The sequence below is a fragment of the Nilaparvata lugens genome, chromosome 2 (assembly GCF_014356525.2).
Source record: "Nilaparvata lugens isolate BPH chromosome 2, ASM1435652v1, whole genome shotgun sequence".
In the NCBI taxonomy this organism is placed as follows: Eukaryota; Metazoa; Arthropoda; class Insecta; order Hemiptera; family Delphacidae; genus Nilaparvata; species Nilaparvata lugens.
Genome location: NC_052505.1, coordinates 65,116,798 through 65,260,976, shown reverse-complemented (window position 1 = coordinate 65,260,976; position 144,179 = coordinate 65,116,798). Strand labels below are relative to the sequence as shown.

At 33.7% G+C, this 144,179-nt stretch overlaps 8 protein-coding genes across 11 annotated transcripts in view; 5 read left to right on the top strand and 3 right to left on the bottom strand.

Annotated features, from left to right (window-relative positions):
• Positions 1-15,474, bottom strand: part of LOC111054562 (cytosolic carboxypeptidase 1) — a 151,917-nt gene extending 136,443 nt beyond the window's left edge. Inside the window, exons 1-3 of the mRNA XM_039420150.1 lie at positions 15,270-15,474; positions 6,951-7,127; positions 3,811-3,958 (exon numbers count right to left, since the gene is read on the bottom strand). Coding sequence (XP_039276084.1) covers positions 3,811-3,937 — 127 coding nt within the window. The 5' untranslated portion in view covers positions 3,938-3,958; positions 6,951-7,127; positions 15,270-15,474. The remainder of the gene's footprint in view (positions 1-3,810; positions 3,959-6,950; positions 7,128-15,269) is intronic.
• Positions 15,475-23,017: 7,543 nt separating this feature from the next.
• Positions 23,018-52,604, top strand: LOC111047713 (major facilitator superfamily domain-containing protein 12). Of its 2 annotated transcripts, none has more exons than XM_022333533.2 (9): positions 23,018-23,758; positions 40,275-40,523; positions 42,241-42,324; positions 43,299-43,503; positions 44,265-44,382; positions 48,234-48,590; positions 49,300-49,411; positions 50,215-50,365; positions 52,223-52,603. In XM_022333533.2, the coding sequence occupies exons 2-9, from the start codon at positions 40,280-40,282 to the stop codon at positions 52,359-52,361; spliced, it is 1,410 nt and encodes a 469-aa protein (XP_022189225.1). In that variant the 5' UTR covers positions 23,018-23,758; positions 40,275-40,279; the 3' UTR covers positions 52,362-52,603. The 2 variants fall into 2 exon arrangements, with proteins under 2 accessions (XP_022189225.1, XP_022189226.1); XM_022333534.2 differs by lacking the exon at positions 23,018-23,758 and adding an exon at positions 38,334-38,641 and having other exon boundaries at positions 52,223-52,604.
• Positions 26,011-29,412, top strand: LOC111047708. Its single transcript, XM_022333527.2, has 2 exons — positions 26,011-27,129; positions 28,560-29,412. Exons 1-2 carry the CDS (start codon positions 26,770-26,772, stop codon positions 29,052-29,054), a joined length of 855 nt encoding a protein of 284 aa, XP_022189219.2. The 5' UTR covers positions 26,011-26,769; the 3' UTR covers positions 29,055-29,412.
• Positions 52,605-62,860: 10,256 nt separating the features above from the next.
• Positions 62,861-87,596, top strand: LOC111047714. Its single transcript, XM_022333537.2, has 3 exons — positions 62,861-63,078; positions 83,339-83,515; positions 86,050-87,596. The coding sequence occupies exons 1-3, from the start codon at positions 63,052-63,054 to the stop codon at positions 86,188-86,190; spliced, it is 345 nt and encodes a 114-aa protein (XP_022189229.1). The 5' UTR covers positions 62,861-63,051; the 3' UTR covers positions 86,191-87,596.
• Positions 79,839-119,454, bottom strand: LOC111047711. Of its 2 annotated transcripts, XR_005570620.1 has the most exons (6): positions 118,557-119,454; positions 116,514-116,771; positions 115,171-115,367; positions 106,497-106,612; positions 97,941-98,059; positions 79,839-79,973 (listed from the first exon to the last, which is right to left on the bottom strand). XR_005570620.1 is itself a non-coding variant. In XM_039422473.1 (4 exons), exons 1-4 carry the CDS (start codon positions 118,710-118,712, stop codon positions 106,603-106,605), a joined length of 621 nt encoding a protein of 206 aa, XP_039278407.1. In that variant the 5' UTR covers positions 118,713-119,454; the 3' UTR covers positions 105,034-106,602. The 2 variants fall into 2 exon arrangements, 1 of the variants encoding a protein (XP_039278407.1); XM_039422473.1 differs by lacking the exons at positions 79,839-79,973; positions 97,941-98,059 and having other exon boundaries at positions 105,034-106,612.
• On the top strand, positions 99,351-111,893 carry LOC111047715. 2 transcript variants are annotated; one of them, XR_002605865.2, is made up of 4 exons: positions 99,377-99,504; positions 103,493-103,524; positions 108,770-108,873; positions 111,204-111,893. XR_002605865.2 is itself a non-coding variant. In XM_022333538.2 (3 exons), exons 1-3 carry the CDS (start codon positions 99,469-99,471, stop codon positions 111,319-111,321), a joined length of 258 nt encoding a protein of 85 aa, XP_022189230.1. In that variant the 5' UTR covers positions 99,351-99,468; the 3' UTR covers positions 111,322-111,780. The 2 variants fall into 2 exon arrangements, 1 of the variants encoding a protein (XP_022189230.1); XM_022333538.2 differs by lacking the exon at positions 103,493-103,524 and having other exon boundaries at positions 99,351-99,504; positions 111,204-111,780.
• Positions 119,455-119,586: 132 nt separating the features above from the next.
• Positions 119,587-138,740, bottom strand: LOC111047716. The gene is made up of 15 exons (XM_039422470.1): positions 137,961-138,740; positions 136,653-136,875; positions 134,290-134,442; positions 134,081-134,134; positions 132,558-132,692; positions 131,069-131,215; positions 130,208-130,336; positions 128,660-128,850; positions 127,363-127,471; positions 126,376-126,621; positions 124,451-124,671; positions 123,765-123,928; positions 121,352-121,567; positions 120,714-120,819; positions 119,587-120,103 (listed from the first exon to the last, which is right to left on the bottom strand). Exons 1-15 carry the CDS (start codon positions 138,447-138,449, stop codon positions 119,957-119,959), a joined length of 2,730 nt encoding a protein of 909 aa, XP_039278404.1. The 5' UTR covers positions 138,450-138,740; the 3' UTR covers positions 119,587-119,956.
• Positions 138,741-140,697: 1,957 nt separating this feature from the next.
• The window catches only part of LOC120350112, a 5,024-nt gene continuing 1,542 nt past the window's right edge, over positions 140,698-144,179 (top strand). The window contains exon 1 of the mRNA XM_039422475.1: positions 140,698-141,048. Coding sequence (XP_039278409.1) covers positions 141,026-141,048 — 23 coding nt within the window. The 5' untranslated portion in view covers positions 140,698-141,025. The remainder of the gene's footprint in view (positions 141,049-144,179) is intronic.

Sequence of the window (144,179 nt, the reverse complement as noted above, 5' to 3'; positions counted from 1 at the left end):
GATATTAATATCTCAATGTCACTTTGACTATTTCTGTTGTCGTTCAACTGCTTTCAATAGAACAGCTGACAGATTATCAGCGGAATTTTGAGCGAGTTCTCCAGCCCGAGGGCTCACTAGTATTTACCTATCGACTTTCCAGTAAGCCCATTTCCCACTCCAACAACACATTACGTCCAGTTTCATCAATCCATCTTTATCATTAGAACTGTCAAAATTAAAATTCCGTTCCATTCATTTGAATTTTATACAGTCCCAACTTTTATTTTATCTTCACAAGCTTTAAATATAATAAAATGTTACTACACTTTTTGCTATCAGTAAAGATAGTAAAACATAAAACATTCTCAACACTGAAAAACATGTGAAAAATTTCATAAAACCGTAAACATCGTCAATTAGCATATACACTTTACACTATACACTTTGTACCTTCACTTCGCATTCACGCAACTCTTCAACTGATCATTATTGAACTGTAAATAAACATTCCACAATATTTTTTCTACATCCTCAAAAATGACTATATTATAGAAAATGTTAAATCTTTCGCTCTAACTACTAAATTTTTCATAAGTTTTGTACAACTAAATATTTTTTCAATATAGAAGAATACAGAGTGAGCAGAGACGTTTTGTGAGGAAGCTGGGCTGTAAGATGAGTTCCAACTATTTTGTAGTTCCTGTGGAGGGAATTGAGGGACAATTCCATCTTCTACCTTTTGTTTTGAATAGAAGACACAATGACGTGGCACTTCTTTTCAGGATTGTCAGTGGATCTTAAAACTGCCCTGAATTACTTGCAAACAGTGACGTCTGTGTTCCAAGATAGGGACTACTTTGTGCAGACGCTGTCACATTACGGCCTATCCCTACAATAGTAAGCTTTCGAGAGTGCTTCACTCGAGTTGTGAGGATGCAGCAACTGATGTTTATTTTTTTTTTTTTGAGTCATTCTTTTCCTTATTTGCTCCTATTGTTACTTTTTATGGGTTTTACTTTTGATCTATATCTCCTGCTAACTGTGTTTTTCATAAATTTTGTTATTGCATTTTTTGCTTGTATTATTAATAATTGAAATTCAAGTACTGTATATTGTATTTACTTTATTTGCTTGTATTTCTTTTTCTACTGTTATCTTCCTTGTAAGATTGGTATTGTAACGTTGGAAGTTGAATGAATAAATACTTCAAGTACGACACAGAGTAAAATGTAAGCAATATCAACAAAATCTGTGAACATCATCAATTAGCTTACAATATAGTACATACTTTGCATTCATGTCGCGGTCACGCAATTCAAACACTAAAAAATGGAAATGGTAGGATGTCGTTTCAACACATACATAGACAGTTATACATATCTCCATTCACATCTAGAAGCAAACATTACAGAAAATAAAAACTTCCAAGTTGATAGTGGGGACTAGCCAACTAAAACTCCAGTAGAGCATGAATCGAAACCAAGTTCCGGTACAAATAAGTTTATGTCTTTTAAAAATAGATGACAGGACAAATTGGTGTGACACCAGAGCGTGTCATTGAAATTGAAACGCTGTCGCTCGCGCAAGAAAAGAGTGGTGGTTAGGAGAGATTTATATGACGGATGATAACTTCATAACTGTTACATGACAAAACAAATTGTGAACCTAAATAAAATATTAAATAACTACGTCAATATCACAGAAAACTTACGAAGGAACTGCAAAGAAATTATTATTGCAAACAAAAATATTATGTCAAATTACCGAGTCAATATGACGTAGAAAACAAACGAGAAAACATCACAGAAATTATTGCGAACCAAAATAAACCCTTCTATTACTATGTCAAAATGAGAAGTGCTTCTTTAAAAGTTAAATTCTGTGAACCACCCCGAAGACTTCTGCTTTTGCAAATATTGACAACAGAGTTAACAGCTAGATGGAAATTCGATGAGAGCTACTGTCCAAAAATTATTTACCAACCCGGGAATCGAACCCGGTACCTCCTACTTGCTAGTCAGGCATGCCCACCCTTACACCAAACTGACAATCTGTAAGATTGCTAATCAAGCCTTTGAGATTTGCATTTGAATTAATGCAATTTCTCATCAATTTTCATCTGTAGACTGCCTGGCCGCTGCAGCCTAATATAAAATGAGCGCTGCTTTGCAGAGATTTTCAGTTTGGTGTAAGGGTGAGCATACCTGACTAGCAATTAGGAGGTACCGGGTTAGATTCCCAGGATAGCAAATATTTTTGGATAGTATCGAATTTCCATCTAGCTGTTAACCCTGTTGTCAATATTTGCAGTAGCAGAAGTCTTCGGTGTGATTTACAACATTTAACTTTTGATTTTCGTTCTATAATCATTACTATAATGGTGTTTTGCATCAAACGCGATAACCATTACAATATTGGCATAACATTATGACTTACTTAAATACTAATGAATGAATCTATATAATGTAGATGGTTCAGCTGCAGCTAGCTTATGGGTACCAGGATTTTTCTGTGAGTGATCAATCTTACCTACTAGATCGTGCTATTCCTGAATCGGACTTAATCTTGTTTGATGCAAATCAGGACTTGGGTTGCACTAACAGGGATCAATAACTACTTAATTCACTCAAACGCTGCTACCTAATAAGTGAATACTCTGTTGATCAGGAAGACATTGCTTCTTAACGGAATATTCAGACATTGGCATATTGAAAACGTGTGAGCTTGAAAAAAGAGCCAATGGTATTGGCAATACTGTCCCAGCGATCCAGAAATTCATCGAAACATGGCATTCAATGCAACCAACTCCTACCAAACAAGATGAATCTTAATCCGAAATTAACATATCGCCAAATACACATGAACATCTGATTCAAGATCGTCAATCTTGGCTGCTGGAATTCTAACTGAAGTGCGATGAATTCTGAACTCAGATTTGAGTTATGCATGATTTAAGTTTCATATTGAAGTGTAAAATCACAACCAGAAAAAGTGTATATCACACAAGAAACATCCAGTTTCCGGTTTCTGGAAACATCCAGTTTCCAGTTTTCAACAGACATCAAGTTTCCGCATTATTTCAGTCTTTTTGTATCTAATAAACACGAAAGAGAATTATATTTTGTGGGCTGGAGAATAATATGTCTAGTCTTAGCCAACTCTGATTGAATTCAATGCCTAACGAGTAAACAACAATGCAAAAGTATATCTAGAATCAGTTGTCAGCTGGCTAGACTGTATTGCCACCTCTAATAATATGCCCATTACCAGGAAGAATGACAATGTCGCACAGGTGGGTTTATGCAATTTGTAAGGACGAGTTGAAAGCAGTGAAAAGCTATACTCAGTTTAACGAAAAAAGAGCCAACCGTATCACAAAGTTTGCGCTTGTGTGTTTATAAAGTGATGACTCATATTTACTGTTAATTATTGCTGAACTCGTTAATACCAATTCACAATGCTTTCATTCACATTTAATAAAGAACTGTGATTATTCAGTTCAGTCTACAATCACATCTAGTCGAGTTAGATTTGGTTTAATGAGAAAGATGTTGGGAGGCTCCAGTGAATCGGTCTTCAAAATCTAATAAGATGTATTGTTCCATTTCCATGAAATATACAACTTGATATTAAATAGAAGACTATACAACTTGATCAACATGAATAGAAATGAAAATCACCAACACCAAAAGTACAACTTGCTGCGACAAGATCCACTCTGACATGACGTGCATGTTTGTTTGCATCGTCTCTCGGATCCCAGACCGACTATAGTGAGTAAATATGGTTATGAATGGGTAGGCCTACTATTGAAGTTAGTATACATACCCTGCGAGGCAGCCCTGCTGTGCAGCCGAGCGGCGGACGAACGCAGCAGATCCGCATTGTCTGCGGGTCGCAACGCACACAGCCGGATGCGGTCCAGCAGAAGGTCGTTCAGACTATCGTCCGACATCACTGCAGCACAAACACTGTCCTGCAACACACCAAAACAAATTAGTTCATCCATTTAGAAGAACCAAAAGAAAACTATGCAATGGATTATTTGGTACTTTCCTGTTGTTGGAAAGTTTTTGAACAAATGTAAACCTTTTATTCGACAACCTGAGGTATTTTCTTTCAAAAACGTCTTCTGCTGTACAATTGACATTGAAATTTTATTGAAATTACAAAACAAAATAAAATTAATTACACAACAAAATCCAAAATCAAGTTCTATTTTCAAAATTGTTATCCTATAGGTTATTCTGCGTGAAACTGAATGCAAAATGGGATGATAACACATATATTCAAAAGAAATAATGTTGTCAGAACAATTCCATTCCATATTGCTTTGCAGGAGAGCGGAGAATCTAGATGTGATAATTATCAATCTCATATTAGTTGGAAGTAGTAATTGACACTCAAAAAATATGACAGGAATTGAGCTTCTAAAGACGTTTTGAACGATACCAGAAACTAATTTTGGCGTCAATATGCTCAGCCTGTGTATAAGATTATGAATTTTTGGACTTGGGAGTTTTGTTGGTGCAAGTTTCAATATTTGCGTCACTATCATAGAACGTATGTACAACTCGAACAAGAAGAATTATTTTGAACGTTTCAAATAAAATATCGGGGGACCGAGCTTCGCTCTGGTGTATAAAATCATAGAAGATTTATTACAAAAGAGGAGATTATAATATATTTATAGTTTATACAGAAAGGTTCTATCTAATCACAGTGGATTGAAATTCCCAGAGGAATGCGAAAATCTCTCTCACAAAGGCGCCTGGTTGCACAAAAGCCGGTTAAATTTTAATCCTGATTAATTCCACGTGTACCAAATAATAGAAGACCATTTTAAAAAGACTGATTGGTTCTCCTGGAATTAATCAGTATTAAAATTTAACCGGCTTTGGTGCAACCGACACTAAGGCCCGCCGCAAAGTAGACGCACGCTAATCCACGAAAAGCAACCCATGCCGTGGGATGTTTTGTAAACCATTGCCAGGCTTCTCTAGGCATCTGTGTAATACATGCAATGAATAATCCACTTGTCAGCTGATTGATTATGAATAATTCTATAGCGATGGTTTACAAAATATCCCACGGCGTGGGTTGCTTTTCGTGGATTAGCGTTGTTCTAATTTGCGGCGGGCCTAAGTACCTGATCGAATGATTAGCCTACAATAGTTCAACAGCTGAGTCATAATTTTGTCTCAGTCTATGCACTCGCTCACTCACTTCCATTATCGACAGACGACGAAATTATCTGCTGTTTTTCCAAGGATGAATAATTATTATCATTTTTTGTCCTTCAGCGAGTTTTCCCAGGGATGAGACTTAGTGCAATCGAATTTTTATATAATAAATCTCCTATATTGCAAATTTCATCAAAATCGTTAGAGCCATTTTTGAGATCCGTTGGACATACATAAATACATACATAAATAAATAACCAAATAAATACATAAATACAGAAATTGCTCGCTTTATATACCTAATAGGATTAACTAACACATTGAAGGGACATGGTGAATGTTGAGAGGGAGTGAATTACAGTACTTTTAAAATAGCTTATAAATACAGCTGCAAAAGATGAAGAGTTAACTGGCTTATTCCATCGATTTCAGAAGACATTTTTCGATTTTTCATTTTTGATGAAACTTTGATTTGGGTGCAATGATAGAAATACAGCAAACAAATAGCCAACCGTGCACCTCATTTGAATATCTTGTGATTAATATGATTTTGTATTATTAAAAAGTGTAAAATTTAAATCACAACACAAAAGTACATTTCATTAATTCTTTAATTCAAAAATATCCATACCTATTCAAGCTAATCATATTTTTTCATTATCAGTCAAGTCCATGTTTATATTAAATGTAGGTTATGTTGAATTAACTAATAATTTTTTATGGATGAAAAAGTAAATAAATGATTTAGGTTTATATAATATTATGGATTTTCACTCTTCTAAACTAGTTCTTGTGGGTTCCCAAACTATAGAATGAGCTGACAAACATTTGAAGTTATAATAATTGCACTTTATTATAATCTACACTAAATAAATGAAAGAATTGACTCACTAAGTAATACTGAAGATGATTAACTCTACTACAGGCAATAATTATTCGATCAACTGATAAGTCTTCAGATGGCCGATATAAAGATTTATTATTTATCACTTACAACACAGTTCTCTAATATTCACAGTTCATTAACACAGTATGCAAAGCTGTCACTGTCTGCATCTTAGAACATGACTGTATCACAGTTCACGTATAGGTGATCTCTACCACCGTCCTGTAGCTCGTATCTTGATACAAATATTATCACAAGGAACTGTCAGTGTTTGGGTACGGCTGACACTGTTCCTTCATCACTGAACTTATTGCTTATCACTGACATATTGTTTATCACTGATCTCAGGCAAGTGATAAATATTTATATAAATAGTCTATAATAGCAAATTTATTAGCTTAATGAGAAGTTTCTCCAACCCATCCAACAATATTGTACATGTGAATGAATTCAATTGAACTGAAGGTTATTCTGTGACAAATAAAGTAGCCATAAATTTTTCTGAATAATTGATTAGGAGTTTGGATTAATGCAGAATTATTATGAATGACGATATTTCACGGAAGCGATGTTTGTGAGACTTGAGATGAAAGTAAGGCTTCTAGGTTGAGTAAACACGGATCAAATAATAAAGAAGTGCGAATTTATTTCCGGCATATTTTTTTCAAACAGGCATCTTTTTTAATTCGTTTCTTGAACAGTCATATTTTTTTCAGGGATTTTTTTTAATCAACCGGTAAAAGCCATCTTGCATTTACAAGCGTCTGATATCTACTTATAATCAACATATAAAATTAAAGAAGTGACATAGACATGCATCTTAATCTGTTTTATTATTTTTCTAATTAAAACGAGGAAAGTCATAATGCATAAACAAGCAGCAACTGGTATCTACGTACTCAAAGTATCAATTTAAGAAGAGCAATATCCGACCGGTAGATAGGTTTGAGGAGCGGCGTGGTCAGACGCTTCTGGCTCTCGTCACAAGAGGAAGCCGGATTGGACTGAGAAGACGGCGACGCTGCTCTCTCCTCGGCGCTTGCTTGCTCACTGCCACTCCGACGCTCCACTCCATCCTACAAGAGCCAGCCAAAAACAACAGTCATGCGCTAACTGCCTTACGATGGGTGGAGGGGGTTGCAGGGAGAATGGGAAAAGGCGCGAGGAGACAAGGAGGGGTAGCGAAATTGGAAAAGAAATGGGGTGAGCGGTACTTGCGTACTGTGAGGTACTTGGGCTCAAAAACTAATAAGCTAAACTTCAAGTTTAAACTGAACTCTTCTATTTCCCCAATTTCCTAAATCAAGGAAAAGATGTGGAGAGAGATTGAAGGGAAATGAAGGTTTAAAAATGCACAAGGGGTACAGTAGTACAGAGGTACAGAGGTACAGGGGTACAGGGGTACAGGGGTACAGAGTCTCAGAGTGTTTCCTTATTCAACTTCCTCAACTTATTTATTGAAATCATTGATACAATATTGTTGCCTGACCCTTGGCAGTAATATATTCCATCAGCATACATGTCATAAACGTAGACAAGAACTAAAATACCACAATGAAACTAGACACAGCTAAATACAGAGTGGAGCAAAAGTAACTCGACAGTTAGAAGGAAGAAGTAACAGCAAGACGTAGTACAAAAGTTTAGATCGTGATGTTGATAGTAATAATAAATAATTTCTGTAGCAGGTGAAGATGAATAAATTAATGAGGGCGGAGAATTTTTTTTATTACAATGAATCTTTTCTAGTATTATTAATTTATTTATTCACATTTCATAATACACAAATCAAATATATATGATCAGAAAAGGACCAACAGGCCTAGCCCAAAACTGTTACCTTCCCGTATTTTGATAGAAGTATGTCTAAAACGTTCTGAAATAAAAAATTCAGTGACTTTTGCGCCACTCAAGTTTTATTGTGATATTTTAGTTCATAACAAGTGTCTTGATAGAATGATTATATGACTTCTAAGTGTCAAGCAATTGATGATAATAATAATAATAATTTTTAGCAATTATAACAATGATTTATTAATAGTTATGAATGAATTGAGGGGGTTGAATTAATTTAACTTGAAGTGAGAATAATTTAACCTTATATAATAATCAACTAATGTTGTAAGTTTTTCATTGCAACAAGTTCAATGATATTACAAGGATAAGTAACACTTTTCTGTATACGGGTAGAAAATGAGAAAATCTATTATTCTAGTAAACATTTTAAAACGGAAATTTTCTGGATGAAATATTTGCTTTATTGCAACGAGCAGAAGAAAATAGCTGTACTCTATTATGCACATTACCATCACATTCATTGTCTTTTTTGCCTTATCAAAATTCGTGGGTAAAACTACATTTATTATCTTCTAAAACGTGATATTAACATGAGAAAATCGTATTCTTGGAAGTTCAATGATCTATCAAAACTAGATTCAGGAAACAACTTCTTCTGGATACAGCAATGTGATATAAATGAGAATAAGAAATAACCAGTTCAAAAACTAACAGAAAGCCTCGGTCAGCAGGACCTCATTTCACACTACACTATCAGAAACCATCGGTTAGAGAGACCGCTACGTTTTGAATTTGAGAACTATAGCTGATAGCCGCAAGCCTAGAGCTAGGAAAAGGGCATTACAGCAGTAGGAGGACTGTCCATTGGGAAGGTAGATGGGGAAACATCTACTCGTAGTACTGTTAATTAATTTTTTTTAAATCTGATAAAACGCAGAAAATTTATAAATATTAAACGCTGAAATCCGCATATTTTGGACACATCTTAAGTGTCATTTCAAAACAACAGCCTTTCTAAAACAACATTTTCATACCTCAGCTGAACTTCTGAATTAAATTTTGAATATTCTATGTTTTCCTCAAAAAAACTGATGAACGCAGAAAAATGTCGCAAAACACTGAAAACCCGATGATTTTTGGAGTCAATTTCGTTATAATTCGAGGTCTTCTCACTACAAGATCTTTGTGGGTTGAGTGGGAGAGGAGGATCACATTCCCACATCACTTTTGAAATTGAATTGTAAAGTGTAAATAAAAGGAATTCTATCTATCTACAACATTATTTTTTTTCACAACTCAGCGGAAAGATGCTGGAAAACGCTGAAACCCGCCTTTTTGGACGTATCTTAATAATTATACTTTTGAGTCCATACAAGATAATTTGTGACTTGGAGGGGTATGCGGAGCAGAGAAAAGTAGGGATACAGCGGCTGCGATGCCGTCATGCTAGCGTTCTGCAGTCTCTAGTGATTGATTCTCATTCTCTGGATCTAATCGACAAATTAGCAACTGTGCTTCTTTCCATGACTTTATTCATCACTGTAATTGGCTGGTCTCCCTCACTTTCTCTGCTCATTCCTCCAAGTCGGAAGTAATTTTCTAGGGATTTTAGTTCAAGACCCTTCTAATACACCTTAGCTGATCGTATCTACCAAATTTGAAAAGTTTCTGTTTATCTGTTCTCGAAAAAGAACATATATATAAATATACATTACTATTTTTCATATTATTTCATTTTTATAATTTTTTAATTAGCTAAGTTTAAAATTTCTTCTTTTTTCAAAATTGATGTTGAAAATTATAGTATTGTGTGAAAAAGGCAAAATGGGTTTTTTACCTGTTGTCTCCATGAATGAATAAATAAATATCATTATCGTGTATTGTCTATTGTACTTGCACAAACAACATTACGATTGGAATAGATTCTTTTGATATTGACTCCGAATTTACATGCTTGGACATTCTAAGTTTAGTAATTAAAACTAAAAACCTGAATTATGTATTCTATTACAGAGGAATAAACAATCTAAATTTTTTGGATATACCACATGAAAACGATGGCTCTGAAGATTGTCCAAAAGAATACCTACCGTATGATTCTATTCTCTATGCTTATTTGAACAGTATGATAGAACTCAGTAACTTTATTCAACAGTATGATGTTCTGAATGCGGATTTATATAGGGGAACGTACTATCATCACTGAGTAGTAATATCTCTTCTTCAGCAGTATGTATTCAAGAGATAAGGCGAAACGAGATGAACATCTACGACAATCGACTTAAGACTTTCCTGTGGCCGACATCCACTACATATCGAATGGGCTTCTGTTTTGAAAATGAAGGAAAATACGTACCCTACAATGAAACAACAAAGTCATTCTTAACTAAGGAAAAGTATATTGTAGTCAGTAGAGACACCCAAATCATGCTGAATGCTGAGCTACTGAAGAATATTCTAAAAGTTGACATCACAAATTGTAAGATGCCAAAAATAACTTGGATGGATGGAGTTCCAGGGTGTGGTAAAACTCACTTTATCCTTCAGCAACATACACCAGGTAAAGATCTCATTTTGTGTCAGACAAGAGCTGGAATAAATGAAATTAGGCAAGAGGTGAATAGAATTCACAAAAATAAATATGAAAGAATAATTAAACAGGATTATAGAACAGTTTCATCTTTTATAATAAACGGATCAAAAAAGCAGTACAAACGTGTATTCATAGATGAAGCAGTATTAATGCATGCAGGTTTCGTGGGATTTGTCTCATCTCTCGCTAGTGCTTCTGAGATTATTCTGCTAGGAGATTCAAACCAAATACCTTACATAGAGAGAAGTAAATTAACAGCTGAATGGTCACACATTTCATCTCCTCTCTGTGAGAAGAGAATCCATCAAACAGTAACTAGAAGGTGTCCAATAGACGTCTGCTACATCCTTTCCAGCTACTACCAGGACATTGGTACGAAAAATGAGGTCCTGTTATCCGTCAGACCTCCAATAACAAATGGAGAACTTGGACCACTTGAACCCAACACTCTGATTCTTACATTCACTCAGCTCGAGAAGAAAACAGTGCTAGAAGAGCTGCAATCAAAACTTCACCCTTCAATTAAAGTCCATACAATTCATGAAGCACAGGGTTTAACTCACAAGAATGTAGTTCTCATAAGGAACAATAAAAAACAACTTGGAATATATAACAGCACACAACATGTAATAGTAGCAATGAGCAGACACACACAAACCTTCAGATATATCACAACAGGGCAAGAAGATTTAGTGCTGACCCTAATTCGAAAACTAAAGGATGTTAGTGGAGAATTTCTCTTAAGCTGGAATGAAAGAAACATGGAAAGGATTAATGAGAGTTTAAATAATGAGTAACAACAACTTATCAAATTTGCTCAGCTTCGAGGATCTTGATTATTTTGAAGAAATAAATGATGAAGTGATCAACAACAGTCAACAACTTTGTGCAGCATTGAGTTCTTGTGATTTGAGCATCTTCTGTCTCAATATAAGGAGTATCAGAAGAAATTTTGATGAGCTGATGATTCAACTGTGCGACATTAATTTTTCTTTTGATGTTATTATTCTAACCGAATGCTGGATTAGGACTGAATTTGTACTCCAGTCCATTCGAGGATATGATGTATTTTCCACCATAAACAACCCATTACAAAATGATGGTGTAGTTGTTTATGTTAAAGATAGTATAAATATACAATGTGTTGAGCTACGGATTAACCAGGCAAATGTCCTACATATTCGGTTGGATGCAGCAGACAAAAAGTGGAACATCCTTGCAATATATAGATCACCGTCCTTCAACTATAACAGAAACTGCTTCTTGCATAGATCACATTGCTACCAACTCCAGAGATAGTCTTTTTCCAATCATTTATGAATCAACAATAACCGACCACTTCACCACAATTCTAGGAGTGCAACATATTTCAAGAAATAGTGCAAATGAAACTGGAACACATGAAATAAACGAGAAAATAGACATTAATAGCTTGAAGAATGAATGAGGAGTGAATTCATGTTTTAGAAGATAATAATCCAGATACATCTTATGACACCTTCTTATCAACTCTGAGACAACATATACAAAATAATATCAAGCAGCATCGGCGGCAGAAGAAGTACAAACCCATCAAACCATGGATCACCAGAGGTATAGTAGCAGCAATAAGAACCAGAAATCTACTCGACAAAAGAAGAAAGGAAGACCCAAACAACATTAACTTAACCAACTTCTATCGTCGGTATAGGAATACACTCACAGCTCTAATTCATGAAACAAAGGACCAATACTATAGAGAGAAATTGTATGAAGCTGGAAAGGATAATAAAAAAAGGTGGAAAGTAATCAAAGATGCTACTGACTCTAAATCAAAAACAAAAATGAAATTGAATGCTATTAAAATAGATGATAGAATTTTCAATCTAAAGGAAAATCCAGAAACTGTGCTCAACCACATGATTAACTTTTTCACAAATGTAGGTGAAGAAATGGCGGAGACAATACCCGATTCAATAAGAAAACCACTAGACCAAATCATATCCCAATATAAACCTGTTACAAGAACTCTACACTCCATCTACTTTCACCCAGTAACTGAAGATGAGCTTCTTGAAGCTATTAGTAGTTTGCCAAATGACAGTGCTCCAGGACTTGATGGAATCAATAATATAACATTGAAGTCGATGAAAAATGTAATTGTAAAACCATTAATTCACATATTTAATTAAAGTCTGTCGAAAGGAATTTTTCCAAAAGCTATGAAAGAGACATGTGTTAGACCATTACATAAAGGAGGCGACAAAACAAATGCCACCAATTACAGGCCTATTTCACTTATAAGCAATATCTCTAAGATTTTGGAAAAACTGGTAAAGAAACGTCTTGTGGATTACATGGAAAAAACAACTTACTATCTAGGAATCAATTTGGCTTTCGTGAGGGGAGGAGAGCAGAAGATGCGGTATTAGAATTGTCAAATTTTGTCACAGATAAGCTAGAAAATAACAAAAAAATGTGCAGCAATGTTCCTGGACCTGGCAAAAGCTTTAGACACTGTTAATCACAGTTTGCTGCTGAAGAAATTAGAAGCCATGGGAATTGGAGGAGTTCCTCTGAAATGGTTTAGATCATTCCTCTGTGACCGGCGTCAGAAAGTCAAAGTTGAAGAACATCTCAGTTCAGAGGAAACGATGAAGTTTGGGATTCCCCAAGGGACAGTTCTTGGGCCAATTCTGTATTTGGCATATGCAAATGAGCTATGTTCAATTAAGATAAGAGGAAGAGTAATAGCTTTTGCTGATGATACGTGTATACTATTTGAAGGAAACACCTGGGAGGAAGTTTTTAATCTAGCACAGGAAGAATTGATGAAAGTCGATAAATGGTTAAGAGAAAATTTGCTTACAGTAAATGCAACAAAAACGAAATTTTTAGCCTTTTCTCTGACAGAAAAGACGAGACCACCGGATTCTTCAATAATCCTGCATCACTGTGGAAGCACCAAAAACCCGTGTGATTGCCCTTCAATTCAACAAGTCAATGAAATAAAATATTTAGGAACAATAGTGGACAACAAATTCAAATGGGACAAGCACATTAATCTATCAATCACCCGGATAAGAAAGCTTCTCTACAAATTCTGTCAACTCCGTAAAATCCTCAACTATGAGACATTAAAAACTGTTTATTTTTCTTTAGTGCAATCAATTTTAAGATACGTCATAATTATCTGGGGAGCTACGAATTTTATACATCTTGAACCTCTCTATAAACTTCAAAAACGAATACTAAAAATAATAGGCTTCAAGGAGAATCAATTCCCCACGAACATTCTTTTCAAGGACAGTAAAGTACTGAGTGTAAGACAACTCTACATCCAGGCTATCATCACGCGAATGAGGAGAAACAACGAACACATAAGACTGGCAGATCATAACCATCAAACAAGGCAGAGAAACACGCATTCAATAGTACCAAGGATGAACACTACATTTGGACAAAGAAACTAGCCTACATATATTTGGGACCAAAAATTTACAATTCAATACCAAGTTACATTAGGGAAGAATTCAATAGACACAGGTTCAACAAAAGTTTATTTTCCTGGTTGGTTAATATTGGAGTGGAAAATTGTAAGAATTTAGTTAGACTGTAAATATTGAAGCTATTTATTCTTCATTCTTCTCTTTACTGCTTTTCATTTTTTCTAAAAATAACCTTTCTTATTATTATCCTTAATAGAACATTAATATTATTTATCTACTAATTTCATAATTTTGTTTGTATTATAAATTATTACAAATTTTATTATAAAAAACTTTAATCCCATATCAGTGAATGAAGTTTGTAAATAATAATAATTATAAGTTTATAACACGCAATAAGCAACTAATTACGTATATATAATTACTTATATTACACATATAATTTATAGTGGGGTGTATATTTATTCATTGAATTTATCATTTATTCATTGTTGAAACACCGCTGATTTATGTAGTTACATTACAATACTATATTATCAATATTCTAATGTTGCATTCAATCTTCATTGTAATTTTATAAGTTTTCATAATATGTGAATTTGTTGCATAATTGACTGTTGTACTGTAATTTATTGTAGATTCGTGTATAAACAAGAATGTATTGTAACTTACCGTACTTGAATAAATTTGAATTTGATATTGGTCCACCTAATCCTGACTACGTCCCTTCCATATAGGAAAAGTAAGAACGGTACACCAATGGGTTTGACATAGAGCAATCAAGAACCAAATGAATTTATATTATCCTAGTATCTTATAATTAGGAAAGTGGATCTAGAATTAACCTTTTTCATTCTTCTAAACTTGTTAATAAGCTACTAGACAATTAAATAAATTATTTATGTCTAGTTTTGCTGTTATTGCCTATTGGTTCTTTTTTTAGCTCTGTCTAGTGCAGTTTAACTTGAAATCACAAGCCAAGGTAATAGGCACTTTGTCTTAATGACATTAAGCTTATAATCAGGCACAAATCTGCTTCTTGACTTCTTATGTTAAGGAAGCTGGAAACCATTACTTACTCAGCGGTTGCCGGCGGACTTACGACCCCAGTGAGACTCTAGCTAGTCGCCAAAGTCTGGTGTCCCTAGTGTAACTTATGTCCTGCGATTTGCTTGATAATTTAAGTATTTCAATAATCATTGATTAGAATTAGAACATTAAAAATTGTAGTTGAGAGACATAAGCTAAAAACACACACTGCAGCATTATAGCTAACCTCAAAGTAACTTTAATTGTAACATTACAGTTTCCCAAATCATAAGTTTAACTGAACCAATTGACAATATGTGAAAACAAATATAAACTTTCAAAACATAATTGTATAAAGTAAAGCATCTTACCTAAATAAATTCACACCACTTCCATGACACCGTATTGTAGCATTGTTGTAATTTGTGACTGATAAATAAATGACTTAGAAGATTTTGATGGTGATCAACAATAAGAAAAAGATACGTTAAATTGTAATAATAAGGTTAATGCACTAAAATTACAGCTGCTTGCAAAACTATTCCACGTTTTAAATAAAAAATATTGCAAATCTCAGGCTTTGCCTGTTGGTACTATCCAATAATTTTTAATGACTCTTCTTCTTTAGGTGCCGTCTCCGTTTCGAAGGTTGGCAATCATCAAGGCGATTTTTACTTTTGAGACCGCAGATCGAAATAGGTCATTATTGCTGCATCCAAACCAATCCCGAAGGTTCTTCAGCCATGAGTTTCGTCTCCTTCCTACGGATCTCTTTCCTTGGACTTTCCCCTGCATAATAACTTGAAGCAATTGATATTTTTCTCCTCTCATAACATGTCCCATGTATAGCAGTTTTCTTCTCTTAATTGTCATAATTACTTCTTTTTCCTTGCGTATGCGTCTCATCACTTCTACATTGGTCACTCTCTCCACCCATGAAATCCGTAGTATTCTTCGATACATCCATAGCTCAAATGCCTCCAATCTCCTCACATCAATCTCCTTCAGCGTCCAGGCTTCCATGCCGTAGTACAAAACAGATAACACATAGCACCTCATCATTCTTATCTTCAAATCAAGGTTTAGATCTCGGCAACAGAAAAGCTTCTTCATTCTTGTAAATACACTTCTGGCCTGTTCGACTCTGATTCGTATTTCTTGGGTACTGTCATTGTTTGCATTGAGGGTTGTTCCTAGGTATTTATATTCTCTTACTCTCTCAATAGGTTGGTTTTCTACATATACCATAGGATTGTCTTGCGTTGCTTTTGTGATTAGCATGTACTTTGTTTTGTTTATGTTCAGTGACAGCCCATATTCTTTACTTACTGCGACAATTCTATCAAGTAGTGTCTGTAGTTCTTCATGTGTTCCAGCTAAAATAACTGTATCGTCAGCATATCGCAGATTATTTATTGCCGTACCATTGATTTTAATGCCTATGTCTTGATCAACAAGTGCTTTATCTACTATATCTTCAGAGTAGAGATTGAAGAGGATTGGTGACAGTATACATCCTTGACGAACCCCTCTCTGTATTTCAATTTCTTCCGATGTTACATTCTCTACTCGTACTGCTGCTTTTTGACTATAGTAGAGGTTGGAAATAATTCTTATGTCTCTGTGGTCTATTCTCCTCTTTATTAGGGTTTCCATGAGTTGGTCATGCCTAACTCTATCAAAAGCTTTGTGGTAGTCTATGAAGCATACGTGTAGGTCTTGATTCATATCCAGACATCTTTGTGATAAGACATTGAGTGCAAACAGAGCTTCCCTTGTTCCTAGTCCTTTACGGAATCCAAACTGCGTATTGCTGATGCATTCATCCAATTTCTTGTATATTCTATTATGGATAACCTTCAACATGATTTTTAATATGTGACACATAAGGCTTATGGTTCGGTAGTCATTGCAATGCTTGGCACTCTTCTTTTTTGGAAGGGCTACAAAAGTTGATAACAACCATTCTTTTGGTATCCTTCCTGTCCTATATACTTCGTTCATTAGTTCTAACAGGATATGAATCTGATCCTCCTCTATCAATTTAAGGATTTCTACTGGCAGTTGGTCGGGACCTGATGCCTTTCTGGGTTTCATTGTGTTAATTGCATATACCACTTCATCTTTAATTATGTCAGGGCCCAACTCTCCTTCCATATTTTCAAGATCAATTTGTTTTCTCTCGTCTTTGAAGAGTTGTGCAACGTAGCTTTTCCATATTTCTAGCTTTTGTTCTATTTCTGCCACTATTTTCCCCTTGTTATCATATAATATATTGAGTTGCTTCTGTTTACCAGTACCAGTGAGTTCCTTAACTTTTTTGTGTATGTTGAAACTATCGTGCTTTGCTTGTAACTACAATCATAACCGATACCGGTATATGTCCGAGTAAAGAGGAGATTAAATCACTGAAAATGGATAGAGAGAAAGACAGACAATAAATTGTTATTTTCTCTTCCAATACAATCATAACCGATACCGGTATATGTCCGAGTAAAGAGGAGATTAAATCACTGAAAATGGATAGAGAGAAAGACAGACACAATCTACAGATTGGAGGATATAATACATGACTTCTCACAGGGTATGCATCCGGATTCCACCTGTCCTGTCAGAAGGAAGGCAAAAGACACTACACAAGAACCATAATAGATGAGTTGAAACCAGCTAAAGTACAGATCAGCAATTACTTACTGGTTGATGTTGACAGAAAATCCACTTGCACTGCAAACCGACCTCACCTGCATGTAGACAAACAAAAGGAATATATTCCAGAAAAAAAAACAATTCATGAACAGGCAAACGGGAATGTAAACAAAGACTGTCCCCTCATAATAGGTCATTCTTTGCTGCACGGAATAAATTGATTACTGAATAGAGGAGAAAAACAAAATTCTGTAGTGGAAATAATCCATGGAGGAAAAATCTAGGACGTGAGTGGATTTTTGAATCGTCAAACAAGTCTACCAGGCAAAGTAATAATAAATGCAGGAACAAACAATTAATCTATGGAATGCAAAGACGCCAAACCATGTGATAAGGCCTCTTTGGCTGAACAATCAAAGCCAATCAAAAGAAATTTCCAAGTCTCAAATTAACATCTGCTCAATTCCTTAAAGGGAGTACTGTAATCGAAGATCTCTGGAAGAAACAAATACATCATTTGAATTCATGAGTCAGCAGTTGAAGACAGGCTACATCGACAACTCCCATAAGCTACACAGACAACATACACATATTTTCTTAGTTATAACCTTCAAAAGCCAAAAAAAAACTTTTTTATAAATTTGTTCAAATTTTATTCCATTATACAGTAACTTTTTTCTGCAAGAGATATAGAGGAATTTTAAATCTATGAAATTTAGAGCGTTTTTTCAACATTGGAACAATATATCTTCATGCACTGTATGTCAAAAAATGAGTTCTCCAGCGCCCTCCAAAGAAAACCCTGCATGATTTCTGATGCATTTTTCCATAGGCATGAGGTAAGAAGCTAGAACTATAAAATCGATTTTTCATGACAACTTTAACATAGAGACTTTCAAATTGCAGAGAGTGACACCACTCTCTGTCGTGACTTGATCACAAACCGGTTCTTCCTAAGGAGAAACAGGTCCTGCAAGCATTTTATATGTCTGGTGATACAGAAAGATATTGCAAAAGGTGCACAATAAGTTGATGTGATGTGCTATCAAATGCCTTCCTATAATCAATCCAGGTCATGGAAAGGTTGCATTTGTATTGCACTGCATCTTGCATAATGCATCGATCAGCAATAAGATTTTCTTTACAGCCTGCCATGTCCTTTTTGCTGCCCCTTTGTTCATAACACTGCCGCCACACTGGCCGAATGTGCTGCAATATTCGATCACTAATGATCCTTGTAAGGATCTTGTAGCAGACATTCAGACAGGTGATTGGTCTATAATTGCCCGGGTTGGACAAATCGCCCTTCTTGGTCAAGAGAATTGTTCTACCTTCCACCAGCCAACTTGGGATCGGGTGATGATCACACAAATAAATTGTGGAAATTCTGGCCAAGTGATGGTGGGTACAAGGTAGATGCTTCCACCAGTATCCATTGATACCATCATGGACAGGTAAGGAAAAGTTTATTAAACCTCTTGTCACTTTTCTCACCTCCTCCCCAGTGACTGGTGCACAATTTCCCCCCCCTCATTCTGCAACAACCTGCACATTTCTGCAAAGGCTCCCAAGGCTGGAGTATCCTTCTTGAGCGGAGGCTCAACCTTTTTGTTCCCCTAGCAGTGTGGAAGGGTTGAGGTTGAAAGTAGTATTATCCTCAACCCATTTTACCCTTTTATTCAGTGACTGCTGAGCCATTTTCAGTGCCCGTATCCTATCTACACAATGCTGCTTTACTGGCTTTACTGTGAGAAGAATCCTCACATTCAGAGTGTGATGCTGCTGCCTTATTTTCCCGGCAAACCTTCTTATCTTTGGTGTAAAGACTCTGCCTGCTCTTAAGAAGTCAATCACACTCTGAACTCTAGATGTCTGCTGTCTGGCTATTAAAATTTTCCTCTGAAGCTGTTCTATCCTTATTTTTACCTTGACAGTGAAGCCATTATCTTTGGGCTTGGGCCCAGTCTTGGATAAAACTATCAGATAGACAGCTTCATTCAGAGTGAGTATGTCCACATTGTATGGGAGTCTCTCTATGAGGTTTTGATTCATCTCAGCCAGTTCTTGTGGCTTCAGATTGAGTCTGAGGTTGATGTTCTTCCTCCTACCACTCAAATCTGTATTCAAATGGGGCTCAATGATTCTGGATCTGGGCAGCTCTTCCAATTGATCTCCTGGCGTTATTAACTCCTCATTTCCAAGAGCTGGTATTACTGATGTATAACCACTTTTCTGTAAGTAGGACACATAGTCTCTCAGTCTCTCCAGAATTGCTGGTCTGGGTGCTTTTGCAACCAACGTCTTTGCAAACGTGCCATGTATCCTCTTTGCTTAGGAGAACTACCCTCCAGGCAGATAAGCAGGTCATTGCAAAGGTCATCCGTCCACTCAAAGCGTTGTTGGTGTTCCTGATTTAATCTGGGTCGGGATCCTATCCTGGCCTCTCCACCTGATCTCTGACTGCTATCCGACTGCAGCCGATGGTCACAGGCTCTTCTACTGTTGTTACTTGTAACAGCATGATGTCGGGAATAAGGGTTGTTAACCCCTACCCCCCTATTGTTGCAGTTGATGCTTCAGGTGTACTCAATATCCTCTGTACACCCTACTACCTGGGATGCAACGGTGTTAGTTGCCAGCCAGTCTACATCAACTACTTGCAGGGTTACCCCGGGGGATTGCCACACCCCAAACAGAATAATAGATTCTGTCCCCTGCGGGATTTATTATTATTATTATTTAATTATTATTCACGCTTTTGCAGATTATACAAATAAGAGTGGCATTTACATGCAACCTCCAATTCTTCTCTATTATTCAGATTGTTCTCATCAGCCTACATTTCAACTACCAGGTACATTACAGTGTTTGACCTACTATATGTGCCGTATCTAGAAGAACTGATTTTTGCATCTTTTCTACTAGATTGTCTGAAACATCAATCATTTTGCAGCATTCCACTGTTGTTTTTGGTATCAGCCCACCCAAAGTTATAATAATTGGCAATATTTTTACCTTGTGCAAGCCATACATATCTTTGAGTTCGAATGCGAGTTCCTGACATTTCCTGAGTTTCTCTCCATGGGTCTTTTGAGCATTCTCATCAGCTGGTACCGCAACATCAATTGTGATAGCCTTCTTCCTCAACATGTCCATCAAGAGGATATCAGGCTTGTTATGTAGGACCTGCCTATCAGTGATCATCTGAGCATCCCAATAGATCTTGACATGGTTTTTCTCAGCAGATGCAGGTGGTGTATATGAATAATATGGTGGAGTTTCATTTATCATACCATTCTTCAGTTGCAATTCTAAATATACTATCCTTGCAACATTATTATTATTATTATTATTATTATTATTATTATATTATTATTATTATTATTATTATTATTATATTATTATTATTATTATTATATTATTATTATTATCATCATTATTTCTGAAGGGATGGATTCAAGGATTCAAACCCCACATGTCAACCGAAGCTGATTGTGTTCTCAAGTAGTATGTTAGTTAGGCAAACCAACACCTTTGCCCTTTACAAGAACCATCCCATTCATCACATCTTGTTGCTTGTCGCAATCCAGTGTGATATGCTTGGCAGTCTATTCAGACTGATTGTTCCTCGTGACCTACGTGAGTTCCACTCCTGGCCTTCTTTGGAGGTCCTTCCGCTGAGGAAGGGTTTGCCAAACTGCCTCTAGGGCGCCCGGCCACACTTGACTCAGCCTCTTGACCCACATTTGTGCCTGGAGTTTCACCAATCTCTGGTCTCTTGGGTTTTTTCTTTTCACCCCTCCAAAACTCTGCAGGGTCAAAAGCCTCACCTCTCCCAGGAAGTTTTGCCTGAATGGCCACCCTTTTTCGAACAATGGTGAGGTTTGGTCTCTCCACCCACAAATTCGGGACCTATGCTAGTTCCACTCCTGGTCTTTTTGTAGGTCCTTCCGCTCAGGGAGGGGACGCCAAACTGCCTCTAGGGCGCCCTGCCACCCTCGACTCAGCCTCTTGAGCCACATTTTTGCCTGGAGTTTCACCCATTTCTGGTCTCTTGGTTTTTTTTCTTTTTGCCCCTCCAATTTTGCAGGGTCAAAAGCCTCACCTCTTCCAAGAAGTTTTGCCTGAATGGCCGCCCTTCTTTGAGCAGTGATGAGTTTTGTCCTCTCCACCCACAAACTCGTGACCTACGTGATTTATACTCCTGTTTTTTTTTTTTTTTTGTAGGTCCTTCCGCTGAAGGAGGGGTCGCCAAATTTCCTCTTGGGCAACTGGTCACCCTCGACTCAGCTTCTTAACCTACATTTTTGACTGGAGTTTCACCCATCTCTGGTCTCTTGGGTTTTTTTCTTTGCCCCTTCGAAACTGCCCTGAAGGGGCAGATCCCGTGGGTTTCAAGGCAAGGCAACATCTGGAGTTGCCTTGGGGTTTGGTTTGTTCATGTGGTTCCCACGAACAGCTAGGGGAGTGGAGTCAACCCAGACAGAGCCCCGCATGTCCAGGCAAGGCTAAATACTACAGGAGGGCACCTGGTATCCTGAAGGCACCGTTAGAGACACCATATGAAAGTACCACCCATCAGCACGGTCCACATAACACCTTGGGTTGGCCTAAGAAGAAATGAGAATATGGCCAAGGAAGGCCGACAGATAGAAAAAGAAATAAAGAATGGCACAAAGCTGAGTCAATGGAAAAGTGCCATTCTAGAAATGGAAAGTTCCAAAGCATATTAAGAAGGCAAAGAAGGGCTTTGGAAAGGGGGTGCCTTTTAGTCGCCTCCTACAACAAGCAGGGATACTGTGGTAGAATTCTTGTTTTCAACACATTCTTGAGTACGACTCAAAGCTCCCCAACCCACAGGGGGCATCTCATTACCAAATTTGTAGTCAGAAATACACCAAAAACATTTTTTCCCTGAACAACCGATGATATATTCCTTTTGTGGCACCTTGAATTTTTGGTCTTCTTTTTGGGGCTCATGGGAGGGGTGTTGTAACCTGAAAACCCCCTCCCCCGTCATACTACGCCACTGGAGTAGTGGAACTACAAAACTCATAAGCTAATAAATTTGCCAATACCAGTACCGTACTTGAAGTTATCAGATTAGCATTTGGCAAAGTGAATACACTTGCAACTTTTTCAGTTAATGTTTTTGAATGTATTAAACTGCACTTTTAATAAAACTCTTGAGATATTGAAAGCCTGAGGCAGTTATTGGATAACATGATATCCTGTTTCTTAAAATCAACACGCAAAGAAATGAGAGCAATTATTATAAAAAATATATTAGTCTACAGTAGGTACTTGAAATTAAGATACTTAAGCGATATAGTACCGTTACCCCGTGGTTTGATTGAAAAAAACGTATGTAGGCCTATCTCAAGTACATTCTTAAGTACTCTAGTGTTTACATTTTTCTTTGTAAGATTAGATAAACATAAGAAAGAAGGTGTAAATTTCGCTCAATAACTCAGTACCTCTAAAGAAGTCGGCTTATACCCAACTCTAATCATAGTAAGCTTCGTTTAAGATTGAACTATTTAAGATTCAGAAGTGTTCACCGTGCTAATTTCGATAATAATATTAAATCGTGAGAGTATTTAAAAATTCTTTATAGAATTGCAACATTTGAGTTTCAGATTCCATCACGTTATTGTAATAAAATGTTTCTGTCTCCAATTCAAAACGATTCAAGAATAAGTAGCGATTTGATGTCAAAAAATATTTGGGCTTCATCCATTATTGATTGATTTATTCTTTAACGTGTTTCACTTCAAGCTGACAACATTAATTAAATGAAAGCTGGGGTGTTAATCATAAGGAATTCTGACAGCTTATAAAACGAATCTTACTTCAGTGTATTATTTCACTTATAACGTTGCTACCCCTGTTGTAGCAGTGCGAAAATAAAAAATAGTTGGACTATTCGGGTGGGGGTTAGTGGAGGAAGGTAGGTCACTCTGAAGCCCTATACACTCGACTAATAGGCTCTGTTCTCCAGTCAGAAACCTGAGACGACGTGTTATGAAACCGAAACGAGACTTGGCAGCGGTCTCTCCTGCCTAGTGCTTGCTCACTGGTCACTGGTCAGTGACAGCAAATCAGGATTCCAGCAGTGGAGCAATATGCGCTTCAATCATGGATTCAACACAAATTTATTGAAAGCCAAGGACGTGAAGTAGGACAACCGACTGTGATAATTTTAGTCATTAGGGTGAGTAAGCCATTCCTTATATTTCACATGAACATTGTATTGATTCTTATGTCATTTATTTTTATTTGTAGCCTATTATGGTAATATTTTAAACATAATTCTTGTAAAATCATCAATGAATGATAGAACTGACTCTTCCATTTCAAAGTGAATGCCAATTTAAACGATATTGTTACATCGTCGGGCAAAATATTTGTGATTTATTTTCAAAAAACTTATATTTTTCATTAAAAAATAATTTTGATTTTCAAAAATTAAAAAATATCCATCGGCATATCTTATATTTTAGTTTGTTTACGGTAGAAACTAACTTCATTCATTTATATGTGTTTGTATGAAAACGAAATGAAATGTTATACAATGGGACTCTAACATTGGAAAACTTCCTTGCATATAGAAGGCAAAAATCATCTCTCTCTATAAAATTGGTGAAAAGTATATAGAAATATTTGATAATAAATTGTAATTTCAAAAAACCACACATTTCTGGCTGAATAATTAATACGGTACTGTAATTAGATTTTGAAGAATTTCGAACACTGAAATAATTTATAAAATTTCTCAATGTAGGCCTACGTTTGGATTACTGATTCCACATCACAACATTAAAAATGAGTTGTAGTAAACTACTGTTCAATAATGAATCGACAGCATTTTGCAATCAACAATACAGTACCTACGGTAATCAAATCATACATCAAACAAAATCCAGCTCACAGATGACATTACTTTAAAAGACATTAAGATACTTTTTGAAGAATACTATTTCCATTTGCAACTGATTTAATACCTACCATATAACTTTAGTACAAATATCCATTCTCTTCACTAGAATTTATTTAGAGGCTAAAACAACAATATTCTTTTGAGAAATATGACAATATCCTAATGAAGGCAGAACATTCTGTGAATGATTTCCCTCTTAGGTACAAATATCATCCCGGAATATTTGGCTGAATTATTCAAATAATTTTAGAAATCTGCAAATGGCTGATCCAGTCATATATAAATAAAATAGTAGAAGCGCTCAACTAATCCTATAGTATTGAAATAATTATTTAATATGCATTTACACGGGACGCGTAAATTATAGCGGCATTTAACAGTATTGTCTGTGAAAGCATGTATTGCCTATACAATAACACACGACTCGACAGCCAATCGAGTCGATATTCTGTGTTTTTGTATATTATGCTTACAGATAATAGGAGCCGAATGTCTATTGAGTAGCCTACCGGTACTCAGTAGCTTCATGTATATAATGCACTTGACCATTCCCAACATCTTTGACGTATTATTGGATCTGAATATTATCAACCTATGAGAAAAAATATGAAACAGTACACGCACTAGAGATATCACTTTCATAGAGGAGTGAGGGAGTGACCTCCTGTTTCTACTCTATCTTTTTCTACTTACAATAATATTAGAAACTCTATTTCAAAAACATTGGTTTCGAAAAAAGTATTGAGTACCGTATCTAGAATATTGAATATAGTCTACTTTGAAACAGTCACGAAGCTATGTGAATATAAGTTAAAGCCTATCAATGTTCTAGTAGACTACCGTACCTTTATGATCAATTTCATTCAAATAGGTACGGTACTATATGGAGTGATATCATGATATTAATAGCAATGTATATTTTGTGTAGGCCTTCTATAACATAGATTATATATTTTTTGTATTTTTTCATTTGGGCTACTTTTGATAGAAATAAAAAATATAAATCTAAGTACCGGTACCCTTTTTATTGTTTACTTACTACATGTTTCGGCCATGATGCCATTATCAAGTAAATAAATTATCGAGTTATTATTACATAATAATGACATCATGGCCGAAACATGTCGTAAGTAGGCCTAAACAATTAAAAAAAGGGTACCTACCATACTTGGATTTTTATTTCTATTATATACATTTTTGTATAACTTTGATATCACATTAGTCTATATGACTATTATTTTATTATGTAATTTCAAAGAAATGATTGTAATACTGTATGCTTAATTAGTATTGGCGTATCTACAGTAGGTATATTTTTTTTACAGGACTAACTTAATACCGTATTCAAGTTTATGGATTTTTTTAAACGGCAGAACTTATTTCTTAAATAAAATATTCCTTTACTGAAATTTCCTACATAAAATCCCATTTATTTAAGTATAGCTACCTAACTTAATTATGATTAATTTGAAACATAAAAAATATTCATCAAATCATAAAATGAATAAGCATATAGGCTACGCTTACCGCATAGGCCTTTATATAATACCGTCATATAAATTGGTTAAGCATATTTTAGGCATAATATTATGCTTCATCTATCCTCTCCTCTATGTTATGAATCATCGTCGTTTTGAATATGTATTTCTATTTACAATAAGGTCTGGTTTTTACGATTCAGGTATTAGTAAAGTTACTACCGTATTTCATATTACTAGGCACTCAAGCAGTTTACAGAAGCATGTAACTTGAAAGGAACGTCGTAATGTATTTATGATATATTATATTATAGATATTATAGCCTATGTATACAGTTCAGTGACTTGAACAGGTTACTGACATGCTGTACAGTATTCCGGTCGAGTCGAGTATCGACTTGCGCTCCCCTTTCCACCAACACTCAGCCTGCCAGCCACTGGCATCATGAGAACAAAACAACGAGAAAGAGATCAGTCTTTCAAGTAACTGGAAGCAGGTTGAGTTTTGAGGTTATGTTCTCCTAGGTAATCAGTGAATAGTAGCTACTAACTTAGTAGTTTTAAAAATAATGCATGGCATTTGTTCGTAGTTTGATAATACTCTTATAAAGTCTCAGTCACTGAGAAAGGAACAAAATAGAACTTCTGTGTTGTAGGCTACTTCAGTATCTTATAGATTCTTGCTTGACTCACTTGACTGATGATTGCTTATGTTCGCGGCGGCGAAATTGAAATCCAGAATCCAGACACTCTTGCTTGATAACATCTCATTTTTTTTTTAATTGGAAGTAATTCCACTTACAGTGTATGAAATTCTTCTTAATGGCTCCACGCTGGAGTGACGAGTTGACCATAAAGTTTTTAGGACTGTATAAGCAAAATACATGCCTATGGGATCAATTTTCCCCTTTTTATAAAATAAAAACGGCTCGTGACTCGGCTCTTGCCGAGATTGTCTCAAGCATGAATGTCGAAGGTTTCGGAGTGACAGAGGCGAAACTGAAAATAAAATCCCTTCGATCAACATATTTGGGAGAAGTTTCAAAAATTGAGAAGAGTGAAAAATCTGCAGGCAGCGATGTGACTAACACTTATAAACCCTCCCGTTTGATATGGATGCCTTTGATGAAACAAATCATGGAGGAGGGGAGACAGACAAAGAATCTGGTAAGTGGTCCAAGTTTATGTTTTCTGTTATTCATTTTTGTAAAGTCACAGTTATCATAAAACAGTATGCCTACCTACTTATATTTAGTGAGCTCCACCTAATAATTGAAAGAATTATTATTTGACACATATCATATGTAATCAAATTCATTAGGTACCGTACCGTATTTAAACAACCAGGAAAGAATACTAAATATGTCATTGTTGACTTTTTGGAGAATATTGAAAATTCTAGTGGTCTTTATAGATATTCCAATTTCTATGCTAGGTAACGTATAAGTTTTACGTTAAAAATACCGTACTAATTCCCATTTTTTGACATTCAATGCTGAATAGCTTCTTAATTTACAAAATATTTATTTTTCATTTATTTATTCATAATTTATCATACACAAGAAAGCAGAAGGAAAAATGGATGATATTATATCTTATCACATGAAGGATTAAACAATGCATAGGCCTACCGGTAATTAATATCTTACTATAGCGTTCTAATACAAAATATTAATAAAAGTAGTGTTCAATCACAATAAGTGAACATCATTTGGCAGGATGTAGGAGGGGATAAGTATAGAATCAAATAGAACACTCAAGGTGACAAGAATAAGAATGTAAATGAAGTTGAAGGTGTCTTTAAACTACGCTATGCTACGCTCCTAGAATATGTTTCTAAGAATATCTCCTAATTTTTAATCCACCACCGTAGCGTAGCTTTTAGTTTTGGGAGATAGGACGGCTACGTGTTACGAAAACTTATTTTAGCGTAACGTAGCTAAGTTGGAAGAGACCCTAAGAGATAGAATTATTTTAAAGTAAAGAGGAAAACAGTAAAGTTTTTGGGGTGGACAGTAAAGTTTTAAGGAGTAGGTACGGTACCTAATTTCTTTATTTTTAAGCATTTCACATCTAAATTCATTTTTATTTCTTGCTTTCTTGGTTTTTTTGTTGTATTATCCTAAATGCATGTGAAACTCTCTACCCAGGAAGTTTTCTCCATCAATCACTGAAGAAATTAGCGAAACAACTCAAAAGTCATGATAGATATAGAGATGTAGATATGGGTCCATTACTATTATAACAACGTCAATAAAGGATAAATCATTTCCTCATTGTAATCATATGATAATCAAATGGATCTGTATATTACACTACTGAATGACTTTCTATGAATGAATGAAAATGATGTACAGTACCACAGTTACCATGGGTTTCCATAAACCTAGCACCACAAAATCCTGGAAAGTTCCTCAAGTTCCCAAAACTGTTTTCAATAACTTATTCCAATATTGTCATGAGCTTCAGGAGTCTAGAAAAGGCAAGAGTACGATATAATGGTTTAGAAATAGAATTGCTTTTAACTTTATATGTTCATAGTATTTGATTCTGATAATTTTGTGTTTATAATAAAGTTATGTTTTGATTTTACACAGATGGTTGAAACGCCAGTAAAAAGGAAATTGTCCGATATGGAGTGCAATGAAGAAGTTGCATCAGCCTCAGAAGACAATTCAATCTCATCCATATGCCCAGAGGAACCTGAAGTTGAAGTTGAAATTGAAGTACCAAAGGTCCGCCCAGCTCCGAAATTCTCGAAAAGAAGCTCCAAAGAAGACACAAGACCAAGATCAAAACTGCAAATAATTGCCAACACAGTTCGGCAGCTTGCAGCTGTGACGTCCTCTTTAGAACAGTCAGAAAATGAACATGATATATTTGGTAGACATGTTGCAGCCCAATTGAGAACATTGAGTCCCATTCAAGCTGTCACTGCAATGAGCAAAATTAATACTATTTTGACTGACTGTCGAATGGTAGATCTCTTACCTTCTTGCAATTCTTCTATGATTGAAAACCCTCATTCTTCAGTACCAGAAAGGCATTTTGAAATGGTGGAAACTGAGTCTTCGGTTTGTAAATGGAAATAATTATTTGATATTCTTAAATTATGATTGAAGAAGAGATCTATAATGTAGATTATTTTTATTATTGGAGTATATACAATTGTTTTTTATTTTTGCATGTAATTAAATATTCAAGTTTCACTGTTTTTCAATTGTAATTTTCTTGACTTACAACATTTTCTATCTCAGTTGTAAAATTTTATTTTACCAATCGAAAATTTATGTACAGTACCTAGTATTGTATTATCATATTATATAAATACTGTATACATTTTTGTACATTCTAAAATGACTGATTTAATATTTTAGATAAAGCCTATACCGTGCAATACTGCAGTTGATTTTGTTTAATGGCAATAAAATATTTGTGTTCTAAATATTTTTCCATGTTTCATATTTTATTCATTTACCTATGCTATAAGCAATTTCTTAATGTAAATTTTTATGAATTACATCTTTCTGGTGGTGTAGCCTACCAAAGTATAAAGGTAATGATAAAGTTGGTATGCCAAAATACATCCTATATGTGGGATCTAAAACAAAACTTTACTCTCCATCACCCGAGTTGTGATGGTTATTCCATTGGGCCTGTAGTATTGTTATAGAACGTTTTTCAATATTTCTAAAGTCATTAGGTAATGAATTTCAAAATTTGAAATAGAATTGTAGTGTGAATATTACGTTGAATATACTTCAACAAGCATAATGAATAGAGTGCAATGCAAACTTCAGGTATTAAAATTTTGCAGTATTTGAAACCCTGAAAATGTTTGCAATACAGTATTTTTAAGTCGTTTTTAGATTCTATTATAATAAATTAGGTCCACCTTATAAATGGTAGTATTTCATTAGTTAAATATCTATAGTAGTAGTATTACAACCCCATTGTTATAGAATACAGCTGACTATGCATTGTCTTCTTTATGTCTCAATTAATTATTTTCAGTTAGTTCTACTCAAACTCTTGACGAGAGCACTCGGCTCCCGAAATTCTTTAATTCGGTATTTTCTGTAGTTGTAGTGTTAATAAAGTTTCAATTTTTAAAAACTCAGTCGTGTCGTCCAATCACTTAACTGGCGCCCGAACTTACGTCGCGGAAAGTTTTATCGTTGTATCCATCCACGTTCATTAAACTCGGATACAAGACCTTTTATCTTGTGCAACGAAAAAACTTTGAGTTTCACCTCTTCATCCGTGAACCAACCCATATATTTTTCTCCAACGAGAAACTCATAGTGAAAGTGACTCGACTTCAAAATTTCAAAATCTATCACTCAACTACAAAATTATTCTCCAACGAGAAAACAAAGTCAAGTGTTATCAGAGTAAACTCAAACTTTCAAAAATTTCTTCAACAAGAACTTAACTTTCACCAGTGTTAATAAGTGTAAATCAAATCAAACTACAAAAACGAAAACGACTTCAAGTACTTCTCAATGGAAAACCACCATCAAGCTGCTATCACCATCACGCTGTAACCGTATCCAGCCTAGCAGTTAGTTCAACCCCACGCTGGCCACCGCAGGAGACGAGAGGACTCTACAGAGGGACCGAGATCTCGCCACCTTCAGGAGGATTCCTGCTGTCCTTATATCATCCGAAGGAGAAGACGACACCGACGCCGACGCCGACGCCGACGCTGACGACAACCGGAACATCGCCCACCAACCTCAATCGACTGTGAGTAATTTCGTTATATCTCTTCCTCAACCAAACCCTACAATGCCTAATATCTCGAAACAAATTCCTCATGACATTCTTAAATTCATACCCCACTATGATGGTACTTGCTATAAACTACCACATTTTATTAGTACTTGTAATGAACTATTAGTGTCCTATTGTAGTGCAAACATTGACGAAAAAACAGAAAATCACTGGCTCCTTTTCAGGGCAGCCGTAAGCCGACTTTCAGGACCCGCAGAATCAGTTGTTTTTAATAACAATTGTACAACTGTAACAGAGCTGATAACCGCTCTAAAAACAAACTTCGCTGACAACAGGTCCGTTCCAGACCTAATTGCGGAAATTACTTTCATGAAATCCTATTCAAATGAACACCCGATCGAATTCATTAATCGCCTCGATGAAAAACGCACAACTGTGTTGACTAAATATAAACTAGATGGTATCCAAGGTGAACTTTTGACTAATCTAATGCAGCAGTTGAACGCAACTCTCACTCGTACATTGATTCACGGAGTTCATCCAACTTTGGGCTCTCATTTGCAAATCCTGCAAATTCACGATCTTGACGATGCTAGACATAAGATTATTAATGATTGTAGTATTGTTCTAAGGAGCTTGAACTTCAAATCAACTATCAGTACTATCAATAAAATTGATTCAAGAGCTTTTAATCAAACGCCAATGCGATCAAACACATTCACTCATGCTTATCAAGCAAGCAACAGAGCTTTTTCTAACAACTTCTCGCAACCTCGAGTATCGAATTTCTTCCAACAGAATAATGGATCACAGCAAACATTCCCCCAGAACAGAAACTTTCAACAAAATTTTCCTCAAAATCAATTTGCTCAATTTCCTCACCAACCGAGGCCTGTGCAAATCAATCCTCAATTCAGACAACCACATAATAGTAAGTGGGATTCACAAAACACTGTCAGCATGCGCACAGTTCAAACTAATCCTTCTAATCGTTTCAAACTGAACTCAAAATCTCCGTTTGAAGTGCATCATTTGCAAGATGACTTGACAGATAACTCATCTAATCTTTTCGGAAACGGAATCCAAAACATGCACGATGACTTGACAGACAACTCATCTCATCCTTTCGGAAACGAAATCCAAAGCATGCAAAACCAGCTAACTTCACTTACTGAAGCATTCAACAACATGCAGGCTCATTTTTTAGGGGTAGGCCCAACACACTCAGCGGAAACACCCCCAAAAAATTTGAATTGAATATCATAAATAAGTCGCTCCCATATTTTGTCGACCACGCTAACCGTAAATGGATGGTTGACACTGGGTCGTCAAAGAACTATGTGAACCCCTCTATCATACCACCCAATGTGACCAGATATAAAGAAAAGTTCGTAGTAAAAACACCAGCCGGTGAAAGTGGTGGAAATGAATACATCTATATGAACTCAAATACTGTGTTTCCAGGAAGTTCACAAATCAAAATGTACGTGTATGACTTTTCAACAAGATACGATATCTTATTAGGTCACGAAACTTTGAAAGAACTCAAAGCCAATGTAAATTATACAAACAACACGTTAGATTATCGTACTATTTCGAAACCGTTGTTATCAGTGATTAACTCTCATGAACAAATTCAATTGAAACCAGGATTTAATGTTGTTACTGTACCAGTTAGGTCGATTCCTAATCTCAAGACAGGACTACTTAAAGCTGTTTCTCATGAAAGCTATTACGTTGAAGAAAGTATTGTTAGTATAGAAGAAAATAGATGTAAGTGCGTAGTGTATTCCAATGAGCTCATGACCATAAGCCCCGAGCCAATGGAGATAGAAGAATTAGAAACTATTTTTGACAATGATGAAATTGATAACTCAGATGTATCAAACAAATCGGATATTATAAGAGAAATTCCCAAACTTCTTCGAACGGACCATATGAATGTCGAAGAGCGGAAACATATCATAAATCTAATACGGAATTTTCCTGAAATCATCAAACGTGAACATGATGAATTGACAAGTAGTACTAATCTGTTGAAATTTAAAATCAACACTACTGACGAAATCCCTGTATATTCTAAAAATTATAGATACCCTCAAGTGTTTAAGAAGGACGTTGAATTAGAAATTGACAAACTTCTTCAGAATAAAATAATTCAACATTCCAACTCCCCATATAACAGTCCAATTTGGGTAGTGCCCAAAAAACCAGACGCCTCCGGTAAACGTAAAATACGTGTCGTTTTAGATTACAGGAAGATTAATGATAAAACGATTGAAGACAAATATCCTCTACCAAATATTGAGGACTTATTTGGAAAAATTGGAAGGGCTACTTATTTTTCAGCGATAGATCTCGCTTCTGGATTCCATCAAATTCAAATGGAAAAGGAATCAATTCCAAAAACTGCCTTTTCGACTGAGAACGGACATTATGAATTTTTGAGAATGCCGTTTGGATTAAAGAACGCTCCAGCTACTTTCCAACGTGCAATGAACATTTTGTTTTCCAGAATGCCCAATGTGTTAGTCTACATGGACGACATAATTGTGTTTTCCGATAATCTCGAGGAACACTTGAAACATCTAAAATCAGTTTTCAAACAACTTAGAGATCATAATCTAAAAATCCAACTGGACAAAACAGAGTTTTTTAAACGAGAATTACTGTACTTAGGACATATCATATCTGAACGCGGAATTCAACCCAATCCTTCAAAGCTAGAAGCTATTAAGAACTTTCCAATCCCAAAAACTGAAAAAGAAATTAAGCAATTTCTAGGATTGACAGGCTATTATCGAAAAATGATAAAAGATTACGCTAAGATTGCAAAACCTCTCACACACGCCTTGAAAAAAGATGTTAAAATCAATCCAAACAATCCAGAATATCAAAAGTCATTTGAAACATTAAAACTTCTATTACAAAACGATCCAATTTTACAGCTACCTGACTTCACAAAAACATTTATTCTGACTTGTGATGCTAGCAATTATGCTATAGGTTCAGTGTTATCACAAAAATTCAATGGTAAAACCTTACCCATTGCATATGCTTCTCGTACACTTAATCGTCATGAAGAAAATCTTTCTACGATTGAGAAAGAATTATTAGCTATAGTCTGGTCATGCAAACATTTTCGACCATACCTCTATGGTAGAAAATTCATAATCGAAACCGATCACAAACCTCTTCAATGGCTCCACAGCATTAAAGAACCAAATTCAAAATTAATTCGTATGAAACTCTTTCTAGAAGAATTTGATTTTTCAATCCAGTATGTGGAAGGTAAATCGAACCAAGTAGCCGACGCTCTTTCAAGAATACGCCCACTTGACGTTAACATGATGGAAAATGATGAAGACGAACCTTTCCAAGGTTTCGAAAGTGGTTTTCGTGGTTTCAATCATGACTTTCAGGATCTCGAGAATAACAATGATCTCGATGACCCCGACGATTTTGACATGGACGAACTGCTTAGATTTAACACTAACACAGACATTCCCTCAGTAGACACAGTCACACTTGACGATTTTCTTCAACAAGTAGGCAAATCTGCCGAACAAACTAACAATTTCGATCGAGACAATATTGTAAATAATGATAATGATGCTAATGATAATGATGATAATGATAATAATGCTAATGATAATGATGCTAATGATAATGATGCTAACAAACAAGAAATTGATAATCGTAGTCTAGTTACAATACATTCACAGGAGAGCTCGAACGAACAAGTAGTCATTGCGGAAGATGACAAAATAATCAATGTTGAACAGAATCAAATCATTTTAGAACGTGGCAACAAAGAACCTGTTATCAGAAAAGTTTTTACAAAAAACAGATTGACTCTATATTTTCATAGTTCATCCACTCCTGAAGAAATAAATGATGTGTGTATACAATACTTGAAACCCAACACACTTTATGGGATACTTTGCTCCAGGACAGGTGTATTGGAAAAAGAATATGAAATGATTTTTGAAAATTTTAAGAATGCTATCATTGCTAATTTTAATTCTGTGAAACTTAGGAGATATAAGAAACTGAATTTGGATATAACTGATTCAGAGGAACAAAAAGAAGTTGTAACCAATTATCATGTAGGAAAAACGTATCACCGTGGAATTAATGAAAGCTATAGCCACATTCGAAGAGAATACTATTGGCCTACCATGCTTAAAGACATTACAGAATACATAAATAAATGTTCAGTATGTGCTAAAGTTAAATATGATAGAAGACCTGTTCAAGTTGAATACAAAATTACCCCAACTCCTGACAAACCTTTCGAAAAACTGCAGATTGACACGTTTCAATACAGTAGAATAAAATTCCTCACGATAATAGATTGCTTTTCGAAAAAACTCATGGCATATCCACTAACAAGTTTGAACCAACTTGAAATACAGTCTTGTTTGAATGATTACTTTTCTCTATTTCCATGCCCTAAGATAATCCAAATGGACAATGGTCGTGAATTCGACAATGCTGGACTTCGAGATTTTTTGCGTTTATATAAGATAGAACCTTATTATATAACACCGGGACATCCAGATTCCCAGGGTTTATTGGAACGAGCACACTCGACACTCATTGAACTCCTTAATGCTATACAAATGGAAAATAAAGACAACAAACCCGAAGATAATATGAAACTTGCAATTATCGCATTCAATAACACAATAAATTCAACCTTGAAACTAACTCCTATGGAAATGACTTTTGGTGTATCGAAAAATCCATATGTTGATGAAATAACGGAAGCCCTTATTGCTGAAGAAAGAACAAACGCCTACCTAGAAAAACTGAAAACTATTCACAAACTAGTAAAAGATAAAGTAGGACAAGAAAAACAAAACAGAACTGATCGCTTAAATCAAACTAGAGAAAACGATTTTGAAATGCCTAACGAACCCTTCATAAAGACAACGTTTAATAAAAAGGACAAACCCAAATTTTTCAAAGTGAAATACAATAAGGAAACTCAATTAGCTACTAATCCAAGAGCGATTCAGAAAAGACCCTTCAAACTTCATCCGAATCGAGTGAAGCGAGCTCGAAAGAAAAAGAAATCAACTAATTTATCTGTTTCAGGTAACAATGTTTCTTCTTCTGATGCTCTTCCTAACACCAGCAAACCCGTATAGATTGACTGATCTAAGTAAAACATCAGGCATCACTCCTATCAAAATTCAGGACTCGTTCATAATAAATGAAACCTTCACATACATGCATAATATTAATGTGAACATGTTGCGTATCGAATTAAATACAATCAAAAGAACAATATTCACTTTGCGTGAACACAATATCGATCAAGGCCGTCTAGACATCATAACAATGCATTTAAAGTACACAGAAACAAAACTAGATCACATCAATATCAGCAAAAATAGAAATAAGCGTGGACTTTTCAATGGACTTGGCTCAGCTATTTCATGGGTAACCGGTAACATGGATGCGAACGACAAAGAAAAATACGACAAAATATTATTTCAAGTTCAGTCAAATGAATACCGCTTACAGCATAATATTGAGAATCAATTTTCAGTAAACAAAAGGCTCATTGACGATTTTAATGCTGATGTGAAAAAGATTCATGGGAATAATTTGAAAATTATAAACTATTTCAAAACTCTCTCAAATGAAACTACGACTGTACAGCTGAACCAGCAATTTTCCCTTTTATTTAGCTCATTAAGTTTGCTCTTTAATAAAATAAGCGATTTAGATACTAGTTTGGAGTTTTGTAGATTGAATATTCTACATTCTAGTATATTATCCCATAAAGAAATAAATAATATTATTTCTGAATCTAATGTAAAATTGATTTCTGAAGAACCAGAAGTATTATGGCAATTAGCAAAGGTACACTGCTCAATATATAAAGAATATATATCCTACTTCATTGAATTCCCTTTAAAATCACCTACTTATGAAACCTTCTTCTTATTATCCTATCCTGTTTATCGTAATACTGAAGTTACCACCATTCATGAATATTCTTCCCTTATCCTGAGATATGACGAAATTTTATCTGGTAAATGTGAATATTTGTGTGACAACTACTACTGCAGAAATGTGACAGTGATAAAAAATAAGTGTATAAGTGAAGTGTTAGAAGATAAGAAATTAGAACACTGTAAACAATTAGTACTTAATGATTCTGCTTCTTTTGTAAAATTCATACCAATTATCAATCAATATCTATTGTACAAAATTGACAAAGCTATTATTTTATCACACAAAAAGAACACTACATTATATCCAAAATCAACTCAATTATTGTATCTTAATAAGTCAGAACAGTTATTCGAACATCCTAAAATACATGAATATTGGGAAAGTGATATAACAATCCCATCTGAAGTTCCATTTCGTAAATTGAAAACAAACTTTTCTTTTGATATTATACATGAAGCAAATATTAAGATTGAACCACTACTAGCAATAGAGGAACTTAGCATTGCAAAAGACGATACTTATTATATTTGGATTTTTATTATATGTTTTATTGTCATTCTTAGTATATTTATTGTATTTAAATTATATAACTTTATTAAATATGTAACTTCTTTACGAAATAATTGTAGAAATGTTAATGTAGCAGCAAGTTCGCAAGCCCCAACATTTGTTCTTGGGCCTTGCCTCCAAACCCAAAATTCTGATCGCTGAGGACAGCTTCAGTCTAGGGGTGGAGGAGTTAAATATCTATAGTAGTAGTATTACAACCCCATTGTTATAGAATACAGCTGACTATGCATTGTCTTCTTTATGTCTCAATTAATTATTTTCAGTTAGTTCTACTCAAACTCTTGACGAGAGCACTCGGCTCCCGAAATTCTTTAATTCGGTATTTTCTGTAGTTGTAGTGTTAATAAAGTTTCAATTTTTAAAAACTCAGTCGTGTCGTCCAATCACTTAACTATTGACATTGCTGTTGCAATCCTTGTCTATCATTTGACAAAACATATAGGCTACCGCTATCCTTTTCTAGCTCGGCAACATTGCCAAATCGGGTTTCAAGAATGTAGAAATATAATTGATTAACAAAATATTCAATGTAAACTATAAAAATTGATCATTTTTAAATACCGTAATGAAAATTAAAAAAATATAAATTTTCTTGGCGAATAAAATGTAATTTATTATTTTTAACAGGAATGAACAGTGTTAATACTTGAAACATGATTTTTGTGTTTTTCATGTCATTTTTTCAGTTGTTATACATAATATATTATGATATGATTACATTATATCAGCTATTTTCTATAGAAGGCATTTGCAAAGCAGAGAATCAGCAACGATGTTATCCATTGTCATTACCGTACTTTATCCACGTGAACCTCACTATGGTAGCTCAATTAATTATTAATGCTCTATAATGTCTCTCCTATCTTCAACCATTTTCTGCATTATTTTATTCTCTTCTCATCAAGTTTTTGACAAGTTAATCCCACTAGATTCTTGATTGAATAAAAAAGTAATTTAAAATGCATATCAATGCATAATATTTTTGTCAGATTATAAAAAATGATAAATCCAAATGTTTCACTAAAATTGCTTCAATAGACTAGCATGTTAATAGGCTACATGTGACTGTCACCTGAGAGAAACTTGAATTGGAGGCAATTTCATTCATATTATTTTTGTAACCTATGTGCTTAACCATCAAATTGATAAATTTAGTGATTCAGGCGACAGAATTATTAGATATAAAAATTAAGATATTAGAAAAAAGTACCTAATATAAATGTATGATACTCGTTTCAAGTGTGAAGAATAACTCATTAAATAAACGTGTTATTATCTAGAAAAGAAATGAATAATTGAATTTCTTTAATTTAGAATGAGAGTAAACCATCATATATCAATTTGATTTACATAGAGAGAACATAAATAATTCAAAATGCCTGTAGAACGAAATGACGAGGTGAGCGTTCTTTGATAATATTATGAAACGATTCTGCGGGAATTAATAAATTATAGTTTTGTTATTTGTTTAAAAAAATAGTAAAGTGGGTACTATAGACCTATGTTTGTTTGATTCATGAATTTTTAAAGATATATGAATAACCGCATTTCCTTTCTGTTTTTACTCTATTTTTATTTTAGTTGTTTTTTTAATATTTTGGCATTTTTTTGGACGTTATTCAACTGCTTTAAATACCTATTGATAAAAAGCTACTTATCTGTATCTAATTTAATAATGTGTAGCCTAGGCCTATTTGAAGTTTTCCATGATAAGATCTATGACTAAAGTCGATTTTTTTAAAAATATTATCTCATTTGAGTCAAGTACTAAATTTTACGTTTGAAAATTTCTAAAGTGACAGTAGGTAATAGTATTGGTTCAGATATTGTCAGTGCTATGCATTATTTTCTTGAAAAAACTGATGTTTTAATTATGGTTATATTAACTTCAGATAAAATAACATTTTGAACAATATAGGTCTATTAGATAATAATTTAATATTATTATGATAAAAATAATTAGTAAAATTGAAAATAAGAGTGAAAAAACTTTTATATTGATTCAAATAAATCTGAAAATATTAATACATTTTCAATATTCTACAGCCATAGCAAAGTCTATCAGCTAGACTTTATACAGTTCCTACTTTTAATTTAATATATTTTGAATAATGTTGAATCTACTTTGAAATAACATTCCAAATACTATGAAAAATAAATAGAAACTGGTTATTGTATAGATTGAAATTCACTGATGACAGGGGGACACACCCCACCACAAAAATATTTTGGAAAAAGGTTTTGTACCCCTCCCACCAAGTATTCGGTTTACTAAAGTAAAAATTATGAAATTTTGAAAAAATGTTAATAATCAAGTTAAAACTAATTCTACCATGTTAAAGTTTGGTTGGCAATAATTATTATTAAACGAAAATCCAAATTGAATGCTTTAAATCACCCCAAAGACTTTTGCTACTGCAAATATTGACAAGGTTAACAGCTAGATGAAAGCTACTATATATATTCAAAAATTATTTGCAAGACCGAGAATCGAACCCGGTAGGCTTCCTCCTAATTGCTAGTTAATAATAATTATTCGTTAATTAGCGTTTTGAATAAATGCAATTTCTCATAAATTTTCATTTGGTTGGCAATTTGGAAGTTTGGTTCTGGAGTTGGTTCTTCATTTATGAAACCTTGATTATGAGTCTTTGCAATTTACTTAAAATGAAATTCGATGATTCGATTTATTTTTTGTAAAGAATTGAATGGCATAAAATTTCATTCCATTCCATTTCATTTGTTATCAATTTAATCTGAAATACCAGGCCCACGCTATTTTTCAAAAGAAAATCCATATGAAAAAAGCCTACTGAGCACGAAAAATCTCAATTAGGATGTTAGTAGCCCAATGGAAATAGCGTGAAATCGCAATATAATGAAGATTTTTTTAAAAACTTTCCCGGGCCCCCTTTGGTGTCACCCCTAAATTTTAGGTGCTTTCTACGTGAATGTATGGTCCCATACCTAACACGCTTGTCTGTCGCATTTTGAAATCCACAATCAAAGATGTGTAATTATTGCAATTGCAGGTAGAATGGAAAGTAAAAGTGAGACATCAGAGTCAAAGAGCTCTTTATCAAAGTCTTGTAAGGAATCAACACCCCTTCTCCTTTCTGCCCAGGAAAGAAGACAACTGAGTGTGCTGCAGAAGAGCGCCTATGGAGTCGGCCATGTTTACAATGACATCGCGGCCGCCATTTGGTTCTCCTATTCACTCATTTATTTCCAGTTGGTCGCCGAAACGGGGCCTGTCTTGGCTGGAACCTTTCTATTCATTGGTAAATATCGTCAATGATTTAAAAAAAAACACTAGAATCAGAGCTGATAAAACATAGTATTAGATCTCTATTATCTTTCAAATAGGCCTACAATATTATTCCTAGTTGAATATCTTACCGGTATATTGAATATCACAGGATAAAAATTTTATATTGTCACTGTAGATAGTCACAAGAAAAAGGTCAGCTACTGTTATTTCAACATTTTTCTCATGACTCAACCATCTATTGTCCGTGAGATATTACTTATAATATGAAGAGGAGAAAACGATTTCTCCTTGCACAGTTTGTACAGAGTAGTAGAGAGGAATAAGCATGCTGCGCACAATTGTATGCTGACACAAAAGTAGGGAGAATACTGTTAGATAGTAAGAGTGATTAGTGAAGGGAAAAGCATCGGGTCTTTCTGTCTTCGAGGAGGCCCTACATATTACGGCGGTTCCTCGCCACCGTCTCAGGAAGTACTGGATCACCTAGTTGCTGGCGCTGGTGCTCTTAGTGAGGGGAAAACCGCCAACCAGAGAGAACCATAGCAAACGTGATGACTGTGTGACTCCGTGTCTGGAAGTAGCCTGGCTTATGGCAGTACGGCTGAGTAAAGGCTTTCGACTATGGGAGGTTCATGGTTTGACCGAGTCACGCTAATTCTCTGCCTCTGGGAGTAGCTGGACAAAGTGAAGGATCTCCGGTGGAGTATTGGAGTTAGCCACGCAGTGAGAGACCAGACTATGGGAATCTTAGCACACGTGATGACTGTGTGACTCCGTATCTGTAAGTAGTCTTGCTTATGGCAGTACGGCTGGGTGAAGGCTTCAGACTATGGGAGGTTCATATGGTATGACCAAGTCACCTGAATTCTCCGTATCTGGAAGTAGCAGGCATGCGTAATTTCCATAGACCACACTGTGGGGCTTGGGTAGGGTCTCTGTCTCTGGTGGTAGTATAATAGCATGTCGAAAAATCCCTCTCACTGGTGCTCCTTTCCGAAACCCTCGCGTCCACTTTTGGGCGCCTATGTGGTGGACGTGCAAGCACCCACACTGAAGACGTATTCAATTGGTAAACACGAGTATTTGTCCTGGCCTGTGGACGAAATAGAGGCCCAGACCAGACCCACGTACCGCCGGAACTGCACAGTTGTGGTTCCATTGCAATGCAGGCTGAACTCCTCTGTGATACTCACATACCGACTTGGCAGTGCCGATGGGTAGTAGGTCGCGTGTCACACGGGATATGCGAAAAGCAGATGCCCACTTGGAGGTGTCACGTTAAGGTATGGTGACGCGGTCACAACTATGTCTTCGAGATAGAGCCGTGTAAAAAGTCATATCTCTCGGATTATTTTACATCTATTTACTGTATATTATTCAGTCTCTGCGAAATTACTGGTGAAGTTTTTAACTCTATTCTATTTAAAAAAGTTCTGGATCTTATCACTGCTGATAATAATTGTAATTGTGTTGAGTTTGAAAAAAGTATGAGTATGAAGTAGAAATGTACATCGGTTTTAGCGTTGATATGTAACTATGATAGTAAATTAATTTTGTGGATCATAAATGAAACACTGCTAAATCTTAAAAAAGTTGATGATCAAAACATTAAAATATATTTATAGTTATGCATGGATTACCAAAATTCTTCTATTCAGGAGAATAGACTGCATAGGCTATTGCTAATAATGAATTATGCGTAATTAGTGAATGATTTAACATTTCAGGGCAATGCGTTGATGCATTCGCAACTCCTCTGGCTGGGTTCTTGATTGGACTATGTGGAACAAAGAAAAAGTGGCATTTTATTGGTAACTATGCGACTCAAAATTTGCTCATCATTGTCTAATTCTTGTTTTCAACTTACTTGGATTTATTCTATACATATGTTGAGTTTATTAAATCATTCGTAAATAATTGTAAACAAAAGTTTTCCCCAGGTTCAGTTGCCATTCATTCATTCCTATTGAATATGGTAAGATATAGACTACACCGTGAAAAATGGAAATTAGGTACCCATAAGATTTAAAAAAAGCTAAAAATGTTGTGATAAAAGACTCACATGAAAACTTTATACTACAATATATAATAGACTCTCGAATTAGTAGGTAATTCAAATATTAATATAAAAATGTCAAATATATTAAAGCAACCAAAATATCACATTTTATTGAGTATAATATAACTAGAATTTAAAATTAAAATTAAATATTGAGTATAATATAACTAGAATTTAAAATTAAAATTTTCATGTGTTTTAACAATAAATGAAAGTGCTATGAACTATTCACAATCAGAAGTCGCAAAAGTTTTCTGAATAATAATTGAATAATGACTTTGAACTATGATTTTATCTAAAGATTGTAAATCAGATTCCTTCATTGTGAGCATGCCCTTCTAAAGGTTCGTATATACTTTATACGATTGTATCTAAAATCATTATTAAATATTCCATTAAAATAACATATTATTTTATGTTACAACGTCTATTAAAAGGTCTGAAAAGATCAACCGGAGAACAAATTATATAATAATAGTAATAATAATAAGGTGTTTGGCTCCATCAGATTGTGAGTGATTAATCAATAATTATTTATTTATTCAAAAGTTACAAAATTGGAAGATAAAACAAGCATAGCCCTCCACATATTCACTTTTCAAATTTAGTTCATTCACTGTAAATAAATCTCTACCAAACATAAATAATTGAACCCTCTTTGAAAATGAACATTCTAGTAATTTATAGTTTGCTTACTGATATCATTCTATCATTTGTTGGTGGCAGGAAGCGTCTGCATAACTGTGACTTTTCCGTTGATATTTTCCACGTGGAAAATCACCCGAGGAGCCACGTGGAGCCAGGCGGTCTACTACCCTCCCATCATCACCATATTCCAGACAGGATGGGCCATCGTGCAGATAGCGCATCTCTCCATTATGCCAGAAATGACTCCATCTGTATCCGAGAGAGCAGAGCTAACAGCACTCAGGCAATATACTTATTCATCATATTATAAAATACAATAATTGGCAAATTAATTCATAATTGTTATTCAACACAATTTAATATTTTCAATAGGAGCTGTATGAAGTTGATGGAAAATTATGAAGAGAAGAGAAGAGCGTCTCCCTATTTGAAATTTTGAGCGGTTCAAGTTGGATTTATTTGTGTGCGTGCATTTAACTGATAACGTTAAACTATACATAAACTCCTGGACTGGTTGCTGATTATTCTTTTCCATCACAAGCCAAGAAGACACATGTTGTTATATATAAAGTACGGTATATCTGTATTTGATAGTGTTTGAACAGTGTGCACATATAGCCTAATATAATTTAGCTCCAATATTAATAGAAAGTACAAATACATTTTGATGATCTCATTCTGTCACTGCATATGTGTGGCTATGACATGCATAAATACCTAGTATCAATGCTCTACTACACCGGTATTTTGTCTTATTGGAAATGATAATTTCAGTTAGCATTATGGAGTAAAATTTAAAATACACCTTTATAAAAATAATATATATGAAAATGTATCATCCAACTTTCAAACTATTCAAGCATTCGCATGTATTTGATAGTGTACTTACTGTACATTGATTGTATCAATTTTTATTGCAATGAAAAATTATCAAATCATTCATATTCAGTCATTCCTTTGAAATGCCATATTATTTGTCAATGTGATATTATCGAATACCTTTTTATAATAAGTAATAATAATTATTTTGATTTATTGTTTTAGGTACACATTTTCAATGGCCTCACAGATCTTCGTATATCTGATAGCCTGGGTGTTCTTCAGTGATTTGGAGGGCATGAATATGAAACTTCTAGCACCAAAAGATTCAGGAAGGTTCCAGGTATGTTTTTGAGATGAAAAATGTTTCAAGTATTAAGCCTCCCTAGTATTTACATCTATTATATGATTTGAGTAATTTGAGACTCAGCCGAATAGATTATTATTCTTTCTTAAATATTTTTAAAAAAAATTAAAAATAGGGGGAATGGGTTATCATGATTTTATGACTTTAAGAAATATTGTATCCATTAATGGAATAAGACTTTATTCCTAGACTCCATCTACTAGGGTTTTCAAGTATACCGTGCTTGGAATGTACAAACCCAGATTCTCCTATTTATTAAGCAAACTCATAAAGCATAATGAACTTTCTCTCTCCAATGGCGCTACAGCCTAAATCGGGCTCTGGCCTCAACCAAAATACGCCTCCATCCATCTCTATCTAGCGCCGCTCTCTTCCATCCCCTTAATTGTAACATTTCATTAGCATCCTTCTGCACTCTATCCTCCCATCGCTCCCTTGGTCTCCCTACAGGTCGTCTTCCTCCAGGCTGACCAACTAACACTTTCCTTGGCACTCGTGTTTCAGGCATTCTTTGCACATGCCCTGCCCATCGGAGGCGCATAAATTTTATGTGGGCCAATAATTGAGGCTCTGCATAAAGCTCTTTCAATTCAGCATTCGTATGTATGCGTCATTGTTCATCCTCGCAAACCAGTCCATAGATTCTACTCAGGATTTTTCTCTCAAACACATCCAAGATACCTGCTGTTCTGGCTGTGATAGTTCAAGCTTCACTACTGTAGCAAACCACCGTTCTTATTATACTCTCATAGAGCTTTATTTTACATATCCGGTGTACATTTCTATTCTTGAATATGTTCAGTAATGAGAAAAATGTGCGATTGGCGGCAAGGATACGTTTTTGAATTTCTTTTTGCTCCTCATTACAATTGGTCACACAACTTCCCAAGTACGTGAAATTGTCAACTACTTGGTAATTCTTACCACCACATTCCATAAATGGCCCAAGCCGATTCCTGTTATGTCTTGATTGGTTGAATACTTTAGTTTTGTTGACATTGATCTCCAGACCAACTTCCGATGCGCTTTGCTCCAACTCCAATACTATGTTTTTCACGGCTGCAAGAGACCTTCCAAGTATGCCTATATCATACGCATATCCAAGTATTTGTGTTGACTTGATCATCAATGTGCCACTCCTATCCACTGAAGTCCTCCTAACAGCGTGCTCTCGGGCCAAATTGAAGAGAATTGGTGCCAATCTCCCTGCTTCGAAACAGTCTGTGAGCTCTCCTGCCACTCTAACTTGACAGACAATATTTTCCATAGTGGCTCTGACTAGCCTCACCAGTTTTGATGGTATATTGAAGTCCACCATAATTGAGTACAGCTTCTCTCTAACAATGCTGTCATATGCATGTCTAAAATCAACATACATTGCGTACGACAGATCTATGTTGTTTTCCCAGAACTTTTCTGTTATCTGCCTGAGAGTGAACAACTGATCTGTAGTTGATCTGCCTGGTCGGAACCCTGCCTGGTATTCTCCAATTATATTTTCCACATGAACTCCAAGCTTCATCTTCAGCACTGTGGTGAATATTTTATAGGGCGTGTTTAGGAGATAAATTCCTCTATAGTTTTGGCAGTTAAGTTTGTCTCGTTTTTTATGGATAGGACATATCATGCTCTTTTTCCATTCCTCTGGGAATTGTTCTTCATACCATATTTGCGCAATGAGTCTGTGTAGCCATCTGCCCATATGTATTCCTCCATATTTCAAAAGCTCACCTGGTATTCCATCTGTTCCTGGAGCTTTATTATTTCTTAATATTTTAGTGGCTTCCAAGATTTTTTCTAGGGTTGGAGCTTCAGTACCAGCCATATTTTCCTGACGTTCATTCAGTCTAGCATCTTAGTTCTGTACCATTTGTGGGTCAGCCTGGTTCAATAGTTCACTGAAATGTGTCTTCCATATTTCCTTTATCCTCTTTTTATCTCCAATCACCTCTCCATCCTTGTTTTTGCATAACACTGTATGAGGTTTATATCCCTTCTTAAAAACGTTTATCTCTTTGTATGCTTGGTGTGTCTCATTCTCCAGGAAGTTCCTATCAATTCTCTCCACCATTCTATTATGATACGCTCTCTTTTTTGTTGATTATTCTATTCGATGCCTTTCTGGATATTTCATACAATTCTTTCTTTGCTCTGGTGGGTCTTGGATGTAATTTCTCCTGTTTTCATTTTTCACTTCAATTGCTTTTCTACAGTCTTCATCAAACCATTCTTCTCTTCTTCCTCTCCTGACCCGTCCAAGTACTGTTTCTGCTGATGCAGTTAAAACTTTTGTCACGTTCCGCAATTGTTCCTCTATTGTCATGTCACCTCCAGATCCTTCTATTTCCTCAATTTTTTCACTCAATGTATCTTCATAGTGGTTCCTTGTCTCAGCCACGTGCAATTTATTGACATCGAACTTCGGCCGTTCCTGATATCTGTTGCTTTTAGCTGCAATGCGACATCTGAATTTCACACCCACCAGATAATGGTCAGAGTCACAATTCGCTCCTCTGTAGCTACGCACATTCATGACGCTGGACATTTCTCTCCTATCAACAATGACGTGATCAATCTGGTTGAAGGTTCTGCCATCTGGGGACACCCATGTTTGTTTGTGGATGTTTTTTCTAGGGTGTTGTGTTGATGCAACCACCATGTTTCTGGATGTTGCAAATTCTACAACTCTCCTTCCATTGTCATTGCTAACTCTATGAAGACTCTTTGATCCAATACTATCTTTCCAGTGATCTTCCCTACCCACTTTTGCATTCATATCTCCAATGACTATCTTTAAGCCATTTGATGGGATACTATCATATATACTCTCTAGTTTGGAATAGAACTGTTCCTCTATTTCATCATCTTTATCTTCTGTTTCCGCATGTATGTTGATGATTGACAAATTAAAAAACTTTGCCTTGATTTGTAATGTACATATACGCTCATCTATTGCTTTAAAATCAAGAATGTTATGCTTGAACACTTTCTTGACTATGAAGCCCACTCCAAACTCATGTCTCCCATCTTTATTTCCACTATAAAGAATCGTACCCTCTTTAGTGTCAAATATTCCATTACCAGTCCATCTTAATTCTTGCACAGCCAAAAGTAATATTTTATATTCCTCCATTATTTGAAACACTTCCTTCAAGGCACCGCCTCTATTCAATGTTCTGACATTCCATGTTCCAAGTCTAATATTCAAGTCGTTGCGTTTCCTAAATTTTTTCCTTTTATGCCAATCCGTCCGAGGCTCATTTGGTTGTTTCTCAACATTTGCGTTTTTGCGGGGATGAGGGGTCGGCCCATCGCCCAACCCCCAACCTGGAGGACCAGGTAGTTTTTTCGGGTTTCCTTCCCTAGGCTTTGATAAAACAATACCAAACTAAAAGGCAGCAGTCAATTTTCTTTCGGGGGTTTCTTCCCTTAGCCTTTGGATATCCACTGATCTCCGTCTGCAAGGCAGCAGTTTTGTTGCTGGTTTTGGTCCGCCCCGGGTGTTTCAATTCCCCGGTACCCCCTATATCTAGGAGGCATCCCCCCTATCCGCCACCTGGGGAGGCGCCCACTAGGAGACCAGCAACTCCCATGGGGCATAATGAACAACAACAGCCAATGAAATTATTGGTACATTCATCTCGTTACATGAAACATGATAAATTACATTTGAACTACATGTAACTTGTAACATGAATAACATTATAGTGAATTACCGAATCATCATCACCCATCAGTATCAAAATAAAATGTTTCATTATTGAAATCAAGATTCTTTGAATCATAAGAAAAGATTCATAAATAATTTAATGATTTTCTGTTTCTAGCACATAACTATTCTATCCGCCTCTATCGGTATTTTTTGCACATTGTTCTTCTACCTGGGCTCGAGGAAAACTTGGACCAATGTAACACGCGCCGTTAAAACGGAGCAGGAAAAATTGGAACTGAGCGAGAAGAAGCGAGCCATCGTATTCTCGACATCCATCTATAAGACGGCCGTTCTGTACACGTCGAGTCGGCTGTTCCTCACGCTCAGTCTGGTCTATTTCCCGATGTTCATCAATGAGGTGGTTCTGCGCAAATCGTCCACCCTGGCCACTGTCCCGCTTGTCTCGTTCATCGCATCTTGTGTGGCGTCCATGGCCTCCAAGACTGTTTCCCAGTACTGTGGAGGAAACAGGGTGATTATTATTTCATTATTCACTCATTCTATCATTGAATGAAATTTCATGTTTATTTTTAGTAATTTATTAATAAGAATATTTTCATTCCTAGAGTTTACACTCAATAATGAGTTTCCCATCACTTGACCGATTCGAATAATGATATATGATTTTGAACCGCCTTGATGAGCTGAAAAGAACGATTTAAGGTATGAGAAAGGTATTAGCATGTTTGATGAAATGGGGATTCGACTATGGAGTAGTGCAGGAATAAGGTTGATTGAATCATATTGCGAAGGAAATACGGTTTATATTATAGACTGGGAAATGAAAAATTAATAATCTTGAGGAAAATTGTTTTTTATTTTCTGTGTATTTTTTATGATAATGTGATAAATAAGCTTATCGAATTAAAACTAGTCACAACTTGGTGATAATTTCATTTGTTAAAACTCTACACACTACTAGTAAATGATGAGAGGTTTAAAGTAGTAGTAGTTCATGCAAAAACTTTATGAAAATTGAAGAAGTTTTTCATTCGTTATGGATTTATTGAATTTATGGTGGAATGAAAGAGATGTTGTCAGTTTTCCACAAAATTATGTGGAACTGACAACATATTTTTCATTTCACCTTAATATGGAGAAATTCCACATCTCTGTTGTGTCTAGAATAAATTTTATTGGATTTTCTCATTGTTAATTGATCTCATATTTTTTGTCTTCAGGCACTATACATTGCAGGATGTTTGATCTGTCTTATGGGAACTGCGCTTGTGAGAATGCATACAAGGAAATCAGAAGAGACGTGGATGATATTCATCGCAGCTGCTCTATTTGGTTAGTAGGCCTAGCATCTTAGAATAAGCTTACAGGAAGCACAGATAGCAAACTAACAAGCATACAATCTATTTTATCCATTGTAATATGAGATAATATAGAATATACTTATTTTGCTTTGTTTCACTGAAAAAAGAGGAAACTACATGCAAATAGGAATACTCGGTTGGTTTCAAAATCGATAATATAGAATAGGACTAGCTACATTTCATCCAGTTGAAAATACTACAATCTCTAGATAATAATCTTGGCATTCAATTTTTCATAATTTTAAAGTAGAAATTCTGAGTGCCGAAAAAGAGTGCTGGGTTGATCATTGATTGCATCTGTATCTTAATGTAGGCACATGCTTATTTTTATTACAAATTATCAAATAAGAAACTGATAGAAGTAAAATAGAAAGATTTTGGTCCTACGGCAATGTTCCGAACACAAACATATTACAATTACTATAAAAAGATTTCCTTGCTGAGCTTTTATAATTTTCAATAGTTTAATCAAAACATAACTTCCATTGTTTATAATACTGTAGGTCTTTTCAGTTTTGTATAAATTGATTCATGAAATGAAGTCTAATATCATATGCTAATATTCACGAAATTATTAATGTTATTTACTTTATTTTATTTATTTTTTTTTATTCAATTTATTTATTTTATTAGTTTTATTTGTTTTATTTATTTGAACAAAAAACAAGTTCATCAAGTTATCATTATCATTATAGTAATTCTTTATTTGAAAAAGTTGGATATTTGAATAGCTCATTTTAAACGTAGCTTCAATGTTTAATCGAAACTTTTCAGGTACTGGTAGCTCTGTAACAATGGTGGTGAGTTTGTGTGTGACTGCTAATCTGATTGGCGATGACACTGAGATCGGAGCATTCATCTACAGTGGAGTCACGTTTGCCGATAAATTATTGAATGGTATTGCTGTCATCACCATAGAATACATGTGAGTAAAGTATTGATCGGATACCGTAGTTTGCGAATATACTCTTTTTACCGTACATTATAAGTTCCTTACGGTACCTTCTAAGTTCTATTTTATTGAATTCTGTACAGATGTTCAGTGAATATTAAAATACATGGTACAGAAAAGCTACAGCTAAGCTTAATTATTAAAATATTCCATGCTTAATCAAATTTTAAAATACAACATTTTCTATAAATTGAGATATCGGAACTTATAAGTCAAAACAGACAGTAGCCTAATCCTGTACGATTATTGAGAAAGAAATCAGAATTAACACATACAGAGAAGATGGTAGCCTAATATTAGTGAAAGAGGATTGAAAATTGCTGAAAAAGTTGTGCATTTTTATAAATAGGAGATATTCCAATTAAAAAGTTTTCAAATAGAAACGTCATTCATCATCTTTCTATAAAAAAGCTGTTTTATTACAATCAACACAAAGATATATACACACAGAAGAATCAACCTTGACTTCAATAAACCTCGATATTCAATAACATAGCTTGCTCAATTAATTGAATGACGATTTTTCATGTGGCAATAATCATTTCAGAAAGCAGTAATTGATTTTATTCGAGAAATTAACTATTTTATTAATCATGAATAGGCTTACCGGTATTATATTCTCCGAATTTACATTACTCTTCCTATTGTTATTCCCCAATAATATTATTTTATTGCACTCAGTTTCACATTTTCACAAAATGTAATAGTTATTTGTATATCAAGAGTGAAAAGTACGACTTTTTCTCCCTGTGGTAAAAAGTTTGAAGCCCGAGGCGAAGCCGAGGGCAACAATTTTCGTGAGGGAGAAAAAGTATTTTTCGCTCGTGATGTACACAACATTTTTCCTCCATATACATTTTCTTATAGAAACTGCAAATAAAATCATTTCAAAAGCTTACATATTGGTGACAATGTTTCCTAACAACATAACCTAAAATCCAAAACCTGAAAACCGGTCGGCTGATTGGCACTGCCGATTGCGCTATCTATCGGCAAAAGTTGTAACAATTATATCAGCTGAGCGGCTACCAAAAATGGCTGACTCCAGATCACGCGTTTCAGATTTGAATTGCAGATCAAAAATATTTGTTGGCTGGTATTTTGAATAGAATAAAATATTTTTAAAATTGTTTAAATTTTTATCGTCAACAAAATAAGAATATAATATCATACAAACATATATTTCATGAGTTGTTCAAATTTCTTGTTGTGGTATTGAATTCAGTTGACTCAATGACAGACACCTCTATTACGCTTTCTCATCTGAGCTTAGACCTTCTAACCTATTACAATGTGAGTTTTTGAATTAGAGATGCTTCCTATGTTATTTAAATGGAGTCACTTTCACTCCTTAGGGAGTTTTTCAGTTTTTTAGTACCGAGAGCGATAAAGTGACACTTTAGTATTATGTTTCAGGGAGTAAAGTAAGTACTTTAGACAGTAGCTGGAGGAAAACCTAATTAATCCACTACACAAATTAAAAATGATAAATTTATATTTTTATGGATTTTATTTTCGGGAAGTCCCTAACGGAAGTTCCACCTCGCTTGAGTGCTCTATATAGATAAAGCTCAATAAAAAGAAGTTATTATTGGGCCTCACGACTGTTAAATATCAGTCGGAACCTAAAGTTTAACTTGCCCTTCCGAAATCTCTCAAATTTCATTTTGGAACCATATAGGTAGCATTTTTTACAATCCAGGTTGTAACATAGAATATAAATTGTTTCTCAAAAAAACAAAGTTTCCAAATTTTAAAGACCAATGTATTACATCGATCAGTATGACTTTTACCTATATAATTACATGATCATTATAATTATAATTTCAGGAGATGTGAAGATGTGAGAGACTGTCCATTCTACTACAGGGATACACTGTCATTCGTCAATCTCGGCATTGCTGCTATTGGACTGATAGGCTCAATGAGTGTTTCCTCAAAGCTGTTTAGAAAATCTGACACAATCTGATCCAGTAAAATTAGAGAGAGACATACCAAATAACTCAAATCGATGATTTGAGTCTGAATTTTGTAAATTTCATCCTTTATCGACTGAGTTGAATATTTTAAAAAACTCGGTGAGATTGCTGAGAACTCAACACTGTTGCTGACTACAGATAATTTTGTGTTGTTGCCGCGGAAGTAGTCATTTTGTAATGATTAGTAGTTAATATCAATTTTTTAAGATGATGATAAAATTTATAGTTACAATTTTTCGTTCTCATTTTTGTACCTACATCCTTACATATACCTACATCTCTATATATTCAAATTCTCTTGACTGCATATCAATTGTAATGTATGTTATAGTAGCCTATGTGGTCCATAATTTTATACATTTATGCCCAGTTTCTCCAAGCTCGGTCAAGACATTCTATCATGGTCAAAATAGGGAAAATTTTACACTGGTACAGGAACATATGATTTCTATATGGCAATAGTTGCTATTGATAATTCCAGTCCACGCATGTGAAGTGTACTCAATTTCACTATGTTAAAATGTCTTGACCGACCTTAGTGAAACCGGACAATACAATGATGAAAACAAAAATATGAAGTGTGTTTACTTCAAGCGTTGAAGAATGAAATCTAAGTAGGTAACAAAAACTACACTTGCACAGTATTTTTATTTTTTTAGGTACTGTACCGGTATACGTCTTTTTTATATTTTTATTTGAACACTTGTATTTGCTCTTGTTTCAATAAAAAACACTTTCAACACTGCATGAGGAAAATACTGATGAGGGAAAATGACAGTATGCAAGACAAGACAGTGAAAGTTACTAGTTGTGATTCTTACAATAAAGTGGAATATGATTTGAGATTCTTTATATGACTTAAGAGTAAATTTTCTTCTTAAGCATAAATACAAGAAATCCTCATAGGTTGTGTGGAGCGTGATTTTAAGGCTTCACACATGTAGGGTGATGTAATGCTGTATCTAAATGCCTCACGTTGGGCCGGCAAATCATGTGGTGCGTTTTTTAACAGCTTCACACATGTAGGGTGAATCTTGTACTGAGTCAATGGTGTAGCGGCTATAAATTTTGCAATGGCGTGTGAGGACGCTGAGTGAACACCAGACTGATTGACTCACTACAAGACTCAATACAATTGTCGGAATCGCGGGAGGCCTAAACGCTCGCTCACCCTTGATTCTTCTAATGACAAACTGTATAGTGATGAAATTTTTATAAGCAGTGTAGCGATCGCTAACCTGAATACGGATACCTTAAAATTATTACCTGTGAAGAATGAGCATACAAAATCATACAGGTCGAGCAAAAATCCCGATGTAGCTAATTTACGGGACTGCGTCTCTAATAAGTTCTGAAGGATTAAAAATACGGTATTTGAACCCAATATCGTTCAGAATATACTTCGAGAACAGAGTCTTGTCGGGTTTTAAGCTCTATTGTAGGAATTTATATGATCTATGGCTGCCTCTGCTGTACAATTGATGAGTTCGCTCCAAATTCGAGATAGGTAACAGATAAAAGCTGATATATGAGCAGGTAAGGACAAAGAATAAATATCTCGATCTGACCCCACTCGCTACATCCACTTAGACCTGTTCCAATATCCAGCTTGATTCAATTATTCCAATGATCGTATTCAATCGGTTCTTGATGATATAGAACGTATCAGACACAATAATTGACAGGCTTAAGAAATAATCGAACTCAGAAAGCGAATTAACAAAACTGAAATATATTATAATAAAATATGTAATCATACAGTGCAGATTCAGAATTTGATTTACAGGTCGATAATAATTTAGCATTAACAAAAGGAGTTAAAAATGTTCTTGTGCTTGCATGATACCATGCGTGATTCGACAGAATTTTACAATTGATAAAATCTAACAGTTTGAAAAAATAGAGAAAAATGAATTATAGAAAATATTTTTTAGAATGTTCGGGGTCGTGGTTCAGGCAGCGGAGGATAGTTAATCAACTACAAATTCTTATAAATTTAATATGAATAAATTCTAGACTCTTAAATGCTAAAGCGCTTGTCGGCGTGGCCAATAATTAACGAAGAAAAATTTATGTTTTTCTGCACTGAAATATTTTCGAAGCGTAGATTGGGGCCCCTTTTAAACTTATAACTCACGTGAATTTCCTTGGCGGTCGTGGTTTTCTTCTTTAGATCAAAAATCGTTTGATCGGCGGCAATCCAGGCTTCGGTTTCAGCACGTGGGGAATTTTAATTTAAATATCTCCTTCACCGAATTAATTAAGGGATAATTTACTTTAAGCTTTTAAATTTATCGATTGATGGAAACAGAAATTTACAAATAACAAATAAATTGGCCTAAAATATCGGCTCACAAATAGAACATTTAAAATCGAACAAGAAATTTTCACAAATAGGTCTTTGGTAACTATAAAAAGAGATCTACACGGTAAGGATTTCAAAAGGGAAGTGCTGCTCTTTTCTCTAAGCTTTTAGGCTAGACCTTGCTTCTCAGAATCTCAATGTAATAATTTGCATAAAAATTTGCCATTGGTAGAACGCTTGTGACGTAAACATGACGTCAGTGGCAAGCAGTAGAATACAATTCCTTTAATTACAATAATAATTCAATTTATGTAATTCTTAAAACTGCTTAATCTTATAGACATGGTTCTTCTCATGCAATGTACATGTGCTAGCGTAAATGATAAGGCAGGGTTGGTGTCTGATAATAGATTAACATGTGTTGCTTTCAAACGATCACCTTCTTGGTGCTATTTCTATGCACTATGATTGGCTTAGACCTGCCATAGAGATTTAATTACCATGTGGTTCAGTTGAATTAAATTATTAATAATTAATATTCTTGTACAATTTTTATTAGGTTTGAGATTATTATAATTAATTTCTGCCATTTTATCAATAATATAATTTCATGCTATGACCTATTTAGTTACAATAAGACCTGACATATAATATAATTTCTTAAATAATAAATAATTTCAACAATAATACATACATTTTATTTTTTATTTTGAAATTCTTGATCCTTTATTGATAGTTTTATAATTTTTAGGAATGATATTTTACCTTGCATGAAAACCGGCATGACATTTGACAATGCTTTGAATCAGTCAGCTGCGTTCGAACTGTTTTAAAAACATCTGATCGATAGTAAACAAAGTGTAACCTCAAAATCAATGAGCGATTCATAAATAATTTGCGCTTTATTCGCAAAATAATTATAATTTTATTGAATAATTTTCCTAGAAAAATATTCAGTACAGAACGGTACTCTTATCTAATATACAGTTATTGATAAGTAAGCTTTATCGCTCGGTCGCTAACTATTCCTTTAGCAAATTCTTTCATTTTAAAAGGTAATCACAATTTTTCTCTCTTTTCATGAGATCTATTTGAAAAATTCATCACACAAAAGCCCCCAGGATATTTTAAATAGGTAATTGGGAGACGAGTCGAAACAATGACTATTTGAAAAATCCGATATTGTGATGAATACACTATTTCATCTCCTTACTTCTACGAAAACTCAACACTTAACACTAAAAACAATATATCGTGCACTTTTGGCTACGAGAAAATAAATAATTGATTGTTCCTTTCATTGGATACAATCGAAATACAATAATTAATGAGGTCTCTTAGGATCCTTCATTAAAAATAACTCCACAACTTCCATTCATGGGTGGCTTATGAGCAGACCCATAACTATAACAAATATACAAGATTTCACATATTACTTCTTAAGATTTGAACAGTATTTGCAACAAATATAGACTTTCATCATTTTTTCATAGTTATTACAAGTTTCGACTCTTTGGTTTGGCTTTTACATAAATTGGGTGAGAGTGTGATTTTACTTCGGTGACTTGACAATCGTCTACCGTTTGACTCGAGCAATTTCTTATTTGCGCTTAGTACGTTGCGTACAAACAGGGTTACACTTGAAATGGCTTTCTTGATTTTTATCAATGTTGGTTACAAATATTAAGTCCTTAAGATTATATTTATCAATTTGAATTTCAATTCATGATCTTTTGATGCAACAGTAATAAATTTCACATTTGAAGGTAAGAATTTCATTTTCTTTGGAGTTTTTTAGAGATACATTCATATAACACAGAACATGCGCATTTCGTGCAAATTAACATAAATATATATTTTTTTTTTTTTTGTGTTTTTTACTTATAATTCCACATTAAATAATGGGTTACAATAATTAACTAACGATATTGCTTTGATTCTATTAACATTGACTCTAGGATTTCGTACACATTGGTTGGTGGGACGAAGAAAATTATCGAACAGGCGTTGGTTCTGAATAGATTTTTCTATTGATTCTGTATTTCAAGGTTAGGTTTACACATTTTTTCAAATAAACTTTGTTTATTTTCTTTCCTCTTATTCACTGCTAATTTCATGTTATTTCTAATTTATAATTATTTTCCGTAGATACTATGATTCTTGTTTCTATTTTTCAGTTGTGCAGATGATACTAGGCGATTGTTTCGGTGATGACTCTGACACGAGGTGGATGGCTTGATCAGGTTGGTAAATTCTTGAAGTTGTTTTCAGTTTTATTTCTTGATTTAAAGTTGATAATAATTTCTTCATTTGATGTGGATTAATAATATTTCCTTATTAGCTGAGATGCGGCGAAGTATAGGTTATGTTGTTGATTAGGCTGCAGTAGAAAGATGCTAGTCTGCAAAGATATGATTCGGTGGGTAGGCTGTGATTATGAAGTGTTTGATGATTGATATAATCCACGAACGTAGCTTCCAGTTGATTAAAAGATTATTTCTTCCTTAAGCCCCCATCTAAATTTGATTCCGGTGTTATTCAATGTCCAATTTCGATTTGTGACTATCCGTTTTATTAAACTTGGCTTAAAACGAATGTGCCTGTGGTGTAAATCAATTCTTTCAAACTCGTTTCCTCTTTGTCGGCCGGTAACATGCAGTTTGATCTTTTTAAACCTGACATGCCGGTGGTGTCTGTGTGTTTTTTCAAATAATCCTTTTCTTTTTTGCATGCCGGTGTACAGTTTATTTGATTTCAACCGGACATGACTGCGGTGGTTGTAGGTCCTTCCTGATACCGTCTTCCTTTTTTCTTGCATGCTGGTAGGAAGCTTGATGTACGATTTTAGCCTAACATGACGGCGATGTAGATAAATTTTTCTTGAGACCATTTTTCTTTTCCATGGAGCTGCTATTTTACTTGTGTGTTGTTTTGACTTTATGCGGATTTTAATTGTTCTAATGTTGTTTTCTGATTGTTTTTGATGGATACTGATTTGATGTGTTGCAGGTGCTGTCCTTGGTGGATGGGAGATACGTGCGGTCGGCGGTCCAGGCTGCTCTTCCACTCGGCGGGCAACGTCCTTGGACTCCTGGTGTCCGGTGCACGGTGGTACGGGCTGTCCTTCTACCTGATGGATGTCGTCCTCGGCCTGGCGGGTGATGTCGGCTGGTCCCTCTCGGCGTTCTGCGGGGTGCGGCGCGACTTCAGTCTTGACATTCTCGGTGGGTTGGTTTTCCATACATGTGTTATGTTCGCTTGCTTGTTTGACTTTAACCACCTTTATTGTATCCTTCTCCACATGTATATGTTTCTTAATGCTGACTTCGACGCTGATTTTTCCCATATGCATATCTTCAGATATCCTATCCAATCGATTATTTGTTTCTAAAATTGATTTATCCAGACACTCAGCTAATTTTTTGATGGTTTTATCTGTGTCACGGAATGCTACATCCATCTGCTGACTCAATTTCTCCAAACCCTGTTCATTTACCTTCTTTGCTTCTTGAACTTCCTTTTTTAATTCTTCCTTTGCCTGTTTGTTATCTTCCTTTAATTGTTTGTTGTCTTCCTTTAATTCTTCCTTTGCCTGTTTGTTATCTTCCTTTAATTGTTTGTTGTCTTCCTTTAATTCTTCCTTTGTTTGGTCGCTTTTTTCATTTAAGTTTTTTATTTCTGCATTGTTTTATTTATTGCTTCATTGGTTTTCCTTATTTCTTTCAGGATGAGGGTCCAGTCAACGGCGGGAGCGGGTGCATGGTTATCAGTTAGCCGCTGGTTTTTTATCCGAGCAACGGTGCGAGAAATGGGAGTTCCTGTTTCTGAGACGTCATCGACTGAGTGCTCTTCTGATGTTTCATCCTCCGGCTCTTGGGCTACCAACGTATCCTCCACCAGAATGCAGCTCTCCTCCACCTGCGTCGAAGATAAATCATCCAGTACATTGGGATGGAAATCGGCGGATGCGGCGGCAGATGCGGATGGCGGCGAACAATCGGGTGAGATGTCTTCGGTGTTCGACAGACTTGGATTGACCTGGTCGTTTCCTGCCATAGTTTGCGGAAAAATAGCGCAACGAAAGTGTGCAGTGAATAAACGTGAAAGTGTTGTGATATATAAAATAATTAATAAGAAATCCAATAGAAATTGTGATAGCTTCGTAGTGAGTGAAATACGGAAAAAGTGGTTTAGCAATGTGTTCAGTGATAAAATGAGTCAAGTTAGCAATATCGTTAACATAAAAATGACAAGGACACACAGGATACACAGTGAACACTTATGCGGTAATACAGGTATGCCTCTTATAATTTATTATTACTATTATTATAAATGTCTTACTTTTATAATTTCTTGCCGTAATTCAATATATAGGCTAGTGTTTTTTGCACAATTTTATATAAAAGGGGCAGTGTTTTGTTTGAATTATTCCGCAATATATCCGTGATTTAATTTTACTTCCCTCTTTATGTTTTAAAAACTTTTAAAAATGTAAATAACTTCAATCCTCTTTTCTGTAAATATTTATAAATTGTTTCAATATAGACCTAATATTCTTCAAATAATATGACCTTTCTTATGATATCTCTTATACCTATGACTTATAGTATGACCAATTTTCGAATAACACAATAATAAAATTCTGAGTTCGATTTTTTCTCTAAAAATTCATCAATCGATAAATTTCTTTTCTGTTCAAAAATTGGGTATGGTACGACTTGTTATTTTATATAACAGTGAACAGTTAATATTAAAATTGAAGAAATTCACAACCATGAATTTTTCAAAAAATTTTCCCGTTGTCAGCGCTATAGTATACTGAGCAACTAAATAATCCTCGTAGTCGATTATCCACCTCTTCAATGCCTATCACTGTTGGGCGCCAAATCATGTGGAGCGTGATTTGAAGGCTTCACACATGTAGGGTGATGTAATGCTGTATCTAAATGCCTCACGTTGGGCCGGCAAATCATGTGGTGCGTTTTTTAACGGCTTCACACATGTAGGGTGAATCTTGTACTGAGTCAATGGTGTAGCGGCTATAAATTTTGCAATGGCGTGTGAGGACGCTGAGTGAACACCAGACTGATTGACTCACTACAAGACTCAATACAATTGTCGGAATCGCGGGAGGCCTAAACGCTCGCTCACCCTTGATTCTTCTAATGACAAACTGTATAGTGATGAAATTTTTATAAGCAGTGTAGCGATCGCTAACCCTGAATACGGATACCTTAAAATTATTACCTGTGAAGAATGAGCATACAAAATCATACAGGTCGAGCAAAAATCCCGATGTAGCTAATTTACGGGACTGCGTCTCTAATAAGTTCTGAAGGATTAAAAATACGGTATTTGAACCCAATATCGTTCAGAATATACTTCGAGAACAGAGTCTTGTCGGGTTTTAAGCTCTATTGTAGGAATTTATATGATCTATGGCTGCCTCTGCTGTACAATTGATGAGTTCGCTCCAAATTCGAGATAGGTAACAGATAAAAGCTGATATATGAGCAGGTAAGGACAAAGAATAAATATCTCGATCTGACCCCACTCGCTACATCCACTTAGACCTGTTCCAATATCCAGCTTGATTCAATTATTCCAATGATCGTATTCGATCGGTTCTTGATGATATAGAACGTATCAGACACAATAATTGACAGGCTTAAGAAATAATCGAACTCAGAAAGCGAATTAACAAAACTGAAATATATTATAATAAAATATGTAATCATACAGTGCAGATTCAGAATTTGATTTACAGGTCGATAATAATTTAGCATTAACAAAAGGAGTTAAAAATGTTCTTGTGCTTGCATGATACCATGCGTGATTCGACAGAATTTTACAATTGATAAAATCTAACAGTTTGAAAAAATAGAGAAAAATGAATTATAGAAAATATTTTTTAGAATGTTCGGGGTCGTGGTTCAGGCAGCGGAGGATAGTTAATCAACTACAAATTCTTATAAATTTAATATGAATAAATTCTAGACTCTTAAATGCTAAAGCGCTTGTCGGCGTGGCCAATAATTTAACGAAGAAAAATTTATGTTTTTCTGCACTGAAATATTTTCGAAGCGTAGATTGGGGCCCCTTTTAAACTTATAACTCACGTGAATTTCCTTGGCGGTCGTGGTTTTCTTCTTTAGATCAAAAATCGTTTGATCGGCGGCAATCCAGGCTTCGGTTTCAGCACGTGGGGAATTTTAATTTAAATATCTCCTTCACCGAATTAATTAAGGGATAATTTACTTTAAGCTTTTAAATTTATCGATTGATGGAAACAGAAATTTACAAATAACAAATAAATTGGCCTAAAATATCGGCTCACAAATAGAACATTTAAAATCGAACAAGAAATTTTCACAAATAGGTCTTTGGTAACTATAAAAAGAGATCTACACGGTAAGGATTTCAAAAGGGAAGTGCTGCTCTTTTCTCTAAGCTTTTAGGCTAGACCTTGCTTCTCAGAATCTCAATGTAATAATTTGCATAAAAATTTGCCATTGGTAGAACGCTTGTGACGTAAACATGACGTCAGTGGCAAGCAGTAGAATACAATTCCTTTAATTACAATAATAATTCAATTTATGTAATTCTTAAAACTGCTTAATCTTATAGACATGGTTCTTCTCATGCAATGTACATGTGCTAGCGTAAATGATAAGGCAGGGTTGGTGTCTGATAATAGATTAACATGTGTTGCTTTCAAACGATCACCTTCTTGGTGCTATTTCTATGCACTATGATTGGCTTAGACCTGCCATAGAGATTTAATTACCATGTGGTTCAGTTGAATTAAATTATTAATAAATTAATATTCTTGTACAATTTTTATTAGGTTTGAGATTATTATAAATTAATTTCTGCCATTTTATCAATAATATAATTTCATGCTATGACCTATTTAGTTACAATAAGACCTGACATATAATATAATTTCTTAAATAATAAATAATTTCAACAATAATACATACATTTTATTTTTTATTTTGAAATTCTTGATCCTTTATTGATAGTTTTATAATTTTTAGGAATGATATTTTACCTTGCATGAAAACCGGCATGACATTTGACAATGCTTTGAATCAGTCAGCTGCGTTCGAACTGTTTTAAAAACATCTGATCGATAGTAAACAAAGTGTAACCTCAAAATCAATGAGCGATTCATAAATAATTTGCGCTTTATTCGCAAAATAATTATAATTTTATTGAATAATTTTCCTAGAAAAATATTCAGTACAGAACGGTACTCTTATCTAATATACAGTTATTGATAAGTAAGCTTTATCGCTCGGTCGCTAACTATTCCTTTAGCAAATTCTTTCATTTTAAAAGGTAATCACAATTTTTCTCTCTTTTCATGAGATCTATTTGAAAAATTCATCACAGTTGTAATAAGGGACAATGAAAGTTTCTGGATTCATGAATACAATGTAGTGACAGTTGAATTATTAGATTTGATTTCTTCCATGTAGAGTAAAATATAGGTACTATGTTAGCTCATAATTCACAATAACTGTCATCTAGCTATCTGCTATTCCTACTTAATCAATTTCACAATATAAATAGCTGGATAATATTTTAAAACGATATGATTATATAAAATATAATTTGAATTATGATTAGGATATAGTATAGAAAATATTGATTTGCATCTACATAATTGAGTGGAGTTTCAACAGACAGCCATCGATTCGTGAAAAAGGATAATCAAGCATATAGCATATAGTATACATTTGAAAAGGGACAGTTTTGGGCATAAGCTTGTTGTGCCTCCTCATATAAGTGTAATAATCGTACATGACTAAATATAATGTCCAGCAAATCTACTGGGAGAGAGAGGTGAACAACGTGAGATGTGAGATTAGATCAGTATTTAGTTGGATTGAACGTGGAATTCTCCAAATTCTCCAGCACAATGAATTGAATATAATTATTATATCCACTTTCAATCCAAATTCTAAATACTGGTAGATAATATGAGACTGGTAGAAAATATAATCTAAGTAGTAGATGGCGCTGATAAACCTATTCGGTGTTTATTGATTCTTTATCACAAATGACAATGTGTTGCCAGTTTATCTATGGTAGAAGGTAGCAGCATAGAGAAAAGATAGCATATTGCTATTGTGCTATCTTATCTCTATGGTAGCAGTATATGATATGTGCCGATGACACAGTAACACAGTGCCAGCAGGCGGTAAGGTTGGTGCAAGAGTTGAACAGCGGCGGCCAAGGCCAGTAAGTTTGAACCCCTCCCACCCCCTCCACTAGAACTTTCACTGGTGCAGCAAACAGCTGATGAGTGAGCAGCTCCACAATCCTTCACTTTTCGGCTTCAACATCTTCAGACAACAGAGTGCACTATGATTGTCAACGCTTTACACCTAACGGTCAGTGGTTGATTTCAACACGTTTTTGTGTCAATTATTTTTGATCGGCGAAGTAGAGGATTGGATTTTTGTGATTAAATTTGTTCCATGAGTGATGGTTATTTAATTTAGTCAGTAGAGTGTCATGAGTTGTGATTACATTTTGTATGTGTAATAGTTGTGGTGATATCAGTGTATTTTATTTTGGTGCTCGAATGAAAACTACAAAAATAATTAATATTATACTATTTATTTGTTTTGTAGAGCTAGCAGCATCTCTTGAAAGATGAATTGATAAGATTCTACCGTATCTTGAATAAGTCATCAATAGCTATAACTAAATAATGGAATTTTTGTAAATTGTGTTTATTTCTGAATTGGGATTTATTATATTCATATTTTTTATTAAGGGATTGACAGAAACAGCAATGTAACTATTTACAACTCTATTTCTTTCAAGTTATAAGACTTGTCGCAAATTAAGACGATACACGCTATGTGACATGACGTGAGTTTGCTAGATGTGTTTATATCATGATCACATATTATTATAATGTTCACATTGAGACGAAGCTAGCATGTTAAAAATGCATACTCTATTTCCATTGTAATTAACTTATTGGATGATGAAAAATAACAAATTATTATTCTCTTAAATAACTGATGGCAAATCTTAATTCTTCAACTACTACTGTTCACTTTCTATTGATAACGTTTTAAAATTGTTCTTTGAACAATAAATTATTTCTGATAATAATAAAAAAGTGTATCAATTCAAGATGAAGAGATGTTTGCAATAAATCCAATTCGATTTATTTAAATCAATTTGGGTAGCCCGCTCATTTTGACTCAGTTAAAAGCTATAGTTTAATATTTCAACAGAAGTATACTTCTACTACATTATTAAAACAGAAATTATGAGTATCCTATGTACTTTAAGTGAGAAGGTGTTAGCAATATATCGTTGTATAATACTGCAAAAATTAAAAATCAGGAAAACTGATTAAGTAGCCTATCTCATAAATTTATTTGTAAATGGGCTACAAATGAAATATAAATTATTCTCACTTGATGTAAAAATTATTTTAATTTGTAGCCTATAATAAATGACTGAATTTAGAGCACTGAAATTATAAATCAACTTTAAGATATGTTTTTTCAAATTACACTCCTTTTGAGTAAAAATTATTGCTATCTAACACCACCACACATCAAGATTCAGGTCAGGAAGCGACATTTGATTGGACCAATTCGGGTTAATAGGGTAAACCACAACCAGAACATTGATCTAATATCCAATCTGTTTGAACACCAAAAAGTAATGAAAAAAACGAAAATTGCACTATTTGATACAGGATGCGATTGCAATTTTCCAAGTTAATTATTAACCTAGATACTTTATAGCTATCAGGAAGTAAAATGATTGATTTCATCATAAATGAAAGGCTCTTTGTAATTGCGATGATGATCATCATGTTCTAGCAATTATCGACAACTGAATTCATAAAATATGATAATATACCGGTACCATAGCGGTACCTAACTATTCACGGTTTCTCGTTTTAAAAGGAAGAAAATATATTGCATTACTTTTTTCAACTTTCATAGAAATTTCTGAAATTTACAAAAAGGATAGAATGAATATAGTAGGTCATCATCAAGTGTAACACATTTTGAAAACAATGACGCTGTTCAAAAAAAAAATCTTTCGATAGTTCAGATCAATTTTAAATAACCTCATATTCATCACAAGCTCAATCAAGTCCAAGTTATCAAAAGTGACCATCATACTTTAAAATACTCCTGTCATCTTAATTATTCCTCTTCTGTCATCGTACTCTGAGATGCAATACACAGTTCAGTTTGTTTATCAGACAATAATGTTTACATGACTTGACAAGTTAATCCTAATGTCACATTTTATTGATCTTCTGATTATAGATAGAACACAAGCTAGGATCAAGGACTTCTGATAATACTATCAATAAGATGCGATCACAATTAACTATAAAATAATCATATACTTTGAAATTTCCTCGTCAATATAATGTAGAAGTACCGGTACCTATGTATAGAGAAAATCTAAGAATACCAAGTTGCAACTCATGAATTTCCCATAAACACAGAAAAATAATTATTCAAATTGATGGGGTTGGGTTTCATCAAACATCAGACAGAAAAAATTAGGATTGACTATATAAATACTAGTTGTAAACTATAAATACGTTTAGTACCATAATTCCTGTATGACAACTCAAGAATAAAGAGCTGGAAGATTATTTATTTATTTGAAAATTTACTTATTTGAGGGCACCAGGAACTGAATCCCATTATTGTCCTCAAAACACACATTGAGCATACAATTTGAAAAACAATACATTAAAATGAAAATGAAATAACTTAACTAATATACTATTGAGTTTTAGAAAAAAAAAACTGAAAACAAGATACAAACAAAATAGTAGAAAACCTTGCAAATATGAAACTTATACGAGTAGTAGCTGATAAAGAAAAAGAAAGACGTATGTAACTAATACTGGAGAATTCAAGAAGAAAAGACAAAATAAACAAAGAAAAGAGAATAATGGAAACTTTGCAAATATGAAACTTAAAGTTAAAAACACTATTGACACATTGGCACACTGAAATAGTGTGAACACTGCCATATGAACCAACGATAGGCTCTTGAGGAATGTCAAACGTGCAGACAATAACTGGATAGAAGCCGAGTAACTGAGTTGTGATTGTAAACCTCTAATTAAGACAGAGAGGAAGTTGATGAAAGAACCCAAGCAGCAAGGAAATGATTTGAAAGTGCTTGAAACTAATTGCCAGTGATTTAAAATTTGTCACCTCTTTTTAGGGCAAGTTAAATCATTTTATAGTACTTTCAAATTACTTTTAATTCTCAATGAAATGTCATTGAAGACCAATGATTGAAAATGATTTATAAATTACCTCAAATGATTTAGTAAAGTACTTTAAAGTACTTTTCAATCATTTGAAGACCAATGATTGGAACTGATTTATAAATTACTTAGAATGATTTGAATGAAGTACTTTGAAGTACTTTTCAATCATTTGAAGACCAATGATTGAAAATGATTTATAAATTACTTAGAATGATTTGAATGAAGTACTTTGAAGTACTTTTCAATTACTTGAAGACCAATGATTGAAAATGATTTATAAATTACCTCAAATGATTTAGTAAAGTACTTTAAAGTACTTTTCAATCATTTGAAGACCAATGATTGAAAATGATTTATTAATTACTTAGAATGATTTGAATAAAGTACTTTGAAGGACTTTTCAATTACTTGAAGACCAATTATTGGAACTGATTTACGAATAATTTAGAATGATTGGAGTCAACTGATTTGAGGTACTTTGAAGTGATTTGAAAGAGACAATTATAATTACTTTAAAATCATCTACAATAATTTCAAGTCATTGAATTTTTTTTTCTCATTTCTGATTGAAATCCATTGACAATCATTCGGAATCATTTGAATGGAATGATTTGGAATTGCTTGAAAATAATTTCCAATGATTTCTAATGAGTAATCCATATTTATAGTGAAAATTGAAAAACTTCGAATAAACTTTCGAGTATCCTCAACAGATCATGAAGTGTGAAGTATATCTCCATAATAATGTAGAAGGATCTTGTGGACCAATGTTTGGAAATGATTTATTGAATATTGAAAATTATTAAAGTCAAGTGATTGGAAATACTCTCCAATCGTTTGGAAATTGATGACTGCATGAGAATGATTTACAAATTGTTCAGAATTATTTGATTGAAGTAAATTACTTGGAAGTACTTTCCAATCATTCTATAATCGATGATTGAAACTGATTTATGAATGATTGGAGTAAAGTACTTGAAAGTACTTTCCAATCATTCTATAATCGATGATTGAAACTGATTTATGAATCATTTAGAATGATTGAAGTAAAGTACTTGAAAGTACTTTCCAATCATTGTTTAATCGATGATTGAAAATGATTTATGAATCATTTAGAATGATTGAAGTGAAGTACTTGAAAGTACTTTCCAATCATTTTATAATCGCTGATTGAAACTGATTTATGAATCATTTAGAATGATTAAAGTAAAGTACTTGAAAGTACTTTCCAATCATTGTATAATCGATGATTGAAAATGATTTATGAATCATTTAGAATGATTGAAGTGAAGTACTTGAAAGTACTTTTCAATCATTTTATAATCGGTGATTGAAACTGATTTATGAATCATTTAGAATGATTAAAGTAAAGTACTTGAAAGTACTTTCCAGTCATTGTATAATCGATAATTGAAAATGATTTATGAATCATTCAGAATGATTGAAGTGAAGTACTTAAAAGTACTTTCCAATCATTTTATAATCGGTGATTGAAACTGATTTATGAATCATTTAGAATGATTGAAGTGAAGTACTTGAAAGTACTTTCCAGTCATTGTAAAATCGATGATTGAAAATGATTTACGAATCATTTAGAATGACTGAAGTGAAGTGCTTGGAAGTATTTTCCAATCATTTGAAAATCAAAATTGTTCCCAATTGAAATTGTTTGACAATAATTTGGATGAAGTAATTTAGAATTGCTTAATAGTTGTTGTCAAAGTATTCAAGGCTCTGCAGGATAGCCGGGTAAATTCAGGATTCATTACCCGTTCTTGTAAGAACTAGGCTCGGATTAAAAGAAAAAGAAGTAGAAAATCTCTGAAGAAGGTATGTGTGTGAGTGTGAGAGCGCCAGAGGGAGAAGAGAGAAAGAGGGAAATAGTCAGTCTTTCATAGAAGAACTCCCCCCCCCACCAATGAGATATCTATTCACAGTTACAGGCTTCTGTGACTAATTGATTGTTGTAGGTTTAGAAACTGGCCTAAAAATGTTCCTAGACATGCTGAAAAGTCTTGTTAGACACTTTTATAATGTGAACAGATTCACTTTCTACTGTCAGCATTCCTTATAAATAACATCAATGTTCCCCATTCAGTCGATGCTGACCGAGTCAGGTACTCTATAATGTGGCTCACTTTCAAAAATCAGTATTCCTCATGAATAGCATCAATGCTTCACCTTTAACTAATGCTGACAGTATCTCACTGTAAAGCTGCTTGGTTGTGTGTCAGCGTACCTTATATCGAAGCTCGTCTTGTTCAACTAATGCTGACATTTCAGAGTGAATCTCACTATAGAGGAGCTTGGTTGAGTGTCAGCACACCTCGTGAATTATATCAATGCTGTTTCCGTTTAATCAATGCTGTCAGTTTAAGATGAATGACATCATAGAGTAGCTCTGATGTGTCAGCATACTTCTGAACAGCATCAATGCTGTTCCCTTCCAGCTAATGCTGACAGTTTTAAGTGAATCTCACCACAAAGCAGTAGCAATAGATTGGTAGCAAGACAATTTGGACGAATGTTGTTTCTACAGCCGCCTGTTTGTATGTCTCAGTATGTTACAATATATACTGGCTTATGCACTAATTTGCTATAAATGACAGTACCATATTGCTGTTTATTCAACGAATTTTACTAAGTATGAGAATGAAGATTGAATGCAATTTGAAAAACAATAGTATAATATTGCGATGTAACTACATAGATTGGCGGTGTTTCAACAAATAAAATTGTCAACTCTCTGACTATAACATAACATCCTTCCCATTAGAACACGATCGGGAGAGAGATACATTTTTTAACAAAGTAAATCTGCTTCAAACTTGAAAGGAACTTTTTTCGGGACCAAGTTTCGCATATTTCGTCACATATCTTAAAAATTACTGTAGCTACAGGTCTGGAAACGGTTTTATTGAATTTTTCAGTTTATTTTACATAAAGTAGGCCTACGATAAATTGTACATCTTAATTAACAGCCAACAAATACCCGTAGGGATCGTTTCAGCAGAGGCACAGAAATTCAGACGAAATCTTCCACCCTCTATCACTATGAATAATACTCTTGACTGGTCAGAACAAGTGAACAAAACTTGTAAAAAGGTATTCTCAGCCATGCATGCATTGAAGAAAATGCACGATATCCTCCCTAGAAACATTAAATTATTATTGGTTCAATCTCTCATCTTCCCACATTTAATGTATTGTAATTCTGTTCTTAACGATATGCAAGTCACTCTGAATGATAAACTACAGCGTTGCCAAAATTATTGTCTACGTTTCGTCTACTCTCTCCAACGCCATGATCATATCACCCCAGCCCACATTGCTAGTTCAACATTAAAGCTTCCCGATCAGAGGCTTTTTCGAATAGTCAAGCTTGTTAGAGATATCTTGATATACGGTAATCCGAACTATTTTAAAGATGATTTCAAATTTGTCTCTGAAGGTAGGAGGATAGATGCTTCACATACTAGAACCGGAGAAAGTACATTAAGGATACCCAATCATCGAACTACTATTTTCACAAAATCCTTCTTAGTCAGTGCCTGTCGTGCATGGAATGCACTTCCTGTTTCTATCAGGTCCATCGAGAGCCGAGCGAGCTTCATCCTAACTTTAAAAAAACATCTTTTGGAACAAATGACTGAAACTGTCCGGCCCTAGAACGATCACATGACATCCATCCCCCACCCATCCCACAAATACAAACCTTTAAACCATGTTATAGAACGAATTGTATATATATATATATATATATTATATAAACTCATGTTATTTCAATTATCCACTGCATAATGCTGTATATTACTGAAAGTTGATAACCCTGATCTACTTTCAGCCTACTTCATTTTATTAATCAATTATTTGATCTTATCTACCTATATATTATTTTACTCTATCAATTTTCTGTTTTTTTTCTCTTTAATATTCATATTGATTAAAACTTTTACAATATTTCCATTAATAAATAAATCCTTAGTTTAAATAACGAAATTAACGTTTTGGTAGAGAGTTAGTGGGGGGATATTTTTAATATTCTTCCCAAAGAATGGACATTGATATGTCCAAAGCTCCGCCAATTTATGTAGATGCATAACAATATAATTATCTATAGTTATTATATTACAAATTACTTTTTCATATCATATACTTTCAATAATTATTTTCTTAGTCTATATTATGTAAATTCATCTATAATTTTGCTGTATTGTAAGCTATTGTATATAAGTGTATAAGCCAGTATATATTGTAATCTACATAAATAAAGTACTCAATCAATCAATCAATCAATCAATCAATCACTTGGTAACTAAGCATTTTCGGACCTATGTTAATTATAACTTTTTTCTTTTTTTGATGTGAGGAATCACGACGCCCTGATTTATGGGCACCTTTTTTCAGAACATTCTGTATACTGATTATATTTTGTCCACTCTCAGGTCAAGATCCCTTTACTCATGAACTCTTTCTGCGAATAACGTTCAAAAGGGAGTGGATAATGTAAGAACTATTGTTTACAGGAAAACTGAGCCCAAAACCGGTCGCCTTCAGTCAACTGAAGGCGGTCACGCACCGCTTGTGCGTGCGTGTGAGGGTCTGTCACCTCCATTTTTCAGTGGCTTGCAAACGATAAATTCCTTCCCTAGATTCCATTTAAAAACCGTACGGATGTGAAGATTTTAATGAAAACATTGATGTCAACAGAATCATCAAAACTAATTCATGTTGCAAGATAAATTTCCAAAATATTCATCAAAAACGCCAGGAAAAAATCATAAAAGTTTCCCACTTAATAGAGCAATATAAATGTTTTCTCAAGAAATATCAATTTCACACCTCGCAACTTGAATAGAGAATTAACAAACCTTCAAAATGAGATATTGACCGGAACGTTCGGATGAAAATCAACCGAGTTATATGGAATCCCAATTAACATTACGATTATGGAGATAGCAATTCGACATGGTTCCCCTCCTGCAGAGTCTTGAAAATATGTATCAGTAGTTAACGTTATTCTTGACGAGGCAATGAATAGAGTGGCAAATGTGACCCCAAAATGAAATGATGTATGATATATACGATAATAATTGAAATAATGGGAAAACATAACTTGGAAGTACTGTGATTGAACCAGGGATAAATATTAAATAAGTCAGTTACACAAACACATCGATTTTTTGCCGTTCTTATAATTCTACCAGATTGAATGGACAACATCATGCCTTTATCAAGTTATGTTTAATCTAATAGAATTTATGGGGACGGCAAAAAATTGGACGAGTAGAAATCGATGTGTGTGTAATAATCTTCTAACACTGTAAGTCTGTAACTGGAAATAGTAAAATTCAGGACCTGAATGGATTCAGTCTTATGAACGAAATATGTGAGTAATAGTTAATGGAAATCTTGTAAATAAATGTAATCATCAGTAAAACTAGTAGCTTGCGAAATTTTAAAACTTATAACCTTCTCTAAACTCAGACCCCTATCATAATAAACTCGTAAATCAAAATCGAATATAGATATAATACAACCACCTATCAAATACCGAGAGAAACAAAAATGTTTTTCCATCAGGAACCATAAAAATAGCTGAAAACCATTACCAGGTAGCGCGCCAAATTCAAAATCCGAGAGATCTGATCAGCTTCCTGTTTAAGTGAATTAACTGATAAACCCTCTTTATATAAAAAAATCACTCATCCACATATTTTATCACACTTCAGGAAATTAATCAATTGACATAAATTTATCTTGAAATTCTTACAATACCCAGATAGCAACGAAAACCTTTTTAAATCATTACCATAGACTTTAAATAAAAACTTCTCACATAAACTTGTGAAAACCTTGTGAAGGGTAAACTGAATAGGTTTTCGTTATGGGGGATGGGAAATTCACGAATGACGCATCAACACGTCTGAACTTCCAGACTGAAATTTTGCATAGATATTCCTTATTTATCAAGGATGGATGGTTATAAGCACATTTTAAATTCTCTTGAAGTTAAAGTAATTATTATCTTCACCAGACTTCACAGAGAGCACCTAGGACCTAAGAAAGCTGTGCTGTTTTTCGTTTGTAATGTGATTTTAGGAATAAGAAATCCTTTATAGTTTTATCGCAATCAATAGAGTAGTTTTTCATAAATTGTGATCAGTGAGTCGGTTCAGAATTCCTCAATCAACTTGAGCTATAGATTTATCACATGTACCATATGTGCCATATATGAACCGATCGCATACAATGATTAAAACCCAGTAGATTATATATCAATGAATCTAGTTTAAATTAATTCTCACTTGGATTGAAAATTGGTAACTGTTGCAGGTTATATAAATATTATTATCAAAGAACACTGAAATACCAATGGTAAAATCAGATTAAGCTTAATTCGATAACCGGTAACCAAGATATATAAACTATCAAAGAAGAACTTTTATTACATTCATGATAAAATAGAGACTAGGTACCGTATTTCGAATAAAATTCCTCCACTTTTTTAGATAAAATTTATCTCAAAATTGGAAAATGTTTCTATTTTCATTCACAATATTAAAAGACTTAGCGCCAACCCCAACCAAAGCCCTACGTAAAGAAATATTCCTTTATTACCTCGACCGAATTGAAACTATGATTATCATCCATTAATCAAATACATTCTTTCAACAAAAGTTATCTTGACTTGACCAGTGATTGGTGAGTTGCATACCCTAATGCTACACTCCGGATTTGTTAAAAGTTGTTTGGAAGATTTGAACTACAAACTTCCAGAATATCAATTGACAAAGGTTCCGATTGAGAATATGATTAAGAATTGGTTTCCATGATCGGGGACTGGCATGGATTAGAGGAATCAAATTGAATTGTATGGAATAATCTGAGGAATCAATTCCAAGAAAGTTGCGTGAACAATTAGAACAGCAAATGATAACAAAAGCCATACTCCCAGTCAATTCAATCATTGCAATTACATATTTGAGAATCGTAATTCTAGACTAATCTGTGGTTCTTGAAGGCTGGGAATGAGCTTGTACAATTATTATTGAAATCCCACACAAGACAATATGGTTTGTTCATTAAGCAACATGGAGGAGGAAGTAGATAGAGGTCACTTCATTTCAGGTGCTTAATTCTTAGCAAATACAGGCGAAATTGTTTTGACAAGACATGTCTTTTGCGGCCGGAGTTAAAAATCCTTTCAAATTGGGATGAATGACATTAGGCCTATACTCGTACCAGAGAAAACTCCTATAATTATTGTATTCTGTGTTCGTACGTAGTACGAGTTGATGTTGGTGTTACATGGAAATATCAACATTCATCTTTTAAATACAAGAATTGCCTTCGGTCTTCTCTCTTTTCGAAGTTGATCGATATTATTTATTTATTTTGAGATCTCACAACATCAATTTTGAGATCTTTAGGTTATATTTCCCAAGTATTTTTTAGTATCAGTATTCTGTACTTTCTTTGATATCGTAGCAAGAGACATAAGTATTATACTTTCCATTACAACTTATATACATGTGGGAAACTGATCATAATATTCGAGAATACATGCATCATGTTCATGCATCATGCATCATGTAGGTTTCTCTTTTTATTCTCAGATTGTAGACATCGAAGGCTCGATATTCTTAAGAATACAGAACGATTTTCAATATTAAAGCATGGAACAAAGTTTTTTCTCAGGAATACTTCATTCATAATCGGTCCGATTCTTCAATTATGCATAAAATATAATTTGTTTGATTTGAATTTCCAACTCTGTCTTGAAGTTGAATGAGCTTAGAGTTGATAGTTCAAGTAATCTCTGGTTTTCTACTTCATCAGTAAATGCACAAAACGCTACTTTTTTGGCTTATCTTTGTAATCAATCTTGATTACCAGCTTAACATTTAAAAATATTTTTATATTTAATATTGTGCTCATATGATCGATTTTTTGTCTTGTGATTTAGATACTGTAGCCGATTGAGCTATAGACAAACTGTAAAGCTCATCTTATTAGTGAATAAAGGATATGTAATAGTGCAATATATTATAATAGAACATGAAAAGGATCTTGACTCTTGAACTTTGAATAATAATTAACACAGATCACCAGACTACATTGCCCTCGCTTTTTTCTATTTGGTCGTCAGGGTGTATCACCCTGCACAGCTCTCACCCCCCTTTCCATACCTTCCAACACCTCTACAACAACCATTCTTTCCTTATGATTTCGACTGCATGCTTTGCCCACAATATCAGTACCGTTCGGTTCTCTCCTTTTGTAATGGCAGGCCATTGTCCACTGTCCACTCCCTGTTCAACAACCACTCCTTCTCTGTCTAACATCACTCACTCTCTCACATTCTTCCTCCCTTCTTTTCACTACACGTTGTCGAAATCGAAGCGTTTTGCCGCGTTTTTGGATTTTGGTCTACTCATCTACTCTAGTCTCTGTAAGTGTTTCAGTCGAAAAGGATGCAACAACATGCACCACATTTCGCATGTAAGTGAAAAGTTCCAGTTCTCTTTACAGTGCTTCAGTCGTTTATTAGTTTTAAAATAACGTGAATATTTGATCTTCTATCAAAAAATGTAAGTACATAATATTACTCTAGAACTCTAGGTACAGTTTTGAATACGATAATATATTCATGCTTATGCTACTATATACTGACAGTTCTGAATATGGATGTGCAAGAGGATGTGTTCCAATTATGTATTAATATCTTATGAATAAATTTCAGCCCAATGACATGATTTTACAATTATGAATATAACAGCAAATTCAATTTAATTATTACCTTACGGTATGTAGTTTCGACTATGGAAAAAAGAAATAATTTAGCTATTTCAGAAATATTCAACCTCAAATTTTATTGAAATGTTATGAAAAAGTTTATATTTATTTATTTACATTTAACAATTATCAATATATTAACTCAATTCATTTCAAATTATACTTAGCATCTGTTATATTGTTCACTTATTGAGGTTCCACTTCATTATTATGTTTTTGGGCCTATTGTACCTAAGATATGCAATATATTGATAGGCTCAATATTATAAATTGAATAAGTTGTTAACATCCATGATGACAAAAAAAATATTCCTGACCATATGAAAGTGGAAAATTCAAACTGATTCTATAACGTGTAATTTGTGATTAATATGATTTATGCTACCACTGTACATGTTTTCCATATCTACTTCTAAATCATGATATCCTGTTATCCTCATAAAGGACGAAGGAAAGAGTCAATTTTATTGACAACCGAATAACTTTGATCTGTAGAATGGTCTCAAAGATATGCTGATTTCAAATTTTGAAGTAGTTTAGTCAAAGAGTTCGGTACAGTAGCTGTTATCACGAGTCGAGTAACATATCGTGCTAACGCTAAAATCCTAGAGTCCAAATTAAGAACTCGCTACACTTGTTCAATGAATAAGGTAGAAAATAATCCAGATAAAACCTTTCTAACAACAATCCAGCATACATATTATTATATATCGTACATCTTCTCACATGTGAAAAGCTACAAAACGTTGAGGTACCGACGCTTCTTATTCAACTGTTTATTATCATTGACTGAGTTCAATATGCATAAGTAGAGGATGGAGTAGATGTAACAACAATAAGCCTACAAAAAGTAGATGAATAATATTTCTACCTGCAATATTGATACCTGTAAATTTGTTCTATTGTTGTCAAATTTTCATTTGCAGGGAAATGTTTGCGATTGGCAATGTATGGAGAATGATTATAATGATGCTACAGAGTAATACCGTACGGTATCGAAAAAAGAGATGAGCAAAAAAGTGGAAGCATACATTAATTATTCATAATGCATATCTCAGCAACAACAAAGAATTTAATTGCTAGAAGAAAACTCAGGACACATTGGATCAAATGTGAATAAAACTTTCAAAGGTAAGATACACCTTATAATTAGGTAAGATAATTGTAATTACCTACCATCTCATCATTTTGCGCAAATACTTTTGAATTAAATTTCACACTCCTCAACTCACTCACTCAGTGGCAAGTAATGCTGTTGTAGAAACACCATCTACTTGGCGTTATACATTATATTATTTCAGAATCATCACAATAATAACTTTAATCCACAATGACAACCGAATTCCTTTTACGGAAGTTCTGTTATCAAGTCAGTATCAATACGGCATTAGATTTTCTTAAAATAGTTTAATCATTAGAACTCATGAACTAGAAGTTCAAGTAGTAAATCATAGTGAATTTTTAATTATATTATTAATACAGTACTAAAGTGATGAATTCTTTTCAACTTATACAGTATTTTTTACTGTCGGTACGGTACTCTTATCTGTACCGGTATTACATTTTTCCAAAGAAAGATCTTCAATACATATTTTTCTTGAAAAAATTACATTAAGGAAATCAATTTATCAGTGTTCATTTCATTTTTTTTCTTCTCTGACTCCTTTTTTGACTCGCGCTTGGCGCTCGGTAACCTCCTGTGTGGTGTGATGTGATGTACGTGTAGCTCGCTCCAGTTGGAGGGACTGCCAGAACAGTTTATGAAGAGAGGCTGCATACTTTCTAATTTCTCTGTATCCTCCGCTCATACATAAATTATTTTCCCTCCATTATTTTTACCTTTTCTCTATTTCAATTTTTATTGAATCTTCATTCCAATTTTTCTTCTCCAATTTCAATTTTTCTGCATACCCCACTTCCACACTGGTAAAGAATTCTTTATAATTATTTTTATTCCAGTTTTACCCTTTTTCTTCCATTTCTAATGGAAAGTTCTGTTATTACATTCAGTTTGAATTCAGCTTCCATAAAAGTAGCCCAATTAACACTAACTGTAACTATATTTTCATAAATTAATACTTGACATTATTTCATTTTATTAAAACGTTGTAATCCATTATAAGTATACCCCTTGAACATTTCTTAGCTTCAACTTATTTAATAACAATTCTTTTGTAATAAGTTATCAATAATTAGTTCATGAAAGATGTGCTATTTTCCATATTGCTTGTCTGGGGTTTTTCTCACTCATTCCATTAATATTTGTATATATATCTGTAAGTATCTGTATTATGATTCTTTCCAATCCTAAAATCTAATCTCATCCTTCCAGGTGTCTGCCAAAGAAATTTCTAAAAGATGGTCAATGAGTCTGTCATTGGAGAAGAAGTTAACGATTGGCTCCTGCAACCGAAATTTAGAAGAGCGCGCAGGTAAAAAAAGTCTTAATATGGTTCATAATGATTTAATTGTATCTCTGTAAATGAGAATGGAATATAGTTTACCAAGCAATAGTCAAGTGAATGCTATCTAAATTCGGGGTTGCGTTCTGTAATGACTTATGGATGTTTTACATCCATTAATTGCACATACCATTATGTAATTTATCACATTACATATAGGCTATAGCCTACATAATATGCCCTGTAATATATTATATTACCGATACTCAATATATTTTTCAACGAATAAACTAATACTTGTCGTGTTAATAAAGAGAAACAAATAAATAGATAGTCAATAATAGTTAATATCAGGTCGAATTCACCGAGATAACTTTTATTCAAGCTTTAAAGCCTCTACTATATATACTATATACGGTACCTCGGGAGTTGCCTACCTTATTTGCAAAATATACTTGTTTTGTTGTGTAGAGTAATTATTCAAGTATTCGTATTTTACTATTTTGGATACGGTATATTTTTCCTTTTTCTATTTGTTTATTCAAATTTATATTGCATCTTTGTATCTTGTGAAGCAATAAAAATGTATTATTATTATTAAAGAGGGCAATGAAGAACAATTTTATGTAATAAATAAAATGAAAGTTCATATATTGCATAGTTATTGATATACTTCAATCGACACATAAGGCTATAACAATTAACAGTAGGCTATACTAAAATCATAATTTCTCAAGATTGGACTTAGTCAACGAAATATTATTTGGTCATAATTTTATAGAACAAATGCCAATTTTTACATGAAAAATGCCCATTCAAATTGACGAATCGGATATTTCTAATGATTTGATATTCTATTCTTATGTTCTATTGATTTGAAATACAGAGTCGTCATTAAAATATTCTAGTGGTATTTATCTAGAGGTGAAAAATTACATTTTTAGGAGAGCAACTGAGATAATTCAATACGACGAGCTCTTATGACAATAACTTTGTATTTCTAACAGATAAGTGGAGTAAACATATCATTTCCAAACTTAGATGACATTCTTCATAATAATTATTATTGATTGATTGATTGATAATGCACATAACTAAGTTTCTCAAGCTTCCAATTTTGTTATCTGTTGAACTTGATCTGCTGTAGGCCTACATGCAAATGCTTCCGTTTTTCACTAATTTTTGTACCTGAAGTTATACAGTAAAGATGAAATTAAAATTAAGTTGATTTAATTTTTGTTCACAGATATGGAGAAAAGAAGAAACATCTCGCTGTATGCTGAAGTCGATGAAGACGAGACAGTAGAGGATTTTGGAGCTTCAGCCATGAAGTACAAGCACAGTGTCTAAACACTTTTTGAGCCTGATCATAATATTATACTAAGAAGATTTAATTCCAATCCAGTAATATACTGTATAAGATGTGAATGCGTTCAAGTAAAGGATTTATTAATTAATTTTGAAGTCATGTAATTTTTCACATCCAGCTGAATATCCTTTTTATTCTAGAAAGTAGATTATAATTTTTGTCACATAAAATTGAAGATATATTTTCCATCACACATTTAAAGTGGATTATCATAGCTTTTGATGACTTGGGTGATCATGAAATTGGTTTATCCTGCAGTTATGCAGATTGATCTTAATCAGACTGATATGGTAGTTATTTTATAATGCTTGGAAATGACTTTGAAATAATATGGTACCGGTACAGATATACCGGTATGGAATGAACAATACGGTACTGACTCTAAAGGACTTATTCCATCAATTGACAGTGCTTTTCAAATGGTTTTCAACTGGTTTACACATGAAATTGTGCCCACTTAAAGCATTGTAATTCATTAGAAATGAATTCGAATGTGATTTTATTATACCATGAAATGCTATTTAGATTGATTTTAGAGTAGCCTACATTTTGAAAGATTCTTGAGAACGTTTTCAATAATATAAGTGATACAAAATTATTTTCAAGTAGTTGAAAAATCCAAATTTTGCCCATTCACATAACTTTTGATCATTGTAAAGTAATTCAAACATGATTTGGAAGTATGTGTATTCTACTTTGAAATGCTTTGAAGAGATTTGAAAAGTACATAAGTCAATGATTTTGAATGATTCTTAAGAACTTATTCAATCATTTGAAAGTGATTTCAAATTATTTTCAAGTAATTTAAAAGTGATTCGAATCTACTTTGAAATGCTTTAGAGTGATTTGAAAAGTACATGGATCGATGATTCCAAATGATTCTAAAGAACTTATTCAATCATTTGGAAGTAGTTTATAAATCACAATTTTGCCCACTTAAAGCATTGTAAATCATTATACAATCATTTGAAAGTAATTTGAAAGTGATTTAAATCTACTTTGAAATGCTTTGAAGTGATTTGAAAAGTACATAAATCCATGATTCTAAATGATTCTGAAGAACTTATTCAATCATTTGAAAATGATTTCAAATGATTTTCAAGTAGTTTATAAATCACAATTTTGCCCACTTAAAGCATTGTAAATCATTGTACAATCATTTAAAAGTGCTTGAAAGTGATTTAAAATTACATTTCAAAGTACTTTAAACTGATTATTTTGCTGCTTGGGAAGCTTGGACCGCAACGGAAGAAGTGCAAATTTACAGGTTGACTGCGTTGACCTTCACCGAGTGAAACAGCTGTTCCACTTTCATAGCCGCGTCAATTGCATTACTACGCTACTGTACTGTAGTCTGCCACTTATCTTCAAATCCCCAGATAGGAAATAGCCAACAATTGACAACCATCGAAACAGTTCCAAGGATCCTGAAACCTTGAAAATGTAAACGATTTGACGCTTCATCTGTTCAATATGGTTCGAATCTAATACCAAGATTGATTCATGATTAAAAAATATAGTTTCACTTATTCAAGGCATTGGTATCACTGCAATAAATCATTAACCCACAATATGAATAAAGTTTTAGCATAGACAATAAACCTTCTCCCCAGCAGTGTAGGAAAAATCATCACTCATTGTTTGGATTGAGACTAATTGGTCATAATTTTAGTGATCTATTTTATTTTAAATTTCTTACAATTTCTATCATTTTAGCAGAATAAAATCAATCGGGTATTCAAATATAAATAATACTAAGAATTTTCAAGAAAAAGGAAAAATCATCACTCATTGTTTGGATTGAGATTGATTAGTCATAATTTAGTGATCTATTTTATTATTTGACATTTCTTACAATTTCTATCATTTTTTGCAGAATCAAATCAATCAAGTTTTTTTCAAGAAAAAAATAAAACTACCAACATAAAAACGAAAAGTATTGTACTAAGAGTTTTTCATTTTTCAGAAGTACTAATATTGTTAATCACTCTTTGAACTCATAATACTTTTTCTGCTATGAAACTTTCTAAAAATGTACTCGTAGATGTTTTAAAATCAAAGCACTTCCAAATAACTAGGAATCTTTATCCAAAAGTTTTCAATTCAATACAAATTCTTACATTAAGATAACACTTTCCACCTATTTCCCAACAATAACAACTGAGTTGAGGGGCTCATTGAATGAAACTCAATCGCTCAGTTATCAATGCAAAAACACTTTTAAATCATTTTGCTCAAATTTTCAAATATTCAATAAATTTTCTGACATCAGATAAGGGGGTCTCCCCGCAATATTCCCAACAAAGTTATGGTTGAAGACCATAGATCTATACCTATGTTGTTAATACAATTTATAAAGCTATTTTCGGAGCCATAGATTCAAAAACCTAATTTGAAAAACTTTCGCTGGACAGTAAAAACTGACATCAACCTGAATAACTGATAGACAACCGGTAGGCAAAGTTTATTGACTTTCATTGAGCAATTGATATTGGCAATAGTGACCTGTGCTGAGCTGAGCTGTGCAATGCTTGAAAGTTGTTCACTCTTGCTACTACTAATAACCTGCTAAGTGGGTCATCACGTACTTTTCTCTTTCTTCTTCATCTTTATATTTTCTCCTCCTCCGCTCCTCCAATTTGTCTTTTTCGTTCTTCCTTTCCATTTTATTTTCCTGTCACTGCATTCTTAGTCCTCCTACTTTTTCACACTATGAAACAGAGAATAAGGGCCAAGCCACATGGAGTGGCTTTTTAGACGAGTCGGCAGGGCAGGAAGCTCTCCGATTGGCTGATTGGGTTGGCGTTCAGGAATCAACTAATAAAATCAGCCAATCGGAGAGCTTCCTGCCCTGCCGATTTGCCTGAAAACAGGCTTCGTGTGGCTTGGCCTTCCTGCTTCTCCTACTCCTCATCTTCTTCTCTTCCTTCCTCGTATAATCTCATTTGAAGTGTTCTTGTTTTTTATCATTCTACCCTTCATCTTCGATCTCCTTCTCTTTCTTATTTATTCTATGATCCGTAGCATCCCCATCCTCCTCTTCTTCCCCTCTTTTTCTTCATATTCCTTCTCCTTTCCCTTCCTCTCCTCCTCCATCACTATCTCCTCATTTACACATAATCCTTAACCCCCTTCTACACTCACTATCTCTTACTAATCCAGCTTATTCTATTTTTCTGCTTCTTCTTCCTCTTCATCGTCTTCTTCTTTGTTTTAATTATTCTCCTCTTCACTTTTTCACCTTCAACACCTTCCTGTTCAAGCTCTTTTGATTTTTTCTTCACTCTCACTGTATTACTAGAGTATACATAACACTCTTCTTATTTTTCTTAAATCTTCTTATTATTATTCTACTTGTACTTCACTTAATTCTCCTGTCCTCGTCTTTACTCATGTTTCATCTTCTGTCATTTCTTTCTTCTAGTTATTCCTCTTCTTCTTCCTCTTCTTCTTCCTCTTCTCATTCCTTCTTCTCATTTCTTTTCGTTCTAATGATAAATCTTTGGAAAATGCTACTGACTGACCAGTTTAGTTAAAACGTACTCTTCGCTGGTGTAGTTAGTTACTATCACTATTATCACCAACCACAACACTACTGTATTATTACACAACCGTTGGGCTATTTCAGGCGAAATTGCGTAGTGCTACATAGTAAATGAGAGGATGTTTTGGAATATGCTTCTCAACCGTAAAATGCATATCCATCGGCATTCTCTTCATTCCTAATGCAGGCTATACCTATCTTCATACGTTACAAGCCTGCAGTAGCTAAAGATATAAGTTACCTTACTACTGATATACAGTGCTGCAATTCAAATAAACTGTACCTATAGATAGAAGATATAGATACACTGATTCATGCAATCATAACCGGATGATGGAAGAGCAACATTATGTTCTTGCACATTTATGAAGAAGAGCTATTTCTTGAAAGCAGCCATTTACGACACTACCCATTTTGCAATCGGATATCCTTTGCAATATTATGATTTTTAAGGATTGAAATCGCTTATTCTCTGATGCAAATCAAAGGTATGGAAAGTCAACATTACTTTTATGGAAATTCAAGTTCTATCACAAAATAGGAATAAAAAGAGAGAGTTTCATCTTGGATATTATGCCATATCACTTTGATAGAACCATATTTGTTCCTGTTTGGTTTTTAAAAATCTGGATTTCAACATTTTATAGAATCATAATTTCTTCATTATTTAAGTCTGAAGTATTTTTACAAGGTACTACAGTATTTCAAACCACCTTTAGTGCTTTATATTTCCCTTCTCTATTTTCCTCCCAATTACTTTTTTCTGAAATTCAACTCAGTCAACTCCCACAAGCATACCGTACTCTCTAGCGAATTAATTCTTCCATTTGAAGTTTGTCCTCTCACTCATTACCTTACATTTCAGTTGCATAGATTATACATTTTCTTTCATAATCGATATTTTATAATATTGCATTTTTCATTTGCTTATCGATTTACTGAATGCTTCATCATTGTTTATTGTTTCACATCCTAGTTACCTTTCATAATCAAAATATACCTGTTGTAGGCTACTGTTGTTTTATTCATTGACGTATAATTTTCTTTCTTTTCTCTCAACATCACATTATGGAGAATTCAGCTATGCAGTAGCCTAAATTTTAAGACAAGACATGTATCTGTTTTTTTTCTCATTTGTTATACTCTGCTACACTTTTCTATGTAGGCTATATGTGATGTATCTATGTATCTGATGTAGTTATTTGAGCAGTCTGAATTCAGTCCCAATAATGGTTGTTTGTTTTTGTGACAACAGATGGCGCTAGCGGTGGTGTCACTGATTGGGATGGTGGAGGCACGCCCAGCTGGTCCTGTGCTCTCATTGGTCGGCCTGCTCAAGGACAGTGTTGCCGGGACGCCACAGTTCTTCAACAAGCAGAAGTGGGACTTCGATCCGGACGTCGCCAGTCGACGACAAGTCGAATTTCAAAAGGTCACATCAACTATTTTAATATTATAGTCCAGTCAAATGGTCATTTTTCAGGAAACAGCCCCAAAAGAATTTTTCTCGTCGGTTTTATATGTATTTTGGGGCTGAATTCTAATCTGAAATTTGCTGACTCGCCAGAGGGCGGCTTCACCCCTATGGTACATGATTTTGAACCGCCTTAACAAGCTGAGAAGAATAGGCTGTAGTACAAAACGATCCGATTATTGTGTCAAAATTTATGAGTGTTTGAAATTTTGATCCTTGAGGTGTCCTTATAAGCGCCTCCCCATTAGGAAATCCTGAAATTAAGTGAAACTAACAGGTGATTCTGATAGAACATAGCCCTTGTAGTCTATAATAAATATGGATCCGATCAGTTAGGAAGGCTTTGAAAGTTATTATAAAAAATACAGTAGTATTTTGGCTGTAGGACATAGTTTTCTATTTTCGCTAGTACACTCCCTCTCCCCAATACTAAAAATCAAAATTCAAAAGAGGGTGAAGCCGCCCTCTGGCGTGTCAACAAATTTCGGATTCGAATTCAGCGCCCCAAAATACATATAAAACCGACGAGAAAAACTCTTTCGGGACTGTTTCCTGAAAAATTACCAATTTCAACATCTGTCGACAAACATGTGATCCATTTTCAAAAAATGGGATCCATTTGAAAAAAAATCAATTCCAAACAAAAAATGTTATTATTTCCCCTAATTATACTGGTTTTTGAAAGACCAAATAGGCTATTTATGCAGGATTCTACAAATTTATATCTAACTTAGACACGTGGAACTTGAACAATAACAGGAACAATCAGGACAATCCTATTAGCTGGTTGCTGGATAATTGATCCTTATGGGTATGTGCACACAGAGATCGGTCAGCAGACAGAGCGGTCTTAGGAGGATCTAGATATAAGATCCTTATTAACGATATCTTTTCAAGACCGCTAGAACTCGAAACGCCTGACTGCTCTCAGTGTGCACACACCCTTACTTGGCTAGGATCGAATCGTCTATAAATACGACTCCAAAGGTCTGGTCCATGAAGCCTTTTGGGATCGAAAGTGAAGCTCGGATTGAAGATAATTCGAATCTAAGATCGTGGAGCGACTACAATAAAGTTTTTTTATTATAATAGGTAGCCTTTTATCATGACCTTTAAGCAACATGAAATAGCTCTATATCTGATGCCTGATTCTTAAAGCCATTTATCCTATTTTTTCCATACAGAATTCACCGATCTACCTTGGAAGGGTTTTTTGGATTGAATTTTATGAATAGAATTTGTTAATTTTCGAGTTGTAAAAAATAGAAACCTAGGTTTCCCATTCATTCATTGATTACAAATGTTCTTCTAATGTTTTGCAATATGCCCCAAATTATTTACTGGAACTAGCACAAACATTTCTTGAGAAAACAAACAAGTATTTAACAGAGCTTTGAATCTCTGTGCTGCATCCAAAGTATTCTTCAATATTAGTATCAATTAAACTGAGTCAATTTCAAACTAGCTATACGGATAGGCCTATTGGATTACAATTCACAGCTATTTACTGAAATTTATTTTAAAATTATTTCCAATTTTGTAATTGTTCAATGTCAATCACGGCAACTCGATAGATTGTTATTATCAAGTGATCTGTAGTAGGTATTTGGAGCAAAGGCTGAAACCTGTTTCCTCCAGACATAGTTTCTTAATCGATTTCATCATTTTTGGAGACTTGTTCAGTTATAGCGGAGATCAGTGAAAAAGAGAAGAAATGTTAGCACGAAATCTAGTTTTCATTACAGTAGATAAGTGTACCTATTTATTGAGATTCCAATAATTATTTTATTTAATAACAATCAATCAGATTCAGAATTTTTTATGTGAAAAGAAAATTAGTTAGGATATAATAGTTATTATGAATGAATGAAATAAACGATTTAATATAAAAAATAGTTTAATAAATGAGCGTTGAATAGTATAGGCCTGGATAAGATCATTTGTCTGAGGCTTCAAAGAAAAAATATTTACACGAAATAAATAAATTGGAATATTATTATACTTGCTGATAAAGAGTTTCAATAAGGCTACCTGAATTGCTTGATTATAATAGAAATTACTAGAACCCTCTTTATACTTTCCTCTATAAACACAACTAGTTTCGAGCACTCATGCCATTGTCAAGTGTCAAAACTCATTACCTAAAACAGGTCTATGTATGAACGGGACGTATAAAAATTGATTAACAACATGTAAAAAAACGTAGAGAAAGAATTGAATACATTTCATTAACAATTTGGATTATTGTTGATACCGCAGTCTAGTTTTATGTAAGTTATGTTAAACCGGAGGATAATAAAGACCCAATGATTTGAGAAATTTTGTGAATTCTAGATAAATTCAGAGGGTACTAGTTAGAGAAAATGATAGAAAATAATTTTGAGAATGAAACATCATTACAATATAATAGGTATACTACTTTATGTGGCCTGCTTAAAGAAACCAAATAAGAGGAGTTGTAAATAATATTTTTGTGATGTTGTATGATTCAGGTTCACGGCTACCGATCATTAAAACTGATAGAGGAGCTGGGTTTGGGCGAAGACGGAAGGAAACTGGAGAGGTTGCAGCAGCAGAGGTTACGTGACCAGTACGTGCCTGTGAGTGGCCCAATCTACGAGCACAGACGGTAGTGACATTGACCTCGTCACAATATACTGCGCGCACATAACCAAACTAGTTCCGTTGAAATCAATGAATATTGATTTCCAAAGAAATTTGGTTGTATTGCGATCAATATGTAAACGGATATTGATTTAAATCTAAAATATTGGTTGTTTTGCGATCAATATTGAAAAACAATTTGTTGCAATCAATACTGATGAAGGCTAGATAACCATTTATTGTGGGATAACAATGTTAGCTTAGAACTTAGATGAATATTAATTTGTCACACATTAACAATCAATTTTATATAGTTACCTACTGTATTAATTGTATCAATCAATACCATCTTCCAAATAAGGAATTATTATGAATGGAAATCTGTTACCAAGATAAAGCCTACTAATTAGTTACCAAAAAAAAGAACATGACCTGCTAACAGAACTCCCCAAAATACTCAGGGTTAGAGCAGAGGATATTATTAAATATATTGTAAATAATTAAAATAAATATTAGGATATAATATATTTATTTTTTGCATACCTAAAACTAAAAATTGAACTTTCAAGAGCTTGACATCTTTTATAAGTATATTTTTTCTATTGGATTAAATTTTCAGGATAGAGTAAAAAATACATCAGATGTGGAAAGCCATTGAGATTGGAAGGACCATTAATTTTTTAGTTTCAAAAAGAAAATGCTCTTTATGAATCTAAACATAATGTTTATGTTTTTCTGAATCTCTTGTTGTTTTCTTTTCAATAAGATGTGTCAGTTTAAATATAAAGCTATTTAATTCAATTTGTTATAGGCTATTCAAAATAGTTTATCATAATAAAATATTTGTTAATCCTGAATTTAAATATCCCGGAGAGTATAATTATCTTTCTCGGGCCACCACATGTTCCGGATGGACACTAATAGCCGGTCCCGGCTGTCTAAAAGCAGTCGATAAGCCATGTCAGAGACCCTGCAATTGATCAGGTGCGACCTGAAAAATCCGAGACTAGACCTGAGCCAGCCATGGACACTCGGCATCCATTTTATTCATTTGAAATATTAAAATGGGGTTTGTACTATATATTTATTATGTAGGATACCCATTGCGAAACTGTGTAACTATACCTTATACTTAAATTGCTAGGATTGGAGTAGATTGTTTCAAAATCAAATTCGACATTCTATCCTCAAAATCAAAAAATTAAGACTGATATTGATTTTATTATTATCAATACCTAAATTGCTAAAACTTGTAAAACTTAGTTGAAATTATAAAGAAACAGCTGGAAATATTCTAGGATGAATATGTCAGATCACTAGATAGGTTATTAAAGACAGAATAATTTAGATAGGATCGGATAAGGTAGTTTTAGTAGATTTCTTATGTTCCTATATTCATTTAATAAAAATGTAAATAAATTAAGGTTGACTACTTGTCAATGTTTTTATGGTTTCATACCTTAAATACCTAAGTCCCACCAAAATAACTATATCCACTATTATTATTCATTTATTGCACAATTGCTTATCAAGAAATACTCATCCTATAGCAAGAAGGTTTCTTTCTCATTCTGTTTGGAAGAGTGAAATGCTAAAATAGTAATGGACTATATTATTGAGTGACTTATTAAAATTATTATTTTTCAAGTATATGTAGCCTAATTCACTGTGAAATTTGAACTTACTTAAGTGCAATCAATAATTCAAGGACCAGCAACTTTTTCTCTCTTTCTTGCTTGTTCAATGATGAATGAGATTCATTCGTGAAATTGTTCTATTTATAATCAGATTTCCATGAAATTTATTCTTTGCATGATATCTTTTTAATGTCATGATTTGTTACTTATGTATCGAATTTGAATTTTATAAACGCCAATCTGAGACGACTAATTTGTAATTGCTACCGTATAAGAGATCCGAACATTTTTTTACTGTTTCTGGTAATGTGGATTAATATTCTCTGAATATAAAGCTTTTTAAGTAAAGTTACCTAAACCGTAATTATAAAACTAATTAGATTGAGACCTTTACTTGGATATACTCAGGATTATTTGATAATTCATTAAAAAGACAGATCATTAACCCATACCATACCTCCATAACTTAATCATCCGATGGAATGAACTTCTTCAAGTTACAATACTAGGTAAGAAGAATCTATTGCTGATGTTTTGAATAATATGGCTAACCACTGTTAGCAATGTGGGTTACTCCACTGCTGCACTCTTGTGAAACGTCTTTTCCAGCTCAGCTTTTGCAAGTGGACCTTCTGTTGCAACATCTCTGTGTCTTGAGGCATTCTGAACTCTTAGCTAGGATCTGGGACATGCGAAAGGTGTCTGTATATACGTGACTTTTCTCTCGATCTTCTTGAAACCATCAACAATAACATGAAATATTTAGATTTTTTATTAGGATAACGATTTCGGAGATCTTAACATACATGAAATCTATTAAAGTACCAAGTTGTAGCTCCATGATTTCAAGCGCATATAGGAAGAATATATGAGCCACTCAAACAGCTTAAATTAAGGATTCCAAATACAAACTATATTCACTTATCAGTCTAAAAAATAAATATTCATGAGGATTAAGACATGGAATATAATAGAAAAAGACTAAAAGTTAAAGAATAGATGGATAGTTGAAGATTGGTTAGTAAAAACTATTTAAAAAATAAAATGATTTTTCATAAGAGACTGACCTAAGTAGACCTACGATACTGTGGTAAATTCCATGGGAATTTACCAATAAGCAAAAGCTTCAAGGCAAATTCCTTGAGAAATAAGCTTTAATTGGTCAATAAGCTTTCATTCCAGCATTTAGACAAGTGAATAATGTATCATGATGTTCAATATTATCAATTTTCAAAGCAGACAGTGAATTTTCATCATTAAACTATTGTAATTATTTGTAAAAACATCTTCATTGAAAAATAATTTATTATTAAGTCTCGTCCAACAGTTTTATTGAAAAATTATATATCAAGAATGGGCATGGGTAGAATATTCTCATTTGTTAAATGAGATTAGGTACAGTACTTTGATAAGAAGTGATTCCTATTCCTACACAGCAATAGTGTTCTTCTATAGTGAAAACACTGCAAACTTGTCAGTACCGCTTACCAGTGCTGGCAAATTGAAGTTAATCGCACAATATATTAAGAAATGTGGATTTGAAAATGGGTACCGCAGTGGGCCTATTTTTAGTCACAGAGAAAAGAACAGTATATTCTATTGCCCTTTTATGAGCTTTATGTCCGGTTTTACCAGGCTCGATTAAGATACGGTATTTGAACATAGCCAAACCTTGTATGTTTCAAATATGAGTGCACTGGAATTGTCGATAGAAGCTATCACCACAGAAATTATACGTACAGTGTGAATTGTAAGCGATTTTACCATGTTAAAATTTCTTGACTGAGCTAGGTAAGGAGCTAAATGAGCAAAAGTCTATCCTTCTTTTGATATCTAGCCTGTACGGTACTCTATTGAGCGAAAAAAGTGATACCGAACTATAATCTGCTATTTCTCCGCTAGATGCCACTGGCTGTCCACATCCAAACCAAGATCTATCTTGATTTCTATATAGTCCAGTCACTATATACATTGGTGCATGCCAAAGTTAGTAGCCAGACTAACTCTGTCTACTAACGTTGGGTGCATGCAATATATATTGTAGTTTTGATTTTTTAATATATTATTTGGGTACATAGGAGAAGTCCAGAACCAATTTCTTCAAGCAAAATTTCCTTGTGCTAGATACAGAATGGCCCAAAAACCTTGTATTTTCGGCTCATTTTCCAGTTTTCAGCTATTTCTGCCAAATCTCGTTATCGGACAGAAAAATTTGCTCCCGCCTTTTTTATAGATTATAAAATTTTGAATAAAATGAGTTCATTCGAAACTCTCTATCTCCAGTGAGTACTGAGTTATGATTTTTCAAAAATGAGGGAAAAATTAATTTTTATGAATTTTAGTTTTTGATCAAAAATATCTTCCGATTGTTACCATTTAGATGTATAATTCAAAATCTCTCTGGGCGTATTTTTGTGCTCTACAATCTGAGATCAGGTAGAGCTCTAAAAAAAATAATCTCTATCTCATATAGATTTCCAGGTACACCTGACAACAATGCTCGTTGTATTGTGAAAAACACATCATTTTCAGCTTCAACCATCATCACCAACTAAACTGTACTAACATTAATATTTCGCACAATGACATAAGTTCATGAGATTATGTTCTATGAGAATCACCCTTTAGATGCACTTCATTTCAGTATTTCCTAGTGGAGAGGCGCGCTTAAGGACACCTCAAGGATCAAAATTTCAAACAGTTATAACTTTTGACACAATGCTCAGATTTCATCGTACTACACCTCATTTTTCTCGGCTCGTCAAGGCGGTTCAAAATCATGCATCATAAGACAAATCCGGTTGAAAAATAGAAAATTTATTGCTGAGTGTACTTAAGCCCATATTCCAATGCACAAAAATTGCCAATTTCTATATTCAAAGCTATGTATCTCGGTAACCCCTTATTATAAGAATCATTACTTGATCTTGAAATGTACAATAGAATTTTCTCTTTCATTTGCTGTGAATGAGAAAATATTTTCCTGAAGTGATATTTGATTGTTGAAAAAAAATTCGGAAATGGTAAATATTTTTCTCATATTAACGGTTTCGGCAGTTCTATGATAGGGAAAAGTAATTCATGATGGATTTTAGACAACTGAGCTCGTAGAGGATAAAATTTATCTACAATTTGGAATCAATCGTGAGTTTCTATGATGTATCAGACTTGTTTCATCAACTCTTGATCAACATTAAAATCACGAAAAAAATGTAAAAACTGAAATCACCATTTTTAAAATCTTCTGTAACCTTTGAATTGTATTGGAATCGAAAGTATTATTTATAGGAGTGGGTAGAGGGGGGCAATTTTAATATCCTCACTGAATTTGGAAATTTTATCAGAAGTATTTCACAAGACATACAGCTTTGAATATAGAAATTGGCCAATTTTTGTGCATTGGAATATGGGCTTAAGTACACTCAGCAATATAGAAATTGGCCAATTTTTGTGCATTGGAATATGGGCTTAAGTACACTCAGCAATAAATTTTCTATTTTTCAACCGAATTTGACTTATGATGCATGATTTTGAACTGCCTTGACGAGCCGAGAAAAATGAGGCGTAGTACGATGAAATCTGAGCATTGTGTCAGAAGTTATAACTGTTTGAATTTTGATTCTTGAGGTGTCCTTAAGCGCGCCTCTCCACTAGGAAATACTGAAATGAAGTGCATCTAATGGGTGATTCTCATAGAACATAATCTCATGAACTTATGTCATTGTGCGAAATATTAATGTTAGTACAGTTTAGTTGGTGATGATGGTTGAAGCTGAAAATGATGTGTTTTTCACAATACAACGAGCATTGTTGTCAGGTGTACCTGGAAATCTATAGAGATAGAGCGCTCTACCTGATCTCAGATTGTAGAGCACAAAAATACGCCCAGAGAGATTTTGAATTATACATCTAAATGGTAACAATCGGAATATATTGTTGATCAAAAACTAAAATTCATCAAAATTATTTTTTCCCTCATTTTTGAAAAATTAAAGCCTACATAATTTCCTAAAATATTCATCCCATAACTTTTTTTATATCTTCTCTAGTTTTCAAGATATCTGCTCTTGAAGGTGTGACATTTTTGAAAAAACACGTTTACCTCAGATTTTTTTCAATTTTTGCTCTTATAACTTTTTAAAAATTGATTGGGAAAATCCATGCTGATTATGAGCTTATAGAACATTAAATTCTCTTCAATTTTATGTATTATTTCACACGTTTACGAATTTCCCTGCACCTGTTGCAGCAGCTTTAGTTTTGAGTGTGAAATCTCCAGTTTTACAATGGACCAATTGACAAAGGAATTTCGAGGGAATGTTTAAAACACAATTTTTGACTTTGCAGCTTTGTTGAGACTACTTAGGAGGAGAACATATCAAAAGTCCCCATTCCTAACTCATGTGCTAAGGGGATGAGGGTGGTTTAAATGTTGCATTTTTCAGAGTTTTGCTCCCACGCTCATATCTTGGGAACAATGCGTTCATCAGACATAACTAAGTATTCAAAATTGAAGCTCGATAAATTCTCTACAAATTTTGTTCTGTGGAGCTTGTGATATTCCCAACAGTTCCCGAGATATTAGCTCTTGAAAGTGTGTAATTGTTGAAATAACAGGTTTTTATCCAATGCTTTGCTATAAGAGTTATAAGCCCTGAAATAGCAGAAAATTGAATAAAAACCTCTTATTTCAACAATTACACACTTTCAAGAGCGAATATATCGGGAAGTGTTGGGAATATCACAAGTTCCACAGAACAAAATTTGTAGAGAATTTATCGAGCTTCAATTTTGAATACTTAGTTATGTCTGATGAACGCATTGTTCCCAAGATATGAGCGTGGGAGCAAAACTCTGAAAAATGCAACATTTAAACCACCCTCATCCCCTTAGCACATGAGTTAGGAATGGGGACTTTTGATATGTTCTCCTCCTAGCTAGTCTCAACAAAGCTGCAAAGTCAAAAAGATGGCTGAACAAACCTGCCAAATTTGAAAGTATTTTTGGTCCAGTAGATTTTTAGTTCTGATAATTATGAATGAATAAGTGAGTGAGTGAGTTGACTGAATCAGTGCCATTCCGCTTTTATACAGGGTGATTCACGAGGATATGCGGTAACTTTGAGAGCTCATTCAATATGTAAAAATAATGAAAAAAACTTATATAAACATAGGTCCGGGAAATGTTTCGTTAGCGAGTTATACAGGGTTAAAGATTTCGCCTGGATTTCAGTTCCGCTGAGTAAATGAAGACTCTCTGAAATTCTGGGAAGTTAAATTTAGGGGCAAATGCCATTGTTTCTTATGGTTTTTTACCTGAAAAATTGATTAGAACAGGTCCCAGAACTGTAAGATGAGTAGTTTTTGAGTAATCCAGTGTAAAATGCAAAAACATTGAGTAAAAAACACAATTTTTACATTTGGCCAGCAATCGCTTTGTTATTTTACCAATAAACTGATCAAATTTCAGAACAAAACTTGTAGAAAATTTAATTCTAAACAAAACGGTATGATTAAAGTATACAGAAAGTGAACAGATAATCGATTAAAGGAAGTTTTATTGAAAACTGTAATGTAAAGTTATGCAATAAAATTACAGTAAATGCTCAAAAATGTTGCCATTAACTTCAATGCATCTTTCTGCTCGTTTAAGAATTGCTCTTGTTGCTTTTCGTAGTTCTACGGGGCTCTCCTTTAACTGCACAAAGGCTTCATTAATTCGATCAAGTAACGCCTCACGGGAATTTACTTTGACCTCGTAAACATGATCTTTCATCCATCCCCATATGCAGAAGTCCAATGGCGTATGATCTGGTGACCTTGGTGGCCAGTGTATAGGACCACCACGACCGATCCATTTATTTTGGAACTTATGATTTAGATAGGTGGAAACATCATTTGAAAAATGTGGCGGTGCGCCATCATCCTGGAAGTACATCTTGCGTCGCGTTGCAAGAGGAACATCTTCCAGCAATGTCGGTAATTCTTCTTGAAGAAACTGTAAGTACGCCTGACCTGTTAAGCGCTCTAGAAAAATAAACGGTCCAATTAGCTTATCATCAATAACACCACACCATACATTAATGTTAAAACGGTATTGAAAGTTACGTTCAATTGTTGCATGAGGGTTCTCTTCTGCCCATGAATGTTGGTTTCGTAAATTGTTGATACCATCACGAGTGAACTGTGACTCATCGGTAAATAAAATGTACTTGAAGAGTTGACGATGATTGACTAACCAATTGCAGTACTCCAAGCGATGTTCATTGTCTCCTGGTTGTAAATGCTGTACTTTTTGTTTATGGTAGGGATAAAGGTTGTTCTTATTAAGTGTTCTCCAAACTTTACTTTGCGAAACCTAAACCGCTTTGAAATACGTCTTGTACTAATACCTGGACTACGTTCAACAGCAGCAATAATGTTTTCTTCTACATTAACATCATGTTGGCGAGGGCGGTCAGACTGGATCTTTACGCTTGGAAGTGATCCTGTTTCCCGTAACGTACGAAATGTAGAAATAATGGTTCTAGCATTTGGAATTCTACGATAAGGGTAACGTTGTCTGTATTCTTCCACAGCGATTGTAGAATTGCCTTCACATACACCGTAAATAAACACCATATCGGCGTATTCTTCAGTTGAAAATAAGTATGGCATTACTACTCCAACAATTTAATAATTACTATGGACAAAACAATGCTAACACGGACTAAAATGCAATACGACGAACAGAACAATACACACGTGGACTAAAACTCAGTTGTTACCTCTCAAGGAATCAAAATTCTACATTTCAAATCACATCATTGTTGATCAGCTGTTATTGTAGTGCCAACTTATGAAAAACAAATTATCTGCTCAACATGTGTATTTTTTTTTTATTATTTATGTTTGTTGTTTATGTTTATTTCTTTATTTCAAAACTGTGTTTTAATATTATTTTATTTTGAAATTTTAGTAAAAAAATTAAGGTGTTAAATTTAAGTAAAAATCATTAACTTTTTACAGATCTTTAATAAGAAATCAACAGAGTTATTGTCGGCCAAATGAAAAACGTGTGTTGTTCTGTTTTCAATAAAACTTCCTTTAATCGATTATCTGTTCACTTTCTGTATACTTTAATCATACCGTTTTGTTTAGAATTAAATTTTCTACAAGTTTTGTTCTGAAATTTGATCAGTTTATTGGTAAAAAAACAAAGCGATTGCTGGCCAAATGTAAAAATTGTGTTTTTTTACTCAATGTTTTTGCATTTTACACTGGATTACTCAAAAACTACTCATCTTACAGTTCTGGGACCTGTTCTAATCAATTTTTCAGGTAAAAAACCATAAGAAACAATGGCATTTGCCCCTAAATTTAACTTCCCAGAATTTCAGAGAGTCTTCATTTACTCAGCGGAACTGAAATCCAGGCGAAATCTTTAACCCTGTATAACTCGCTAACGAAACATTTCCGGACCTATGTTTATATGAGTTTTTTTCATTATTTTTACATATAGAATGAGCTCTCAAAGTTACCGCATATCCTCGTGAATCACCCTGTATAATTATATTATAATTTAGATCTTTAATTCAGGAACATATAAATTTTCAATGGATAGGTAATATAATTGAGATGGAATTGATAATTATCAACAAGAATCAACTGTTAATATTAGATTAGAATTACTGTGATAACCTGTATTATCACACGCTCAATTATCCAGTGACTGAGTGTTATTCTGTGTCGCGTATGAAATTCTATTACAATACTCAATCCTTTCAAGGGGAAGCCGATAGTAATATACAACCGTATTATTTCATTATTTTTTGTTACTATTAGAGGAATAAGTAGACTGCCATGAATATTAATTTCTGTGACTTGAATTACATTAAGGGCCGGTTTCCGAGCTCGAGATTTAGCCAAGTTCTAGACTGTAAACAGCTGGAGTCAGAAAATTGGCTTTCCGAAACGGGGCGTAGTCGTAGTCCACGTTTAAATTGAATTTTGAAAAACTAGAAAATTGAACACAAAATAAAAGAGAAAATAGTGTAAAGTTTCAGCTATTTTAAATTATTTAGGAATGTTTTATTTTGTTAAGGAAAAACGTTTCCAATTATAGAAATGATAAAATAAAGATTATCATTAAAACTGCGACTACGCCCCGATTTGGAAAACCAATTTTCTGACTCCAGCTGTCTAGAACTTAGCTTAATCCCGAGCTCAGAAACCGGCTCTAAAGAAATATAATGAAAGAGTATAAGGCTAGTTTCACACACATTCGGTTCGGTTCGTTTCGTTTTCGGCAAATTCCGATAGGTCTGAAACGGCGGTGATTCGGTTTGAATTTGGTTCCGAATAGCAACCGCATAGCACCGAACGCCTCCTCGACACGGTTTTATCTATTCGAATTCGTTTCTAGGAAACCGGAAATAAAAACAAAGTCTTTTACACACGCTCGCTTTTTTGTTTTTATTTCAACCTGATATCGTGATTATCTGTTTTTAAACCTTCCATATCAAAATCATATGGTCAATTCATTTCTGTTAGTTCACTGGAGCATTTTTTTCTCAATGAATAGTTTGCTAAACAAATATGGAGATAAATCAGGGAGAATTTTTTTCCACGAAAATTACATGATTCAATCAATGGAGAGAAGAGATGAAGGTTATATAAGTTACCATGTGTCAAAACAAGAAACTAATTTTCAATTAAAATAATAATTACTCTGAACGTCCAAAATTAACATAATCAAAAAGAAATTATTAAAATAGTTCACAATTTTTAATCAACTTGAAAATGTTGTTGTTCAAGAAATCACATCTTACTATTTGAACACCAACTGTTATATTTTAATACCAGCATGAATTTTGAGAATCCAAACACAGCTGTGCTTGAGAAGAAAATACCTCATTAGAACCGTACGAATTAAGACCTGATATGTATGAAAGTCTCATTCGTTTTCGGCAACGAACCGAACCGAACCGAATGAAACCGAATGTGTGTGAATCTAGCCTTAACCTCTATGGCCAAAGTGATTTTCATAAATTCTACCTGTACATCTTTTATAGCATCATCAGTATGATGTATGACTTTTATATTACCCTTATTGTGGCAATGGAACATTATACGGATTCAAATAAGCTTACAGCTTTTCGATAGTGTGACGTCACCTTATAAAACGAGGTCGGCCTGGACTTGAAGCGATGGACAAAGAAGAGTAAAAGAAGTGAAAGCGAAAAATGTTCTGCCAAACAAACCGTTACATTATGCTATTCGCAATTCCCTTCAAAAAACTGTACTTGCTGTATTTGCTGATTGAATTCCGTTATTTTTTGGTGTGTGAATTGTGTTTTGGTGTGATGCTCACAACTCACAAGAGCCCTTGCCTTGCTATGTGTCTGGTTGATGGGAAGAATGTTGATGAAAAGAGATTGAGACTGAGTTCAGATTAAGGCAGCCACCGGAATGTGAAAATTAACGGAGCTGGTCTCAAGTGATCACCCGTCCAACTAGAGTACAGAGCAGGAATTACATCTCTTAATCAATAAGAGGAACTTATTTTCCTTAATAATTTAATTTCTTAAACTTAATTAGAAGGAACTTAATTTCCTTCTTTACTTTATTCTTTCAACTGATCCAGTTGAAGTTTACAGAATTGGTGGAAGTGTTTTTCTAAACTTGTTTTCTCAAGTTATTAAATGATTTATAATTGAATCGATAATTGCAGAAAGGGAACATGTCCAGTTTTCATAGTTTTAAAGGAGAGACAAAAAACTTATTTAAACCTGAATCTAAACCTGTAGTAAACGATATATTCTAAACGTTGTCAGTACAATGCTTTCAGTTGGACATGTATCCTTCCTACAGTAAACGATGTATCTTACATTAAATAGTTGATTTTTTGAAAAAACAATTTTTGAAAAAGTTGGACATGTTCCCTTTCTGCAATTAGCGATTCAATTGTATAATATTGTAAAATTCAACCTTCAACTGCTAATTTTTATTAGATTCAATATTATCTAATAAAAGATTCCATATGAAATATAAAGTCACCAAAACTCGGAATAAGTGCACACATTATTATAAATTGAGTTAAAGTTTCATATTTTTTTAATTTATTCAAATTGACAAATAAATGTTCAAAAATAGAAAACTCACTTGCTGTTGAAAAGGAGACTCCCATTTTCTTCCGTGTTTGCAAAGCAAGGATTTCGAGGATGCAAGGATGTTCTCAAAAGCACGTCACTTATTCGCATCCTCATCTCTCAGCAGCCTACCTTGATAACATAGAAAATAGAAATTAAAACAGCATTTTCAGTTTGTTGTGAATAAACTTGATGAAGTCATTCAAGAATATTAAAAAATAATATATATTATTGAATAGACTTTAATTCATTGAAACAAAAATTCATTTTTCCATCTTCAGTGAAAAAACTTGAAATTTAGATGTTTTAAAATTTCTTATGTGAATAAAAGTCATATTTGAAAGAGTAGTAAAGTCATTAAATTCATTTTTTGTATTGAAATTAAACACAAGTAAACTTCGATTCATTTCATTCTTGTGTTCGAGTTTCAAACCTGAAAGGACTTCTTAATTATAATAGTAGACACATTAAGAGGTTTTCGAAAAAGTATGATCGACTTGAATTAATAAAATTTTGCATTTGTTTAGATTATTAATAACTGGGAACAATAAAAAAATTTTCATTTTTATCAATATGAACAATATGAAATTTCATTTATAAATAGGCTACATTTTGTATACATTTTATCCACTTGCGGATTATATTTGAAGAAGTGGTAATCAATTTATGGAAATTCAGTTTCATCAGTTTGATTTAGAAGATCAACTCTATCTCATAACATAATTAACAAAACATTATTTATAATTAGGATTGAATAATTTGAAGTTTGGATTAAATTTGGATTAGGATTCAACAGTTTTTTAAGAAAGATTCAGATTTTTATATTCATAATGTAAGATATAGAGGGATTTCAAATAATTGACAAAAGTATATAACAGTATCAAAATTGAGAAGAGGAAGTACAATGTTCATAACATTACTGGAACACAAAGTCATGACGTGATTTTGTGTTCAAAATTTAAATTGCACTTTGTAATGATTTGCAGCATTTAATTTGGATTTTCGTTTAATGATAATTATGTAGTTCGTGTTTAACCAGATTGGTCAGATAAGATAATGTGTTGCAATGATTCATTTACACAACACTACTCGTTTATACCATTCTGGTTGGAAGTGCATAATTTTAGAACACGGCCTGCAGCGGATAGGTTCCAGGCTCTAGAGGAGTATTGAACAATATTATGCACTAGTCCTGCAACATTGAAGGTCGAATTGCAGCTTCAACTTCCCCATGCTACCAGATCATTTCGAGAGGGAAATTGAAGAAATCAGGATTTTCTGTCGCATGTGAGTTGGAGAGGAGAGTGGAGGATGAAGAAGAAGAAGGAAGAGGTGAAGGGGTAGGAACAAGAAGAGAAGGAATAGATAGAGGAGGAGTAGAGAGACGCTGGGAAGTAAAAGTGAGCTGCTTAATTTGGATGGTGTGTCGAGGAGGGGGAACTCTTACTTTCTACTGTCTGCTGACTGAAAGTCTGTTCAACTTTCTCCTTTGAGCAGGCAGGCAGTTGGGTTGTCAGACAGTCTGCGGCTTTCTTGCTGGGATGGCAGGGTCCAGCTCTATCGGCATCTCTTGGATGGTGAGTACAACAGTTTTCCAAATTATCTTCCATAATTCATTACTTATCACCACTTGCACAGTGGCTTTAAAACTGTAGAAACACTTCAAATGTTGCTTTCAGCACGTGTAAGTAACTAGAATTGTTGATAAACTTCATTCATTCATTCGTTGATTTATTGAATCATTATTATTAAACGTTAATTATAATTAAATGCTGTAAATCTTCTCGAACACTTCTGCTACTACAAATATTGACAACAGGGTTAACAGCTAGATGGAAATCAGCGAACTAGATTATTGAATCAGCAAAACTTTTTACCGCAATGGTTTTCACTTCTCTCAAATTGTTCCCCGATCCCCGATACTCTAAATTAAGTTTTTTTAGTTAAGAAACCTTCTTTCATACTTCACTCGTGAGGTACCGTGTGTAATACATATCTAATTCTTTTTACCAGGAGCTATAATGAATCCTGTTGCCGTTTGGCTCGTGATTATGACCCACATAGTTCAATTTTTGATTGCGCTGATTTTTCAACATTTTTCAAACTATGACCAATGGGTTTAACATGTCTGTTGTCATCCAAATGAAGTGGAATTCGTAGTAGGGTCCAAACATGCATCATTTGACTTTTCAAATAGTAATATCGTGTGTATCTAGCTTCAAGTTCCCCTAGCTTTCTAATAAATGCAGAATTCAGATGAAATTGAACTTTTTTCACAGAAATAAATTGTTCTTACAACATAGATATGAGTCACATTAACAAAAAAGTATATATTGAAGTTTTGGCATTGCACAATTACGCATCTCCTTCCTGAGTACTGGTTATGACAGTATAATTTGGAACCTTTATTTTATAGGCTCTGCATGATGGATCTTCCTACTTGAAGGCTACTTAAAGCAACTACTGTGATATTTAAAATCCACTTCATGACTATAGAGGGCATACGGGATTTCAAGATAAGTTCACAGAAGTTTAAAAGAGATGAGATGATGGTAGAGAATATCAAGATTTTCACACCATAGAAATCAATTCACCACTTTTCTAAATGCTCTTCTAAGAAATAGATATCCTTGTAGGAAACCTATAGCCTAAGAAGCAGATTAGTTATTTTCAGTAGCCTACGCTGAAATTTTTCCATGTAGGCCTACTATTCCTAGGATACTTGAATTTCAGAAATCATAATAGGATACTGCTAATGGGAACCAATTTCAATATGGTTCCATAAATTTATGTTAATCGTTAGTTAGTGGTTGGGATCAGTTGGACCTGACGAAACGTTTAGAAAGTTGAAGCAGTGCTTGGTGCTGATAGCTGCGTTCTCTTGCTGAATGAAATTGCGATAAGCCTGCAGTTTTACCAACCTCATAAATCCACTCTCACTTTCACTTTATGGTCGTACGCAAGATATGCGGGTACTTCTTTTTGTTCTTAGAGTCAACGTTTTGCCTCCATCAATTTTGTTATCATCCTCCACAGGCTGCAAATAGATGAGCGGAGAAAATAGAGTGCGTTGACCAAAACTTAGAGGCTCCAACGGGAATTTTCGAGCAGAGCTTTCTTTTCCTTACAAAGTTTTGTTCTATGAAGATGGCTCCAGAGGGCTAGTAAAAAATTCAACCCATCTTATGATTAAATATTCCTTAGTTTGAAGATAGTGAAATAATCCTTAGTTTAAGGATAGTTAAATAATCCTTAGTTTGAAGATAGTTAAATAATCCTTAATTTGAAGATAGTGAAATAATCCTTAGTTTGAAGATAGTTAAATAATCCTTAGTTTGAAGATAGTTATATAATTCTTAGTTTGAAGATAGTTGAATAATCCTTAGTTTGAAGATAGTGAAATAATACCTTAGTTTGAAGATAGTGAAATAATACTTAGTTTGATGAAGTAAGGTAGAAATTCATTTGAAATAATGTGAGATTGGCAAAAAGTAGCATCAAAACTTATCTCATCATAAATAATAATCTTCCTCATTTCCTCGCATGTGTTCGAATTTACAGAAATCAGAACCTTAAAATGATTGCATTAATAATTTCTTCAGAAGATTACTTCACCGCCTCCGCTAATGGGTTGGAATTATTTTCAATTAAGTACAGTAAATGAAGCATTTCAAACAAGCTAGAACAATATTTCTCCTCGATTGAGATTAAAGTGTATTAGTATATTGTTAACAAAAAACAACATATGAACGAGATGAACTTCTCTTATTATTCATAGCTTTTCAAAGAATAAGGGTTGGTTTCAGAGTGTTCACAAATGGAAATTTTCTCTATATTTAGATCACGACCGATAACGTCACATTTTTCCATATTTCTCTTTCAAGTAATATACAAAGGAAATATCATATCTATGAGTAAGACACCAATAAATGATAATTATTGTTGACTTTGAAATTAACGCTAATGACTTGAATCCAAAGGTTAATTTATGTTAGGGTGAAAGTATGAATACTCATTTCCTGGGCAGAATAACAGAATAAAGGCAGTCATTATATTATCAACCTCTTCACTAAACATGAGCATTTGTAAATGGAGTAATTTTCTAATTCATATTCATTTATGAAACACTTATCCGGTGAAAATTACTACTTGCTCCTACTAGAAACGATTTTTTGTCAATTAACTAGAGTTTTATCACCCATAACGTAATATTTTGACAGTGAAATAATTAATAAATATTCATGAGAAAGGAAAACATGAAGTAGAATTTTTCCAATAACTGGCTTAAAAAAACTGTTTTATACTTCTCTGAATCACATGTAAAAACGAAAGATTTCTGGGAAATAAGCTCACAGAAGGAGGAGGAGGAGGAGGAGGAGGAGGAGGAGGAGGAGGAGGAGGAGGAGGAGGAGGAGGAGGAGGAGGAGGAGGAGGAGGAGAAGGAGGAGGACGAAGAAGTGGATGGAGAAGGAGGAGGAGGATAAGAGATGATGGAAGAAAAAGCAAAAGAGAAGAATGAGGAAGATGGGAAATACAATAAAGAGATGATAGATATTTGAGGAAAATTTGCTGCCTATGAAAACAATGAAGTAATAAAAACTTATTGTTGTTAGATAAAAGTTTACGGAGCTTACCTGTGCTACAAATAAATACAATAATAATTCTTTAAAGTGTATCGTACTAAATTTTGGATGTGAATCAATCCAGTTTGAATCAATACAATATTTCTTTTCATAGGTATTGAACTTCAATGGAACTAAACTTGTACAGACAATATTTCAAAATATTTTCCATGAATGAAGAATATAACAGGTATGAAATCTTAGAACGGCGAGGAAGCAGATTGTTTTCTTCAACCAACAGGTTTCGAAATATGTTTTGAGCAACTGAATTGACATTATAACAACGGCGGCAGGAGTTCATTTACACCTTGCTTGCTCAGTTAAATGCGAATGTAGGTTATCTTTTCTTCAGCAGTCATGTTTGCTCATAGATATTGTTTTAGCCGCTATTCAGACTTGAGCTATTGGCTGATGATAACCCTTCCAACTCTCTTATCTCTGGAGTTGACACTGAAGATAGCTTGGAAAGTGCAAATATGCTTTGCTCTGTTCTCCACATGTGTGAAGATAAAAACTTGAATACTTTCCATACTTCCTTCAAAGGATTAGAATCTCTCACAACTTCAACAAGTATGACACCGGAACCAGTTTCGAATTTCATATTTTTCTATTTCGAATCACTTACAAGCATTCTATAATTACAGAAAGATTCGAATCGTACAACATAAGAAAATTAATCCCATATCAGATTGAAAAAAAATTTAAGAAATTGGTCACCAGAATTTTTCGAATTTTGCATTTTCCAACTCACTCTTTCGAACTATTATTAGATTCATGCGGGATAACATTTATTCATTTTTCACTCGTATGCTTAAACGCACTGCTAAATAGTGGCTTAATACTGTACATAGCTGAATATTAATGACAAGAAATTCTCCAGAGCTGACAACAATATCCACAATCATCCACCCACTTATCAATAATCAATTTCTTTTTGTTTTAGGCCGATTTAGCCATCAGAGCCTGCCTCAAATAGTAAGTCAAGCCACAAATATTACTCAATTCAAGAATAATCACTGCTGAATTTGTATGCTTGCACACAAGACATAGGCTGTTTAGAAAAAATTAGTTTTCTCTTGTCTTTCCAGTGCTACATTGGTACTAATAACAATAACACTTTCTAAAGCTTTTTCAAGTTCAGCTCAATCGTGTAAAATATTGTGAATGCATAAACTAATAAATTTAATTAGATTCTCTTATATGTTTCCCATTGCTTTCTTTCCATTGTCAAGTTCCCCTTACAATCAACTAACATTGGTCCAATTAATTTGTTATTTCGTCAACTATTTTTCAAATCCTGAAATAAATTCTGAGAACAATAAATTCTGTCTGTGGTTGCAAAAGCGGATCCAATTTTCAATGAAATTTTTAAATTCTATTGGCTGCGGGAGACTAAGATCTAAGAGTTTTAAGTTTTACTTTGAGATTTCAAATTCTGTGAAACCAAGATTCAAGAGTTTTAAGATCTACTTGGCGATTTCACATTCTGTCAAAAGTACTACGATATGTCTCGGTAGCTTCTTCTCTATTTTTTCAGTATATCACAGTTTCCTCTTGCACAGAAGTCGATGCTTGATTTTAAGAACTCTTTACGAATTGTTTTGCAGTTAAAAAATAGATTCTTTGAATAATCGATATGAAACGTCTATACTGCCATACACATTCATATCCTACAATTTGAGCGTTTATCCAGTGAAACCTAGTGGATTTGAGCATGAGCCAGTTGTGTTTTTCTTAAAGTTTCATTGCGCAAAATCAAATAAATAAACATCTATAGTGCAATAAAGGCCAATATAATATAGTAAGCGGATAGTTAATGTGAGATTGAATTTGATTGACAATAAAACGCTGCAAGGTATTTACTAAATTAAACAAAGAGAAGCAAGTCGTGCTTCTCTGATGTATCAGTAAGAATAAAACCATGCAGAACAAAACCCATGTCAATTCAATAAACTACTGTAACTAGACTGAATGCTACATAGACATAGGGATTCATTCCTCTTTTTGTGAGGAATACGGTACCGGTATACTTTTTTGAAGACTACACTCATATCTATCCTCAATTCAAAGAGACAGCTGAAATGATCCACTGAAATATGAAAGGTTCTGTTTCCGTCCAGATGATATTCGAATGTCGCTTTGAAGTACAAATGCAAATGAGGAATGCGAGAAAGCTCGAAGAGTTCTGATCATTTCTATTCACTCTACGGAAGGAAAGTGTTTGGAAGACTGATAGAAAGTGAGAGTTCTTCCCCCTTCCCCCCCTCGCACCACCGTCACGAGTAGGTACTCTGTTGATGAAAGTTCCAGTTTTGTCCTGAATAGCTCCTCTTAACATCATGCTTCATCTCACTTCTTCTACCTTTTTCCTCTCATTATCTTCTTTAAATCTATTTCTTTCATTTCTTATCCGATATTCGGGCCCTGTACTTTTGCATTGTAACCTATAATACCGATATATTATGATTCAGTTAGTTACTCGTTCACTAACATCTAGATTTATGCTTACCTATATTATTTAGGCTATACTACATTCTAGAAAACAATAGACTCTTCAAGTGGAAAAATAGAACATATTCTACTACATACTAGATCATTAAAACTCTATCGTCTAGTATGAATATCATTTTTCATAATATATTTTTCTATACTTCACTAAAAAAAGTTGTTTTTTGATCATCAGTAGTTTTATTGTGAATATATTGAGCTATCCAAGAGAAGATTTTATGTAAACTTTTCAATTTATATTATAAGGAAAATGAATTTAAACAGAGAACAAGACAATATTAGCATAAGTTTTGCTACCCAGGAAAAGATTTTATGTAAACTGTTCAATTTATATTATAAGGAGAATGAATTTAGACAGAACAAGACAATATTAGCATAAATGAACAAATCACAAATTTAATACAATGCTTTGAAGGTATATTTCTTCGGTTATAAGATGCTTTTATAGAAATCTTAAGGTTCTGTTTGAATTAAAATAACATAGCAAGAGAGAGCTTCAGTAATATTTTTACAAGGAATCTCATTTATCTATTCAAGATACACACTGAAATTGAGGATTAGTTTGCTCTTTCTATCCAAAGGAGGTTGATATTACATTGATGGATATGATTGCGATATTATCAACACTTATGCTCGGTTTCACCAAGCTCCGTCAAGTCGTTTGTCCTGGTCAAGCTGGGTACGATTTGCAAGTGAACACTAGAACTATAGGTAAAACCTATTACCATAGTAGTCATATGTTCTAATGTACTCGTTGTAAAGAGTACCTGATTTGACCATGTTGAAATGTCTTGACCGAGCTTGCAGAATCCGGGAATAAGAGTGAGAAGGGAGGAAATTCAGGGTGTTACCAACAACTCTTACTAATGTTCAAATCCCTGTCAAGACTTTTCATACAAGAAACAAGCTACCAAACTTGTAACAAATACTATAAACTTCAAATTCAACAAACAGTTCAGGCAAATCATTCAATATCAAACAATAAAAATACAACTACAACAAATGAAAAATTAATTCGATCATTCCAAAATTTTACAGTGCAGTCTAATTAATAAAAAACAACGAGCCTCATATTTTCACAGTCGTGAATGAAATTAATAGGTGCGTCAACGTCAGCCACGTGATTCCAATAGAGTACCGTAGCCTAGTCCACCCACTACACCAAGATCCACTTCAAACTTTCATCATTACTTTTCATTACAACATCAACTCTCCCCAGTCAAACAATTCTGACAATTTGAAGTGCATCTCAACCAATCTCACCATAGCACTCTGGCAGATTCACTGTCAGCATCCCACTTATACCGCTTCCCATTCACCCAATGCTGACAGTTCAAAGTGTAACCGGATTGCGAAAAGAGCGGACGCTCACTTTCACTTCAATTCAGCTCGTCGTCGCTTAATTCAAACACGTTTTCGACATTCAACTGAAATCTTACCTAATCAATTCATTACAACACTGTTGGCTGTTGGCTGATGTTGTCGCAACTTGCTTTGCTTCAAGTCTACTCCGATGGCACAATATTCGCGTCTTCACTCCCCCATTTACAGTAGGCTGCAAACAATACAAAACAATGTATTAGATATCCCTCTTCTAAGTAAAATCAATAAAAAAAATATAAAAACTTGTAGAACCCTTCATTAAAAACTTAAAAATATTTCAACGACTAGTTTCTACCATAGGTAATTTTCAAGTTAATTATCTAACCATTACCATTACCAGTATTACCATTCTTTAAAGTGGTGGCTAGAATAATGGTAATTCAATTTAAGTTTCGTTGGGAGCAAAATAATTTTTTAGATATTCCTATGTGTTGAAATCGCAATCATTCCTAAATGTCTTTTTTATAGTGCACATATAGCGCGCTCAGTGGTTGGAGCGGTCTTAGGCGGATATAGATACATAGAAATGCATAAATGGTACACACCTTTAATCGGGCCGTTCACTATCCCATAACTTGTCAAACGATGATTCACCGGTATTAAGACCACTGGAATGTATATCATAATCCTTTCCCTAGGAAGTGTCGGAAATGCCAATCTTTGGAGTAGTAGCGAGAATAGAAAATATTGCAATTTCCAATAAATTTCAATTGTTGGGAGCCAACAATAAGTATATTAGATATTGAATTTCTTGGAGTAGTAGTGAGGATAATAATTTCAACTATTTTAAAATGTTGGGTGATCTATGTGAATAAGGATAAACAATCTTGAAATTAATGCATTCCAAAGTTAGTATTATTAAATGTTATGCAAGGTCTTATTTTCATTCCATTCCAGATTGAATTGAGAAGATTTGATTTGAGTTTGTATTTTCTAATTAAAATAGTACCTACTCCATAGATTGGGGGGAAAATGTAATATTGTGATACATTGTATTGAAATTTGAGTCAACAAAAACTTTTGTTGCAATTAATTTTCTCTTATTTCAGTATTCATATTTATTCACCCATTCATAAAACCCTGAAAGAAAAAGGACATTAAGTGAGAATTTAAAATTTTGGACGGATGAAGCTAATCACTTTCATAACAATGAAATTATTTTCGTTCCTTCCCCAAAATTTCTAATTTTTATCCAAAATTTATTTTCCAATTTTTTATCAGGTCGGAATAAAATTAAATACTTTTATGGCAATGTGTTCTTTCTGTGAAAATGATTTCTGACAAAAATATTTCCATCTCAATCCAATTCTATGACTATCCTATGAAAATTCCTAATCCAATTAAGTAGCTAGAATGAGATTTATTGGATTATTTTCCCAACAATTTATAAATTCTGCTATTTTATTTGATAAGAAATCATGTTCTATTGTGATTCTCTATTATTCAATTTAAAGTGTTCAGACGCATTCCTCCCAGTTACAAATGTATAAACATTTCTATAAACTAAAACTACTTTTATTGTTTCCTAGTGGGTAACACGTCCTCCGCAAGGATCTAATTAAAAACTTGACAAACTGAAAAATTGAACTGCTGAAATATTGAAGAATTTAAAACAGGCCTATAACCATCCTTGGTAAATTTAGAATCTAATGCAAAATTTCAAGCTAATCAGTTGAGTAGTTCAGACGTGATTATGCGTCATTCGTGACTTTCCTTTCCCGTACGTATATAAGCCAATTCTTTCCTTTATTACATTATAGATAACATTTCATCCATAGCTCGTCGTTCTTCATTTTCTTTTCTTGTAACACGCTCCAGAACAGAAAGTCATTATAACTCTAATTCATAGAGTCCAGAGGCTTTTCAATCTCTTTTCTGGGTGCCTAGGCGTCTTTGGATGCTCTCGTGGCAGATTCCGCAACACTCTGAAGGGCTTAATTTAGGATAGATATTTGTGGCCATGTTTCCGTATGACAGTTTTCTTTCTTTCTTTTTTGTGACTTTTTTTCTTCTCAGTGCCCACATGATTCTTTGTTCTTTCTAAGATATTTAAAGTGCATATTTTCCAACCTCTCCTATTTTCTCTTGGAAAGTAGTTTCAGCAATGAATATACGACAGGCGCTTTTTTGTTATCAATTTATTTTGTTCTTATCTTATTTCATTCTTGTTTTATTCTCAGCTTGTTGTTTATTTTAAATTTTATTTTTTAATGAAAAATGTTGTAATGTTTCAAGGAGACATATAAGGGTTTAACCTGTTGTATCCATGTGTGCATTTATGCAAATAAATAAATAACGACTAATCAACACATTTCTCAATTTTTTGCAGGGACTGATTTCCATCGGACTCTTTCTCATAACTTTCATCGTTACACCGATTGAGACCGGGGCCACTCTACAGCCTCGCGCTCCAAACTTTCAATATTTTGAGAGGTAAATAAATTCACATTCAAACTTCTGAAACAATGCCTGAAGAGATGTTGTTGTGATAATTAAAACACAATGAAGCATTACAATATTATCAACTACCGTACTGAATTAAAATATTGTATTTTTTATTTTGTTTATAGCTGTCATTGCTTGAATTGCAATTTTAATAATTGAGGAGACAAAAATTGGATTTATCTGTTTGTCGTTATTTTCATTTTTTTTTTGAGAGAGAGAGACAGATATATGCTCATATAGGTTCTAAGCTTGTGCATGGCAATGAAACGGATGATTATGAGAGATGTGTGGACCTACAGCTTAAGGTGGGTTCCGAACCACCAGGAAGCTATTTTTAGAATCACAAAATTAATGATAAAATTTAGAGGAGTCGGCTCTACAAGTGGTAACCCTTCCAAAGGGAGTAGCAGGCAAATCGATAATTTATCTGTGCGACTACAGAGACATAATTGAAACTAAACATTTGAAACTAAATAAATAAACAAAAATGGACACATAATATACTTACAATGGAAAGAGGGACTCGATGATGGCACAATTGTACTTAAACATGTATAATGTTCTTCTCTCTGAATAGATGTGATAGTTAAAATATTCTAGTGCTTCATGATTTATATTTTTTGTATACAGAGTTCTAATGGACAAAATACCGTAGCCTGGAGCAATTTTGAAATATTAGTCAGTCACGGTAATACAATAAATCAACTGACACTTGCTTTCACTTTCCTAATAATCACTATTTTTTCAAAATTTTAATGTATTGAGATAGAGATAAATTGATGAACAGTTTTCTATATATTTATGAAGAAGGAATTGTACTTGAAATGTGGAATGTAGAGACTTAAACCTATTTATGGACTATGTTATTTATTAAAATTCGAAGTATGAACAGTTTGTTTTGGGTTGGGGTTGAGCCGATTGTTCTTAGTATGTTAATTAGAAGGATCTGTGCTTTTAATAATAAATAAATTTATCATTCAAGTTTCAAGTGACAAACTTCGCGCTGTCATAATTTCAGCAAAAACTGGTGAACATTTTTTTTATATGTGATATCAGTTGTTAAAATACAATAATTACAATAGGCTAATTGTTCAGTTAGGCCTACTAATAATTACAACCTGAATAAGGAACTACATGATTCTACTTTTTAACACTTATTACATCACTTCTTTATTCATCTCAAATCTTGCTTGATTTTACTACTTCAGATAATGATAAATTCCTGAAGATATTTTACAAATATAGCTTTGACCAATTATCGAAATTATAGGTATTTTATAGGCAGCATGTTGATGATACTGTTGGAATACGCATGCAATGAATGAAAACTGATTGTCACTCCGTAGAAATAAAAGTTTATTGTCAAGAGCTAGTTAGTTGGCATTTTTAGTGTTTGCAATATTCAAAGCTAGAAGTATCATAATGAGAGACATAGAGAAGAATACATTTCACAACTGGCTGTATTTTTTACGTCTATGGGTGATGTCAGCATCTTCAGGAATTTTTTGTGGAGGGGCTAAAACATCTTTCCTTTCTTGTAAATAATTATAACAGAAACTCCCGATTTTAAATAATGTATTCCAAGCTTTTATAAATAATCTATTAAAAATTGCAAGGCCCTAATTTTGGATTTCCCATAGACACAATTTTCTTTGGAAGGATCTTTATTATAGATCTAATAAGTTGGAGCATTTTCTCCCTAAATTGAAAAACTTCATTTAAACTTTTTTCTATCTATAGTTTTTCAATAGGAATTATCTTGAATATACTCGACAAGTTTGAGGAGAGGGCTTTGAAGTCCTAACCTCACATGTGAAATTAAAAAATATATGAAGTTGATGTGTTGAATTCCAAGTGCTAACTCGAAAAAAACTTGTTATAATAATATTATGAATTACCACTGGAACTAAGAGTCCCATTAAATAGTTGGAAACAGCAAATCTGATTTTTTCTATAATGTTCTGAAGATGAAAATTTTCACAAGTTTATTCATCTAATCTCGAAATACCATTTTTTATACCTTACGTTGATAATTTTCACTAAAATAGTAGTAAATACCATAACACATTGAAGCTCTCGTCAATTTCCAAACTCTGCTTTAAAAGTATGAGTCTATTACATGAGTATCAAAGTATTTTTCTTTCAATGCCATCAAACACACATCATTTGTATATTTCAAAGGAACAAACACAAATGAAATATTCTTTTGAAATAGCATACACCGTAGTAGCTAAGAGTAGTTTGTACTATTTATTTCTTCTTGTTTGTGAATGGCGTTTTTTAATCAATAAATTAAATATAAATTTCAACTTTTTCAGACCGAAGTACCGGTATCCTTACTACGATGAGAACGGAAGAGGCAAGCTGCTATACGGCTATGGTGGACCTGACCTCTACCAATACAAATCATATTCACCTCTAGAAGGAATCCATTGACATCATCATGGATCATCATCATCATCATGATCACATCGCTTGCATCACTGCCAGAATGTATTAAATCATTTACTTTAAGCATAATTTTAATTTAGTTTTACGAAAATACCTTGAGACAAGGCCATGGGTGGTTTCATGTTACCAATGAGAATGGCAAAGCTTGTATACGAGGCTTATCAATTTTGCTGCGCTGAAAACCTCTAGTATTAGTTGTTCAAGCTCAGCATTTTGAAGTAAAGCTTTCATAAATGTACAAGTTCTGTCTCTAAATAGTTGTAAGATTATCACAATAATATTATCAATGTCATCATTCACTTAAAATCATCATACTGTAAGTGCATCACTACTAACACTCCTTAGTTTCAGTTCATTCAATGTATTACTACTACAACAACACTATGACTGCCCCATGTCAAAGCTTGTTTCATTAGTATTACTTTGCATTCTTCAATTGATTAATCTTCCAACCATTATTAGCCATATCTAAATTCAAATCATTAATGTTTATTGTATTACTATTCTAGTCAATTAATTTTTTTTTTTTTACTTTTACTACTGTAAAGTAGCTGAAAGTGAGTGTCTAATTTTTGTCTTCAAATTTTTTAATTTATTTCAATTAATTTAATTGAATTTCGGATTGATTATTGTTTTTCGGCTTTATATCAACATTGTGAAATTCAAAATCAATTTTATATCTGTGTTATCTTCCTCGGATGGTGCGGAAACTTTGGCAGAAATCAAAATTTGAACTTAACCTAATTGTTTGGACTATTTTAATATGTGAAAATCCAGGAACTGAAGAAGTTTTGGGCAATTGCCTGTTTTTTCTTTCCTAATTATAGTATGTGTATCACCTTGAATAAATAAATAAATAAATAAATTATTGGGCTGTATTTGACTCTAATGAGATTCACTTCAGTCTAAGAAAAAACACTTGAAAAAACTGTGAAAATTCCTTAATAATATTAATGCTCCCCATTCGAACAATTATAATTAATTAAGTCAGCATTGAACAATGTTGAGAAGAAACCCCTTTGATTAAATAATTTTTTCTCATGAGGGATTGATGGGCTCAGGTAATTGAAGCTCAAACTTTATTTTTTCCTCCTTCTTGTACAATAATAGGTGAAATTAATCCAAATCCGGATTATTTACTACTCACTAGACTTTAGTATATTGAGTAATTTACTATTACTCACTATAAAATTAGAAAATGGTTGAACAAATTTAGTACGGTAATCAATAAATCCTCAAATATATTTTTTAATCTTGTGATTCACATTTCTACACAGTATTGCTACACTGCGTAAACAAGCAGTTACTTTTTATCTACGGTAAGGTTTGTTGATGTACATCCTTGAGATCGATATCCAAGAAGCATTTATATCAACACTAGACCATGGAGAGATAGGAGGATGGATGGCCATGTTGAGAGTAGAATGGAAAAACAGTACTACTTGAAAATATTGAGTATTAAAACATACTTCCCAAACCATCGGAAATAAATGTTAAAAGTACATGAGCAAATTAATCATGGAAGCTAACCAGCAAGCTATAGAGCCTGTGTAATGGGAATAGTGAGGGGGATTGTCTACTAGATAGAGTGGATAGATGTAAAGTATTCAACTCAAATTGAGTTCAGACAATGAGCTGATTGGTAAAGCCCTGCTTTCCAATGAGATTCTGCTATGCTGAGCAGATACGAGATATCATAGGTTATAATGGGTCGGTAATTTGCAGACTGCTAATATTTAAGTAGTATTCCTATAGGAATAATGGTATTCATTTCTTTCCAAAAAATAAATTAATTGGAGAATTTATTCGCTACCAATTCGGAAATGGATCACCTGAAGATTATAAGTTTAGGCGCTCATATCTCAAAAAGTAAAAATCATAAAAAAGGTGTTTCCTAAGAAATTTGTTCCATTTAGATAACTTGATAGTATCCAAATCGAAATACTTGAAAAAATGTCACCAGTCATAAAATTTTTTTAAAAGTGTGGGGCACAGCCTTAACTGATCATTAATAATCAATACTATAGAATACAAAGCAATGGATTATTTTCGAATGTGAAGTAATAAAGTAATTAATTCAATTAACTAGAAAATGCCCCAGATGGAGATGGAGATTTTGAACTTTGTTCATCCTAAGGCCGTCCCACTGGTGAAATAAGGTTATTTCTCATAGAAAAAGGAGAAAGGTATTTTACAATCACAATTCTACTGCTACTACGGAAGAATGACAGATATTGCATTTTATCAATGTTAACGTTACTATTCTCATTTTGAAGTAATTGGGTCGTTTTGATTTCTCTTGATATGAGTAAATCCCCCAAGTAGCAGATTAGGATCTATGAATGGAATTTATATACTTTTTACTATAGTATAGAAAACTTTACTTTATATACTTTATATACTTTAATGTAAAAAATTATCAATAACTCCCACTATTAAATCTACCAAGACCTTTTTTGACATATTCTTTTTTTCTCTTCAAGACAGAAATAGAGACTAATATTATTGATTGGATCATTTTTATGTTGGAAAGGTAAATGGTTCATTTATCCAGGACGCTAAGATGATTTTAATGTATTTAAATTAATAAACAAGTTTTATCCCCTTTCTAAAAATAATAATAGTATAGTAACCATAGTGCTGCAATGCAACTTATACTTGGAAAAACTAAACTTTATAGATTTTTTGTGTCTACAGAAATCTAAGCACAATCTAATACAACCCCAACCTTAATAATCACTCTATTATATTATTTTAGTATATTATATTAGTTTTATTTTGGTTCAGGAAATGAATATTCGTATGTAGGTAACAAATAACAAAAATTTAATAAAACAATTATAAATTAAACAATGAAGAGATAACTCCTACTGTCTTCCTTGAAAGTTATATATTTTTAGAAGCAGATAACAATAACTTATTCTAGGAATCAAAATAATGAAGCTCTAAATCTAATCCTACCACTGAAAGCGAATTATTGAAGTTAGTTCACTCCAACAACAGAAATCGTCCGAATTTGTAAACTTTGGTTTCCTAAAACTATGTCTAGTTGTATACTTTCAACACAAAATTATGTGACACTAACCACTTGGATTGGTTAACCAATATTATACACCCTCATTGAACTGTCAGTCCTGGCTGAAGTATAACAGTCGTAAGACCCATTGACGGCTTGGATTATTCAGACCAGATGGGACCTTCCCGCAAGGGACTCACCACAAACACAAAACCATAACAATCAACTCCATACTTTTATCTCCCTCATTTCAAGCAGCTGATGACAAATGTAGGCACGGTGCATTGGCAAAAGTACTGTTCAGAATGTATCAATATTGACATTTTATGAAGTTCATCTAGAACTAGAACAACAGTCTACTTTTTCAATTCTCTACAATTATTAGGCTATAAAAGATACTAAAATGCTACAGTTAATGAGAGAATTTCAAGAGCTTTTCTGTATCTGATTTGAAGCCCTCAATATTGAACCTTGGTCCTCAATATAGGACCCTTGGAAATTGGGACTTGAATATGAGATCTTGAAAAGCTTATTTTCAACTAAAAGAATAAGATTCCGAGTAGCTGACAAGTATCAACAAGTATAAAAGTTTGAATTAAATTGTATGAATTCTATAAAAACATATATGGAGTTCCCAGAAAATTTTTTCAATAAAAACAAATATTGAGTTTCCATCTAATCTTTTCAATCTCATCTTAAAATTAGATGAGTACTGGGATTTATAGATACTGTATTAGTACTGGGATGTATACATAATTAATATAATTCGAAGTGATGAGTGGAATGAATGGGGGTAGGGGACAAACAATAGCACTCACACTGTTGATTGGAAGATGTCTGTAGTGGTAGGGTAGTAATCAGTGGTGCCGTAAGGAGTGCCTGTCGAGTAAGTCGTCTCCAACGTTGAGTAGTCAATGGTGGTTGGAGCGATCGTTGTGGGTGTGCCTACAGTGGTAGTCAATGCAATATTCTTCTTCCCTCTGGCCTTCACATTTTTCACCTTCTTCACTGGTGGCTGTGGAACATTGGAAGATGAATTGAAAATGAAACAGTATTGAAAATGATATGGTACATAGAAAACAGCAGATAAATAATTGGAACAGATAGATATAAAATTTATGAAAATAAACAAAGGTATAGATTTATAAGATGAGAATATAGAAAAACCATAATTAGGAATTATTTCTAAATACATAATAAGAAATATATGTTATATTATATATATATATATATATATATAATGTTATGAGGAAACATACCCTAATAAGTTGACATTCATTCTGATCAATTTCAAAATGTGATTCTTTCATTGAAAGTTAATATGATTAGTTGAAATCTTCTATGTGATTTGAAAATAGATGGGCTACTTGAAAAATGAGTGACTTTCAAGGGACACTATGTATCTATATATAAATTTATGTATTGAAAAAGCTTGGATATTAAGTATGAAATATATTAACAGTTTTTATCAATTATTAAGTAGCAATACGTATGATCTGTACTATATGAAACAAATAAAAATTTCTTCACTAGCCAACAAAAGAATAACAAAAATGAACCATATTATTCATCAAATGGTAATTCAGTTGATATTGAATACTTTTCAAGTCGTGATTTCTCAGACAAAACAAGTAGCTTGGAGCTATCTTGGTATAAGTTCTGTTGATAATTTTGTTGCTCGTTGCCAAGTTTCAGTTAACTAGATATGTATAATTTAAAAATATGCCTATGCCACTCTTATCTATATAAGTCTCTATAGTCATCTCTTTTAATTAATGGAGAAATATCAAGTCTTTTTATCGATAGACTTCTGGAAAGCTTTATATAAATGACAGTAAAATCGACATCCTTCTAATTAAAAAACCTACAAGCTGGTTCAACAGTACTTAATTTATTTTATAGTATTTGTAAAATAATACCATAGTACCCTTTTGAAAACTTTTAATTTAAAATAACAAATTGAAAAACAACCAGTTTCGATTGCTTACTTCATTTTCAAGTTTTAAAATAATTTGCTATTTCACAAAAGAATCATTTTATAGTAATTTGAATTATTTTTAAACTCGTATGACGGTAGAACAACATAAAATGTTCAAATAATTCAATAATTAGAGAATATAGGCTATATAACATTTACAAGAAGTTTTTTAATATTTCTAACCTTGGTAATGGCATGATCATCCTCCAGGATAGAAGGAACTTCCTCAGAGTAGCCTCTGCCGAGTTTTTCTATAAGCAGACTGCCTCTGGGTCCATGCTTGGCCTCGAACTTCTTCCTGAACTTGGCGCTGTCCTCAGGCCGAAAATGGATCTGGTGGACTGTGTCGTCGGTGGCTTGTCCTAGCAAGAAACTGAACGCTGTAATTCCTTCGCCTGCCTCTGCTCTACCGGTCAACACAACCAAGTAAAATGCTGGAAACTACACCAATAACATGCATTAATACAAAACCCAAGAATTATGAAGATAAATTTCATCTTCTTCTGTTCCATTGTCCAGTAGACATAAATACTGGTTCTTCTGTATTTGGTAGAATCAATTTGGTAGACCCCTTCCCCAAGCTCGAGCTTGCTCTTTTCGGGAAGTAGTTCCTAATATTTGATTTTGCACATTTATTTGATTATTGCAGTGCATATTGTTTAGTTTATTGATCTATTTTGTAATTTATGAGGAATAAATAAATGAAAAAAATCATTACTGAAAGTTAGACGACGGTGAAATTAATACACTGTCAATAGAAACATTATGTTAATATATGTGATTTATTTTAGTCTTGTAAGGCTAGCTATAGACAGTGGGAATATAAAGTTCAGCTGCTCCCTTATTAAATTTCCATGTATCATTTTTAATATCGGGGCACCGAGCTTCGCTAGTTATTTTCATTTATTGATAACACAATTCTCTAAAATGATCGTGTTTATATTTCACAGCTGTCATCTTATGAATTTCGGGGATGCGATATTTTGATTTTTCACATACTCACTCGCTCACTCACTTTTTTACTATCCTTTTAATATCGTTCAGCGAGTTTTCCCAAGGATGAGACCTAGTGCAATCAAATCTTTATATCATAAACCTACTATGTTCCAAATTTCGTGAAAATCGTTAGAGCCGTTTTCGAGATCCGTTAAACATAAATAACCAGATATAAAAATAGCCAGATATATAAATACAGAAATTGCTCGCTCAATATAATAGGATAATATTATTATATATGTATCTAATAATAATTTATACGTCTTACCACGAAAACCTCACTTCTAACTAAATTTTTATTTGAGGAAATATTTACTAAACTATTTCCAGTTTATAAGCACGATTATTTACTAAATTTCAACTTCAATATTCACATGCAACACAACATAAATACTGACATACCAGTATTTTTTCTTAAAAGCTCAGAAAATTATCCACAAAAAAAAAATTATCATACAGTCAATAAATTTCTATTTATTAATAATGAAAATCCAAGTTTCCAAGAGGATATTTCTAAAAATATCAACAAAAACTTTTTACAAAAATCATAATAAATTTGGATAATTTTTTCTTTGTTTTGCTTTAATTCAAATAATGGATCAATATCTGGTTCTGGTATTGTTCGTTGAAGCATGGATTTTACGTTCCAAACCTCCCCACAAAAATCTTCAAGTACTGAAAGTACATAGATTTAATACGAAAGAATAGATTCAGAAAACCTTGGTTAATAAATGATCTCTCATTCGTTACTGAAAAATATCATGTTATTAAATTGTTTAATGCTTCTCGTAATCTCAAACAAAATTTAACCCCCCATTCCCAATTTCATTAATTTTATTACAAATAATGTATATCTTTCAAAAAAGTTATAACCCAGTATTACTCCGAGTGCAATTTAGAAAATAATTATCAATATAATTGGAAGAAGATATTGCTCACCTATAAAATAGATCTCTAAAAGAATTTCGCAATTCCTCAACTGAATCATTTATCAATTTTTAAAATTTTAATAATGCATTCTTCGAAAATTTACAAGCATGAATCATTATTACTTGCCACTCTTTCTTGTGAATATTTAACAAAATATATAAAATTTAATTTACATGTTTTTAAATCAATTTTTTAAAATTTACAATCTAACATCTATACTGTATTACTTTCCGAGAACACTTGATGAAAATGGTTTAATTGTATTCAAGAACTATTAAATGAAAAATTAAATGTGCTTACCAATAAAAACGATCTCATTCTGTGCAGTTGGGTGATTGCAGAAAGACTGGCATTAAAATGAGTCTGCTCGGAAGTGATGGGCAATAGACAAGTCCCTGGCAAGTCGGCTTTCTTCCTTGTCACTCTTCTCGCCTTTTCAAAGTAGTCACTTTCCATTTCTTTTGATAACAGGTAGTTTCTCCCAGCTGGAGAAAAATTACCGCGATCCCAGTCAGCCCGGAGCAAATCGCAGTACACTCATTAAACGTAGTAAATTCAAATTCATTTTTTCCGGCATGCAAAACCAGTTGAGAAAAGTGATTGGAGCACCAGTTTCGAAAATCCTGATCTCGCAATTACTCTGTAATTATCACATTAGAAAAGAAAACAAGTTCATATTAATCAGTGATTGAAAATTTCTCATCTCTCCATCCACTAATCTCATTAGAAATTATAATAAGTATTGAGAAGTGTAATGAAACTAGTATTATGAAACAAGGAACATTACTCTGCATTAGATATGGTATTGCATCATTGCCATTCCATATTCAACGTTGGTATCTGAAACGTTCCCCAATTGGTGTCTTGATGTCGAATGGAAATATGATTTTGTTTTACTTAGTGCTGGGTTGCTTGCTGAATTTATCGGTTTAGTTTCTTCAAACCACATGATTGAAGCTTCTTGATTGAATCTTCAAGCTTAATCAAACAAAAGAAGAAATGAACCAATTAAATTCAAGCTATTAATAGCAAGCTATTAAAATTCACATCAATTGTGAAAATTATAAACACATTTCCAAAATAAATCTATGTTGTATAACTATACTATGGGTAACTAAGTGATACTTAAACTTGATTCAAATAATATTTTAGCTACTTGAATTTAGCTAAGATTTTTATAAAAAACATTCTATACTTTTTTGGAATCTACTCTAGTCTCTAACCTAGTCTATTAGATTTCGCCCAACAAAAATCTCAGATTTATCATAGTCTCTCAATAAAAACTGATAATAGTATTGAGTAAATTCGATTGAATAATTTCAAATTAAAAAACATATGACACTAGGTTTTATTGGTTTATTTTGTAAACAATATATTATTACAATGTCATAAACTATCAAAATATCATACCTATATACAACTTCTTAATAATAATATATGTGTTGAGTGTTTACTCAACTATTGAATAGAAAAAAAATAGTCACAGGCATACCCTGCAAGAATTAAGGAAAGTACTTGGAGGAATTGTGGGTGTAGAATAGGAGAAAGAAGAAAATCATTGAATAAAAGAAAAAATAAGTGAATAGAAGAAGAGATGGAATTGTATCAAGAGAAAGAGAACCGAGAAGGACACAAGGACTAACTAATAGATAAAGAACGTAGAAGAGAATTGGAGTTGTCTTTCCATAATTTATTTTGTTCTAATAACTGTCGTATATTTCAAATCCTGTCTGTACAAGAGGATTCGCCTCCGGTTCCCCCTTCTCCTCTTTGGATATATTGTAACCTATTTCGTGATATCTGATTGGATAAGTGAGTTGATTGCCTCTATCCCAGGTGAAAAGCTCCTGAAATACAAACAAATTGCTGTCACACTATGGTACGTATGTTACGGCACAAGATATAATAATGTAGTATTAAAAAGGTTTGGCTGAGACATTCCATCTATTCTGAGGTATGTTCTATGGTAATTCTATGGTAACTAGTCATTGGACGAGAACTATGGAACAGACCAAAAAAGCAATGTGCTATTTTCCTAATCAATACATGATATTCCCAATTATATAATATTTCCATGATTGATAAATATAATGAATACAGAATACTGACTTTAATATTGCGACAAAGATCTTATTATTCAAGTTTAGGCCGTATTATATTAGGTCACCAGGCTGGGACACTAGCGAGACTCCACTGAACACACCAGCGGACTGGGATGCTTTGAAGCACAAACTAAATTAGGTTAAATTGAACGTGAATTTTGTGAAATTTCACCAATTTGAAAACGTTAACAGAAGTAGATAAAATAAAATGTATCATGAGTAACAATTGAAAACATATTTGTTATTATTGCACTTTTGAAACTTCAACAATTTTATACAAATACATATTCTAATCGAATGCATTTATCAATAAAATGTTTTTCTTATAATTGTAGCCTATAATAAAGGAAAGTACCTTGTTTTTATGGTTGTAGCCTATCATGGTTGTGTTTCTGAATGGATTGGTGAATGGAATATTTACATCATCCAGAAGAAGGTTTTTGTACAAATCGAGAGCAAATCTGTAATAATAGATTGAGAATTACAAATAACGACGATAAAAATTCACAAGCAAACTATACAAAGTAGAATGGATTATCAAATTTATAATAAATTAAATCGTCAAGCAAGAAAAGAGAGATTATACTATTAATCTGTAAAATTCAGTTTTTGAATTTAATGTGGTTGTAAAAATTCTAAAAGCTATCAACAGCACTGAAACATAAACCATACAAGACAATTCGATCCAACTCAGATCAACACTAGCCTATACAAACAGCTTGACACAATTCAATTCATAAGAACTTAACACATCCAATATAGGCTAGGCCTATTTCTCAACCTGCAAAACTTCAATCAACACAAAAATCTCGACTCAAATAAATCTGAACAGAACAAGGACAAGCAGAACAACACAATGCACAAATTGATTATTGTGTAAGGGGGTTTAAAACATAAGAATAAAGTGAAGAATGATGTTGGAGGAAAATATAACGTTAGTTTTCGATATCAATTATTTCGTACATGTGAGTCTTATCCTGACAATTGTCTGACCTGATATTAGTGGTGCGCTCAGTGACACTGTCGACGACATAGAGCACTCCGCAAACGATGAACATTTCGCCGGCCTTCTGGTGCTTGAGGCTGATGTTCCAGGCGAACTGCACGCCCAGACTGGTCGGGTCCAGCTTCAGCACGGCCGTGTTGTTGGACAGCGGCAGGCCATAGATCACCCACAGCCCGTTGTCGTCCACCGCGAAATCCATGTTGCTGTAGCAATCCATTAATCAGTATCAATTAATCAATCAAACCTCAACCAATAAAAAAATCCAATGAAATCAGAATCCCTAGATCAAACTTGTTTGATCTGTAAGTCTCGATTAAAAATAGGTCCATGGTTTCCTTTCTGATAAGGGTGTGCTCCAACTTGTTGCGTTTTCGTCCCTGATTTTGCCTTATCAATTTAAAGTTTGAAATAGCAACAATTAAAAACTAATAATAATAACAAAAAACTACCATATAGAATTACAACAACTAATTACTTAACAAGAATATAGCCCATCATGCATAATTATTAACTTGATATCAAATGGAGTAACGTGGGATATTGAAATGTTAAACGATTTACTATCTATAGTATTTTAAGAATTTGTAATTTTTAGTTTGTATTCATATTACATCTTATTTTGTTCTGTGTAGAAATAAATTTGAATTTGAATGTATCAGTACAATATAATTTGTTGTTTAGAACACCACAAATTTCTTTTTGGACTATTAAATTCATGTATATACAAGATAACAGAATCACGAACAAAAACTAATCCAGAAAGAGCAAACCAAAAGATTATTAAAATACCTATCAAAAGAATAACAGTATTTGAACAATAATTGAATTTTATAGACATGGTGGTATTTCTTCATAATGAATACAACAAAAGTAAATCGTCAACTACTATTAATTATAACAAATCTATATAAATAAATATGGAGCCTCAAATTTTGAAATTCAATAACTTTTTTATTTGTGCACTGAATTTTATGATTTTTTTAGTTGTGTTCGTTATGTTCCGGACCAGGTTTATGGCCTACCAAATTTATTATCCGACTACGGTCCTTCAAAGTTTACATGTAATCCTTATGGGAGAAGATTTGTGAGCTGGCCACACACAGAAATAAAAATCAGCTGGTATAATCATTGCGTCATACAGCAGCCGTCGGTAGAAGATAGTGGACAAGAGTGTGTGCTGCTCTGCTCCATAACCACCCATGTATTTTATTCTAAACGCCCCAAATAAAAAAAACAATTGTTTTTGAAATAACTTTTTTTTTGAAAAAACTATTAATAATATATAAGATACAACAACATCTGTTGGGTCAGCACTTGAATCAGCAACTATGAGCACATTACAATCATTAATACATCGACTTTTCCTATCCAATTTTTATTCGATACTTTACTGATATAAAATTTATATACTAAATGTTCGAGGAGAATAGAATCACTTTCCAAATAATAAGTAATTAAAAAATACAAAATTCTGCACAACTAACTAAGCACATAGGAAGTCCATTCCATATTGAGATATGAATTTGAATAATGATTGTTGGATAATTTTCATAAAAATATAGTGATGCATCAGATTAAGCTAAGGCTAGGAGGTACAACTGAGGAGGCGCGGCTTGGTGATAATTTTTGAGTTAGTTTTAGTTTTCCAAGTCTTGATCTTATGGAGATTGCCTTATCAAACCGTTCCACGCCATGCCCGATTCAGTGTGTGTTTCTGAGTGCTTCCATTCAAACCAATAAGCAAGAAGCACCTGGATGCGAAATGCCGCATCTCGCCTCCTCAGATGTAAATCCAGCTAAAAGTTTGTCATGAGATACATAAACTATTTGGCGGTACGAAGTTCGCCGGGACAGCTAGTGATAAATAAAAAATCTAACATCAGTATTGGTGACCTACGTTTACATACATTATAGTGTTATTCACTTTAAATTGTTAGAATTGGTTGAATGGAGTTATTTTTAAGTAATGCCGACTGTTTAAAGTCAATCTCAGGTATTTCTGAACTTCTTACCAATATTCTAGGGCGTTATTCCCGGGTAAGAAACATATCTAAATATAATTTTCAATGTGTCAAAGTCCTTAGTTACTCATACAGCCGCCTTTTTTTCCATTCCTTACTACATTTTTTCTAAATAATGGCTGAACATACGGAAGTGAAACTTTGCACGAACATTTACGACAACCTGTCTAAGATACAAAGAATGTCAATTTTTTTAAATTCATAAAACAAAATGGCGCCCGTAAAATTTTACTACTTAAATAACCAAAAAACCGTTGATTTCACAAAAAATAGCTATAAGTAAGCAGCCTGCAGCTTTGTTACACTGGACAGTAAACATTGGACAAGAGTTCGGTACAAAATGATGCGAAAAGTATAAAAATTCGTAAAGTGTACTAACCTGTAGTCGGTCTTGTATAGATGCGTCATGGAGCCATTGGGCGAGGTGGCGTCACTGACATCCAGAGTCTGCGATGCACCCGTCGCCAGGTCATACTGCACAATGGTTGGGCGGTCCAGCTGGTTGTAGATGAATGTGCCGTTGTAGATTATATGGCTGTTTCCCTAAAGTACACCAAAAAATATTCCATTGTAGATTATATGGCTGTTTCCCTAAAGTACACAAAAATGTGCCGTTGTATATTATGTGGCTGTTTCCCCTAAAGTACACAACTCACATACTACAAATACCTAAAGTGTGTACCTAAAAGTACAAAGTACAAAGAGCTCACATTCATATTATGGAGTCTCTCCGTGATTATTGAAATGGATGGCTGTTGCTAATTCCAGTGAACTTGGTAGAGTAATAAGGAGGTGGAATTCATAGTTCATATCCATTCAATAACACAAAATAAGTGGATATCTAAGAAAAAGTAGACTACAACAAACACATTTCTGATGCCATAAACATGAACATTTTTAGTTTTTAATAAATAGAGCTATGATCATAGAAAATCCCGAATACTGTACATTTATTTGATTGGGAATATATTATTTTAATATTTGTTTGTTCATTTGAAATAACTATAGAATGATGGTAATTCTTGACAGATAAATATGATTGAAGGATTTTCAGTAGTAACTTACAGCAAAAGGATAATCCAAGCGATACTCCCTCGTTGGAGTGCCTTTCCTGTAAACTGATTTGTTGGCATATTCGAAGAGGTAAGAGTTGTTTCTGTCGCTGGTCATCCAGTACTTCTCCAGGCTCAGGTCGTTTCGAGCACACGAATCTCTCATCCAGCTGCCAAACGTTTCATTTGTGTGTCGCAGATAGACCGGCTTGCCGACAGCATACACTTGACAGTCTGTTAGAGCAAATTAACTAATAAATGAATAAATGATGTTATTTCATTCTCAAATTATGATATAATGCTAATACTAATGACCTGAATGAATCGCTCAAAATGCCACTTATATTCTGTTAGCTGTTCTATTGAAATCTCCGGTTCGAATCGATTTACAACACTCCATATAACTTTCATATGATTTTTCTCCTCTTGTGATTATTGATTCTATTCATAGCAATAAAATATAGCTATTCTAGAATGAGCGATAGCCTAGTGACAATATTATCAATAAAATTCTATTTCATTCTTCTATAGCATACATAATATACAGTGAATGATCATGCATCTTTTCTCATCCTATAAAGGATGAAAGAGTTAGTTGTCGATCTTGCTATCCAACGAATTCAATCCTATATTGGTTCAAAGAATATGAGTTGAAAATTTGAAGTTGATTGATAAAACCAAGCCTGTTCAAAAAAGCAAATGAATGAATAAAACTAATAATATGAAGAAAATCCTACAGATTCACTAATAACTTACAGTATAACTTGAAGATACAGTAATATCAAACATAACTTATTGATTTATATTTATAAGAAGGTTGGAAATAATAGAGTAGCCCACTATAGGAGAAGCAAATCTATTCACTTTACAAGTTAAATACATTCAATTTTGAATGTTGGGAATGATCAACTCACGTTTGCTTTGCTATCACAAGATTGCTCTCTATATGAAGCTAAAAAACCGAAAGACCTGCTTTGCAAAGAATTTCTGCTCTGTTGGAATACCAATGGCACTTATGGGAATGTTCATACATTTGCTGACTATCAATATGTGAACACTCTCATAAGAAACAACGGTTCTTAAGAACCGACAAGAAAGAGAGTACAATTGGTTCTTGAGAAAGTTTTCACACATCTTTCTCTCTCTCTCTCTCTCTTTTTTCATACTTTTATAATTTTTTTCATACTTTGTGAAATATTTATTTGTAGGGTGTTTTGTGTGCGTGTGTGAGTGAATGACAACTTTTTTAGATCATCATAATTTCTTATAGGTTCTCTTATAGGATTTATCAAGTGAAATATTCTATTAAAATATTGTTTTCCAATTGTATTAATAAATTGAGTTTAAGATTCTCTTTTATTATATGTGATTGTATTTTTATTAAGAATTTTATTTATTTCTATTATTAATCTTATGTAATCCTATTAAATAATATGTAATCAATTATTTTTGTAATCTATTGAGTAATCTATTTATGTAATTTTTTCTTATTGTAAAGGGTTGTGTGTAGAGAGGACCAGGAGTCCTAACTCCGCCCTAATAAAGGCAATTAATCAATCAATCAATCTCTCTCTTTGGTAGAGTTACTCTACCAAAAATAATCAAAATATAAGAATATTTAGTCTTATCTTTCCAAAGAATAGACATTGATATGTTCAAAGCTCGGCCAATTTATGTAGATGCATAACAATATTAACTAACTTATAGTATTCCAAATTTCTTTTTTCATATTATATAAAATCAATCTTTTTCTTGTGTTTAGGGTTGTGCAGACCTGGAGTCCTAATTCCGCCCTTAAATAAAGGTATATAATCAATCAATCTCTCTCTCCAATTTTAAAACCATTGGTATTTCCTTTCTCGCCAGCAGGGCGGCATAAATTCACTGGTAAGCAGGACTCTACTAGAACAGTAATCGTGGAAACGAGTGTTTACTAACCAAGAGTGCGGTTGGAGAGGCCGAGGTAGGTGGTGTTGGAGTGCAGAGGATGCACCTCGAGGTCCTTGTGGCCGAGCAGGTTGTACAGCGAGTAGACGCCCTCCTTGCATCGCAGGTCCTTGCCGCCGGTGGCGTCGGGGCACTGCGGACATGACTCTGGCTCGGGGCAAAGCTGCTCCAGGCTCACGTGGGGCGGGGGTCGGCGACCGAACACCTTCTCGTCGGTCGTCGGCGGCACCAGCAGGTCTACCAATTCCAACCACAAACAAACCAATTATAAACATACATTCTTCCTCATTCAACTACAGTCACATTCACATCAAAATCGGACTTATTACAAGGTTATTTACAAGGAATGCTGATACTGCAGTTTGAAGTGATTCTTACAAACCTATATGACTCAATCTATTGGTGGTTGCTAACAAGATACCTATATTATAGTCATCATAGCCTGTTTGAAGGCTGATTAATCTGGAGCCAACGGAGATTTGATAGGTCTAAAGAAGCCCTAATCATCCTTTTAGAATGGTGACGTGATTAGTACTTTTGCAGATTACCTTATTGTGCAGAGAGTAGAATTTAGTACTTGATTTTAAGTAGGTCTATGTATTATATTCAAATGTAGTTTGTTGTATTTGTATTGTTTGCTCTGCACACTAGGCTATTGTCAATTTGTTTTTTTCTAATTAAATGAAATTAATTTGATTAATGGAAAAATCACAAAAGAGCTTAGTGATTGAGAAAATGAATAAGAAAAATAATTTATACAAAGATGCTTACAAACAATTCAAGACAAATCACATTTTATCACAGTTGGGTTCAGCTTTAAACACATCAGTTGAAGAGTACGTTGTGTGCTATGCAATGCCTTGTAGTGCATCCATTGCCCACTAAAGTAGTGAGATTCACTTCATGCTGTCAGTAAAGGTTGAATGGGGAGTGTTGCAGTATTTATAATAGGAATAGGTGAATGATATGAGCACAAACCTGAAACAGTGATTTCACCTCTGGTGTGACCCAGTTCGTTTTTCACTGTACAATAGTAGGTTCCGTAGTCGGATGGATTAATCCTTGTTATGTTCAATTGCATTCTGAACTGAAAAAAAAACAAAAATGTAACAATAGTTTTCGTATCCTGACGATTTCCATTATTTTATTAATAAGAAACATAAAAATGGATTATAGATTAAGCTGTTGCTAAATCAACTTTTCAGTTCAATAGATTTTTACTCCATTAGCTATTAGACTAAGAAATAAATTAGGTAGACCAGAAAATAAAGAAAGAAAAGTTCAATTTAGAAAATTTAATTTTAATTTTTTTATCAATTATTAATTTTATAAAACTTAATTTATTGAATGAATAAGATATCACTTGTCATTGGAGAATTTGGATAGTTGAACTTGCAATTAAATAATAATGGAACAATTACTAGTGAAACAGATGGAAAAACTATAAATCTCAACAAAATGAGATGAACTAGAAACAGAAAAATATATACTCCAATGATTTGTTTGAATTGGCATATTATGAAAAAAAGAAGCTAAAACCAACTCTTTGTAACAGTTCGTTTGCAATACAGAGAAAAAAAGTGGAGCGGCGACAGTAGAGTGAAACGGAGATTGAAGTTTGAGCATTTCGAGCGCCGAAGCTCGATGTTCATAGCGGAGCAGTGAGTCAAGAGGCTTAACGCTTCAGTTTGCAAGGAACCATGATGACTACTATTGTTAATTGAGAGCAGTGCTCTTAAAATTAAAATGTATTATTTTATATAGATTATATTCATTTTATTTATAGACATAATTATAGAGAACCAATAATAGAATAATATGAAAACTCTCAAAGTGTTCCAAAGTTCATAATGTCAAAGAATGTAGTAGGTTTGACAAACATGCCTCTTATCTATCATCCAGGGAGATGAAAGATCTTCCCAATATCCTCTCATCCTCTTATCCACCCTCCAGGTAAATGAATTGGGAATGGATATTCAAGATTCTTAGAAGCTAGCTTGTTGACGCGTAAAATTAATAGGAAAATAATTTTTGCTGAAGGTGATGCCCACATGAGCTCTAGGCTTGTCTGTAGGTAATGAGGCGGAGGATAATGAGAAATTAATTAACCTACAGTTTTAGGTGGGAGCTTCAATCAACCTTCGTCGCTCAACTATGGTTTCACCCAAATGCTGATGAACAATTACTTTCCTCTAGAGCGTTACAGGAATGCCCTCCTATCACGATAAACAAGTAAAATGTAAGCATGGGCATTCCCAAACGAAGTGTGACCAACCTTATACTTTCTATCGCCCTCGATGGTTCCAATGCGGTACTTGTCGCTGTTTTCCAGTAGTTTGCCATCGTTTCTCTCCCAGTAGCGCACCGCCTCTGGATAAGCCTCCACGTCACACTGCAGTCTGGCAGTCGACCCGTTCATGGCCCCAATCTGCTGCATTTGCGGCGGTATGCGGATCAGTGGCGGAACTATCATTTAAACAAACCAAAATTATACAAGTAGGGCTCATAAACTACAGAGTGTCTGATAAGTCACTCCGTATTTTATACAGCTATTATTTCTTTATTTATGAAGCAATTTTGTTAGAACTACATTTGTTAGATAGAGCACTCCTTGAGGTTGTGTTTAACACCAATTTCTATTTGTTTCAGTTTAGAAATGCCCCCTCTCTTGACTGTGGAAGAAAGAGTCAAAATAGCCGCTCGTTATGAGGTCTGATGATCTGTGGTGCGAGTACAAAGGTGGTGGAGTGCTGAAAGAGGGATCCATGAAACACTGGATGCAGAAACTGTTAAAAATTGCCATTCCAAATTACTAACAACAGGGAGTGTCGCAGATGCAAGACGATCAGGAAGACCATCAACGTCAAGGACAGCAGATCTCATGGCTTCCATGGTTTAAAACTGAGATCTTTGCATCATCAAACAAGAATCGTTGCAACAGTGTAACGTGAAAGACCACTTTCACGAGATCCTTGATGCATTGATTTCTTAGGGCTCCTCATGAACATTTCACGAACTCTGTAAACATTCTCTGCTGTCCTTGACGTTGATGGTCTTCCTGATCGTCTTGCATCTGCAACACTCCCTGTTGTTAGTAATTTGGAATGGCAATTTTTAACAGTTTTGCATCCAGTGTTGAATGGATCCCTCTTTCAGCACTCCACCACCTTTGTACTCGCACCACAGACCATCAGACCTCATAATCAGCTGCTATTTTGACTCTTTCTTCCACAGTCAAGAGAGGGGGCATTTCTAAACTGAAACAAATGAAAATTGGCGTTAAACACAACCTAAAGGAGTGCTCTATCTAACAAATGTACTTCTAACAAAATTGGTTCATAAATAAAGAAAATATAGTTGCATAAAAATAGGGAGTGACTTATCAGACACCCTGTATATATTTAATAAGAACCTTGAAGTAGAATATGTTCTAAGAGCCGTATGCACCATCTCAGTTTAATCCGACCTGGATCTACACCTATAACCCATTATAATTAATGAGAAAATAGTTTCATGTAAGACTAGATTAGCGTAGAACGTGGCTTGTGCAATTATGGCCCCAAGTCTAATATAATATAGAGAGCAATAAAATAATTACTCTGATATTATTACCAATTGTACAGTCAGCAAGTACATGTTTAGAACATGTAACCTACTATATAAATTGAAATAATATCTTATTCTAAGCTTGAATGTTTTGTAAACTGATCTTACAAAAGATATAAGTATTGTACAATCGTAAACATGGTAAATTGATACTAAAAAAGATTGTAAAGAATAGTATCGTATAATGTTGTAAAACATTGAGATTGCTTGAACTTACAGTGCACTTCCAAATCGAATGTGTGATTGGTCGGCGGAGGAATGCCGTTGTCAGCTATGCACGTGTACGTGCCCATATGGTCTCTGTTCACATGGGTCAAGTTCAAAATGTGTCCAGTAACAGAAAATTCTGTTAACAAATTCAAAAATTAATTATTTCACATACTCGACTGCATGTCGGTATAAGAATGAAAAGATTTTCATTTATTAAGACAAGGTGGACATATTCTTGCAAATCATAAGCAATCAGAAACACATTACTTTTAGTTGGATATCGTTTTATAATACAGAACTTGAGTTTCAATGCTGAATACATAACATGATCGTAATCAGAAGAAAAAAATAGTTGGGCTACGGCATTTCATAGCCGCTTTGAATGACCAATTCAAGTAGCATGTTGTTATTGAAACGCAACAATGTCACATTTATTCATTTTTAAATTTTCTATAGTGATATTCACTTTAAAATTGTCAGGATTTTGAATGGGAAACATTGGAGTTATGTTATAAAGAATGCTGTCAGTTTGAAGTGAATCTTACATTAGTCGAACGAACAGTTTCATAAAGTTTTGTTCACACTGAATGATGTAGATTTCCCCTTCAAACTCAAATTTTGAAGTTCGACTCCTAAAATAAATTGAGCAAGTAAATATTAACATTAGAGATCACAAACTATAGACTATACATTCAATGCAAACCTTATTGTAAAATCTGCTCTACATACAATGTATACAATCGATCAAATAGTCTGTATACAAAATTGTATGTAGGTTGTAAAGTTTGCATCAGTATACAAACTATTCATTAAATGCAAACCTTGTAGAGTAATATTTACTAAGTCTACAAAATAATGAATAAGCAACCTTGCCATGGCCCCATTGGAAATGTGGACGAATCTATCTTCTGCCATTGGACGGTTGGTCGCGGTGTGCCTGTGGCCGCACAACGAAGCCTGATGTTCTCGCCTTCGTGCACGGCTATTGGACCAACTGCGAATATAGCACCTGACCCTGTCAACACATCAACACTTGGCTCAGTCTCAGTTCAATAGGAAAAAGTGCATTCCATTGTGAAAATTATATCCATTGAAAAATATGAATTTCAGGCACCTAGTAACTTACAAAAAGATGAGTTTGTCTAATACAGACAGTTATTTCCAGTAGGCATGTAAAGGTACAATTAATAGGTAATAAAAAATGTCTAAGCTTAATCATCATGATTTGAAAAAAATTAATTTGAGGCATTTAGTTACGTTATTTCAGTACACAAAAGCATGAAGATATATTTGTCTTTTACAGAGAGTTCAATTTCTTGCTTCTTATATTACCTATTCAGATTAAGATTATTAAAAAAATAAAGAGTATTAGAATTTCAATACAACATCTTGTTTTTTACTGTTACATATTAATCATATTGATATATCATATTAGAATAGAGTATTCTACTGGTCATTTTTCACAAACACCGCTCCATTGGTCACATGAAAACCTATGATGGATCAGGTGAATAGTTTAGTTTCCTGGAATTCATTCTATTAAATGCCACGAATAATCCTAGTAAGTTATAAAATATTTTACTATGAATTGTATCACTTAAATGACTTTATGGATATAATTTTTGTCTATGAGAATGGTTAGGATTTAAGAATCACAAACCAGCGAGTTCAGTACAGCCGAAAAGCCCATCGATGAGTTGGAGGATTATTTTAATCCGAAATGAAATGAGATAAACTTCCAAAAAACAAATCCAATATTGAATAGTCACACAAGTAAGTCACAATACATTCTGGTCTATACACGAATCTACAATAAATTACAGTACAACAGCTAATTATGCAACAAATTTCACATATTATGAAAACTTATTAATTACAATGAAGATTGAATGGAACATTAGAATATTGATAATATATATTATTGTAATGTAACTACATAAATCAGCGGTTTTTCAACAATGAATAAATGATAACTTCAATGAATAAATATACACCCCACTAAAAATTATATGTGTTGGGGTATAAGTAATTAGTTGTTTATTGCGTGTTATAATTACTATTTACAAACTTCATTCACTGATATAGGATTAAAGTTTTTTATAATAAAATTAGTAAAAATTTATAATACAAACAAAATTATGAAATTAGTAGATAAATATTAATATTCTACTAAGGATAATAGATGTAAGCTACGCTTTATCTTCATTCAACTTATTCATTTATTTGTTTAGTAATAAATATATTTTTTAATTTGTTTTCAAAAAACACTGTAGGCTGATTATTAAATTTATTTTCTTAATAAATGATTATTATGAACATCTTCAAAACAATTAGCATTGATTTGAACAGTATATTACCTACTATGGATGGAGGAACAAGCAGTTCTGACGTCTTCGTTCCATTCACCATCACCTGCCAAGCTCCAACTCCAGGATTTCCTGGATTTCCGTTGGTTCCTGGTTTTCCCGGCTTACCGCGCGGACCAGGCATTCCTGGAAATTTAAAAATGAATGGATTCTCAGAAAGAGGAATGGGAATTAATAAATAATCCAAGAATTTGTGGAATACAATAGAACCTCTCAAGAACATCGATGATAATATTGAATAGAACTTGAAGAGAACATTAAAAATTATGCAACCTCATTTCAAACTGATATTAATCTGGATTTGGTAGAAGAGTATTAAACTCTCCCCCTTCCAATATCATGAGTGATAACAATATGCACGAATATATGAATAAATTATATTTCAAGAATCCAATACTCAGTGTGCGGAAATACTTTAAACAATTATAATAAATTGAAAGTTTTTAAAAAAAAAAAATGTTGAAGATTCTTAGGAGCTCTGTAATATAATAAAAATTAAACTTTTCAGAAAATAGAAAAAAATTATAGACTGTGCAACTTTAAAGGTAATTATAAAATATTATTTCGATTAGGGAAAATTTCAATCCGACCGAAATTCATCAGCCAAATGGAATATTAAGGTGGAGTAAATAATCAATACTATCATTGACTTATGTGACCGATAAGAATCTTCGGTCACCTATTATGTATTTTGATTTATCATGTATTTTACCTAAAAATGAATTTTGATGCGAATTTGATGCGATATGGAATTTCTATAGGTGAATTTGATGCGATATAGAATTTCCATAGGTTTACTTCAATTAAGAAGCCGGAATATTAGGCATTCAGCTAGTATAATTTTTAATCAAATCAAAATTTATTCATCAAAAACAATTTACAATACAAATTAGAATACTATAACAATTAAAACAATGGAGTTTTTTGCATTAAATTATTTCTTAATAGGTAAATATAATTTAATGAATAAATATACACCCCACTATAAATTATATGTGTTGGGGTATAAGCTATTAGTTGCTTGTTGCCTGTTATAATTACTATTTACAAACTTCATCCAGTGATATAGGGTCAAAGTTTTTTATATTGAAATTAGTAAAAATTTATAGTACAAACAAAATTATGAAATTAGTAGATAAATATTAATATTCTATTAATAAGGATAATAATAAATTAGAAAGTTAATTTTTTTAAATGAAATTAAGGAGGAATTGAAAAAATATACTTATAAAAATTATGCTTCAGGGCTGAAATAGCCTTGAATAAATAATACATGCATCACCTTTTATGGAGTATTTTTTACATTACAACAATAAATTTGAGAAAAAACGAAGTTAATAATTGTGATAAAAGGAAAAGGGAAGGTGTATTTTCAAAATATAAGCCAACCAGAACAAATGAAATTTTTAGCTTTGCCTCCTGCATCCCTTATAAATTATGATTCAAAGGATAAATGAATAAATGTTATTTATTACCTAGAACCAGTATTAAATTGTTTGTTAAGTGAAACCTACCTCTTGGTCCTTGAGGCCCAGCAGGTCCAATGGGCCCAATACTGCCGGGTGTACCTGAAATTTGAAAATAATAATTATTTCGCATCATGGAGCATTGAATGGAAACTAGGGTCAATGATGTGATTATTTGTTACTTGTTTTTGATATCTGTAGAAAATAGATAATTTCGATAATAATATTTTGAGGAACAATAATGTAATCAAAATTACCATCAGTGCCATCCTTGCCGTCTCGACCATTTCGGCCATCCTTGCCTGGACCGCCATTGTTGCCTGGCACTCCGTCCAGACCGTTCCTCCCCGGGATACCATCCAAACCAGGCTCACCCGGCACTCCGTTTCTGCCGTCCAAGCCTTTGGCGCCTGAAATCACCATTCACACCAATTCAGCGTCTTCTTCCAGGCACATGGATACATGATACATGTTACATAGTTTATGAATGAGTTTATAGAAAATATGATTCATTCCACGACTAGTAGTAGTTTCATTTATTTGATAATCGGTATTCAACGAATATATAGAAACAAAAAGTGTGATAAAACGAAACAATTAAAGCTCATGTCAACCACTGACAATGACAATATCGGTCATGTCAACCATTATATATTTTAATAATAAAAAAGCTGCCATATTAGAATAATGTTTTGTAACATTATTAATTCCAAGCTAATGTTTGTGAGTATTTCAATTATTCATGATTTTTGATAACCGAATTTTGGTTGACAACCCAAAATGACTAATTCAAGTAAGATATTTAGAAGTCATACTTGACTGTCATTGATCGGAAAATTGTCTATTAACTGATTAAGCGGCCCTTAAAATTAAAAGTAACACTTACCAATAATATTACGAAGCAAGAGATTTCCTCTCAAAAAAAAACAAAAAAACAAATGACTTTCATAAATACGAAACTCAGACTTGAAGTCTCACATTTCATTAATTTTAAAAACGTTGGAAATATTCAGGCAGATTAGAAGGAAATAATTCATTGTCAATTAAATTAAAAGTTTTTCTTAACTAAAAATAGTTAACATCATAATAAGTTAGAATTCCGACAATACTGTAGCCCCGGGGTTGATCCCAGATATAACAAAAGTTTTCAGCCAGGTCACGTTTTCATCCCGTTATCTCGGATAGACTACTGTCGCTCCTGGTTCAAGTATAAACAGTCGTGAGGCCGAATAAATGCTTCAATTATAGAGTTATTTAGGCTAGGTGAGACATTCCTGTAGAGGGTTCCCAACCCACAAAAAACCATAAATGTAGATACACGAATACCCATGAAGGATGAAAAGGATACTTGAGATTGTCCCCAACATTTATTCCTTAGTTATTGGCAATTAATTCATGAAAAACATATATTTTTTTTAATAGATAACCTGAGTATTGACGTGCTACCATGCTACCAATTTTATCCAAATAGTTTTGATAGCTTTCACCTATCACCCAAGGAAAGACATCGGTTCCAGTTATACTAACATCTTGATAAATCATGAATGGATTTAATGCTTATGAATAAGAAGTCCAGTTCAGAGCAAATCAAATTATAATTTTCAAATGATTCTAACTGTAAATTACAGTTTACACCAGAATAAATAATCATACATGGACTGATCATAGATTGAACATTATTCAGGTTACAAATATGTTTGATACGTTCATCAAAAATAGATTCAAAAGCTTTCTCAGAACTCAGAAATTATTGTTTCAAATCTAGATCAAAATATAAAACTTACAATCTAATTGCCGGTTGCACAACAGCCGGTTAAATTTTAACCGTGATTAATTCCAGGAGAACCAATCAGAGAAGCCGTCTCTTCAAAAACGCCTTCTCTGATTGGTTCTCGTGAAATTAATCACGATTAAAATTTAACCGGCTGTTGTGCAACCAGGCCTAAGAGTACTTATCTTTTATTTACAGGTTTTAAGACAGGTTTATGGCTTTCAAAATTAGACGAAATATTTAACACAAATTGAAAAGAAAAATTTTAAATCTACACTTCACATATGTTCAATAGCATCAATAAACTTTATAAAAACATTCAGATCTCAAACAAAACATCTTAAATTTCAATTATTTAGAAAATTCTCAACAGGACATAAACACCTCCACCATTAGCCAAGCCTTTTACCATTTTGTAAGAGACGCCTGAGAGAAACACCTAAAGTAAACGCCTAAAGCTCCAAAGCGATACATAGATACGTCATCAATTGCCAACTAATAAAGAATACAAGTTTACAAATATTATATCTATTATTTTCAATAAAACTTTATTTTAAAACTGTTTTGAAAGTTTAATTTAACCTTTATGTTGTTTAGAATTATGTGTTTATTCAGAAAAAGAACTTTATCATAGTGAGTTATTCAACATTAGTGCATCTGATAAATTCCCGGTAGAATGTTGAGTCCGCATATCGATTAGATTACATCGATATTTGCTATCAAGTTTTATTTATATTTTGAATATCGAATTGAAGATTCGATTTTAATCAAGAAAAATGTAATATTACAGTATTTGTAACAGTTTTTAGCCATTATAGTTCAACAATTTCTATGTCAGTTTTCTCTAACCTGGCGGTCCCGGATGACCTCTGAGCCCCCTTGCCCCGGGCACTCCCGGCTCTCCAGTGGACCCCCGGGGTCCCGCATCACCCGTGTGCCCCCTCTCGCCTGGTTCGCCCTTGACGCCGGGCGCGCCCCTTAGCCCGGGCAGACCGGGGGGGCCAGGGGGGCCGGTCGGACCTGGCGAACAGTATTCACGTGACGCCTGGCAGAAGCCTTGGATAGCGATCAGCTGAAACCAAAAATTATCACTTATTCATTCACTGATACTATCATCATAGAGTAAAGATAACGTATACTTGTAATCAGTTTTCTCTGCTTTCATTTTTAGCAACAAATTTATTCATCTTGAGAGTATTACAGAGAGAGACTAATTAACCTAACAAAATTATAAATATTTTAACCTTAAAAAATGCAATCAACAATTATAACCTATATTACACCCAGTTGCACAAAAGCCAATCCCGATTAAATGCCACGAGAACCAATCAGAAAAGCCTTCTCTGATTGGTTCTCGTGAATTTAATCATTATTAAGATGTAACAGGCTTTTGTACAACCGGGCCTTAGTCTTTCTTATAAAGAATATGTTTAATGAAAAGACCATTCTCAAGTAAGATATAATATTAATTTTCAATGAATTCTGATACAGTATTTTGTTTGAAGGTTTGGAAACCTAAAATCCTTTTTATACGATTCTACTAACAGACATGATAGGATTGAACTTATTACTTGATTATTACACTAAGAGATCGTTGGGTAATTCCCTCACAATATCAAATGTTAGCGTTCTGTCTGAAAAATTGGAACTACTTTTGAATAGAATGGAAAGGAATATTGTCTGGGAATTGCCAATGGGAATACAAATTACATTTACCAGAAAAAACTAATAATATAAAATCGAAAATTGACAACCGGAAAGCTAAACTTGTGAGGAAGTTGGAAGAAAGTTACTAGAAGAAAGGGACATTTGAGTGAGAAAAAATTACAAGGTGCATGAAACAAATTAGAATGAGAATTGTACTCAACTTTAGAAGATATAATATATACATTGCTGTAATTACTTGTTTCAACATGAAAATAGTAACTACTTAAGTGATTTAATGAATCATTGAACAAACTTGAAGATCATTTTTCAATGGACAAAGGAATGTGTGGTTGTGTTGAAAACAAAATATTTTTAAAATAACACCATTAATTCGCTTTTACGAGTTTCACGAGTTACAATAAAATTAAATATCGTATGTAACCTATACTATTTCAAAATGGATTACAGAAAGGAGACCCTCAAAGGAAAAAATCATTCTATCATATTTACCGGAATCCTGGAATAAGACGTGAGCCAAACCCATGGGTTAGTCGGATCCGGCTTGGTGGCATTATCCTTGCCGTCTTTCTTCTCCAGTTCCGGCCGCAGTTTCGGATCGAAGAACTCGGCATGCGCCGCTTCGCCCTGGACGCCGGATGACGTCACAGTGTTATCGGCCACGGCGCCGCCACTGTCACGTCGCACGCGCACCGGACGTGCACCGGCCGCGCACCGCGCGTCAACTTGCAACACATAGTTGTACAGATGCAGCGACACCAGCGACTGCGAACAGAACACTAACAATATCAGTCCGTACACGATCCGACTACTTTTCGACCAATCACCAACACTAGTTTGTCCACTTCCCGTCACCACTTTGACACCGTCCTTCTTCCGTTTCACGTCGGCTCCTAAATTACTACTAACGACACCTTTTTTCTGTTTCTCACACTTTGCCACAGTCAAACACTTCCTAGACGACTTCTTGTGTTGTTCCATAGTGGAACTTGACAACACATGCTAAGCCACTGATCCAACACAACTGCCCTATGAGAGGAATGAATAGACGAGCCAAAATTATAATTCGAATAGCAGCGTCCGCATCTCTTCTTCCCCTCCCTCATCATCATCCTTATCTTCTCCCCCTCCTCTGATACCCTATCTTTCCCACCCTTCGTCTCCACCAAATCATCATCATTTGTTGTTGTTTTGATTGCGATGATGATAATGTTGTGATGGAGCCGTCCGAACGAAATGATCTTCATCATCTCTATTGCACACACAACTATATTGCGGTACAAGTGTGTTTGTGTGTGTGTCCACTGAGAGGCATATGTTGGTGCGGAGGTCGAAAGAAGACTTTCAATGGTGGGTAGGAAACAGAAGCATGGCATGCATTTAATGACAAGATAAGAGCAAAATTAGGATGAGACAGTAAATTATTATTAGAAACGTGGAAGATTCTCCAGCTACAATGAAATTGTTTTTTCTTATCATTCAATAACAGCATAAACAAGTACTTATGTAGTGTGAACATGATATACATAATAAATATATTACCGCTGCTCTAAAAACATTAATCACATATATCTAATTCAAAAATATGAAAATCGAGTTCATTACCTAGCAGTAAAGCCAATTAATTGTAGAATAGTAATACAATTTCAGTAGAAAATATCTAAAATATAATACTGTATCACTCGTTGGAATAATTTATATTTATTTATTTAATCATTTTAAATTCTAGATTCAATACTATATTGAATCATAAACAGAAAGACAGATTTGGAATGATAGTGAGTTAAAAAACACAAATAACCTTCCTTGAAATATTACAGCTTCAATGGAAATAAAAATTCTACAAATCTGACTCTACTTAATTTTAAAGGATCTGTCGTTAATCAGGTATCGCATTCTCTGATCAATTCAAAGGCCAAACTTTTTATACTATTGAGAAATGTAGGTACTCTTCTTTATTGATTGAGAAAACCAATATTGAACAATTTTGGAAAACCACCATCCTTTCATATTCTAAAACAGATTTCCTAGTATTCTTAGGCTGCAGACAGATTGGTTGAAAAATAGTCGTCCGCAACGAACCGGAATGATTTGCAAATAACTGTGAAATAGGAGAAATCGCTTTGGGTCTTCACATTGTCGATTCTTGGAGCCACAACTTTTCGATACTATACAATTCCGAGAATGGATTCTTCTAATATTTTTCTGCCTATTGGTTCACAAGTTTCCACAGCTGTGAGCTGGGTGGAAGGTAGAACTCACCACTTGATTCTGTGAAACCTTTACAATATGGGTAAAGGGCATTGGAATAAACATTATTCACAACTTTGTATAACAGTAATACTTTATAAAAACACTTCACTCACATGGGCCACTTTTTAACAAATTAATAAAAACAATAGTTCAAGAACTAGTTACGACCCTATTTTAAAGTTTTTAAAAAATAAAGGGTACTTCAAGATTGGAATAATTGTTTTTATTAATCAGTGATACTTTGTATTTAACTCAATGTAATTTAATGCTGTATATAGTCAACATTAATGTTTGTATGCACATTATGAGCTCATAATAGAGACTCATATTAATTACTTGTGGTTGTAAGTAACGCAGTGAACCCTCTATAATAGGGGTATTCACGATATTTGTGCTATCAATTTTTTGTGTGTGTTAAGTCAGTTGCAATTGAGCAGAATTCTATGCAATGTACTACTATGGCAACTGACTTAACACATGCCATTTTAACTCGATAACACAACATTGTGAATACCCCTATTAGAATAATAGGAAATCTGTTGAGTTTCTAATGATATTATTCTTGTAGAATAATCAATGAGCCCCAAATAGCACGTTATCTGATCTAGAAACTTGCCATCCTGGCCTATTTTATCAGTACCAGTTCAAGCCTCAAATAAATTAATCCATGGTTGAATCAGTCTATGATAGCATTTGAGTAAGTTGGTGGTTTAAACCAAATTTATAGTTGAACTGCAATTGATAATACAGGCCTATAATCACAGCGTGAGAATTCAAATAGAATTTTCTTGATTCTCCATTACCGTATATAAACAAATTATTTATTTGTTCTCTTCTACTTGTTCTCTTATACCAATATTGGTAGAAAAATTCTGGAATTCAGTTGATTGTTGTTGCAAGTCAAATAGAATAGCATAATACAACAATGGAGTGGCAAACTCGTAATAATTTCACTCAATTGGAGTGCAAAATATATAAAAAAAACAAAGAAATTGGCAAAATTGTAATAATTCACTCAATTTGAGATTTAAGAGCTTTTACTATTTCTCAAAAATTATAGAACATGGAATTATATAAAACAAAATTATAAGACGATGATGAAATAACATAAACATTAGGCTGAAATCCACATCATTAAATCTTATTAATCAATGTTCCTATTTTCCTATTTTTTAAAAATAGGAAAGAACGATGTTGAGAGATTGGAAGATATGGATACGGCGAAAGAAACGAACGAGGAGAGCGACTAGTCGAATACGTCGAAGGGAAGAACATGTTTATTATGAACTCGTTTTACCAGAAAGATGAAGAAAGAAAATGGACGTGGGTAAGTCCCGACGGTGAGACTAAAAATGAAATAGATTTTTTCATCATAGATAAAAAATGTATTGTTCAGGATGTAGATATAGAAGACGAAATAAATACCGGAAGTGATCACCGACCTGTTAGAATTGAAATAAGAGTAAAAGAAAATCGGAGAAGGTACCATGAGAAAAAAATCACAAGACTGAGTACTGATGTTTTGAAACTTTTAGCTTTTGAGGAGAAACTAGAAATGAAATTCAATGAAGAAACTATTCATATATGTGAGGATATGGAGGCTTTAACATGCAAATTGACAAACGCTCTAAAAAGAACGAGACAAATGCTAGGCAATGAACAGGAGAACAAGAAACGGAAAATACCAAGAGAAATAAGTAAATTACTAGAGAAAAGAAGAAAATTAAAACGATTTGGGAGAGACAAGATTGAATTTAGCGAAACCTCAAAGCTTATAAGAAGAAAATGGAACGAATGGACAAGCAATAGGAAAACATCGGATCTAGAAGAAACTATCAAATTTGGGAAAAGCATCAAACAATGTAATAGGCTACAGCAACTTGGCAAAAATACTATGATTTGTATGAGAAATGAGGATGGAGTCGAGGTGAGGGAAATAGATGGAATGCTGGAAATAATTTGTAATTACTATCAGAAGCTCTATAATGACGACATTGGCGACTTGGGAGGCGAGGTTCAGCAGGTGAGAGAGGGTGAGGATGAGGAGTGTCCGGCGATTCTTAAAAGTGAGGTGAAGCGAGCGATTGATCACCTGAAGGAGGGAAAAGCAGGCGGCCCGGATCGAATATCGAATGAAGAATTGAAAGCAGGCGGAAATACGGTAATAGATCTAATAACAAAGCTATTCAATATATGCCTTAGATTCGGAAGAATTCCAGAAATATGGTTGAAAGCCAGCCTGATACTCCTTTTCAAGAAAGGTGATAGGAAAGAGATAAAGAACTATCGGCCGATAAGTCTTCTATCCAATATATATATAGTGTTTATTGCGGTTATAACGTATAGGATAGACAACTATTTGACTGGATCAACTTCTGTGAATCAGACTGGTTTCAAGAAAAATTTCTCAACTCTTGACAGCATGCTTGTATTATTGGAATTGATAAGAAATTCGAAAGACTACAAATTCCCAATGGTTCTATTATTTATAGATTATGAGAAAGCGTTCGATAGCGTTACAACTAAATCTGTACTAGATACGCTCTATGGACTTTGTATTAGAGGAAAATACTTAGAAATATTCAAGTTCATTTACGAGAGAATGAAAATTGAGGTTAAATTGAGAGGAAAAGAGAAAGTCGTGGAAGTAAGAAGAGGATTAAGACAAGGCGACATTCCTTCGGCAAAAATATTCAATGCTGTCTTGGAAACATGCTTCAGAAATCTCAATTGGGAAGGATATGGAATAGACATTAATGGCCAAAAATTAAATACCTTGAAATTTGCTGATGACGTAGTTCTAATAGGGAGCAGCGCAGAAGAAGTTCGTTGTATGCTAGAGGAACTAAATAGCGGAACAAGGAGGATTGGATTAAAGGTGAACTATGATAAATCCAAAGTCATGTCATTCAACTGCCAAGAAGAGGAAATATTAATGGAGGAAGGGAAAATAGAGAGAGTGGAAAACTTCATTTATTTGGGACAAAAGATTGGAAAGGACGGTCAAAGGGGAGAGATTACCAGGAGGATTGCGTTGGGCTGGTCGATGTTTAGACGTTTCAATTACCTATTCCGATCTAAAATCGACATGAGTGGCAAAAGAAAATTATTTCAAATGAGCGTTCTGCCAGTGATATTTTATACGGCTGTGAAACTTGGACATTGAATGAAAAATTAATAAAAAAGCTAAGAACTAGTATAAGATCGATGGAAAGAATAATGATCGGAGTGACAAGAAGAGATAGGAAAATAAATACTTGGGTTAGGAATGAAACAAAAATCGAAGACATTGGCAAGATAATAGTAGAAAGGAAATGGAATTGGGCTGGCCATGTGGTGCGAACAAAGGACGACAGATGGACGAGAAGAATATTGGACTGGCATCCACGGAATAGGAAAAGAAGCAGAGGAAGACCTAGCTACAGATGGGATGAAGAATTCCGGCGAGTTTGTGGAGGAGTAACTTGGCAGAGAGTCGCACGGGAAAGAAAGGAATGGGAGAGGATGAAAAACGTGTACAAACAGGTCTGGCTCTACAGGGATTGAAATGTTTAAGTTGAAATTAATTTTATATGAACTCTACTAATATGATAAGATACTCATTTTATCCTAAATAGGATACCCCAGCAGATGCTGAATTGCGAAGAATATAATTTTTATTGTAATTGCAATTATATTATGTATATAAGTTTTAGAAGCAATAAAGGGTTATTTATTTATTTATTTAATCAATGTTCAGAAGAGAAGCAACACCGAATGAATTGTGTTGTGGTACACTTGTGGATGATGGTGTGGTGTATTGTGAAAGTTGTTGTGCATTTTGTATCGATTGTGGACGTGGATACTGAGAGTGTGAAAAGTATGAATGTGGATAGTGTGTGGATTGTGCTCCCAAAATGCTCCCTGAAAGCCATATTTGTTTCATTATGTTAGTAATCTGTGTTCTGGCTTCGAATTTCTGTACGTCATTAAACCTCTTCAATTGAGGAAGCAGTGAGAGTAAAAAATACTTGTCTTCATCCACCTCTTTTTCGCTCTTCTTTTTTCACGAAGGATGTTCAATAACGCCCCCTCATAATTATTGGATGGAGATAGTTTCTTTCGTTTCTGTGAAATCGGAGAATTTGTAGAATCCCGACTCTCGAAAACTGCACTGGAATCTTCATCAAACTCGCTGTCACTCTCCACACTGTTACAGCTCCAAGTAGTTGGATGTGCTCCTACATTCGATGCAATCTCGCAGAAATAGGAGCTGATCGAAGTAGATGTATTTACGTTTTTTTACTGCCTCAGATCCCGACGGAATATTTTTTTGAAATTGGTATTCTCTCTTGGAGCACGTCCTCACATTCTTCCACTTTTTCTGTAATTCTAGTCCTGAAAATAAATAAACCCAGTTCATAAATCTAATAATTTGATAACTATCTCAAATGCCCAAACCGATTTGATTTTTGCATT

What these genes read in the sequence shown, in the direction of transcription:
- LOC111047711 (XM_039422473.1), bottom strand. Translation starts at nt 118,712, where the DNA reads ATGGAAAGTGACTACTTTGAAAAGGCGAGAAGAGTGACAAGGAAGAAA. An exon ending in GAATGAGATCGTTTTTATTG is followed by an intron (nt 116,772 to 118,556) that starts GTAAGCACATTT and finishes TTATTGGTGTAG; the next exon opens with TTTCCAGCATTTTACTTGGT. An exon ending in ATGATCATGCCATTACCAAG is followed by an intron (nt 115,368 to 116,513) that starts GTTAGAAATATT and finishes AATGTTCCACAG; the next exon opens with CCACCAGTGAAGAAGGTGAA.
- LOC111047714 (XM_022333537.2), top strand. Translation starts at nt 63,052, where the DNA reads ATGATTGTCAACGCTTTACACCTAACG. An exon ending in TCAACGCTTTACACCTAACG is followed by an intron (nt 63,079 to 83,338) that starts GTCAGTGGTTGA and finishes TTGTGACAACAG; the next exon opens with ATGGCGCTAGCGGTGGTGTC. An exon ending in GACAAGTCGAATTTCAAAAG is followed by an intron (nt 83,516 to 86,049) that starts GTCACATCAACT and finishes TGTATGATTCAG; the next exon opens with GTTCACGGCTACCGATCATT.
- LOC111047713 (XM_022333534.2), top strand. Translation starts at nt 40,280, where the DNA reads ATGGAAAGTAAAAGTGAGACATCAGAGTCAAAGAGCTCTTTATCAAAG. An exon ending in AAGATTCAGGAAGGTTCCAG is followed by an intron (nt 44,383 to 48,233) that starts GTATGTTTTTGA and finishes TTCTGTTTCTAG; the next exon opens with CACATAACTATTCTATCCGC. An exon ending in GTCATCACCATAGAATACAT is followed by an intron (nt 50,366 to 52,222) that starts GTGAGTAAAGTA and finishes TTATAATTTCAG; the next exon opens with GAGATGTGAAGATGTGAGAG.
- LOC111047715 (XM_022333538.2), top strand. Translation starts at nt 99,469, where the DNA reads ATGGCAGGGTCCAGCTCTATCGGCATCTCTTGGATG. An exon ending in CTATCGGCATCTCTTGGATG is followed by an intron (nt 99,505 to 108,769) that starts GTGAGTACAACA and finishes AATTTTTTGCAG; the next exon opens with GGACTGATTTCCATCGGACT. An exon ending in AACTTTCAATATTTTGAGAG is followed by an intron (nt 108,874 to 111,203) that starts GTAAATAAATTC and finishes CAACTTTTTCAG; the next exon opens with ACCGAAGTACCGGTATCCTT.
- LOC111047708 (XM_022333527.2), top strand. Translation starts at nt 26,770, where the DNA reads ATGAAATTCTTCTTAATGGCTCCACGCTGGAGTGACGAGTTGACCATA. An exon ending in GGAGACAGACAAAGAATCTG is followed by an intron (nt 27,130 to 28,559) that starts GTAAGTGGTCCA and finishes GATTTTACACAG; the next exon opens with ATGGTTGAAACGCCAGTAAA.
- LOC111047716 (XM_039422470.1), bottom strand. Translation starts at nt 138,449, where the DNA reads ATGGAACAACACAAGAAGTCGTCTAGGAAGTGTTTGACTGTGGCAAAG. An exon ending in CGTCTTATTCCAGGATTCCG is followed by an intron (nt 136,876 to 137,960) that starts GTAAATATGATA and finishes TTTTGGTTTCAG; the next exon opens with CTGATCGCTATCCAAGGCTT. An exon ending in GCTACAACCATAAAAACAAG is followed by an intron (nt 120,104 to 120,713) that starts GTACTTTCCTTT and finishes TTTGTATTTCAG; the next exon opens with GAGCTTTTCACCTGGGATAG.